The following is a 144,179-nucleotide window of genomic DNA, read 5'->3' as shown; positions in this document are numbered from 1 at the left end:
TGACTGTGACCTCGGGGGGCTCACGCACCGTGCTGTGTAAACGTTGCACTGACTGTGACCTCGGAGGGCTCACGCACCGTGCTGTGTAAACGTTGCACTGACTGTGACCTCGGGGGCTCACGCACCGTGCTGTGTGAAAACGTTGCACTGACTGTGACCTCGGGGGGCTCACGCACCGTGCTGTGTAAACGTTGCACTGACCTCGGGGGGCTCACGCACCGTGCTCTGTGTAAACGTTGCACTGACTGTGACCTCGGGGGCTCACGCACCGTGCTGTGTGAAAACGTTGCACTGACTGTGACCTCGGGGGGCTCACGCACCGTGCTGTGTAAACGTTGCACTGACTGTGACCTCGGGGGGCTCACGCACCGTGCTGTGTGTAAACGTTGCACTGACTGTGACCTCGGGGGACTCATGCACCGTGCTGTGTAAACGTTGCACTGACTGTGACCTCGGGGGGCTCACGCACCGTGCTGTGTGTAAACGTTGCACTGACTGTGACCTCGGGGGGCTCACGCACCGTGCTGTGTAGACGTTGCACTGACTGTGACCTCTGGGGCTTACGCACCGTGCTGTGTGTAAATGTTGCACTGACTGTGACCTCGGGGGCTCACGCACCGTGCTGTGTGTAAACGTTGCACTGATTGTGACCTCGGGGGGCTCACGCACCGTTCTGTGTAAACGTTGCACTGATTGTGACCTCGGGGGCTCACGCACCGTGCTGTGTAAACGTTGCACTGATTATGACCTCGGGGGCTCACGCACCGTGCTGTGAGTAAACGTTGCACTGACTGTGACCTCGGAGGGCTCACGCACCGTGCTGTGTAAACGTTGCACTGAATGTGACCTCGGGGGGCTCACGCACCGTGCTGTGTAAACGTTGCACTGAATCTGACCTCGGGGGGCTCACGCTCCGTGCTGTGTAAACGTTGCACTGAATGTGACCTCGGGGGGCTCACGCACCGTGCTGTGCAAACGTTGCACTGAATCTGACCTCGGGGGGCTCACGCTCCGTGCTGTGTAAACGTTGCACTGAATCTGACCTCGGGGGGCTCACGCTCCGTGCTGTGTAAACGTTGCACTGACTGTGACCTCGGGGGGCTCACGCACCGTGCTGTGTATACGTTGCACTGACTGTGACCTCGGGGGCTCACGCACCGTGCTGTGTAAACGTTGCACTGACTGTGACATCGGGGGGCTCACGCACTGTGCTGTGTAAACGTTGCACTGACTGTGACCTCGGGGGGCTCACGCACCGTGCTGTGTAAACGTTGCACTGACTGTGACCTCGGGGGCTCACGCACCGTGCTGTGTAAACGTTGCACTGACTGTGACCTCGGGGGGCTCACGCACCATGCTGTGTCAACATTGCACTGATTGTGACCTCGGGGGCTCACGCACCGTGCTGTGTAAACGTTGCACTGATTGTGACCTCGGGGGCTCACGCACCGTGCTGTGTGTAAACGTTGCACTGACTATGACCTCGGGGAGCTCACGCACTGTTCTGTGTGTAAACGTTGCACTGATTGTGACCTCGGGGGGCTCACGCACCGTGCTGTGTAAACGTTGCACTGACTGTGACCTCGGGGGCTCACGCACTGTGCTGTGTAAACGTTGCACTGACTGTGACCTCGGGGGCTCACGCACCGTGCTGTGTGTAAACGTTGCACTGACTGTGACCTCGGGGGGCTCACGTACCGTTCTGTGTAAACGTTGCACTGACTGTGACCTCAGGGGCTCACGCACCGTGCTGTGTAAACGTTGCACTGACTGTGACCTCGGGGGGCTCACGCACCGTGCTGTGTAAACGTTGCACTGACTGTGACCTCGGGTGGCTCACGCACCGTGCTGTGTAAACGTTGCACTGACTGTGACCTCGGGGGGCTCACGCACCGTGCTGTGAAAACGTTGCACTGACTGTGACCTCGGGGGCTCACGCACCGTGCTGTGTAAACGTTGCACTGACTGTGACCTCGGGGGCTCACGCACCGTGCTGTGTAAACGTTGCACTGACTGTGACCTCGGGGGGCTCACGCACCGTACTGTGTGTAAACGTTGCACTGACTGTGACCTCGGGGGGCTCACGCACCGTGCTGTGTGTAAATGTTGCACTGATTGTGACCTCGGGGGCTCACGCACCGTGCTGTGTAAACGTTGCACTGACTGTGACCTCGGGGGGCTCACGCACCGTGCTGTGTAAACGTTGCACTGATTGTGACCTCGGGGGCTCACGCACCGTGCTGTGTAAACGTTGCACTGATTGTGACCTCGGGGGCTCACGCACCGTGCTGTGTGTAAACATTGCACTGATTGTGACCTCGGGGGCTCACGCACCGTGCTGTGTGTAAACGTTGCATTGATTGTGACCTCGGGGAGCTCACGCACCGTGCTGTGTAAACGTTGCACTGACTGTGACCTCGGGGGGCTCACGCACCGTGCTGTGTGTAAACGTTGCACTGATTGTGACCTCGGGGGCTCACGCACCGTGCTGTGTAAACGTTGCACTGACTGTGACCTCGGGGGGCTCACGCACCGTGCTGTGTAAACGTTGCACTGATTGTGACCTCGGGGGGCTCACGCACCGTGCTGTGTAAACGTTGCACTGACTGTGACCTCGGGGGCTCATGCACCGTGTTGTGTAAACGTTGCACTGACTGTGACCTCGGGGGGCTCACGCACCGTGCTGTGTAAACGTTGCACTGATTGTGACCTCGGGGGGCTCACGCACCGTGCTGTGTGTAAACGTTGCACTGACTGTGACCTCGGAGGGCTCACGCACCGTGCTGTGTAAACGTTGCACTGAATGTGACCTCGGGGGGCTCACGCACCGTGCTGTGTAAACGTTGCACTGAATGTGACCTCGGGGGGCTCACGCTCCGTGCTGTGTAAATGTTGCACTGACTGTGACCTCGGGGGGCTCACGCACCGTGCTGTGTAAACGTTGCACTGACTGTGACCTCAGGGGGCTCACGCACCATGCTGTGTCAACATTGCACTGATTGTGACCTCGGGGGCTCACGCACCGTGCTGTGTAAACGTTGCACTGACTGTGACCTCGGAGGCTCACGCACCGTGCTGTGTGTAAATGTTGCACTGACTGTGACCCCGGGGGGTCACGCACCGTGCTGTGTGTAATCGTTGCACTGACTGTGACCTCGGGGGGCTCACGCACCGTTATGTGTGTAAACGTTGCACTGACTGTGACCTCGGGGGGCTCACGCACCGTGCTGTGTAAACGTTGCACTGACTGTGATCTCAGGGGCTTACGCACCGTGCTGTGTAAACGTTGCACTGACTGTGACCTCGGGGGGCTCACGCACCGTGCTGTGTAAACGTTGCACTGACTGTGACCTCGGGGGGCTCACGCACCGTGCTGTGTAAACGTTGCACTGATTGTGACCTCGGGGGGCTCACGCACCGTGCTGTGTGAAAACGTTGCACTGACTGTGACCTCGGGGGGCTCACGCACCGTGCTGTGTAAACGTTGCACTGACTGTGACCTCGGGGGGCTCACGCACCGTGCTGTGTAAACGTTGCACTGACTGTGACCTCGGGGGACTCGCGCACCGTGCTGTGTAAACGTTGCACTGACTGTGACCTCGGAGGGCTCACGCACCGTGCTGTGTAAACGTTGCACTGACCTCGGGGGGCTCACGCACCGTGCTGTGTAAACGTTGCACTGATTGTGACCTCGGGGGGCTCACGCACCGTGCTGTGTAAACGTTGCACTGATTGTGACCTCGGGGGCTCACGCACCGTGCTGTGTGAAAACGTTGCACTGACTGTGACCTCGGGGGGCTCACGCACCGTGCTGTGTAAACGTTGCACTGACTGTGACCTCGGAGGGCTCACGCACCGTGCTATGTAAACGTTGCACTGACTGTGACCTCGGGGGGCTCACGCACCGTGCTGTGTGTAAACGTTGCACTGACTGTGACCTCGGGTGGCTCACGCACCGTGCTGTGTAGACGTTGCACTGACTGTGACCTCTGGGGCTTACGCACCGTGCTGTGTGTAAACGTTGCACTGACTGTGACCTCGGAGGGCTCACGCACCGTGCTGTGTAAACATTGCACTGACTGTGACCTCGGGGGGCTCACGCACCGTGCTGTGTGTAAACGTTGCACTGACTGTGACCTCGGGGGGCTCACGCACCGTGCTGTGTAAACGTTGCACTGACTGTGACCTCGGGGGGCTCACGCACCGTGCTGTGTGTAAACGTTGCACTGACTGTGACCTCGGGGGGCTCACGCACCGTGCTGTGTAAACGTTGCACTGATTGTGACCTCGGGGGCTCACGCACCGTGCTGTGTAAACGTTGCACAGATTGTGACCTCGGGGGGCTCACGCACCGTGCTGTGTAAACGTTGCACTGATTATGACCTCGGGGGCTCACGCACCGTGCTGTGTAAACGTTGCACTGAATGTGACCTCGGGGGGCTCACGCACCGTGCTGTGTAAACGTTGCACTGACTGTGACCTCGGAGGGCTCACGCACCGTGCTGTGTAAACGTTGCACTGAATGTGACCTCGGGGGGCTCACGCACCGTGCTGTGTAAACGTTGCACTGAATCTGACCTCGGGGGGCTCACGCTCCGTGCTGTGTAAACGTTGCACTGACTGTGACCTCGGGGGGCTCACGCACCGTGCTGTGTAAACGTTGCACTGACTGTGACCTCAGGGGGCTCACGCTCCGTGCTGTGTAAGCGTTGCACTGACTGTGACCTCGGGGGGCTCAGGCACCGTGCTGTGTATACGTTGCACTGACTGTGACCTCGGGGGCTCACGCACCGTGCTGTGTAAACGTTGCACTGACTGTGACATCGGGGGGCTCACGCACTGTGCTGTGTAAACGTTGCACTGACTGTGACCTCGGGGGGCTCACGCACCGTGCTGTGTAAACGTTGCACTGACTGTGACCTCGGGGGCTCACGCACCGTGCTGTGTAAACGTTGCACTGATTGTGACCTCGGGGGCTCACGCACCGTGCTGTGTAAACGTTGCACTGACTGTGACCTCGGGGGGCTCACGCACCATGCTGTGTCAACATTGCACTGATTGTGACCTCGGGGGCTCACGCACCGTGCTGTGTAAACGTTGCACTGATTGTGACCTCGGGGGCTCACGCACCGTGCTGTGTGTAAACGTTGCACTGACTATGACCTCGGGGAGCTCACGCACTGTTCTGTGTTTAAACGTTGCACTGATTGTGACCTCGGGGGGCTCACGCACCGTGCTGTGTAAACGTTGCACTGACTGTGACCTCGGGGGCTCACGCACTGTGCTGTGTAAACGTTGCACTGACTGTGACCTCGGGGGCTCACGCACCGTGCTGTGTGTAAACGTTGCACTGACTGTGACCTCGGGGGGCTCACGTACCGTTCTGTGTAAACGTTGCACTGACTGTGACCTCGGGGGGCTCACGCACCGTGCTGTGTAAACATTGCACTGACTGTGACCTCGGGGGCTCACGCACCGTGCTGTGTAAACGTTGCACTGAATGTGACCTCGGGGGCTCACGCACCGTGCTGTGTAAACGTTGCACTGACTGTGACCTCGGGGGCTCACGCACCGTGCTGTGTAAACGTTGCACTGACTGTGACCTCGGGGGGCTCACGCACCGTGCTGTGTAAACGTTGCACTGACGGTGACCTCGGGGGGCTCACGCACCGTGCTCTGTGTAAACGTTGCACTGACTGTGACCTCGGGGGGCTCACGCACCGTGCTCTGTGTAAACGTTGCACTGACTGTGACCTCGGGGGGCTCACGCACCGTGCTGTGTAAACGTTGCACTGACCTCGGGGGGCTCACGCACCGTGCTCTGTGTAAACGTTGCACTGACTGTGACCTCGGGGGCTCACGCACCGTGCTGTGTGAAAACGTTGCACTGACTGTGACCTCGGGGGGCTCACGCACCGTGCTGTGTAAACGTTGCACTGACTGTGACCTCGGGGGGCTCACGCACTGTGCTGTGTGTACACGTTGCACTGACTGTGACCTCGGGGGGCTCACGCACCGTGCTGTGTAAACGTTGCACTGACTGTGACCTCGGGGGGCTCACGCACCGTGCTGTGTAAACGTTGCACTGACTGTGACCTCGGGGGCTCACGCACCGTGCTCTGTAAAGGTTGCACTGACTGTGACCTCGGGGGCTCACGCACCGTGCTGTGTAAACGTTGCACTGACTGTGACCTCGGGCGCTCACGCACCGTGCTGTGTAAACGTTGCACTGACTGTGACCTTGGAGGCTCACGCACCGTGCTGTGTGTAAATGTTGCACTGACTGTGACCCCGGGGGGTCACGCACCGTGCTGTGTGTAATCGTTGCACTGACTGTGACCTCGGGGGGCTCACGCACCGTGCTGTGTGTAAATGTTGCACTGGTTGTAACCTCGGAGGCTCACGCACCGTGCTGTGTGTAAACGTTGCACTGATTGTGATCTCAGGGGCTCACGCACCGTGCTGTGTAAACGTTGCACTGACTGTGACCTCGGGGGGCTCACGCACCGTGCTGTGTAAACGTTGCACTGACTGTGACCTCGGGGGGCTCACGCACCGTGCTGTGTAAAAGTTGCACTGATTGTGACCTCGGGGGGCTCACGAACCGTGCTGTGTAAACGTTGCACTGACTGTGACCTCGGGGGGCTCACGCACCGTGCTGTGTGTAAACGTTGCACTGACTGTGACCTCGGGGGGCTCACGCACCGTGCTGTGTAAACGTTGCACTGACTGTGACCTCCGGGGGCTCACGCACCGTGCTGTGTAAACGTTGCACTGACTGTGACCTCGGGGGGCTCACGCACCGTGCTCTGTGTAAACGTTGCACTGACTGTGACCTCGGGGGCTCACGCACCGTGCTGTGTGAAAACGTTGCACTGACTGTGACCTCGGGGGGCTCACGCACCGTGCTGTGTGTAAACGTTGCACTGACTGTGACCTCGGGGGACTCATGCACCGTGCTGTGTAAACGTTGCACTGACTGTGACCTCGGGGGGCTCACGCACCGTGCTGTGTGTAAACGTTGCACTGACTGTGACCTCGGGGGGCTCACGCACCGTGCTGTGTAGACGTTGCACTGACTGTGACCTCTGGGGCTTACGCACCGTGCTGTGTGTAAATGTTGCACTGACTGTGACCTCGGGGGCTCACGCACCGTGCTGTGTAAACGTTGCACTGACTGTGACCTCGGGGGGCTCACGCACCATGCTGTGTCAACATTGCACTGATTGTGACCTCGGGGGCTCACGCACCGTGCTGTGTAAACGTTGCACTGATTGTGACCTCGGGGGCTCACGCACCGTGCTGTGTGTAAACGTTGCACTGACTATGACCTCGGGGAGCTCACGCACTGTTCTGTGTGTAAACGTTGCACTGATTGTGACCTCGGGGGGCTCACGCACCGTGCTGTGTAAACGTTGCACTGACTGTGACCTCGGGGGCTCACGCACTGTGCTGTGTAAACGTTGCACTGACTGTGACCTCGGGGGCTCACGCACCGTGCTGTGTAAACGTTGCACTGACTGTGACCTCGGGGGGCTCACGCACCGTTCTGTGTAAACGTTGCACTGACTGTGACCTCGGGGGGCTCACGTACCGTTCTGTGTAAACGTTGCACTGACTGTGACCTCAGGGGCTCACGCACCGTGCTGTGTAAACGTTGCACTGACTGTGACCTCGGGTGGCTCACACACCGTGCTGTGTAAACGTTGCACTGACTGTGACCTCGGGGGGCTCACGCACCGTGCTGTGAAAACGTTGCACTGACTGTGACCTCGGGGGGCTCACGCACCGTGCTGTGTAAACGTTGCACTGACTGTGACCTCGGGGGGCTCACGCACCGTACTGTGTGTAAACGTTGCACTGACTGTGACCTCGGGGGGCTCACGCACTGTGCTGTGTGTACACGTTGCACTGACTGTGACCTCGGGGGGCTCACGCACCGTGCTGTGTAAACGTTGCACTGACTGTGACCTCGGGGGGCTCACGCACCGTGCTGTGTAAACGTTGCACTGACTGTGACCTCGGGGGCTCACGCACCGTGCTCTGTAAATGTTGCACTGACTGTGACCTCGAGGGCTCACGCACCGTGCTGTGTAAACGTTGCACTGACTGTGACCTCGGGCGCTCACGCACCGTGCTGTGTAAACGTTGCACTGACTGTGACCTCGGAGGCTCACGCACCGTGCTGTGTGTAAATGTTGCACTGACTGTGACCCCGGGGGGTCACGCACCGTGCTGTGTGTAATCGTTGCACTGACTGTGACCTCGGGGGGCTCACGCACCGTGCTGTGTGTAAATGTTGCACTGATTGTAACCTCGGAGGCTCACGCACCGTGCTGTGTGTAAACGTTGCACTGATTGTGATCTCAGGGGCTCACGCACCGTGCTGTGTAAACGTTGCACTGACTGTGACCTCGGGGGGCTCACGCACCGTGCTGTGTAAACGTTGCACTGACTGTGACCTCGGAGGGCTCACGCACCGTGCTGTGTAAACGTTGCACTGACTGTGACCTCGGGGGCTCACGCACCGTGCTGTGTGAAAACGTTGCACTGACTGTGACCTCGGGGGGCTCACGCACCGTGCTGTGTAAACGTTGCACTGACCTCGGGGGGCTCACGCACCGTGCTCTGTGTAAACGTTGCACTGACTGTGACCTCGGGGGCTCACGCACCGTGCTGTGTGAAAACGTTGCACTGACTGTGACCTCGGGGGGCTCACGCACCGTGCTGTGTAAACGTTGCACTGACTGTGACCTCGGGGGGCTCACGCACCGTGCTGTGTGTAAACGTTGCACTGAATGTGACCTCGGGGGACTCATGCACCGTGCTGTGTAAACGTTGCACTGACTGTGACCTCGGGGGGCTCACGCACCGTGCTGTGTGTAAACGTTGCACTGACTGTGACCTCGGGGGGCTCACGCACCGTGCTGTGTAGACGTTGCACTGACTGTGACCTCTGGGGCTTACGCACCGTGCTGTGTGTAAATGTTGCACTGACTGTGACCTCGGGGGCTCACGCACCGTGCTGTGTGTAAACGTTGCACTGATTGTGACCTCGGGGGGCTCACGCACCGTGCTGTGTAAACGTTGCACTGATTGTGACCTCGGGGGCTCACGCACCGTGCTGTGTAAACGTTGCACAGATTGTGACCTCGGGGGGCTCACGCACCGTGCTGTGTAAACGTTGCACTGATTATGACCTCGGGGGCTCACGCACCGTGCTGTGAGTAAACGTTGCACTGACTGTGACCTCGGAGGGCTCACGCACCGTGCTGTGTAAACGTTGCACTGAATGTGACCTCGGGGGGCTCACGCACCGTGCTGTGTAAACGTTGCACTGAATCTGACCTCGGGGGGCTCACGCTCCGTGCTGTGTAAACGTTGCACTGAATGTGACCTCGGGGGGCTCACGCACCGTGCTGTGCAAACGTTGCACTGAATCTGACCTCGGGGGGCTCACGCTCCGTGCTGTGTAAACGTTGCACTGAATCTGACCTCGGGGGGCTCACGCTCCGTGCTGTGTAAACGTTGCACTGACTGTGACCTCGGGGGGCTCACGCACCGTGCTGTGTATACGTTGCACTGACTGTGACCTCGGGGGCTCACGCACCGTGCTGTGTAAACGTTGCACTGACTGTGACATCGGGGGGCTCACGCACTGTGCTGTGTAAACGTTGCACTGACTGTGACCTCGGGGGGCTCACGCACCGTGCTGTGTAAACGTTGCACTGACTGTGACCTCGGGTGGCTCACGCACCGTGCTGTGTAAACGTTGCACTGACTGTGACCTCGGGGGGCTCACGCACCGTGCTGTGAAAACGTTGCACTGACTGTGACCTCGGGGGCTCACGCACCGTGCTGTGTAAACGTTGCACTGACTGTGACCTCGGGGGGCTCACGCACCGTGCTGTGTAAACGTTGCACTGACTGTGACCTCGGGGGGCTCACGCACCGTACTGTGTGTAAACGTTGCACTGACTGTGACCTCGGGGGGCTCACGCACCGTGCTGTGTGTAAATGTTGCACTGATTGTGACCTCGGGGGCTTACGCACCGTGCTGTGTAAACGTTGCACTGACTGTGACCTCGGGGGCTCACGCACCGTGCTGTGTAAACGTTGCACTGATTGTGACCTCGGGGGCTCACGCACCGTGCTGTGTAAACGTTGCACTGATTGTGACCTCGGGGGCTCACGCACCGTGCTGTGTGTAAACATTGCACTGATTGTGACCTCGGGGGCTCACGCACCGTGCTGTGTGTAAACGTTGCATTGATTGTGACCTCGGGGGGCTCACGCACCGTGCTGTGTAAACGTTGCACTGATTGTGACCTCGGGGGGCTCACGCACCGTGCTGTGTAAACGTTGCACTGACTGTGACCTCGGGGGCTCATGCACCGTGTTGTGTAAACGTTGCACTGACTGTGACCTCGGGGGGCTCACGCACCGTGCTGTGTAAACGTTGCACTGATTGTGACCTCGGGGGGCTCACGCACCGTGCTGTGTGTAAACGTTGCACTGACTGTGACCTCGGAGGGCTCACGCACCGTGCTGTGTAAACGTTGCACTGAATGTGACCTCGGGGGGCTCACGCACCGTGCTGTGTAAACGTTGCACTGAATGTGACCTCGGGGGGCTCACGCTCCGTGCTGTGTAAATGTTGCACTGACTGTGACCTCGGGGGGCTCACGCACCGTGCTGTGTAAACGTTGCACTGACTGTGACCTCAGGGGGCTCACGCACCGTGCTGTGTCAACATTGCACTGATTGTGACCTCGGGGGCTCACGCACCGTGCTGTGTAAACGTTGCACTGACTGTGACCTCGGAGGCTCACGCACCGTGCTGTGTGTAAATGTTGCACTGACTGTGACCCCGGGGGGTCACGCACCGTGCTGTGTGTAATCGTTGCACTGACTGTGACCTCGGGGGGCTCACGCACCGTGCTGTGTGTAAACGTTGCACTGACTGTGACCTCGGGGGGCTCACGCACCGTGCTGTGTAAACGTTGCACTGACTGTGATCTCAGGGGCTTACGCACCGTGCTGTGTAAACGTTGCACTGACTGTGACCTCGGGGGGCTCACGCACCGTGCTGTGTAAACGTTGCACTGACTGTGACCTCGGGGGGCTCACGCACCGTGCTGTGTAAACGTTGCACTGATTGTGACCTCGGGGGGCTCACGCACCGTGCTGTGTGAAAACGTTGCACTGACTGTGACCTCGGGGGGCTCACGCACCGTGCTGTGTAAACGTTGCACTGACTGTGACCTCGGGGGGCTCACGCACCGTGCTGTGTAAACGTTGCACTGACTGTGACCTCGAGGGACTCGCGCACCGTGCTGTGTAAACGTTGCACTGACTGTGACCTCGGAGGGCTCACGCACCGTGCTGTGTAAACGTTGCACTGACCTCGGGGGGCTCACGCACCGTGCTGTGTAAACGTTGCACTGATTGTGACCTCGGGGGCTCACGCACCGTGCTGTGTAAACGTTGCACTGACTGTGACCTCGGGGGGCTCACGCACCGTGCTGTGTAAACGTTGCACTGACTGTGACCTCGGGGGGCTCACGCACCATGCTGTGTAAACGTTGCACTGATTGTGACCTCGGGGGCTCACGCACCGTGCTGTGTAAACGTTGCACTGATTGTGACCTCGGGGGCTCACGCACCGTGCTGTGTGAAAACGTTGCACTGACTGTGACCTCGGGGGGCTCACGCACCGTGCTGTGTAAACGTTGCACTGACTGTGACCTCGGAGGGCTCACGCACCGTGCTGTGTAAACGTTGCACTGACTGTGACCTCGGGGGGCTCACGCACCGTGCTGTGTGTAAACGTTGCACTGACTGTGACCTCGGGTGGCTCACGCACCGTGCTGTGTAGACGTTGCACTGACTGTGACCTCTGGGGCTTACGCACCGTGCTGTGTGTAAACGTTGCACTGACTGTGACCTCGGAGGGCTCACGCACCGTGCTGTGTAAACGTTGCACTGACTGTGACCTCGGGGGGCTCACGCACCGTGCTGTGTAAACATTGCACTGACTGTGACCTCGGGGGGCTCACGCACCGTGCTGTGTGTAAACGTTGCACTGACTGTGACCTCGGGGGGCTCACGCACCGTGCTGTGTAAACGTTGCACTGACTGTGACCTCGGGGGGCTCACGCACCGTGCTGTGTGTAAACGTTGCACTGACTGTGACCTCGGGGGGCTCACGCACCGTGCTGTGTAAACGTTGCACTGATTGTGACCTCGGGGGCTCACGCACCGTGCTGTGTAAACGTTGCACAGATTGTGACCTCGGGGGGCTCACGCACCGTGCTGTGTAAAAGTTGCACTGATTATGACCTCGGGGGCTCACGCACCGTGCTGTGTAAACGTTGCACTGAATGTGACCTCGGGGGGCTCACGCACCGTGCTGTGTAAACGTTGCACTGACTGTGACCTCGGAGGGCTCACGCACCGTGCTGTGTAAACGTTGCACTGAATGTGACCTCGGGGGGCTCACGCACCGTGCTGTGTAAACGTTGCACTGAATCTGACCTCGGGGGGCTCACGCTCCGTGCTGTGTAAACGTTGCACTGACTGTGACCTCGGGGGGCTCACGCACCGTGCTGTGTAAACGTTGCACTGACTGTGACCTCAGGGGGCTCACGCTCCGTGCTGTGTAAGCGTTGCACTGACTGTGACCTCGGGGGGCTCACGCACCGTGCTGTGTATACGTTGCACTGACTGTGACCTCGGGGGCTCACGCACCGTGCTGTGTAAACGTTGCACTGACTGTGACATCGGGGGGCTCACGCACTGTGCTGTGTAAACGTTGCACTGACTGTGACCTCGGGGGGCTCACGCACCGTGCTGTGTAAACGTTGCACTGACTGTGACCTCGGGGGCTCACGCACCGTGCTGTGTAAACGTTGCACTGATTGTGACCTCGGGGGCTCACGCACCGTGCTGTGTAAACGTTGCACTGACTGTGACCTCGGGGGGCTCACGCACCATGCTGTGTCAACATTGCACTGATTGTGACCTCGGGGGCTCACGCACCGTGCTGTGTAAACGTTGCACTGATTGTGACCTCGGGGGCTCACGCACCGTGCTGTGTGTAAACGTTGCACTGACTATGACCTCGGGGAGCTCACGCACTGTTCTGTGTTTAAACGTTGCACTGATTGTGACCTCGGGGGGCTCACGCACCGTGCTGTGTAAACGTTGCACTGACTGTGACCTCGGGGGCTCACGCACTGTGCTGTGTAAACGTTGCACTGACTGTGACCTCGGGGGCTCACGCACCGTGCTGTGTGTAAACGTTGCACTGACTGTGACCTCGGGGGGCTCACGTACCGTTCTGTGTAAACGTTGCACTGACTGTGACCTCGGGGGGCTCACGCACCGTGCTGTGTAAACATTGCACTGACTGTGACCTCGGGGGCTCACGCACCGTGCTGTGTAAACGTTGCACTGAATGTGACCTCGGGGGCTCACGCACCGTGCTGTGTAAACGTTGCACTGACTGTGACCTCGGTGGGCTCACGCACCGTTCTGTGTAAACGTTGCACTGACTGTGACCTCGGGGGCTCACGCACCGTGCTGTGTAAACGTTGCACTGACTGTGACCTCGGGGGGCTCACGCACCGTGCTGTGTAAACGTTGCACTGACGGTGACCTCGGGGGGCTCACGCACCGTGCTCTGTGTAAACGTTGCACTGACTGTGACCTCGGGGGGCTCACGCACCGTGCTCTGTGTAAACGTTGCACTGACTGTGACCTCGGGGGGCTCACGCACCGTGCTGTGTAAACGTTGCACTGACCTCGGGGGGCTCACGCACCGTGCTCTGTGTAAACGTTGCACTGACTGTGACCTCGGGGGCTCACGCACCGTGCTGTGTGAAAACGTTGCACTGACTGTGACCTCGGGGGGCTCACGCACCGTGCTGTGTAAACGTTGCACTGACTGTGACCTCGGGGGGCTCACGCACTGTGCTGTGTGTACACGTTGCACTGACTGTGACCTCGGGGGGCTCACGCACCGTGCTGTGTAAACGTTGCACTGACTGTGACCTCGGGGGGCTCACGCACCGTGCTGTGTAAACGTTGCACTGACTGTGACCTCGGGGGCTCACGCACCGTGCTCTGTAAAGGTTGCACTGACTGTGACCTCGGGGGCTCACGCACCGTGCTGTGTAAACGTTGCACTGACTGTGACCTCGGGCGCTCACGCACCGTGCTGTGTAAACGTTGCACTGACTGTGACCTTGGAGGCTCACGCACCGTGCTGTGTGTAAATGTTGCACTGACTGTGACCCCGGGGGGTCACGCACCGTGCTGTGTGTAATCGTTGCACTGACTGTGACCTCGGGGGGCTCACGCACCGTGCTGTGTGTAAATGTTGCACTGGTTGTAACCTCGGAGGCTCACGCACCGTGCTGTGTGTAAACGTTGCACTGATTGTGATCTCAGGGGCTCACGCACCGTGCTGTGTAAACGTTGCACTGACTGTGACCTCGGGGGGCTCACGCACCGTGCTGTGTAAACGTTGCACTGACTGTGACCTCGGGGGGCTCACGCACCGTGCTGTGTAAAAGTTGCACTGATTGTGACCTCGGGGGCTCACGCACCGTGCTGTGTGTAAACGTTGCACTGACTATGACCTCGGGGAGCTCACGCACTGTTCTGTGTTTAAACGTTGCACTGATTGTGACCTCGGGGGGCTCACGCACCGTGCTGTGTAAACGTTGCACTGACTGTGACCTCGGGGGCTCACGCACTGTGCTGTGTAAACGTTGCACTGACTGTGACCTCGGGGGCTCACGCACCGTGCTGTGTGTAAACGTTGCACTGACTGTGACCTCGGGGGGCTCACGTACCGTTCTGTGTAAACGTTGCACTGACTGTGACCTCGGGGGGCTCACGCACCGTGCTGTGTAAACATTGCACTGACTGTGACCTCGGGGGCTCACGCACCGTGCTGTGTAAACGTTGCACTGAATGTGACCTCGGGGGCTCACGCACCGTGCTGTGTAAACGTTGCACTGACTGTGACCTCGGTGGGCTCACGCACCGTTCTGTGTAAACGTTGCACTGACTGTGACCTCGGGGGCTCACGCACCGTGCTGTGTAAACGTTGCACTGACTGTGACCTCGGGGGGCTCACGCACCGTGCTGTGTAAACGTTGCACTGATGGTGACCTCGGGGGGCTCACGCACCGTGCTCTGTGTAAACGTTGCACTGACTGTGACCTCGGGGGGCTCACGCACCGTGCTCTGTGTAAACGTTGCACTGACTGTGACCTCGGGGGGCTCACGCACCGTGCTGTGTAAACGTTGCACTGACCTCGGGGGGCTCACGCACCGTGCTCTGTGTAAACGTTGCACTGACTGTGACCTCGGGGGCTCACGCACCGTGCTGTGTGAAAACGTTGCACTGACTGTGACCTCGGGGGGCTCACGCACCGTGCTGTGTAAACGTTGCACTGACTGTGACCTCGGGGGGCTCACGCACTGTGCTGTGTGTACACGTTGCACTGACTGTGACCTCGGGGGGCTCACGCACCGTGCTGTGTAAACGTTGCACTGACTGTGACCTCGGGGGGCTCACGCACCGTGCTGTGTAAACGTTGCACTGACTGTGACCTCGGGGGCTCACGCACCGTGCTCTGTAAAGGTTGCACTGACTGTGACCTCGGGGGCTCACGCACCGTGCTGTGTAAACGTTGCACTGACTGTGACCTCGGGCGCTCACGCACCGTGCTGTGTAAACGTTGCACTGACTGTGACCTTGGAGGCTCACGCACCGTGCTGTGTGTAAATGTTGCACTGACTGTGACCCCGGGGGGTCACGCACCGTGCTGTGTGTAATCGTTGCACTGACTGTGACCTCGGGGGGCTCACGCACCGTGCTGTGTGTAAATGTTGCACTGGTTGTAACCTCGGAGGCTCACGCACCGTGCTGTGTGTAAACGTTGCACTGATTGTGATCTCAGGGGCTCACGCACCGTGCTGTGTAAACGTTGCACTGACTGTGACCTCGGGGGGCTCACGCACCGTGCTGTGTAAACGTTGCACTGACTGTGACCTCGGGGGGCTCACGCACCGTGCTGTGTAAAAGTTGCACTGATTGTGACCTCGGGGGGCTCACGAACCGTGCTGTGTAAACGTTGCACTGACTGTGACCTCGGGGGGCTCACGCACCGTGCTGTGTGTAAACGTTGCACTGACTGTGACCTCGGGGGGCTCACGCACCGTGCTGTGTAAACGTTGCACTGACTGTGACCTCCGGGGGCTCACGCACCGTGCTGTGTAAACGTTGCACTGACTGTGACCTCGGGGGGCTCACGCACCGTGCTCTGTGTAAACGTTGCACTGACTGTGACCTCGGGGGCTCACGCACCGTGCTGTGTGAAAACGTTGCACTGACTGTGACCTCGGGGGGCTCACGCACCGTGCTGTGTGTAAACGTTGCACTGACTGTGACCTCGGGGGGCTCACGCACCGTGCTGTGTAGACGTTGCACTGACTGTGACCTCGGGGGCTTACGCACCGTGCTGTGTGTAAATGTTGCACTGACTGTGACCTCGGGGGCTCACGCACCGTGCTGTGTAAACGTTGCACTGACTGTGACCTCGGGGGGCTCACGCACCATGCTGTGTCAACATTGCACTGATTGTGACCTCGGGGGCTCACGCACCGTGCTGTGTAAACGTTGCACTGATTGTGACCTCGGGGGCTCACGCACCGTGCTGTGTGTAAACGTTGCACTGACTATGACCTCGGGGAGCTCACGCACTGTTCTGTGTGTAAACGTTGCACTGATTGTGACCTCGGGGGGCTCACGCACCGTGCTGCGTAAACGTTGCACTGACTGTGACCTCGGGGGCTCACGCACTGTGCTGTGTAAACGTTGCACTGACTGTGACCTCGGGGGCTCACGCACCGTGCTGTGTAAACGTTGCACTGACTGTGACCTCGGGGGGCTCACGCACCGTTCTGTGTAAACGTTGCACTGACTGTGACCTCGGGGGGCTCACGTACCGTTCTGTGTAAACGTTGCACTGACTGTGACCTCAGGGGCTCACGCACCGTGCTGTGTAAACGTTGCACTGACTGTGACCTCGGGTGGCTCACACACCGTGCTGTGTAAACGTTGCACTGACTGTGACCTCGGGGGGCTCACGCACCGTGCTGTGAAAACGTTGCACTGACTGTGACCTCGGGGGGCTCACGCACCGTGCTGTGTAAACGTTGCACTGACTGTGACCTCGGGGGGCTCACGCACCGTACTGTGTGTAAACGTTGCACTGACTGTGACCTCGGGGGGCTCACGCACTGTGCTGTGTGTACACGTTGCACTGACTGTGACCTCGGGGGGCTCACGCACCGTGCTGTGTAAACGTTGCACTGACTGTGACCTCGGGGGGCTCACGCACCGTGCTGTGTAAACGTTGCACTGACTGTGACCTCGGGGGCTCACGCACCGTGCTCTGTAAATGTTGCACTGACTGTGACCTCGAGGGCTCACGCACCGTGCTGTGTAAACGTTGCACTGACTGTGACCTCGGGCGCTCACGCACCGTGCTGTGTAAACGTTGCACTGACTGTGACCTCGGAGGCTCACGCACCGTGCTGTGTGTAAATGTTGCACTGACTGTGACCCCGGGGGGTCACGCACCGTGCTGTGTGTAATCGTTGCACTGACTGTGACCTCGGGGGGCTCACGCACCGTGCTGTGTGTAAATGTTGCACTGATTGTAACCTCGGAGGCTCACGCACCGTGCTGTGTGTAAACGTTGCACTGATTGTGATCTCAGGGGCTCACGCACCGTGCTGTGTAAACGTTGCACTGACTGTGACCTCGGGGGGCTCACGCACCGTGCTGTGTAAACGTTGCACTGACTGTGACCTCGGAGGGCTCACGCACCGTGCTGTGTAAACGTTGCACTGACTGTGACCTCGGGGGCTCACGCACCGTGCTGTGTGAAAACGTTGCACTGACTGTGACCTCGGGGGGCTCACGCACCGTGCTGTGTAAACGTTGCACTGACCTCGGGGGGCTCACGCACCGTGCTCTGTGTAAACGTTGCACTGACTGTGACCTCGGGGGCTCACGCACCGTGCTGTGTGAAAATGTTGCACTGACTGTGACCTCGGGGGGCTCACGCACCGTGCTGTGTAAACGTTGCACTGACTGTGACCTCGGGGGGCTCACGCACCGTGCTGTGTGTAAACGTTGCACTGACTGTGACCTCGGGGGACTCATGCACCGTGCTGTGTAAACGTTGCACTGACTGTGACCTCGGGGGGCTCACGCACCGTGCTGTGTGTAAACGTTGCACTGACTGTGACCTCGGGGGGCTCACGCACCGTGCTGTGTAGACGTTGCACTGACTGTGACCTCTGGGGCTTACGCACCGTGCTGTGTGTAAATGTTGCACTGACTGTGACCTCGGGGGCTCACGCACCGTGCTGTGTGTAAACGTTGCACTGATTGTGACCTCGGGGGGCTCACGCACCGTGCTGTGTAAACGTTGCACTGATTGTGACCTCGGGGGCTCACGCACCGTGCTGTGTAAACGTTGCACAGATTGTGACCTCGGGGGGCTCACGCACCGTGCTGTGTAAACGTTGCACTGATTATGACCTCGGGGGCTCACGCACCGTGCTGTGAGTAAACGTTGCACTGACTGTGACCTCGGAGGGCTCACGCACCGTGCTGTGTAAACGTTGCACTGAATGTGACCTCGGGGGGCTCACGCACCGTGCTGTGTAAACGTTGCACTGAATGTGACCTCGGGGGGCTCACGCACCGTGCTGTGCAAACGTTGCACTGAATCTGACCTCGGGGGGCTCACGCTCCGTGCTGTGTAAACGTTGCACTGAATCTGACCTCGGGGGGCTCACGCTCCGTGCTGTGTAAACGTTGCACTGACTGTGACCTCGGGGGGCTCACGCACCGTGCTGTGTATACGTTGCACTGACTGTGACCTCGGGGGCTCACGCACCGTGCTGTGTAAACGTTGCACTGACTGTGACATCGGGGGGCTCACGCACTGTGCTGTGTAAACGTTGCACTGACTGTGACCTCGGGGGGCTCACGCACCGTGCTGTGTAAACGTTGCACTGACTGTGACCTCGGGTGGCTCACGCACCGTGCTGTGTAAACGTTGCACTGACTGTGACCTCGGGGGGCTCACGCACCGTGCTGTGAAAACGTTGCACTGACTGTGACCTCGGGGGCTCACGCACCGTGCTGTGTAAACGTTGCACTGACTGTGACCTCGGGGGGCTCACGCACCGTGCTGTGTAAACGTTGCACTGACTGTGACCTCGGGGGGCTCACGCACCGTACTGTGTGTAAACGTTGCACTGACTGTGACCTCGGGGGGCTCACGCACCGTGCTATGTGTAAATGTTGCACTGATTGTGACCTCGGGGGCTTACGCACCGTGCTGTGTAAACGTTGCACTGACTGTGACCTCGGGGGCTCACGCACCGTGCTGTGTAAACGTTGCACTGATTGTGACCTCGGGGGCTCACGCACCGTGCTGTGTAAACGTTGCACTGATTGTGACCTCGGGGGGCTCACGCACCGTGCTGTGTAAACGTTGCACTGAATGTGACCTCGGGGGGCTCACGCACCGTGCTGTGCAAACGTTGCACTGAATCTGACCTCGGGGGGCTCACGCTCCGTGCTGTGTAAACGTTGCACTGAATCTGACCTCGGGGGGCTCACGCTCCGTGCTGTGTAAACGTTGCACTGACTGTGACCTCGGGGGGCTCACGCACCGTGCTGTGTATACGTTGCACTGACTGTGACCTCGGGGGCTCACGCACCGTGCTGTGTAAACGTTGCACTGACTGTGACATCGGGGGGCTCACGCACTGTGCTGTGTAAACGTTGCACTGACTGTGACCTCGGGGGGCTCACGCACCGTGCTGTGTAAACGTTGCACTGACTGTGACCTCGGGTGGCTCACGCACCGTGCTGTGTAAACGTTGCACTGACTGTGACCTCGGGGGGCTCACGCACCGTGCTGTGAAAACGTTGCACTGACTGTGACCTCGGGGGCTCACGCACCGTGCTGTGTAAACGTTGCACTGACTGTGACCTCGGGGGGCTCACGCACCGTGCTGTGTAAACGTTGCACTGACTGTGACCTCGGGGGGCTCACGCACCGTACTGTGTGTAAACGTTGCACTGACTGTGACCTCGGGGGGCTCACGCACCGTGCTATGTGTAAATGTTGCACTGATTGTGACCTCGGGGGCTTACGCACCGTGCTGTGTAAACGTTGCACTGACTGTGACCTCGGGGGCTCACGCACCGTGCTGTGTAAACGTTGCACTGATTGTGACCTCGGGGGCTCACGCACCGTGCTGTGTAAACGTTGCACTGATTGTGACCTCGGGGGCTCACGCACCGTGCTGTGTGTAAACATTGCACTGATTGTGACCTCGGGGGCTCACGCACCGTGCTGTGTGTAAACGTTGCATTGATTGTGACCTCGGGGGGCTCACGCACCGTGCTGTGTAAACGTTGCACTGACTGTGACCTCGGGGGGCTCACGCACCGTGCTGTGTGTAAACGTTGCACTGATTGTGACCTCGGGGGCTCACGCACCGTGCTGTGTAAACGTTGCACTGACTGTGACCTCGGGGGGCTCACGCACCGTGCTGTGTAAACGTTGCACTGATTGTGACCTCGGGGGGCTCACGCACCGTGCTGTGTAAACGTTGCACTGACTGTGACCTCGGGGGCTCATGCACCGTGTTGTGTAAACGTTGCACTGACTGTGACCTCGGGGGGCTCACGCACCGTGCTGTGTAAACGTTGCACTGATTGTGACCTCGGGGGGCTCACGCACCGTGCTGTGTGTAAACGTTGCACTGACTGTGACCTCGGAGGGCTCACGCACCGTGCTGTGTAAACGTTGCACTGAATGTGACCTCGGGGGGCTCACGCACCGTGCTGTGTAAACGTTGCACTGAATGTGACCTCGGGGGGCTCACGCTCCGTGCTGTGTAAATGTTGCACTGACTGTGACCTCGGGGGGCTCACGCACCGTGCTGTGTAAACGTTGCACTGACTGTGACCTCAGGGGGCTCACGCACCGTGCTGTGTCAACATTGCACTGATTGTGACCTCGGGGGCTCACGCACCGTGCTGTGTAAACGTTGCACTGACTGTGACCTCGGAGGCTCACGCACCGTGCTGTGTGTAAATGTTGCACTGACTGTGACCCCGGGGGGTCACGCACCGTGCTGTGTGTAATCGTTGCACTGACTGTGACCTCGGGGGGCTCACGCACCGTGCTGTGTGTAAACGTTGCACTGACTGTGACCTCGGGGGGCTCACGCACCGTGCTGTGTAAACGTTGCACTGACTGTGATCTCAGGGGCTTACGCACCGTGCTGTGTAAACGTTGCACTGACTGTGACCTCGGGGGGCTCACGCACCGTGCTGTGTAAACGTTGCACTGACTGTGACCTCGGGGGGCTCACGCACCGTGCTGTGTAAACGTTGCACTGATTGTGACCTCGGGGGGCTCACGCACCGTGCTGTGTGAAAACGTTGCACTGACTGTGACCTCGGGGGGCTCACGCACCGTGCTGTGTAAACGTTGCACTGACTGTGACCTCGGGGGGCTCACGCACCGTGCTGTGCAAACGTTGCACTGACTGTGACCTCGGGGGACTCGCGCACCGTGCTGTGTAAACGTTGCACTGACTGTGACCTCGGAGGGCTCACGCACCGTGCTGTGTAAACGTTGCACTGACCTCGGGGGGCTCACGCACCGTGCTCTGTGTAAACGTTGCACTGATTGAGACCTCGGGGGCTCACGCACCGTGCTGTGTGAAAACGTTGCACTGACTGTGACCTCGGAGGGCTCACGCACCGTGCTGTGTAAACGTTGCACTGACTGTGACCTCGGGGGGCTCACGCACCGTGCTGTGTGTAAACGTTGCACTGACTGTGACCTCGGGTGGCTCACGCACCGTGCTGTGTAGACGTTGCACTGACTGTGACCTCTGGGGCTTACGCACCGTGCTGTGTGTAAACGTTGCACTGATTATGACCTCGGGGGCTCACGCACCGTGCTGTGTAAACGTTGCACTGAATGTGACCTCGGGGGGCTCACGCACCGTGCTGTGTAAACGTTGCACTGACTGTGACCTCGGAGGGCTCACGCACCGTGCTGTGTAAACGTTGCACTGAATGTGACCTCGGGGGGCTCACGCACCGTGCTGTGTAAACGTTGCACTGAATCTGACCTCGGGGGGCTCACGCTCCGTGCTGTGTAAACGTTGCACTGACTGTGACCTCGGGGGGCTCACGCACCGTGCTGTGTAAACGTTGCACTGACTGTGACCTCAGGGGGCTCACGCTCCGTGCTGTGTAAGCGTTGCACTGACTGTGACCTCGGGGGGCTCACGCACCGTGCTGTGTATACGTTGCACTGACTGTGACCTCGGGGGCTCACGCACCGTGCTGTGTAAACGTTGCACTGACTGTGACATCGGGGGGCTCACGCACTGTGCTGTGTAAACGTTGCACTGACTGTGACCTCGGGGGGCTCACGCACCGTGCTGTGTAAACGTTGCACTGACTGTGTCCTCGGGGGCTCACGCACCGTGCTGTGTAAACGTTGCACTGATTGTGACCTCGGGGGCTCACGCACCGTGCTGTGTAAACGTTGCACTGACTGTGACCTCGGGGGGCTCACGCACCATGCTGTGTCAACATTGCACTGATTGTGACCTCGGGGGCTCACGCACCGTGCTGTGTAAACGTTGCACTGATTGTGACCTCGGGGGCTCACGCACCGTGCTGTGTGTAAACGTTGCACTGACTATGACCTCGGGGAGCTCACGCACTGTTCTGTGTTTAAACGTTGCACTGATTGTGACCTCGGGGGGCTCACGCACCGTGCTGTGTAAACGTTGCACTGACTGTGACCTCGGGGGCTCACGCACTGTGCTGTGTAAACGTTGCACTGACTGTGACCTCGGGGGCTCACGCACCGTGCTGTGTGTAAACGTTGCACTGACTGTGACCTCGGGGGGCTCACGTACCGTTCTGTGTAAACGTTGCACTGACTGTGACCTCGGGGGGCTCACGCACCGTGCTGTGTAAACATTGCACTGACTGTGACCTCGGGGGCTCACGCACCGTGCTGTGTAAACGTTGCACTGAATGTGACCTCGGGGGGCTCACGCTCCGTGCTGTGTAAACGTTGCACTGACTGTGACCTCGGGGGCTCACGCACCGTGCTGTGTAAACGTTGCACTGACTGTGACCTCGGTGGCTCACGCACCGTGCTGTGTAAACGTTGCACTGATTGTGACCTCGGGGGGCTCACGCACCGTGCTGTGTAAACGTTGCACTGATTGTGACCTCGGGGGGCTCACGCACCGTGCTGTGTAAACGTTGCACTGACTGTGACCTCGGGGGCTCACGCACTGTGCTGTGTAAACGTTGCTCTGACTGTGACCTCGGGGGCTCACGCACCGTGCTGTGTAAACGTTGCACTGATTGTGACCTCGGGGGCTCACGCACCGTGCTGTGTGTAAACATTGCACTGATTGTGACCTCGGGGGGCTCACGCACCGTGCTGTGTAAACGTTGCACTGACTGTGACCTCGGGGGGCTCACGCACCGTGCTGTGTGTAAACATTGCACTGATTGTGACCTCGGGGGCTCACGCACCGTGCTGTGTGTAAACATTGCACTGATTGTGACCTCGGGGGCTCACGCACCGTGCTGTGTGTAAACGTTGCACTGATTGTGACCTCGGGGGCTCACGCACCGTGCTGTGTAAACGTTGCACTGATTGTGACCTCGGGGGCTCACGCACCGTGCTGTGTAAACGTTGCACTGACTGTGACCTCGGGGGGCTCACGCACCGTGCTGTGTGTAAACGTTGCACTGATTGTGACCTCGGGGGGCTCACGCACCGTGCTGTGTAAACGTTGCACTGATTGTGACCTCGGGGGGCTCACGCACCGTGCTGTGTGTAAACATTGCACTGATTGTGACCTCGGGGGCTCACGCACCGTGCTGTGTAAACGTTGCACTGATTGTGACCTCGGGGGGCTCACGCACCGTGCTGTGTAAACGTTGCACTGATTGTGACCTCGGGGGGCTCACGCACCGTGCTGTGTAAACGTTGCACTGATTGTGACCTCGGGGGGCTCACGCACCGTGCTGTGTAAACGTTGCACTGATTGTGACCTCGGGGGGCTCACGCACCGTGCTGTGTAAACGTTGCACTGATGGTGACCTCGGGGGGCTCACGCACCGTGCTGTGTAAACGTTGCACTGACTGTGACCTCGTGGGCTCACGCACCGTGCTGTGTAAACGTTGCACTGACTGTGACCTTGGGGGCTCACGCACCGTGCTGTGTAAACGTTGCACTGATTGTGACCTCGGGGGCTCACGCACCGTGCTGTGTGTAAACGTTGCTCTGACTGTGACCTCGGGGGGCTCACGCACCGTGCTGTGTAAACGTTGCACTGACTGTGACCTCGGGGGCTCACGCACCGTGCTGTGTAAACGTTGCACTGATTGTGACCTCGGGGGGCTCACGCACCATGCTGTGTAAACGTTGCACTGATTGTGACCTCGGGGGCTCACGCACCGTGCTGTGTAAACGTTGCACTGACTGTGACCTCGGGGGGCTCACGCACCGTGCTGTGTGTAAACGTTGCACTGATTGTGACCTCGGGGGCTCACGCACCGTGCTGTGTAAACGTTGCACTGATTGTGACCTCGGGGGCTCACGGACCGTGCTGTGTGTAAACGTTGCACTGATTGTGACCTCGGGGGGCTCACGCACCGTGCTGTGTAAACGTTGCACTGATTGTGACCTCGGGGGGCTCACGCACCGTGCTGTGTAAACGTTGCACTGATTGTGACCTCGGGGGCTCACGCACCGTGCTGTGTAAACGTTGCACTGATTGTGACCTCGGGGGCTCACGGACCGTGCTGTGTGTAAACGTTGCACTGATTGTGACCTCGGGGGGCTCACGCACCGTGCTGTGTAAACGTTGCACTGATTGTGACCTCGGGGGGCTCACGCACCGTGCTGTGTAAACGTTGCACTGACTGTGACCTCGGGGGCTCACGCACCGTGCTGTGTGTAAACGTTGCACTGATTGTGACCTCGGGGGGCTCACGCACCGTGCTGTGTAAACGTTGCACTGATTGTGACCTCGGGGGGCTCACGCACCGTGCTGTGTAAACGTTGCACTGATTGTGACCTCGGGGGGCTCACGCACCGTGCTGTGTGTAAACGTTGCACTGACTGTGACCTCGGGGGGCTCACGCACCGTGCTGTGTAAACGTTGCACTGATTTTGACCTCGGGGGGCTCACGCACCGTGCTGTGTGTAAACGTTGCACTGACTGTGACCTCGGGGGGCTCACGCACCGTGCTGTGTAAACGTTGCACTGATTGTGACCTCGGGGGGCTCACGCACCGTGCTGTGTGTAAACATTGCACTGATTGTGACCTCGGGGGCTCACGCACCGTGCTGTGTGTAAACGTTGCATTGATTGTGACCTCGGGGGGCTCACGCACCGTGCTGTGTAAACGTTGCACTGACTGTGACCTCGGGGGGCTCACGCACCGTGCTGTGTAAACGTTGCACTGACTGTGACCTCGAGGGGCTCACGCACCGTGCTGTGTGTAAACGTTGCACTGATTGTGACCTCGGGGGCTCACGCACCGTGCTGTGTGTAAACGTTGCACTGATTGTGACCTCGGGGGCTCACGCACCGTGCTGTGTAAACGTTGCACTGACTGTGACCTCGGGGGGCTCACGCACCGTGCTGTGTGTAAACGTTGCACTGATTGTGACCTCGGGGGCTCACGCACCGTGCTGTGTGTAAACGTTGCACTGATTGTGACCTCGGGGGCTCACGCACCGTGCTGTGTGTAAACGTTGCACTGATTGTGACCTCGGGGGCTCACGCACCGTGCTGTGTAAACGTTGCACTGATTGTGACCTCGGGGGGCTCACGCACCGTGCTGTGTAAACGTTGCACTGACTGTGACCTCGGGGGCTCATGCACCGTGTTGTTTAAACGTTGCACTGACTGTGACCTCGGGGGGCCCACGCACCGTGCTGTGTAAACGTTGCACTAATTGTGACCTCGGGGGCTCACGCACCGTTCTGTGTAAACGTTGCACTGACTGTGACCTCGGGGGGCTCACGCACCGTGCTGTGTGTAAACGTTGCACTGATTGTGACCTCGGGGGCTCACGCACCGTGCTGTGTGTAAACGTTGCACTGATTGTGACCTCGGGGGGCTCACGCACCGTGCTGTGTAAACGTTGCACTGATTGTGAGCTCGGGGGCTCACGCACCGTGCTGTGTAAACGTTGCACTGACTGTGACCTCGGGGGGCTCACGCACCGTGCTGTGTGTAAACGTTGCACTGATTGTGACCTCGGGGGCTCACGCACCGTGCTGTGTGTAAACGTTGCACTGATTGTGACCTCGGGGGGCTCACGCACCGTGCTGTGTGTAAACGTTGCACTGATTGTGACCTCGGGGGCTCACGCACCGTGCTGTGTGTAAACGTTGCACTGATTGTGACCTCGGGGGGCTCACGCACCGTGCTGTGTAAACGTTGCACTGATTGTGACCTCGGGGGACTCACGCACCGTGCTGTGTAAACGTTGCACTGATTGTGACCTCGGGGGGCTCACGCACCGTGCTGTGTAAACGTTGCACTGATGGTGACCTCGGGGGGCTCACGCACCGTGCTGTGTAAACGTTGCACTGATTGTGACCTCGGGGGGCTCACGCACCGTGCTGTGTAAACGTTGCACTGATTGTGACCTCGGGGGGCTCACGCACCGTGCTGTGTAAACGTTGCACTGACTGTGACCTCGCGGGCTCACGCACCGTGCTGTGTAAACGTTGCACTGACTGTGACCTCGGGGGGCTCACGCACCGTGCTGTGTAAACGTTGCACTGATTGTGACCTCGGGGGCTCACGCACCGTGCTGTGTAAACGTTGCACTGACTGTGACCTCGGGGGGCTCACGCACCGTGCTGTGTAAACGTTGCACTGACTGTGACCTCGGGGGGCTCACGCACCGTGCTGTGTGTAAACGTTGCTCTGACTGTGACCTCGGGGGGCTCACGCACCGTGCTGTGTAAACGTTGCACTGATTGTGACCTCGGGGGGCTCACGCACCGTGCTGTGTAAACGTTGCACTGACTGTGACCTCGGGGGGCTCACGCACCGTGCTGTGTGTAAACGTTGCACTGATTGTGACCTCGGGGGCTCACGCACCGTGCTGTGTGTAAACGTTGCACTGATTGTGACCTCGGGGGCTCACGGACCGTGCTGTGTGTAAACGTTGCACTGATTGTGACCTCGGGGGCTCACGGACCGTGCTGTGTGTAAACGTTGCACTGATTGTGACCTCGGGGGCTCACGGACCGTGCTGTGTGTAAACGTTGCACTGACTGTGACCTCGGGGTCTCACGCACCGTGTTGTGTAAACGTTGCACTGACTGTGACCTCGGGGGGCTCACGCACCGTGCTGTGTAAACGTTGCACTGACTGTGACCTCGGAGGGAAGCGTTTCCTCATCCCTGTAAGTAGCCACCAGTTAACGACTCTGCAATCCTGGACCCACTGTTTGTCCAGACGTTGTTATTGGCGGGTGCTCAATGAGGCAGCACCGAATTTACCGACCGGGGTGCAAGCGTGGGCGTTACACCAGGAATACGTCAGGATCGGAGCGATCGTCAGCAGCCGGGCGCTACAGGTTTGCGCCCCCGATGAGCCTGTCATTAATTTTCCGTCGGACGCCCGGTCGCTCAGCTCTAACGCTCCCATTAACGTCCTCTCTGGCCGCTAACTGAGGCGTTAGACAATCGGAAATCCAGCCCAAGGTTTCTTGCAGCCTTTTTAACACTGAAAAAACTGGTGATTAATTAATTTTGGGTTGTGGACAACGATATTTAAAAACGGGATTTAAAGTCCACGGACTGTAATCCCAGCCTGGGTGGAAGGCTAATAATGGCTGGAATTTGGTGCTGTCTCCAGTTCCACCGGGCATTAGCCTCAATGCCAGCCTTTTTGTCTGCAGCTCCGTCTCCCATTATGAGGCCTCAGCAATACTCCTTCCAGCTGAGCTGATGTGATTCCCACTGAGGACTTTTGAAATTACCCAAACATTCACCAACCAAAGGCGATCGATCCCATTGGGAACCGAACCCCTGGTCATTGGGCCCCTCACCTTCGGTGGAGCCTGGCTCCAGTCTAATCCCAGGACAGCGTGGGGGCTGGTGACACGGCCTATCCAAATGTACCCTATCCCCGTGACCTGGGATGGGGTCTGTACTTGTCCACTCAGGTGGACCCTGGGCCTGATCACTCACTCTCCCACTGCTTTGTTGCAAATTTGGATCCCGAGCTTGCTACGTCAAGGGTGGGAGGGTGGGATGCCCTGGTCTTCGAACTTGTCCTTAGTGACCTTTTTCATCAGCTGATCAAGCTGTAGTTCTGTGGAGTACAGCTGGCACTATTGGTGTTACCTAAAACATAATGAAGGGTCTTGACAGAGTAAATAGGAAGAAACCTTTGTCCAGTGACAGTAGGGTCAATAACCAGAGGACACAGATTTAAGGTGATTGGCAAAAGGACCCGAGGGGACATAAGGACATTTTTTTAATGCAGCGAGTTGTTATGATCGAGAACATGCTGCCTGCAAGAGTGGTGGAAGTCGCTTCAGTAGTAACCTTCTAAAGTGAATTGGTTAAATAATTGAAAAGGAAAGATTTGCAAGCTACATGTTATGTGTGCACCTGTGCAAACGACCCAAGTTGTCTGACCTTGGAAGCTAAGCAGAGTCAGGCCTGGTTAGTACTTGGATGGGAGACTGCCTTGGAATACCAGGTGCTTTACTCCCAGGCCACCTGCAATTTCTGTGGTCTGTGTTCAATGTGTGAGGTTGTAGCCCCTCTTTCAATATTTGAAGGGGCTGATCCTCAAATTCTGGTTGCACTTCAGTCGCATGCTCCTGATCTTTGGGCACCCTGTGCGGAGGGGAGTGGGCAGGTCAGAAGGTCTCCTCCTGGGCCTGGCCAAGGTGGCTGTTAACTGGTCCAGGCAGTGGGCGGTTGAGGGGGTCGTTCAGCCCAACTGCCTGTCTCTCTTCCATGGCTACATCTGAGCCAGGTGTCCCTGGAGATGGAGCATGTGGTGTCCACCGGTATGCTCGTGGCCTTCCGTGAGAAGTGGGCACTGGAGGGACTGGAGTGTTTCATCACCCCCGGCAACAAACTTTTTATTTGATTTGTTTAACGTCCAAAGTTTAATTTGTTTAATATGTCTCTTTTAGTGCCCCTTTAATAAGGGGGCACTTGTATTGATGTTTCAACTTAAAATAGTTGTAGAGCTGTTGCATTATGAGTGGCTTAGCTTTATAGCAATGGGCAGCTATGAATTCATAGAAACAGAGAAACATAGAAAGTAGGTGCAGGAGCAGGCCATTCGGCCCTTCGAGCCTGCACCACCATTCAATATGATCATGGCTGATCATGCAACTTCAGTACCCCATTCCTGCTTTCTCTCCATACCCCTTGATCCCTTTAGCCGTGCGGGCCATATCTAACTTCCTCTTGATATATCTAATGAACTGGCCTCAACAACTTTCTGCGGTAGAGAATTCCACAGGTTCACAATTCCCTGAGTGAAGAAGTTTCTCCTCATCTTGGCTCTAAATGGCTTACCCCTTATCCTTAGACTGTGACCCCTGGTTCTGGACTTCCCCAGCATCAAGAACATTCTTCCTGCATCTAACCTGTCCAATCCCAACAGAATTTTATATGCTTCTATGAGATCCCCTCTCATTCTTCTAAATTCCAGTGAATATAAGCCTAGTCGATCCAGTCTTTCTTCATATGTCAGTCCTGCCATCCCGGGAATCAGTCTGGTGAACCTTCGTTGCACTCCCTCAATTGCAAGAACGTCCTTCCTCAGATTAGGAGACCAAAACTGTACACAATACTCCAGGTGTGGCCTCACCAAAGCCCTTAAGCAAAGAACCCATGAAGCAAATACATTACAATGGGGAACGGGCAGGTGATTGGGATTAGTTAGATAGCTCTTTCAATGACCCAGAATTGGCATGATGGGCCAAATGCTCTCCTTCTGACCTGTATGATTCTATGATTTTCTTCTCCCTCTCCCTCTGCCCCAGACTGATTCCTGCCATTGTGGCAGTACCTTCTGTTGCCTGGGCCCCAAGCTCTGGAACTCCCTGCCTAAACCTCTCCGCCTCTCTACCTCTCTTTCCTCCTTCAAGACGCTCCTTAAGATCTACCTTTTTGACCAAGCTTTTGGTCATCTGCGCTAATTTCTCCTTACATGGCTCGATGTCAAATTTTGTTTTGTAACGCTTCTGTGAAAGACTTTGGGAGGTTTTACTGCGTTAAAGAGGCTGTTGTTGTTTGAACAGTTATGACTCTTAATCTGTCTTAGAGTTTGTTAAAGCTTCACCTTGTGTGCGTAGTTGAAGTTGACTGTGATTGATGGCTGTGGTTCAGATTTGGGCATCTGTATAAAAATGTTACTAATTGTTACACAACAGATGAAACTTGTTTGCTTTTACAATTCACAGTGCTGGAATTCTTCAGGCCACAACATGCAGCTATATCACAAGTACACTTGTGAAGAGTTCCTGTCTTTCTGGCAAAATCGTAAACAAGTTCTAATAGAGACGGCACCAGACGTTATTACGTCAAAGTGTGCTTGACAGATAAAAATAAGTTAGTTAGCTGAAATGTTTATAAAGTGAAAGCATAATTTAGCACAGTTCATTACTGTGATTATTAATACTGGACAGAGTGAGTGAGTTTTATATAACATGTGATTTTCAGCAGATCACCACAGTCCACACTACTTCACTGACTTCATCACTAATAAAATCTCTATCTCCAATATTTACAATGTTAGTATGGAGACATTAATAAAGAAAGAAAGGCTTGGATTTATATAATGCCTTTCACAACCACTGGACGTCTCGAAGCACTTTACAGCCAATGAAGTAGAAACATAGAAATATAGAAAATAGAAGCAGTAGTAGTCCTTCGAGTCTGCACCGCCATTCAATATGATCAAGACTGATCCTCTATCTCAACATCATATTCTCGCTTTTTCCCCATACTCCTTGATGCCTTTTGTTTCTAGAAATCTATCTAAATATAGTCAGTGACTTGGCCTCCACAGCCTTCTGTGGTAGAGAATTCCACAGGTTCACCACCCTCTGAGTGAAAAGATTTCTCCTCATCTCGGTCCTAAATTTCCTACCCTGTATCCTGAGACTGTGACCCCTTGTTCTAGACTTCCCAGCCAGGGGAAACATCCTCCCCGCATCCAGTCTATAACCCCGTCAGAATTTTACATGTTTCAATGAGATCCCCTCTCATTCTTCTAAACTCTGGTGAATACAGGCCTAGTCGAGTACTTTTGGAGTGTAGTCGCACTCCAGGCAGCGTCTGGCAGTGAGCCGGGAGCCGGGAGCCGGCAGCGGACCCAGAGCGGCCGGAGCCCGCGCCTTGCGCCTCATCCTCTCTGCTGTCTTGTATTGAATGTAGTTTCTCCTCTCACCGACCGCCGAAATGTCCACCTCAAAAAGCATGGGATGCTCGGAGGAAGAGGTGGAGCAGAAGCTGCTGTGGAACATCAAGAGAGAGGTTTGTGTTTGTGGTTGGGCTGATGGAGGAGTGGCGAGAGATCATGATGGAGGTGTGGCGAATGAAGATACGGGGCCCAGAAGAGCCGAGGGCCCAGGGGCAGCACGGGCCAGCCCACACTGCGCTACGGATTATCAAGGGGCAGAAAACGCTAGTGGGAGTTGTGTACAGACCCCCAAACAGTAGTAGTGATGTTGGGGAGGGCATCAAACAGGAAATTAGGGGTGCATGCAATAAAGGTGCCGCAGTTATCATGGGTGACTTAAATATGCATATAGATTGGACTAACCAAACTGGAAACAATACGGTGGAAGAGGATTTCCTGGCGTGCATAAGGGATGGTTTTCTAGACCAATATGTCGAGGAACCAACAAGGGGGGAGGCCATCTTAGACTGGGTGTTGTGTAACGAGAGAGGATTAATTAGCAATCTCGTTGTGCGAGGCCCCTTGGGTAAGAGTGACCATAATATGGTGGAATTCTACATTAGGATGGAGAATGAAACAGTTAATTCAGAGACCATGGTCCAGAACTTAAAGAAGGGTAACTTTGAAGGTATGAGGCGTGAATTGGCTAGGATAGATTGGCGAATGATACTTAAGGGGTTGACTGTGGATGGGCAATGGCAGACATTTAGAGACCGCATGGATGAACTACAACAATTGTACATTCCTGTCTGGCGTAAAAATAAAAATGGGAAGGTGGCTCAACCGTGGCTATCATGGGAAATCAGTGATAGAATTAAAGCCAAGGAAGTGGCATACAAATTGGCCAGAAATAGCAGCGAACCCGGGGACTGGGAGAAATTTAGAACTCAGCAAAGGAGGACAAAGGGTTTGATTAGGGCAGGGAAAAAATAGTACGAGAGGAAGCTTGCAGGGAACATTAAAATGGACTGCAAAAGCTTCTATAGATATGTAAAGAGAAAAAGGTTAGTAAAGACAAATGTAGGTCCCCTGCAGTCAGAATCAGGGGAAGTCATAACGGGGAACAAAGAAATGGCAGACCAATTGAACAAGTACTTCGGTATTCACTAAGGAGGACACAAACAACCTTCCGGATATAAAAGGGGTCAGAGGGTCAATAAGAAGGAGGAACTGAGGGAAATCCTTATTAGTCGGGAAATTGTGTTGGGGAAATTGATGGGATTGAAAGCCGATAAATCCCCAGGGCCTGTGGTCTGCATCCCAGAGTGCTTAAGGAGGTGGCCTTGGAAATAGTGGATGCATTGACAGTCATTTTCCAACATTCCATAGACTGGATCAATTCCTATGGAGTGGAGGGTAGCCAATGTAACCCCACTTTTTAAAAAAGGAGGGAGAGAGAAAACAGGGAATTATAGACCGGTCAGCCTGACATCGGTAGTGGGTAAAATGATGGAATCAATTATTAAGGATGTCATAGCAGCGCATTTGGAATGAGATGACATGATAGGTCCAAGTCAGCATGGATTTGTGAAAGGGAAATCATGCTTGACAAATCTTCTGGCATTTTTTGAGGATGTTTCCAGTAGAGTGGACAAGGGAGAACCAGTTGATGTGGTGTATTTGGACTGTCAGAAGGCTTTCGACAAAGTCCCACACAAAAGATTAGTGTGCAAAGTTAAAGCACATGGGATTGGGGGTAGTGTGCTGATGTGGATTGAAAACTGGTTGTCAGACAGGAAGCAAAGAGTAGGAGTAAATGGGTACTTTTCAGAATGGCAGGCAGTGACTAGTGGGGTACCGCAAGGTTCTGTGCTGGGGCCCCAACTGTTTACATTGTACATTAATGATTTAGACGAGGGGATTAAATGTAGTATCTCCAAATTCGTGGATGACACTAAGTTGGGTGGCAGTGTGAGCTGCGAGGAGGATGCTGTGAGGCTGCAGAGTGACTTGGATAGGTTAGGTGAGTGGGCAAATGCATGGCAGATGAAGTATAATGTGGATAAATGTCAAGTTATCCACTTTGGTGGTAAAAACAGAGAGACAGACTATTATCTGAATGGTGACAGATTAGGAAAAGGGGAGGTGCAACGAGACCTGGGTGTCATGGTACATCAGTCATTGAAGGTTGGCATGCAGGTACAGCAGGCGGTTAAGAAAGCAAATGGCATGTTGGCCTTCATAGCGAGGGGATTTGAGTACAGGGGCAGGGAGGTGTTACCACAGTTTACAGAGCCTTGGTGAGGCCACACTTGGAATATTGTGTACAGTTTTGGTCTCCTAATTTGAGGAAGGACATTCTTGCTATTGAGGGAGTGCAGCGAAGGTTCACCAGACTGATTCCCGGGATGGCGGGACTGACCTATCAAGAAAGACTGGATCAACTGGGCTTGTATTCACTGGAGTTCAGAAGAATGAGAGGGGATCTCATAGAAACGTTTAAGATTCTGATGGGTTTAGACAGGTTAGATGCAGGAAGAATGTTCCCAATGTTGGGGAAGTCCAGAACCAGGGGTCACAGTCTAAGGATAAGGCGTATGCCATTTAGAGCCGAGATGAGGAGAAACTTCTTCACCCAGAGAGTGGTGAACCTGTGGAATTCTCTTCCACAGAAAGTTGTTGAGGCAAATTCACTAAATATATTCAAGATGGAGTTAGATGTAGTCCTTACTACTAGGGGGATCAAGGGGTATGGCAAGAAAGCAGGAATGGGGTACTGAAGTTGCATGTTCAGCCATGAACTCATTGAATGGCGGTGCAGGCTTGAAGGGCCGAATGGCCTACTCTTGCACCTATTTTCTAGTACAGTGCTGAGGGTGTGCTGCACAGTCGGAGGTGCCATCTTTCCGATGAGACGAAAAGGCCCTGTCTGCTTTCTCAGGTGGACATAAAAGATCCCATGACACTATTTCGAAGAAGAGTAAAGGAGTTATCCCTGGTGTCCTGGCCAATATTTATCTCTCAATCAACATAACAAAAACAGATTATCTGGTCATATCACATTGCTGTGTGTGGGTGCTTGCTGTGCGCAAGTTGGCTGCCGCATTTCCCACATTCCAACAGTGATGACACTCCTAAAGTACTTAACTGGCTGTAAAGCGCTTTAAAATGTCCGGTGGTCCTGAAAGGCGCTATATAAATGCAAGTCTGTCTTTCTTTCTTTCTGCTCCTTAATTGGACTGCCTTTGCAAAAAGAAGCAAGCCTTTATCTGTGGGGCAGTGAGCAAAGTTTTGCTAGTTACTGTTAATATTTGGGAAGTTATTAACAGCAAAGGATTTACATTTTTATAGAGTCCTTCATGACCTCAGGATGTGCCAAAGTGCATTACAGCCAATGAAGTACTTCTGAAGTGCAATCGCTGTTGTAGGAAACACAGCAACTATTTTGCACAAAGCAAGGTCTCACAAACTGCAATATGGTCATAACCAGATAATCTGGTTTTAACGAAGATGGTTGAGGGATAAATAGTGATCTCCTCTGCTCTTCTTCAAATAGTAGCATGAGATTTTTTATGTCCACCTTACAGGGCAGATGAGGCCACAATTTAATGGCTCTGAAATCCCGGGGGCTTCCCGCGGGCGTTCACGTGAAAACAAGAGAAAAGATGCACACTTACCTTTAGCTCGGGCGCCCACCAGCGATTGCGGTTTTAGGCTTAAGAGGCGTGTGCATTGAAGCGCATGCACGTCTGAACGGTGTAGAGTCATGTGGGCCTGGACACCCAATCAAGGTCAAGTATTTTCTCATTCATAATAATGAGAACCCCGCACCCCCACAAACACATCTAAACCACCCCCAAAATTAAAAAACACCCCATATATTTAAATTAAAGTTAATAAATGTGTTTCAAAAAATATATATTTTTCCTATTTTAAAAAAAGTTTTGTAATTATGGTTTAAAATAAACTTACCTTAGTGGGCAGGATTTTTAAACATAAAAAGTGTTTTAAATGTTATTTTTATATGTTTTAGAACTCTTAAGCTGGTAAAAGGCGCAGGAGTTTTCAGGACATTCGCTGGGTGAATACTGCAATCTTGCCCATGCGAATGTCCTGGCTGTCGAAATGCTTTAGATCTGTCAAGCTAAAACCTGACAGATCGGAAAAGCTGGTTTTCAGCACATGCGCAGAAAACCAGCTTTTGCAATGCCTTCCCAGGTCTGTACACACTCCATATGGACCCGGGGAGGTCAGAATTTCAGGGCCATTGTTTTATCTGAAAGACAGCACCTCTGATAGTGCAGCACTCCTTCAGCACTGCCCTGGAGTGTCAGTGTGGATTATTTGCTCAAATCCCTGGAGTAGGACTTGAACCCACAACCTTCTGACCTAGAAGTGAGCAGTGTTACCCACTGAGCCACTGCTGGAACATACTACAAACTGCAAGCTGTTTAGCCAGCTGAAGAATGATAATATTTAGAAGATTCAAGACAAAATAAGCAGGTAGCTGAAGGAATAGCATGTCGAATTTCTCCAAGAAATTCCTCCAGGAAACCATGATGTGTGCTCAACAAAGAGGCTGCAAAATAGAATGGAGGAAAGTTTGAGTGTGATTATCAAACAATTGCTGGAAGCATCCAGTCAATGTGGAGCCAGCAATTACTGGGCCCTGGTCTGACGATATTTGAATAATATTCAACACAAATTACTATCACTTATAGATAATATCCTGGGGTAGACCTTCCAGGGAATTCTCCCGATCTCCTGCTGAGGGTTTACGGAGAAGTTGAGGAAGTTACCTAACAATTGTCGACATGGCCTTTCCAGGGTTTAAAGTGGGAGTTCAGAGAACCCTACAGAAAATCCAGTATATAAACATCATACCTCTGGGGAGCATAGTGATGGGAATGAGTGGTAGGACAGAGCAATTGGTAGTGGGGAGGTGTAGGGATGGGAAAGAGAATGGGAGAGTGAGATGGGTCGGGATGGGAAGAAACACCAGTGCAAATTGGCAGGTATAATACAAGAAGGACAATGGCTCCTCGTACATGGAGGGGGGAGCGCAGGGTGAGAGCAGGTTGTAACGCAAGGTTGAACTGAGCTGCTGGGTTAGCGGGAAGAGAAGAATACCAGTGTGACCGGGGGTGGGGGGAGGCGGGGCAGTTCCTGTGTGATCTGAAGGGGGGGGGTTGGGGGGAGAGCCAGTGTGATCTGAGGGGTGAGGGGAAGGGTACCAGTGTGATCTGAGGGGGAGAAGTACCAGTGCGATCTGAGGGGGGAGGGGTAGCAGTGTGATCTGAGGGGTGGGTTGCTTTGTGGGGGTCGATGAACTGTGTTGGAGCGGCGAGCTGGGAGGTGTAGCACCAGCTTTCTGGCCATTTTTATGAACAATACTTTAAATCCTTAAATCCAAATCTCCAAGAAAGAACTGTCAAGCTTGTGGGGGTGGCACTAAGGTGCATTCATACGCAAACAGACATTTCACACTGACAGGCTGGGTGGAAGGGAACCTAGGCCAGTTGATGTCATCACCATCTAAAGTGATTACTGGGAACAATACCCCGAGAGGTAACTCAGAGACACTATGCCTTCGCAGTGTTACTGGTGCAAGACAGGAAACGGCCGGGCCATTGTCTTCCAGCTGATAAGCCGGTTAAGCAAGATCGGTTTGAGATTGAAACCCATTACCTGCTAATGGGGGCCATCAACTCAGGAAACGACAGATATCCAGTAATCAGCACCCATTGTCTCTCCAGATGCAAGGTCTGGGAGCGGAAGAACGAAATATAATTTTTCACACAGATTTCAAAGGCTACGAGTGACTCCAGGCCACGAGAAGGGTGAGTCATTCCATCGGTCAGTATTGGCGGGAGGAAAGGTGAAGGGTTTTGAGGATACAAGGGACCACTTTGCAACAAGCTGGGACACAGGAGGAAGAAAGCTCAGGAAAAAGCCCAGGAGCGAGACGTACAGGAAGAAGCAGCAAGCAAGACAACGGGCAATCAGGATGAGCATATTGCCTGTGCCTACACATCCGCAGGACCACTTAGCTGTGTGAGGGGGTGATTGTAAGTCCCAACCAAACCCAAGGGGTTTAGTGCTGGGAGGGGTCCAGTGTTAGTTTATTTCACGGGAGGGTTCTTTTATTAAGCCGTGGTAATTTAGCACGGGCAGGGCGTATTGGATAAGCTAGGGTTGTACTGTTTTGCACTGTTGTTAATCTTAATAAACGCAGTAAAGTTGAGCTCAAAAAACATGTGTCCGAGTCTGATCTGTCCATATAATCCCTATTGTCCAGAACTTGTAGTAGGAGGTGCGTTTTCGTTACGCCCGAGAAACCCACCTATGGGGAGGCAGGCGGTGGGTGCTGGAAGGGGAGAATCCGTCCATGATAGTGGGGGTGGGGGGAGCAAAAAGAGTGCTTCCGTGTCACTGGAATCGCTGTCCAAACCATTTTAACTCAATTTAGCAATAGGATTTAGTAACAGAGCATTACTAACCATCCACCAAAGGCCCACAATGTCTTGACAAGAAAGGAGAGGAAACCCATTCAATTTCTGCCACAATCGCCCACTGTACAAATAATGGAAAGCTGGGTGTACCTGCAGCTCTACTAATGACAAGCCTGTGCCTCACTGCATGTCCACTAACAACCTATTGGCCTCAATCCAAGACTGCTTTTCAGTTGCCAACTTTTTGAAATTGATGTAATCCTTTGATTGTTTTTAGTTTGTGGCTCACACTTTCACGATCCGAAACCTGGGCTCTGTTGTCCTTCATTATTGACGGAGATTCTAACCAAGTTAGAACAGCACTACCACCTTGAACCCCTGGAAATTGCTGAAAGTTATCATTTCGGAATACGAGATCAATTAACTGACGAGTGTATCAGTGACTACATTGTAGCTTTAAAAAAGCTAACCATTTACTGTCATTTCGGAAACTTTCAGGTCCGAGCATTGCATGTTTGTGGAATGGAAAATGAATCAATCAGTTATTGACAACTCCTAACGACTTTTGACTTAGCTTGTCAGACAGCTATGTTGATGGATATGGCCGACCAATACTCCCAAGGATTTCGTAACCTTTCCAGTCGTCAAAAAACCGAAATGAATCACCTGCAAGTTAGAAGTAACAGACAGTTGAGCCCCAAGGCCTCAGCAACTGGCCATGGTAACAGAGCATTGAAATCATGCTATTGACCCCTGGGACAATACATTACTCAAAGTTGTCCATATGTCAAGGAAGAGTGTTTCTTGTGCAAGAAAACAGGGCATCTTATGAAGGCAAGCTAACTGAAGAGTAAACCGACTTTCAAGGCTATAAATAGACAGCACTAGAGTCGACATAGCATTAAAGAGAAGTAACAGGACAAGGAGACACACGTCACCAGGAGCACAAGTTAACCTAACAACGATTCACAAAGTATCGTCATTCAAGTAGATGTCGCAGGAATCAGGATACTCATGGAAATTGACACTGGTGCCTCCGTGAGCGTAGTACCGGAATCGCTATAGCTCGTCAAGTTGCGTGATTTCCCATTGGAGAAGTCGAAGATAGAGCTGCGAGCCTATGCAGGAGAGCAAATTCCTGTTGTCGGATGGATCACCAGACCGGTAAAATTCAAAGATCAGTTTCAGAGCTTGCCTCTCTTAGTAGTGTCAGGAGACAAGCCTGCCTTGATAGGTAGAAATTGAAGCTGGATTGGAACAAGCTTTTTCATGTTGAAACAAGATTTGCATCGAAGGGTGATGTCATCAAGCAATATCCGAAGCTGTTCCATGAACAGGCAGTCCGATCCAAAGCTTCAAGGCGAGTGTCAGGGTACAGAAGGATGCTAGACCAGTTTAGTGCAAGCCACGTCCCATATCATACGCACTCAAGGCGAAAGTTGAGTAAGAACTCAAAAGACGAGAGACTGAGAACATTATCGCTAAGGTAGATCTTTGTGATTGGGCTACACCCATTGTTGTTGTACCTAAGTCTGATGATAAGGTAAGGTTATGTGGTGATCATAAAGTAAACGTAAACCAGGTTCTAGAGGGTAATCTGTCCAATACACTGCCGAATATAGAAGATTGGTTCACAACACTGACAGGTGGCCAGATCTTCTCAAAGTTGGATCTTACGAATGCCTGCTTACAACTTGAACTAGATGAGGAGTCCAAGTCATGCTTGACTATAAATACATCTAGGCCTATATCAATTTAATAGACTATCATTTGTAATGTCTTCCGCCCCTGCCATATTCCAAGGGGTGATGAATCATATTTTACCAGGTATTGAAGGGGTAGTATGTTATTTAGATGACATACTCATTACAGCACCAAACAGGCAAATCCATAATGACATATTGAATGAAGCCCTCAAAAGGCTAGAGAAGCACAGAGTACGAGTGACTGCTCACAAGTGTGAGTTATTTCAAAACTCAGTGGAGTACTTAGGGCACAGAGTAGACAAAGATGGTTTACATCCAACCAAGGGAAAGCTGGATGCAACCAGCAATGCACCCACTCCCAAGAATTAGACTGCAGGGTTACGGACCTAGAGCTGGTAATTGGGATTAGATGGATGACCTTTTGCTGGACGTCGCAGGTATAATGGTAAGTACTGCAGGGAATAGAATACGGCCAGGGTGATTTCCTGGACTAGTTTCGATCGCCTGGATTGGTCGGAGAGGAATTTTCGCAGACTTGTTTCTCCCTAAATTGGCCTGGGTTTTTTTCTGGTTTTTGCCTCTCCCAGGAGATCACATGGCTCCGGTTGGGGTGGAGTGTAGATGTTTTCAGTATAAGGGGTGTCGCAGTTGTGTGAGGTGGACTGGTTGGGCTGGCTGCTCTTTGCCTTTCCGTCATTGTCCATAGGTTTATATGTAACCTTTAGGGCTGCTGACCAAGGACTGTGCGGCTCTTTGTCGACCGGCGCGGACACAATGGGCTGAAATGGCCTCCTTTTGCGCTGTAAATTTCTATGTTTCTATGAATGTCACTGAACTTCGATCATTTTTGGGTATTTTGAACTATTATGGGAAGTTCCTACCAAATTTGACTACAGTATTACATCCACTGGATGAACTGTTGAAAAAACAGGTCCATTGGAAGTGGTCAGAAGAATGCAACACAGCATTCAAGGTAAAAACCAGTTGGTAGAACGCACCATGTTAGTTCACTATGCGTATCTAAGAAGATCAAGCTAGTATGTGATGCCTCTCCGTATGGAGTTGGGGCAGTGATCTCTCATGTATTTCATAGTGGGGAGAAGAGACCAATTGCTTTTGCTTCATGCGCTCTCAGTACCAGTAAGCGTAATTATGCAAAAATCGAAAGAGAAGCTTTAGCATTGATTTTTCGGGTCAAGCAGTTCCACAAATACTTGTATGATCATAAGTTTACTATTGTTATGGACCATAAGCCCCTGACACCAACTCCACAGTTCCAGCCTGCGCTGCAGCCTGATTGCAGAGATTGGCTTTGATTTTGTCAGCTTATATGTATGACATTCAGTACAGACGATCAGCTGATCACAGTAATGCTGATGCTATATGTCCAGGTTGCCATCCCCATCACAAGTTACGCCCAATAGGGAAGAAGTGTTACATTGATGAACTGCCAGTCACAGCTAAAGAGTTTGGTAGAGCAACCAAAGTTAGGTGAAAGGTGTATGATTATATTGCAAATGGCTGGCCAAACCCGATATCAGAGAAAGATATTCATCCATACTTCGTTCGTAGGAATGAATTGTCAGTCGATAAGGACTGTATCATGTGGGGAACAAGTGTGGTTATTCCCAAATAAATTCAGGTCCAAACTGTTAGGCGATCTTCATGACCAGCACCTGGGAATGTGCTTGACCAAGAGTTTTGCACGCAGTTACTTATTGTTCATTGTGGTTGATAGCCATTCGAAGTGGGTCGAGGTGTTTCCAATGCGGAACATTACAACAAGTAAAACATTGGACAATTTGCGAAGATTATTTTCTTCATTTGGCCTCCCAGAAGAAATTGTGTCTGATAATGGGCTGCAATTTTTTTCAGAGGTATTTACACAGTTCATGAGCACTTCAAATGCTGCAGCAGAGTGCACAGTACCAATTGTAAAACGTGCCCTCATCAAACAGATGTTGGATCCAAATCCAAGGAAACGGCAGTTGTCATTGGATCACAAACTAGCGAATTTTTTAATTACTTACCATAATATTCCTAATGCAACCACTGGTAGAACACCAGTTCTCAAACAACAGCCACGAACCAGGTTATCGTTGTTAAAGCCAAGCTTGGCACAGTCAGTAGAAGAGAAACAATTAAGACAGAAAGAGAATCGTGATAGAAGTAGAGTACGAGAGAGAAATGTGAAATTGAATTAGAAGGTGAGAGTGAAGAACCATCACCATAAATAGTTAAAGTGGTTACCAGGAAGAGTGGTGAAGATATGTGGCCCTCGCACATATTTAGTCAAGTTGTTAATGGATCATTTTCCGGTTGGCAAACAGTGACTAGTGGGGTGCCATAGTGAACAGTGCTGAGTTCTCAACTATTAATGACTTGGATGAAGGGACCGAGTGTAATGTAGCCAAGTTTGCTGATGATTCAAAGATGGGTGGGAAAGCAAATTTTTAGGAGGACACAAAAAAATCTGCAGAGGGATTTGGGGCTAGATTTTCCATTATTTTTGCATGCATAATGGCCACTTAACGTCCATTTTAACTTGAAATGAAGTGCAATGCCCAAATATCGCCCATTTAGCCACAAAATGGAAACTGACGCCCATTTCTCGGACACTTATCGGCGAGCGTTACTTTCGTCATGTACGTAACGCCGAGAAAAGATAATACCGCCCGCCCACTTTTTTGGGGTGGAATCATCAGAATGGGTGAACCCAACGCCCATAATATCATCCAGCGTTACTTTCGGCACGTAATTAATGCCAAGATTCAATAATACCGACCGCCCACTTTTTTTGTCGTAAAGGTCACATTTGCCCAAACTAGTGCCAAGTATATCGCCCAGTGTCACTTTCAGCACCTTGCACTCATCTTGCCCACAATATTGCTCGCCCAAAACAGTGCTCTGAAAAAGTGGAACTGTTCTGAACTAATCACAGCGGTGTGGACGCCATTTTGTAAATCGCAGGTCGTTTCATTGAAAAGGCTGCTTCAACTTCGGGGGAGTTTGGATTTACTTTGGAGTTCTTCTCAGGTGATGTGACCATCTGAACAGACATCTTTTCATACTGTGGATGATTGGGTTTTACTGTAGGTGCCTTAGTGGGGAAATTTATTGCTTGTGAACAATCGGCATTATACTTTTATTGGAATGGGGCCAGTCGTTTCTCAGCCTGCATCGATTATAACCAGATGCTGCAGAGTGCAAATGGCACAACATCTAATCCACAGCATTATGTGCCCAATCTAATATGTGCCAGACTGAGGAGGAGGTCCAGACCATGCATCCCCCGCACTTACAGGGAGAAGCGGTCTTACCTCGACTTATCCGAGAACACCTGCCTTCGAAGACTGGGCTTCTACAAAGTGGTTATCAGTGAGATATGCCAGCTCATCAGGGCAGATCTGCAGCCTGTCAGCACCTTCAGGACATCACTGTCCGTCGAGGTCAAGGTCACCGCGGCACTGTCGTTCTACGCATCCTTTCAGGCCTCCGCGGTTGACATTTCCCCTCTGTCTCAGCATGCCACACATTGCTGTATTAGACAGGTCACGAAAGCCCTGTACGTGTGTAGGATGGACTTTATCAGCTTCCCTATGACCCATGAGGCTCAGACTGACAGGGCTGGAGCATTCTACCGAATTGCTAAGTTCCCCAAGGTGCAAGGGAGTAATACACTGTACGCACATCGCCATGTGGGCATCTTCTCAGGACCCAGAGGTTTTTCGCAACAGAAAAGGATTTCACTGCCTGAAGGTCCAACTAGTTGTCGACCACAACCAGATAATTATGGCAGTGAATGCCAAATATCCGGGCAGCTTCAATGAGGCTCACTTCCTGCGTGAGAGCGCTGTATCTGACATGTTTACCAGTCAGCCACGAGGTCAATGCTGGATGCTTGGTGACAAACGATATGGCCTAGCCACCTGGCTGATGACCCCCTCCGCGTGACACCCACACCGAGGCCGAGAAGCGATACGGAGCCACAGAGCCACATGTAATGTGGTCTAGAAAACAATTAGTGTGCTTAAGCAGCGCTTTAGATGTCTGGAGCACTCAGGAGGGGAGTTAAAATACAACCCTGATCAGGTAGCTCAATTCGTGGTCGTGTGCTCCATGCTGCACAACCTGGCTATCAGGAGGGGACTGATGGTCTACCTCAGGAGAGAGAGGAAGAAGAGAATAAGGGGCTGGATGCTGACCTTGGGCCAGAAAATCAGACTGACTATGCAACCATGTCCACGGCAACTCCAGACCGCAGGAACGGGCCCGTAGTGGCTACATAGCTGCAAGACTCTTACGTCAGCAGCTCATAAATGAGCAATTTGCCTGAAAGAACGTTGCTGTTATTGACAAAGCTGACACACTGCTGTGTGTGCAGCTCAGACATCAATGATGGGCATCACCTTGGTGCTAGTTAAAGTTTAATTTGATTCAAGTTAAGTGTAACTATACCCTTTCATGTTAAGGAATCACCAGTGTGTAATGGTCCAGCTATCTGAGACAATGCGCAACAATGTTATGTTGAATAAAAAAGATTTAATACGACTATTGGTCTGAAATCCTAAGTATCATGGGCACAAACACCCCACCCCCACCCAACTTTATCGAACATTGACATCAATCAAATGTTCAACATGTCCAGCACACAGAACACAAAAGCAAACCAACAGGGTGGCCCCCTCCCCACATACCTTACAACAAATTGCATACACACAGATGGAGATATAACAAAGCCATCACCTGTGGACATGCACCTCACTTTCCTTCCCCCCTCCCCTTCTTTTCCCCACCTCTACCCCTTCCCCTCCTCGCTCCATGCCGTCTGGCCGAGGAGCTCCTCAGGCGGTGCCTCATTGTGGGGGGATGAAGGCAGAGCTGGTGGTCACACGGATCCAGGAGCAGGGGGTATCGAGGTGGCAACATTATCGGATGCAGAAGCACGATCTTGCTCCTGCCTCTCATGTGTCGTTGGCACTGGGGGTGCGGAGCCTAGAGGTGGAGTGCCACGCTTTGGGACCACTGGGAGGCCTATGCCACCAGTTTTCCTGGCTATTGCCTCCAGGGCCTCCACCATCTGCGGTACGTACTTGGTCATGGTGCCGGAGATGGAGGCCAGCTGTCGGAATATGCCCCCCCATGCCTCTATGATCTGGTCACCTATGTCAGCAGTCCTTGTGTAAAATTGTACCATCTTTCCGCTCTCATATGGTACTCGTGGAGCAGACCTGCCGCGTCCACAAAGCCTCCACGGGGTCGGCGCCATCCTGAGGACAACTGGGGTGCCCTGTGGCGAGGTGCTTGGGCCCGATGACTCCAGAGTGGAGGGGAATAGCCGGAGGAGCACGAGATGACCTTGGGGTGGCATGCCTCCTGGTGCCTGGCGATGAAGGCTCCTCAAAGTCGGCGCTCTCATCCGTGGAGAACAGACCCAGCGGATTGACGGGCGAGAATCGGAGTTCCTCAGCAGCAGATGTAGGGTCATCCGCCTATCCTGCCCCGCGCTCCCACCTTCTGGCCTCGGTGGTCTTGCCTTGGGATGTGCTGCTGGCTGAGCTGCAAATCACAAATTCGAGGAGAAGTGGGTGTTAGGGTGACAAGGTGAGTCCAGCACTACACACAGCATATGCAGGACAAAAGCACCACCGCTATCAAAATCATCACAGACATCACATTTCATGACCATCAATGACTCTCATGAGGCCAGCATTATTTATAGGACACTTTTAGAAATCATCTATCATATATTATTGTTCCGATATGAGTGGGTGTGGCATCTATTGACTTTACATCACGCAATGGTGTATACTTTACTCACGTGGCATCACTTCAGGGTTTGCAGCTGCTTGCGTGGCCGACCGGGGGTGGGTTCCCACTCGTGCCAGCACCCGCTCCTCGATGTCAGTGATGTGGCTGGGGACTGGTGGCCCCCCCACCCGTTCGCCTCTGCTCGGACATATTCCTCAATAGCTTAGAAACATAGAAACATAGAAAATAGGTGCAGGAGTAGGCCATTCGGCCCTTCGAGCCTGCACCACCATTCAATAAGATCATGGCTGATCGTTCACCTCAGTACCCCTTTCCTGTTTTCTCTCCATACCCCTTGATCCTTTTAGCCATAAGAGCCATATCTAACTCCCTCTTGAATATATCCAATGAACTGGCATCAACAACTCTCTGCAGTAGGGAATTCCACAGGTAACAGGACGACATGGCATGAGATAATTGCGTGATATCATTGCTAGGTACTATCACAGAGACCTATACAACATATAACCAACAAATGCAATCATGATTATTATGATAATGGTCATTCTTTACCTAAAGACGTGCACCTTGACCGCAGGCTTTGAGTACAACATTCCCGGTAAAGTGCAAGACCTCACATCTGATGATAGTCACTCATGACTCATACAAATCAAATTATATAAATACATAAGTACATGTAAATAAATTTAATACTTACTCTTGCAGATCCGACAAGGTCGATCCATCGCTTTCGGCATTTGTTGCCCTCATGCACCTCGTTGGTCGCCGATGAGACAACCTCTGCTAACTTGGTCCATAGCCTCTGGTAGGCCTTTGGGATGGGCTTCCCATGTCCTTCCTGTGTCAAATCACCCCAGCATGACTCAAGCTCCTTCATGAGGGAGGCATTACTCGTCCGAGAAACTCCTTGCTCTTTTGCGCCCTCCAATGTGCTCCTTTCCCACCTCACTGCTCTTGCCAGTGTCAGTCTCCACAGCCTGCTGTGTTGCCTCCTCCACTCCCTCCATTATAGGCACCAAATTCGGGAAAATATCTGGCTTGTAACAGCTAAGTTTTTTGGCACAATTTGCTACAAAGATCGAAACTCTCCCAAAGCATCCACACGACACCCACACATACCTTCACTCCCTCTCAGCTCCCTCTCTCTCTGTCTCCTCTTATGCGCATGTAATGATGACCCTTGACCTCCTGAATCACGGGAATCCAGTGTTGCCATGCCGTTGCTAAGGACGGTGACACTTTACGGCAGAAGGTCAGAGAGATTTAATGCTAACGCCCATTTCAGATCGCTCGCGGTAAGGCCCATTTCATGAAACGGAAACTAGGAGGTTTGAAAGTGGGCGACAAGCCGACAATCGGAAAACCCATATTTACCACCCACGCCGGAAATAATGCCCATTTTGGGTGATCTACACAAAAGTGTAAAATCTAGCCCATAGACAGGCTAAGTGAGTGGGCAACAATTTGGCAGATGGAGTATAATGTGGGAAAATGTGAGGTTATCCATTTTCGCAGAAATAATAGAAAAGCAAATTACTATTTAAATGGAGAAAAATTGCAAAGTGCTGCAGTACAGAGGGACCTAAGGGTACTTGTGTATGAAACAAAGAAAGTTAGTATGCAGGTACAGCAAGTAATCAGGAAGGCAAATGGAATATTGGCCTTTATTGCAAGGGGGATAGAGTATAAAAGAAGGGAAGTCCTGCTACAACTGTACAAGGTATTGGTGGGGCCATACCTGGAGTACTACGTACAGTTTTGTTCTCCGTATTTAAGGCAGGATATACTTGCATTGGAGGCTGTTCAGAGAAGGTTCACTAGGTTGATTCCAGAGATGAGGGGGTTGACTTATGAGGATAGGTTGAGTAAGTTAGGCCTATGCACATTGGAGTTCTGAAGAATGAGAGGTGATCTTATTGAAACCTAAGATAATGATGTGGCGTGACAAGGTGGATGCAGAGAGGATATTTTCACTCATCGGGGAAACTAAAACTAGGGGACATAGTCTCAGAATCAGGGGCCACCCATTTAAAACTGAGATGAAGAGAAATTTCTTCTCTCAGGGGGTTGTAAATCTATGGAATTCTCTGCCCCAGAGAGCTGTGGAGACTGGGTCATTGAATATATTTAAGGCGGAGATAGACAGATTTTTGAGCGATAAGGGAGTAAAGAGTTATGTGGAGTGGACAGGGAAGTGGAACTGAGTCAATGATCAGATCAGCCATGATCTTATTGAATGGCGGAGCAGGCTCGAGGGGCCGTATGGCCTACTCCTGCTACTATTTCTTATGTTCTTATGTTTGATTATGGAAAGGTTAGGTTTGTTTACATTGATCATATTTTACCGACAGATGAGGAAGGAGTTGAAAGTTGGAATGATTCAATATTTCTGATGAGTCAGATAGTCTTGTTACAAGTAGAGTACCAGTAGCAAATCCTACATCAGATGTACTAGAAACAAATCCAAGAGTAAGTCAGAATTTAAGTCTGAGTCCGAGTCAGGCAGACAAACAATCTGAAGTAGTAGAGAGTTCAAATGTAGCTCAAGGTCAGCCCTTGGGAGGAAAACTCTTCTCAGACTCAGCCTAGAATGAGTCTAAGTTCAACACCAAGTTTGGAAAGTTCTGTTTGAGAGCAAAGGTATGCTCTTCAAAACAGAAAATAAGTGGTTAAGTTTAATTTGTAGATAGGGCGAAATAAGTCACCAGCACCTCCTCCCCTTCTCACGGCACCTTCCCATGCAAGCGCAGGAGATGCAACACCTGCCCTTTTACCTCCTCCCTTCCCACTGTCCAGGGCTCCAAATACTCCTTCCAGGTGAAACAGCGATTTACTTGTACTTCTTTCACTTTAGTATATTGTATTCGCTACTCACGATGTGGTCTCCTCTACATTGGGGAGATCAAACGTAGATTGGGTGACTGCTTTGTGGAACACCTCTGTTCACTCCGTAAGTGTGACCCCGAGTTGCCGGTCACCTGTCACTTTAATTCTCTGCTTCACTCCCACTCTGACCTCTCCGTCCTCGGCCTCCTACACTGTTCCAATGAAGCTCAACGCAAGCTTGAGGAACAGCACCTCATCTTTTGTTTAGGCTCTGGACTCTGGACTCAACATTGAGTTCAAAAATTTCAGACCTTAACCTCTGCCCATATTTTGATCTGATGTAATTTTTTTCTCTCTTTGTTTCCCATAGCAGCTCATAATTATCCTACCTTTCACACTCTATCTAGACTAATATTTTTCTAACTTCTGCCATTATCATCTCAAGTCGGCCCATCATCCCTTTTGTCTCTCTAATCTCTCTTGTCTTCCACCCGATCACAGACCTTCCCTTTTGTTCTTCCCTCCCCTCCCCGTTCAGTGCTCCTGAAGAATTTGTTCATTTCGAACATTCACCAGTTCTGACGAAGGGTCATCGACCCGAAACATTAACGCTGCTTCTCTGCTGCAGGGTGACTTGGACATGTTAGATGAGTGGGCAAATGCATGGCAGATACAGTATAATGTGGATAAATGTGAGGTTATCCACTTTGGTGGCAAAAACACGAAGGTAGAATATTATCTGAATGGCAGCAGATTAGGAAAAGGGGAAGTGCAACGAGACCTGGGTGTCATGGTACATCAGTCATTGAAGGTTGGCATGCAGGTACAGCAGATGGTGAAGAAGGCAAATGGTATGTTGGCCTTCATAGCTAGGGGATTTGAGTATAGGAGCAGGGAGGTCTTGCTGCAGCTGTACAGGGCCTTGGTGAGGCCTCACCTGGAATATTATGTTCAGTTTTGGTCTCCTAATCTGAGGAAGGACGTTCTTGCTATTGAGGGAATGCAGCTAAGGTTCACCAGACTGATTCCCGGGATGGCTGGACTGACATATGAGGAGAGACTGGATCGACTGGGCCTGTATTCACTGGAGTTTAGAAAAATGAGAGGGGATCTCATGGAAACATATAAAATTCTGACGGGACTGGACAGGTTAGATGCAGGAAGAATGTTCCTGATGTTGGGGGAATCCAGAACCAGGAGTCACAGTCTAAGGATAAGGGGTAAGCCATTTAGGACTGAGATGAGGAGAAACTTCTTCACTCAGAGAGTTGTTAACCTGTGGAATTATCTACCGCAGAGAGTTGTTGATGCCAGTTCGTTAGATATATTCAAGAGGGAGTTGGATAGTGGCCCTTACTAAAGAGATCAAGGGGTATGGAGAGAAAGCAGGAAAGGGGTACTGAGGTGAATGATCAGCCATGATCTTATTGAATGGTCAAATGGCCTACTCCTGCACATATATTTCTATGTTTCTATGTTTCCTCCTGACCCAATAAGATTTCCAGCATTTTCTGTTTTTACTCCATATCTTTTGTTGTGTATAACCATGCAAGTTATGTATAATCTTTATTTTGTTATAATTATTTCTACATTAAGGAGGGAAGTGTAATATAGCTTTGCGTAGTGGACTACTGTGGTAATGCAACTCCTGATGTATAACAATGTATAACTTAAGGAAGTGGCTCTAGAAATAGTGGATGCATTGGTGAGCATTTTCCAACATTCTATTGACTCTGGATCAGTTCCTATGGACTGGAGGGTAGCTAATGTAACACCACTTTTTAAAAAAGGAGGGAGAGAGAAAATAGGGTATTATAGACCGGTTAGCCTGACATCAGTAGTGGGGAAAATGTTGGAATCAATTATTAAAGGTGAAATAGCAGCGCATTTGGAAAGCAGTGACAGGATCGGTCCAAGTCAGCATGGATTTATGAAAGGGAAATCATGCTTGACAAATCTTCTAGAATTTTTTGAGGATGTAACTAGTAGAGTGGACAAGGGAGAATCAGTGGTTGTGGTGTATTTGGACTTTCAAAAGGCTTTTGACAAGGTCCCACACAAGAGATTGGTGTGCAAAATTAAAGCACATGGTATTGGGTGTAATGTACTGACGTGGATAGAGAGCTGGTTGGCAGACAGGAAGCAGAGAGTCGGGATAAATGGGTCCTTTTCGGAATGGCAGGCAGTGACCAGTGGGGTGCCGCAGGACTCAGTGCTGGGACCCCAGCTATTTACAATATACATCAATGATTTAGATAAAGGGATTGAATAGAATATCTCCAAGTTTGCAGATGACACTAAGCTGGGTGGCGGTGTGAACTGTGAGGAGGATGCTAAGAGGCTGCAAGGTGACTTGGACATGTTAGGTGAGTGGACAAATGCATGGCAGATGCAGTATAATGTGGATAAATGTGAGGTTATCCACTTTGATTGCAAAAACAGGAAGACAGAATATTATCTGAATGGTGACAGATTAGGAAAAGGGGAGTTGCAACTGGATCTGGGTGACATGGTACATCAGTCATTGAAGGTTGGAATGCAGGTACAGCAGGCTGTAAGGGGGTGGGGGGGAGTGTGGTCTCTATGAGGGGGTCAGGTTTCCTTCTGACCAACTTGAATCGCTCCCACTCCCTTGGGTTCTGTACTCTGGATGTATTTGGGGGGTGTGACAAAACAGCAAAGTACACTGGTTTGATGCAAAGAACTTTATTTTTATTACAGTCAAGGTAATACAAGCTTATTACTCTAGTAAGAAAATACAAGGCCAAACTTACAATCACTCTCATAAAGAACAATACAAGGAAAGGTACAAGGTCAAACTTATAATCACTCCAATAAAGAACAATACACGACACATTCAAAGCGGGTTACAATAAAATTATACCTCCCACCTCCCAATACCTAATTCTAGCTAGGTTAGACTCCAGGGCAGGCAGGGACTATGCTTACCAATCCTTTTGACAGATTTGACGGCAAGATTAGAACACTGAAATCGTATAACTGGCCCCTGTTTTCCACAGAGGTTAGGTGGTTGCTAGTTAACGGTAGATCGTTTTTCCGTTGATACCACGTTGACTGTGGTCGGTCGCTGCCGCGATGGTGATGTTCTTCCTTCCTTCAGGACTTCTGGACTTCGAGGCTAGTTTACAACTGTCGCATTGGTTTCTCTCTTTGTCTTGATGACATACTCGCAGTATAGCACCTGATGTAGTATGACATCTGAGGTAGTAGCAGCCTTGTAGCGACCTAGCAATCACCTAACCTCTGTGGAAAACAGGGGCCAGTTATACGATTTCAATGTTCTAATCTTGCCGCCATATCTGTTCAAAATCCTTTGTAAAATTTTGCCGGGCTTGGCTCTTCTTTGTAATATTTTGGTGGGCTCGTTTAAAGTTAAGATGTTTTTGGTGAGTTGATGTTCGAAAACTGTTTCCTGATGGAAATATTAGTTTGGTAATTGCAATGTCCTTTTGTGCTTAATTTTTCACATACAGGCTGGATTGGGCTTCTTTGTGATGTATATGCTGCAGTGGTTGTCCAGACCCATGTTGATGGGTGATTTTGTGATGTTGATGTCTCTTGTGGGGGAAGGATTTTCGAATACTCATCCCTCCAGACAGGTTAACTTAGTCCTCACACCCAGGTAGCTTTACTTAATTAGAATGTCTCTTGCTAGTTCCGTAGGTCCACCCACAGCCTTGAGTTTGTCTTTTAAAATCCAAAATTCTATTAAAGTTTGTAGCTTCTTCCATAAGCACTTTAGAGTTGCAAACTTTTTGGTAGATAGTCCCAAATTAAATTTTCTTTCGAATGAGCCCAAACACAGGGGGGTTTCTTGTGAATTTTGCATTCCTTCATTCCCCCCTGTTGACACTCCACACTCTTGAGTGTTAATCAAGGTAAGCAAAATTCCTGCTCCCGAGAGTCAACCTTCCCTGCATTTACACTAGCTAAACATTACCCTGCATCCCCTGTTGAAATGCAAATGAAATTTACAAGCGAATACAGTTGTTACAATTCGGTTGCAGCATAGAGGGGGTATGATGTCCCTCTTTTACTCGGTTTTCTCAGTAAAATAATGGTATACAGTCATACACAACTTTAAGTAAAGTAAAATAAAAACACATAGTAACACATTCTCAAGTAACATTAAAGGTCCATCGTCAAATACATATCCAAGTTCAGCAAAATAAAAGTACATAGTCACATCTTTAAGTAACATTCACACAATACTCGAGATTTTTGTGGTTTACAGCAGGTAAAATTAAACATGGCAGTGTGGTGTCACCCCTTCCCAAGTTTGGCCAAGGAGCGTACAGCACCCTTTGGTGCCTGACCTGACGGCCTCTGCGTTTCACTCGGCAAGTGAGACACCATAAGTAAAGTATAATCGCGAGTTGACAAATAACTAAAGTATGAGAAGCGATTCTGATCCAGATTGGGACCTCTATATTTCTGAAAAGGTCCCACCAAGGCGGAATTGTGATCTCGAGAATCTTTTTCCCTATCTCAATTGCTTTCTATTCTAGAGTGTAGAAGTGTTTTTGTGAGATAATTATAGCTTTTAGCAGAGCGGTAAGATGTTCGGGTAGAAGGGGAATTGCATAGCCAAAATGTATAACATAATCCTGCAGGTTTGTAATGTTTTCCTTCACAGTGAGGTGGACAGTGGCGGGTTCAGGAATGGGGACAATCCGTTCCTGGGCCATTTGAACTGATGCCTCAGTTTTGAAGCATCATTCACCGAACACCAAATGTGACCATGTTGGTAGTGGGGTGCGCTGGTGATGACACAATATGTCCCATCCCCTATATATGCTACCTGTGGAGGGACATGGTCTTCTGCCATTACCTCCATGGTGCAGTTAATAGGCTGTGCACCAGCAGCTTTAAACCCACACTGTGACTTAGAATGGGCACTCAAGGAGTGGGGACACAGTATTACATGTGCACTCCGGCACCCGGAGAGGTCAGTACCTGTTACAGCGTGCTCCCACTTTATGACATAAGGTGGGACTGCTGCGAAACGAATGTGTGCACCTCCCTGAATAACTCCAATGTTTTCCACCCGGTATACCGGTGTGGGTCGGGCTGTCCCCCCCATGACTTGCATCCTGAGTACATAATAGTGTGGTTAGATTTCTCACAGTCTACTGGGACAGGGTAGGCTTCAGAGGCTAGGCGGAACTGGCATGGGCTTAGTGAATTGCTGTACGGGTGAGGGGCTGCGAGGTGCTTGTTCCTGATCGAAGAGGGGACTAAACCTTGTTTTAAATCCTCCAAGTTGTTGTGACCCTCGCCCAACAACTATGCCCCATACAGTACACACACCTTGTTCTGTGCAGCCTGGTCAGAAGCATTCCTATTCTCCCGTATAAGTGCATTCACTGTCTGTGCATGTTTATCCAGCTCAGCCACTATTTCTTTTAAATGGACTGTCATAGCCTGGTCCTCGTGTAGTTCTGAACCTACTACTGTGTTCTCCAGTTTCAGGATTTTTCTCAATTGGGACTTTAAACTGTTTATCTGTGTTTGCAGTTCTATGTCATCTAGGCTATTTATTACAGAGGATGCTGTATTGTAGGTGGTGAAAACGTCATTTATGATTCCCCTTCTAGGTCTCCCTGAGCCCATGGTGTCCCTAGCGTTTAGAGTGTATAGGTCTGCTTTGTCTACATTTCCAAAGTCTAATTCATAAAATTTCTCAAACATGTCTCTAAGTAGGGTCTGGTATAGCAGCTCTGATTCCTTCGGACACCATGCAGGTAGGTGTACATCGGTAAGGTTTAATATTACTGAAGCTACTGCATAAAGTACCCCCTGGTAGAACACCTTTTCGGTCGGTACCAATACTAATCCGCTCCCAGGTCCCTTGGTGGTGGTAGGACACCTTTCTATTACTGTGTGTATTGGCGGGGTTGTGGGCAGGGGTTTCTTAATGTGTGCTCTTAGTTCGGTGGCGTTAATTGGGAGTGGGGAGTGTGGGACTGTGCACCCGTGTACCCCATCCCTTCCCCTTCATCTTGACATAGCCTGGCGAAGGCGATCGATATGTCTGCGGGACAAATATTCTCTGATCCCAACATGCAAACATAAATTCCTTGTTCGGATTCCCACTATTTGTCCCAACACACTTTACTCCTCCCCGTGTCCCTGTGATGGTGCGGTACGTATCATTACCGCGTCTTTTCCAGTCTGATTCCTGGTCCCATGTGACCTTGCTGAGTTTTCTGAGCCACCACCACCTTTACAGGGGAATGTTCCCTTTGCAAGTCAAACATACACGCTTTCCTTCTGTAACACTGACTCGGGCAGTGATGATCCGTATCCGGGGGCATGAAACTGAGGCCTCCACGTAGGTAAAACCTTCCTGGCTGGAGTAGCGGGTAGAATTAGATCCCAGCCACCCTGGCCATCTTCCCTCGTGGGCGTAAACGGCAAGTTCTTCCACGTCTCGGGGGTTACGATCGGTGCTCTCCCTCCTGAATACCCGTAGATGAGGGATTCTTCCACGTCTCCTCGGTCGTCGCTGCTCATCCTTATCAGGGCGAGCAGGAACAGGATCCTTCTCATTCCTGTAGGGGCACATAAAACAGTCCTGAGAAAGCTTTCTGGCTTGACAAAGGTGACAGAGTTCCAATTTGGGCTCGTAGTCTTTAATTGACTGGCTGTCTTATTCAGTTCCATGTAGACTGAATTCTGCTGCTAACTTTTATCTCACAGTCTTTTTGCTTGTTATCTCACCGGTGCTTCCTTAATAGCCATACCGGTACATTCTTCTTACTCCTGGGGATTATGTGCTCCTTTTAATAGCTGCACAGGTAGATTTTTTTCCTTACCCCAGTAACTAATATATATATACTTATCATTACACAGATAATCTTACTCTTCTCTAACTTATTACTAAACATTCTTAAATTCACATCACTATATATGTACATCTGCCACCCGTCTCCGGGTGGCCAGGTTAATTCCTGCCTTCTCTCTTTCTTCTTCTCCTTTGGGGGTGGCTGCCTGGTTCGTTTCTTCCCCTGGGGGTTCTGCCTGGTCGAGGGCTACGGGCTGGGGACTCTCACTTGGTGGCTGGTCCACCGCTATCTCTTCAGGGGGTCCCTCGTTTCCCGAGGCTACCAGCTGGGTGTCCCTGCTCACGGGCTGGTCTCTGACCTTAGGCGCCTTTTTGTGGCTGATCCCTCTCCCGGGGCTGAACCATTTAAATTGGGGCACTGGTGACCACGGTGTCTTTGACCGTGGTGTGCGGGAAATCCTTCTTAAGGCTCCGGCTGCTGGGGGTGCATCCGAGTCCCGAATGATTGGGGAGGACAGCTCCTCCAGTAACACAGCCCACCGCCCCTCTAGGTGCAGTCTGTGGGTCTGCCAGGTCCCCTGGGGGATTTCCACAGTCGGGGGCTGTTGGCTGGGGGTCCCTGTCTTTTGTACAGTTTACAGTTTTTGGCTGTCCCTTACGTTTAGCTGCAGCCCCTGGGTTGAAAAGTTTGCACTGATTTATGTGGAAATACTTTGTTCGGCAGGGCAATTTTCTGGGATAGACCATGGGGCTTGCCTTGACGACAATGTGGTACGGTCCCATGTACAGTGCCTCAAAGACCCCTACTCTAGCGTAGTTCCTCACCATAACCTGGTCCCCTATCTCCCACTCATGGTGTTTGCGGGGCTCCAGCAGCAGTCAGTTGCTCCGATGCTGTTTTCCCATGTTGTTAGCAGCCTGCCAGTGAATCTGTTTAAGGTATTCAAACAGATTCCTGACAAAGCTGTCTCAGTTCGCTTCCCTAAGCTGACCTTCCATGAGTCCCGGGGCTAACACATGGGTGGGGGTTCACATGGCTCTGCCGGTCATGAGCTCATACGGGGAGTACCCCTTGCTCTTTGACTGGCTGGCCCGGATCCCCATGAGGACCAGTGGTAGAACAGGGGACTCACCCAAAGGATTGTTGGGTGAGTCCCCTGTCTCTTTGCGCAGCCTTTCTTTGATGGTACGGTTTAAACGCTCCACAGGCCCAGATGACTGCGGGTTGTGGGCGACATGCCATTTTCCTTTGATGCCGAGTACCTTAAGGATCTCCTGCATCACCTGCCCGGTGAAGTGACTCCCTTGGTCAGACTCCACATGTTGTGGTAGTCCCCATCGGGACAACACTTCTCTGACCAGGGTCCTAGCCGTTCCCAGGGCAGTGGATGTTCGGCATGGAAGGCTTCTACCCATTTAGTGAATACATCCAGTACTTGTAACCTCCCTGGGCAGTAGGTTGGGGCCTGATGTGATCGACTTGGATCGACTGCCTGGGTCCCTCTACCCTCCTGATATGTCCCATAGACACCTTTCTTTTCTGGAGGTCGGGGTTGTTGGCCGCGCACACCAGACAGCTAGCACAGAACTTGCGGACGTCTTCCCTGAGTCCTAGCCACCACCCTGCCTGTTCCACTCGTTGCCAAGTGGTCTCAGGTACTGGGTGTCCTGCTCCTAGACCCTTTGGGCCAGCTGGAGGAATTCTCTCCGGTGTTGTTGCGGTACCAAGCATTGCTCCCCCCTGAACAGCATGCCTTCTTTAATGGCAATTGCTGCGGTGCCGTACGGGCCGTCTATCCTTTCCCCTTTAGCTAGTGTCTTCAGGACAGTTTTGAGCATGGGGTCTTGGGTCTGAACCGTTTGTAGGTCCAGGGGCAAAACTATCCCTACCTTCCCTGCCGTCCCTGTCCTGCCCCTGACTGCTGCGATGGGTCCTGGGTTGTACGGATCTCAGAGCTTGCCCATTCGGGCACCTTGCTTGGCTAACATGTCAGTCTGCTGGTTTCCCTCGCTATGGGGTTCAGTGGTGGAATGTGCCTTCACTTTATGTATGTCGATACTCCTTTCCTTCCCTACGGCTTTCATGATCTTTTCCAGTAGGGGCTTAATTGCCAGGGGTCTCCCGTCTACGGACGTGTATGCACAGCAGGACCAAATAGCCAGGTACTCTGTACACGAATTGCATGTGAACATACTGTCCGAGCAAATCGTGTATGGGGCAGGGAATTCTTCGGGGTGTGTGACTATGTACACCACCGCAGACAGTTCAGCGTGCTGGGCGCACATAGTACTGGGGAGTTTAATCACCAGGGCAACACTTGCCTCGGGGTCATAAATTCCGCAGCCTGTGAGTCGTTCACCCACAGATACCGTGCTTGAACCGTCCACATAGATCTCTCGGCCTGTGGGGTGTAACCCAGCCTGAAAGCCCATGTCAATTTCACATACCCCTTCTATGGAACACCGGTGGGCTGTCCCTGGTTAAATCATGTTGGCTGCGAGTCTTGGCTCGCAGAGACCCTTTACCCATAGGTCTATTTGGGAGAGGAGCAGGGTCCAGCGAGCAATGCGGGCACTGTCCTTAATTCTCCCGTCCAAGAGGATTTGTGTGGGCATATGGTGGGTAAGGAGTGTGATTGAGGACCACCCTGTGAAGATCAGTGATCTTTTCACAGCCCAGTGAATGGCTAGGAGGTGCCGCTCACAGTTGGAGTATCCCTTCTCCATGTCCGTGAGTATCCTGGAGGAGTAGACTTCTGGTCTCAGCCGGCCGTGCCGCTCTTGGAGCAGTGCTGCACTCAGGCTGTCCCTACTGGCTGCTACCTCCAGGAAAAACTATTTACCCCCCTCGATGCTGGCGCGGTCTGCAGGTCTTTCTTGAGTTGGATAAATGCTACCTCGCAACCTTTGTCCCATTCCCACTCCACTCCCTTGTGTAGGAGTCGGAGCAGAGGGGCTGCTGTGGCTGCATAATCCTCAATGAAATCTCTGCAGTACCCGGTTAGCCCGAGAAAAGATCTTACTCCTGTCACTGTGTTGGGGGTGGGTAACTTCTGCACTGCTTCCCTTCTAGCTTTCTCTATGGCTCTCTCCCCAGCGCGCACAGCCAGTCCCAGGAATTTTACTTCCTTCAGGCCGATCTGTGCCTTCTTGAGGTTTACTTTAAATCCTTCTTCTTTCAGCATCTCCAGCAGCTCAGCCAGCAGTGGGCCATGCTCCTCCCCCTCATCGGTGAACAGGAGCAGGTCATCTACATACTGTATTAATTGCTGGGGTCTGCTAAAACTCTTTAAACAGTTGGCCATACATTGATGGAAAATACTGGGGCAGCTGTGGAAGCCCTGAGGGAGACAGTTCCAAGTGTATTGCTGTCCTTTAAAGGTAAAAGCAAACTTGTACTGATCTTCCCTTCTTAAAGTTATCAACCAGAACCCGTTGGAAATATCCAGCACCATGAAGGTGGTCGCGGAGGCTGGGATACTTCCAAAGAGGTCGGCGACAGCAGCAACGGTGGGTGCACAGGCGGGGATGTTACGGTTGAGTACTCGATAGTCCACCGTGGCTCTCCAGGAGTTGTCCAGTTTCTTAACCGGCCAAAATGGAGAGTTCACATGGGTAGCTATTGGTCTCAGTAACCCCTGTTTAACCAGCAAACCCAAGGCTGTTTCCATGTCTGCCTCCGCCTCCTTGGGGAAGTGGTACTGTTTCTGTGGTCGGGTCATGGGGTCCCCATCTATGCTAACCTCGACCCCGCTTATTCTCCCGCAGTCATGTTTGTGAGTGGCAAAAGCTGCAAGGTTTTTCCTCATATACTGTTGATATTCTACAGGGGTGTTACTGACCAGTGATTCAAGGTTGTAACCCTCTTTTGGTTTCATGGTGCACACCATCCCTTTTCCTTGTTTTCCCAGGATAACCATCACCTCACTCTCCTGCCCCGTACAGATTGACCCCAAAGACAGTGGTTTCTTAAATCCACTAGGATCCCGTGGCCTAGGATGAAGTCAGCCCCCAGGATCCCTCTTTCTTCCTGCTCCCACTTCATCAGGACACAAGTCCACTTAGTGTGGAGTGTACCTAAATGAATGGAGAGTGGAACGGAGAATGAGCCAGTCTGTTCAGTGCCTGTGAAACCCACCAAGCTGTAGGGGACCCCGCTAAACAGAGGTGAGGCGGTGGGGTTAGTTGCATAGACAAGGATTCTTGAGGCACTGGTGTCCAGCAGGTAAGTCCCTTTCACCTTTTCCACCTCCATCTGTACGGTCGGTCTCCCCCAAGCATCATACTCGAGGGAACATAGGTGGACAGGCTGCGCCTGTCCTAGTCACTATTTTGGTTGGGAGGGGACAGATGGGATTTCGGTACTGGTGGCAGTGACTACCTTCCCAGGGCCATCTAACATGGCTAGGAGCGCTGTTAGGAAAGTATCAAATGAGTGGGCAGGGACTGGCTTCTCGGTCTCGGCCTTTTTGGTCGGGGCTGGAGAATTCTTTCCTGCGCTATTCTTCCAAAGATTTTTACAATCCCTTCTCCAGTGCCCAAACTTTCCGCATCCAAAGCGGGTACGTTTTGTATCGGAGGGGTTGCCTCCCTCGTGGTGCCATTCCCTCTTATCTTGGTTAGGTCGGATTTCGTGAACCCTTCCCTTTTGTGGTGCTCTTCTGTCCCTCTGCCGTTTCTGTAAGCTAGGGTCGGTTGCCTAAGCACTCCCTGTTCGGTGGCTTGGGGATCTCTGGGGTCAAACCAGACCTCAGCCTTGGTTCTTATTCTGGGTAAACTGTTATCTACTAGGCTTCGGAGCCAGTGTGCTAATTCGTCCGGGTTTAAGTGATCCCTGTCTATGTCCCCACTACAGGCGCTTTTGTACACCGGCCACAGTCGGTCTGCGAAAGCCTGTGGGGTTTCTCCTGTGAGCTGCACCGTTTTCTCTCCTCTAGAGAAGGGACTCCTGTCATTGCAGCCCATGGCTTCTAAACTGTCTTTCTGGATGGCAGCAAGTGTTTTATGTCCTCTTTTGCGCTCAGTAGAGAGGGACTGGTATAGTTTGCTGCACAGGGATAGGAGAAGCATTTTTGCCATTTCAGCATCATCGCACCCATTAATATGCCCTGCCTGTTCCACCTCCACAAAGTGAATCGAGGGGTCTCCCTTTGGAGTTAGCTTTCCCAGGTGGCTTATCATAGCTCTAAGCTGTTGGGGAGTGTGGGGGACCACAAACTGACTTTCCAGGGGCCCTGGACTCCCGGCACTGGTGGGCGGGCCAAACTTCTGTTGTCGGATCGGGGACATTGGCCCTGGTTCTGGCTCTCCCTGTTCTGGCTCACCTCCCTCTCCTCCCTGCGGCCAAGCCGAGCTGAAACTCGGTGCTACAGGTGGTGGTGGTTCACTATCCCTATCGCCCCGCAACAGATTTTCCCTTCCTGTTGCTGAACCGGTGTCATCACCGGTGCCACAGGTAGTGGCCAGGTAGTTTCTTCCTTTTCTTCCAGGTTTACCTGGGGCATACCCGGGCTTATTAGCCACACCATGCCTTTTGCCTTGGACAGAGCAAGGTTTAAACTCTTAACTTGTTGCTGGCAGGGACTGTGGTCTCCCGATTCAAACCCATTAATGCTAGCTACTTTATACGCTGCTTGCACATCTTTCAATCTTTCCTGGAGCTCTTTTACTTGTAGGGTGAGGCAAGTGCTTTCTTCCCGCAGTGACTTTTCATTACTTTTGGCCTCGGTAACCTGACATTGAAAATAGTCCTGACTGTTTTTAAATCTTTCCATTATTTGGGTCCTTTCCTGTTTTAGCTAACGGAGTTCTCCCGATAATCATTCTTCTGACATAACCCTTTGCTGGTAGTTCTCTGCGCATTCCTGGTAATGTTTCATTCATTCTGTCTAGAAGTTGAATCTGTCGCTGTAGACAGACCAGACAGACCAACCAAATTGCCTTCTCTACTGCTTCTTTGTGATCTTTGCTTGCTGTCCACTGGGCTGCAGCGTCAGCTGGACGCTCAGTGCGCAATAGACTAAGCACCCATTTTTTAGTTACATTGACCTTCTTATACACATAGGAGGAAATCCTTTCTTCCATTTTGGTTCTTTGCCCCAAACCAGCACTCTACACATCACACCTCTTGTACCAGAGTTGTCCCTTCGTGGTTGCCATTTTGTAAGGAGGGTGTGGTCTCTATGAGGGGGTCAGGTTCCCTTCTGACCAACTTGAGAGGTTTTGAATCGCTTCCACTCACTTGGGTTCTGTACTCCGGATTTATTTGGGGGGTGTGACAAAAGTGCAAAGGACACTGGTTTTATGCAAAGAACTTTGGTTTTATTACAGTCAAGGTAATACAAGCTTATTACTCTAGTAAGAAAATACAAAGCCAAATTTACAATCATTCTAATAAAAAACAATACAAGGAAAGGTACAAGGTCAAACTTATAATCACTCTAATAAAGTACCATACACTACACATTCAAAGGGTGTTACAGTACAATTATACCTCCCACCTCCCAATACCTAATTCTAGCTAGGTTGGACTCCAGGGCAGGCAGGGACTATGCTTACCAATCCTTTTGATAGTTAACGGTAGATCGCGGTTGTTTTTCCATTGATACCACGTTGACTGTGGTCGGTTGCTGCCGCGATGGTGATGTTCTTCCTTCCTTCAGGACTTCAGGACTTCAGGGCTGGAGAAGTTAGATTACAACTGTCGCATTGATTTCTCTCCTTGTCTTGATGACATACTCGCAGTATAGCACCCGGTCTAGTAAGGCATCTGAGGTAGTAGCAGCCTTGTAGCTACCTAGCAACCACCTAACCTCTGTTGAAAACAGGGGCCAGTCAAAGATTTCAGTGTTCTAATCTTGCCGCCAAATCTGTTCAAAATCCTTTGTATAATTTTGGCGGGCTTGGCTATTTGTAATATTTTGGTGGGCTCGTTAAAAGTTGATATGTTTTGGGTGAGTTGATGTTCGAAAACTGTTTCCTGATGGGAATATTAGTTTGGTAATTGCAATGTCCTTTTGTGCTTAGTTTTTCGCATACAGGCTGGATTGGGCCTCTTTGTGATGTATATGATGAAGTGGTTGTCTAGATCCATGTTGATGGGTAGCTACCTTTGGGTGATTTTGTAATGTTAATGTCTCTTGTGGGGGAAGGATTTTCGAATACTCATCCCTCTAGACAGGTTGTCTTAGTCCTCACACCCAGGTAGCTTTACTTAATTAGAATGTCTCTTGCTAGTTCCGTAGGTCCACCCACAGCCTTGAGTTTGTCTTTTAAAATCCAAAATTCTATTAAAGTTCATAGCTTCTTCCATAAGCACTTTAGAGTTCCAAACTTTTCGGTAGATAGTCCCAAATTAAATTTCCTTTCGAATGAGCCCAAACACAGGGGGGGTTTCTTGTGAATTTTGCATCCCTTCAAGGTGGTGAAGAAGGCAAATGGCATGTTGGCCTTCATAGCTAGAGGATTTGAGTATAGGAGCAGGGAGGTCTTACTGCACTGTACAGAGCCTTGGTGAGGCCACACCTGGAATATTGTTTTGGTCTCCTAATCTGAGGAAGGATGTTCTTGCTATTGAGGGAGTAGAGCAAAGGTTCACCAGATTTGTCATGTATTCAACCAACATTATAACCCATGTATAATCTGACCTAAGTTGTACACTGTGAGAACAATGACCACTAGGTGGTGAACTTGTGGGAGACACTCCTAACCTGGACCTTCAGATATAAAAGGGGAAGCTGCACCCACTTGCTTGACTTGAGTGCTAAGAAATTAAAGGACAGGTCACAGACTGACCTTCTCGCAAACATGGGCCTCGTGTGCATTTATACTGTATAGTGAGGACGTATCAAGATTGATTCCTGGGATGGCAGGACTGACATATGAGGAGGGATTGGATCAACTGGGCTTGTATCCACTGGAGTTTAGAAGAATGAGAGGGGATCTCATAGAAACATATAACATTCTGACGGGATTGGACAGGTTAGAGGCAGGAAGAATGTTCCTGTTGCTGGGGAGTTCCAGAACCAGGAGTCACAGTCTAAGAATAAGGGGTAAGCCATTCAGGACTGAAATGAGGAGAAACTTCTTCACTCAGAGAGCGGTTGACCTGTGGAATTTCCTGCCACAGAAAGTTGTTGAGGCCAGTTAGTTAGATATAATCAAAAGGGAGTTTGATATGGCCCTTACGGCCAAAGGGATCAAGGGGTATGGAGAGAAAGGTGGACTGAGGTTGAATGATCAGCCATGATCTTGTTGAATGGTGGTGCAGGCTCGAGGGGCCGAATGGCCTGCTCCTGCACCTAATTTCAATGTTTCTATGTTTCTAAAGTGTCATTGACAAGTTCCTGTTGAGCTATCTTGTGTGTGTTTGTGATGTCATAAAGAAGCTATCATACTGATGAACAAGGTCAGAGAATGCGGAGTCAGGGGACAAGTAGCAGAATGGATAGCTAGCTGGCTTCAAGACAGAAAGCAGAGAGTAGGGGTAAAAGGTGGCAGAAGGTGGGCAGTGGTGTTCCACAAGGATCAGTGCTGGGACCACTGTTGTTCACAATTTATATTAACGATTTAGATTTTGGAATCAAAAACACAATTTCTAAATTTACGGATGAAACCAACTTGGGGGCAATAGTCAATACTGAGGAAGACTGCAACAAATTACAGGAAGATATTAATAAACTTGCAGAATGGGCATATAATTGGCAAATGAAGTTCAACACAGATAAATGTGAGGTATTGGCCCAGAAATTCCTCTGGAGGTCTTCCCGCGGGCAAACCACTGTAGAAAGGACAGAAAATGCATACTTACCTTAAGCTGCTAGACCTGCTCCAAATCCCGGTCCAGAGGCCTCTCGTGACTGTGCGTCACAGCGCGTTCACGTTGGGACGTCCGCAGTAGTCATATGGGCCTGGACACCCAATCACAGGTAAGTATATTCTCACTCACAGTAATAAGAGATTTGATGGCGAGATGGGATTTTTCGCATGATTTAAAACTGAAATTTTGTTGGTAAAGTATTCAGCTAGCCGACAGGAAGCTTCTCCGTCTTTGGAAAAAGCTACAAAATCCGAGGTAAAATACAAGCACACTGGTTACTGCAGAGTTTAAAATGGCGGAACCCATAGCAGTAATGGGACACTTAGGTGAATATAAACGTGACCAGGAAAGGTTTAAGGCGTATGTGGATCAGCTAGAAATATATTTCATTGCAAATAATATAATCGAAGTTCCAGAGAATGCAGATCAGAACCGGGCGGTGTTGGAACGGAAGAGAGCGATCTTCTTATCTGCAGCTGGACCTGAATTGTATGAAACGCTGATAAATCTGCTTGTGCCTGACGAGCCAAAGGACACAACATTTAAAGAGATTTTAACGAGGCTGGAGCAGCACTACAATCCCAAACCGTTAGGAATTGCTGAAAGCTATTGTTTCGGTATATGAAATCAAAAGACTGATGAAAGTATCAGTGAACACATTGCAGCATTAAAAAAGCTATCTATTCTCTGTAATTTCGGAAACTTTCAAAACCGAGCATTGCGTGACCGTTTTGTTTGTGGGATGAAAAATGATGCGATCAGAAGAAAGTTATTGATGACAGATGACTTGACTTTTGAGATTGCCTGTCAGACAGAGAGGTTGATGGGCATGGCCAAACAATATTCCCGAGAATTTCATAATAATTATGGTCATCAGACAACCGAGGTGAATCGTCTGCAGGTTCAAAGTAAAAGGTAGTGGGGGCCCTAAGTCTCAGAAACTGGAAATTCTAACAGAGCGTCGAAGTCGTGCTATAGGTGCCTGGGACAACACGTTGCTCAAAATTATCCATATGTGAAGGCAGAGTGTTTCTTCTGCAGAAAGACTGGACATCTTGCGAAGGCATACCTATTGAAGGATAAACCAGTTTTAAAAGCTATGAGTAGAAATCCCCAGAGACTGCACAGCATGGAAGAACAATAACAGGACGGGGAGATGTTAGAGTTACACTTCATCAGGAGCATGAGGTTAACGGACAGCGATTCGAAAAGTATCAAAATCCACATAGATGTTGCGGGATTCAAGATACAAATGGAACTCGACACAGGTGCATCCGTGAGTGTAGTAGCGGAGTCACTATACCGCGACAAATTGCGTGATTTCCCATTGGAGAAATCCAAGATAGAGCTGCGAGGCTACTCAGGAGAGAAAATTCCTGTGGTAGGTGGTATCACCATACCGGTGAAACACAAGGATCAATTTCAGAACTTGCCTCTAATAGTAGTGAAAGGAGACAAGCCTGCCTTACTAGGAAGAAATTGGTTGAGATCACTGAAGCTGGATTGGAGTGAGATTTTTCATGTTGAAACGAGATTTGCATCAATGGATGATATTATCAAGAGTTATCCGAAGGTGTTCTGCAAAACGGGCAGTCCGATCCAAGGCTTCAAGGCGAGTGTCAGGGTACAGAAGGATGCTAGATCGGTTTATTGCAAGGCACATTCCGTACCATATGCACTCAAGGAGAAAGTTGAGCAAGAACTTAAAAGACTAGAGACTGAGAACATTATTTCAAAGATAGATCGATGTAATTGGGCTGCACCCATTGTTGTTGAACCTAAGTCCTATGGTAAGGTAAGATTGTGTGGTGATTAAAAAGTAACCGTAAACCAGGTTCTAGAGGGTAATGTCAGTGTTGTGAAGATTTGTTCACAACACTGACAGGTGGTCAGATCTGCTCAAAGTTTGATCTTACGAATGCCTACTTACAGCCTGAATTAGATGAGGAGTCCAAGTCATGTTTGACTATAAATACTCATCTAGGCCTATATCAATTTAATAGGCTACCGTTTGGAGTGTCTTCTGCCCCTGCATATTCCAAGGGGTGATGAACCAGATTTTGCAAGATATTGAAGGGGTAGTATGTTATTTGGATGACACACTAATTTCAGCACCAAATAGGCAAATTCATAATAACATATTGAATGAAGTCCTCAAACGGCTAGAGAAGCACAGAGTACGAGTGTCTGCTTGCAAGTGTGAGTTATTTCAAAACTTAGTGGAATACTTAGGGTACAGAGTTGACAAAGATGGTTTACATCCAACCATGAGAAAACTGGATGCAATTAGAAATGCACCCACTCCCAGGACTGTCACTGAACTTCGTTCATTCTTGGGTCTTTGAACTATTATGGGACATTCCTACCAAATTTGGCTGCAGTATTACATCCACTGAATGAACTTTTGAAAAAACAGGTCCATTAGAAGTGGTCAAAAGAATGCGATACAGCATTCAAATAGTGTAAAAGCAAATTGGTAGAGAGCACCATGTTAGTTCACTATGACATATCTAAGGAGATTAAGCTAGCATGTGATGCCTCTCTGTATGGAGTTGGGGCAGTAATCTCTCATGTATCAAGTAGTGGGGAGGAGAGACCAATTGCTTTTGCTTCACGCACTTTCAGTGCCAGTGAGAGTAATTATGCGCAAATCGAAAGGGAAGCTTCGGCATTCATTTTTGGGGTCAAGAAGTTCCACAAATACTTGTATGGTCGTAAGTTTACCATCGTTACAGACCACAAGCCCTGAACAGCAATCCTCCATCCAAAATCCCCAATTCCAACATTAGCTGCAGCCCGAATGCAGAGATGGGCTTTGATTTTGTCAGCATATACATATGATATTGAATACAGACGATCAGCTGATCACAGCAATGCTGATGCAATGTCTAGATTGCCTTCCCCATCACAAGTTACACCCGATAGGGAAGAAGTGTTCTATTTTTCATACATTGATGAACTGTCAGTCACAGTTGAAGAGATTGGTAGAGCAACCAAACGTGACCCAGTGATGTCAAAGGTGTATGATTATATTGCAAATGGATGGCCAAACCATGCAACAGACAAAGATATTCATCCATTCTTCATTCGAAGGAATGAATTATCAGTCGATAAAGATTGTATCATGTGGGGTGCAAGAGTGGTTACACCAAATAAATTCCGGTCCAAATTATTAGAAACATAGAAACATAGAAACATAGAGAATAGGTGCAGGAGCAGGCCATTCAGCCCTTCTAGCCTGCACCGCCATTCAATGAGTTCATGGCTGAACATAGGAGACCAGCATGACCAGCACCTGGGAATGTGCTTGACCAAGAGTTTTGCATGCAGTTATTTATGGTGGCCAGGTCTTGATAAAGATATAGAGTACATCGTGAGTCAGTGTACGACATGTCAATCGGTAAGCAAGCAACCACCATCAGTACCATTACAGCCATGGAAATGGCCTCCCAGGGCATGGCAAAGGCTACATATTGATTTGCTGAGTTAGAAGGACAACAATTGTTCATTGTGATTGATAGCCACTCGAAGTGGGTTGCGGTGTTTCCAATGTGGAAAATAACAACAAGTAAAACATTGGACATTTTGCGAAGTTTATTTTCTTCATTTGGCCTCCCAGAAAAAATTGTTTTGGATAATGGATCACAATTTCGTTCAGAAGAATTTGCATAGTTCACGATCAAAAATGGTGTGAAACATACCAAGGTTCTACCATACCACCCTGCTTCGAATGGTGCAGCAGAGTGCACTGTACAAATTGTAAAACGTACCCTCATAAAACAGATGTTGGATCCAAATCCAAAGAAACAACAGTTGTCATTGCATCACAAATTGGCTAATTTTTTGATTACATATTGTAATACTCCTCACACAACTACTGGTAGAACATCAGCAGAGTTGTTTCTCAAACGACAGCCACGAACCAGATTCTTGTTGTTAAAACCAAATTTAGCACAGTCCATAGAAGAGACACAATTAAGACAGAAAGAGAATCATGATAGAGGTAGAGTAAAAGAGAGAAGTGTGAAATTAAACCAGTCGGTGAGAGTGAAGAACCATCACCATAAATGGTTAAAGTGGTTACCAGGAAGAGTGGTGAAGATATGTGGTCCTCGCACATATTTGGTAAAGATGTTTGATAATGGACAGGTTAGGTTTGTTCATATTGATCATATTTTACCGACAGACATGGAAGGAGTTGAAGGTGGGAATGATTCAATTATTTCTGACTCATCAGATAGTTTTGATACATTAGTAGCAAATCCTACATCCAGTGTACTGGAAACAAATCCAAGAGAAAATAAGAATGTAAGTCTGAGTCCGAGTCAGGAAAACAAAGAGTCTGAAGTTAGAATGAGTTCAAATGAAAATCAAGGAAATTCCATGGAGGAAAACATTTCTCAGGATGAAGTTAGAATGAGTTCAAATGAAAATCAAGGAAATTCCGTGGAGGAAAACATTTCTCAGGATGAGCCTCGAATGAGTTTAGATTCAACACCATATTTGGAAGGTTCTGTTCGAGAGCGAAGGTATCCTCTTCGAAACAGAAGACAAGTGGTTAAGTTAAATTTATAAATATGAAAAAAATAAGTCTATATCCTGTGTTATGTATAAACATGCAAGTTATGTATGATGTTGTTATAATAACTTCTTCATTAAGGAGGGAGAAGTGCAATGTCTGTAAGCTTGTAATGTTTGTAGCTCCAAACTGTGGATGTGGACGTATTGTGTACTGCAACTACAGGGTTAATAATTAAACAGAAGCAGGAGGTTCCGGAGACTTCCGAGAGCTGCCTGCCATGTTAGAAAGCTGTGTGTGCTTGCTCTGTGAATATATCACAGTTACGAATCTCCTATTACTATGAATGAGAAAACCCCCAAAATGCACAAACACTACATAAATTTTTTTTAAAACACCTCTCGCAATACACTAATAGAAATTAAAATTGTTATAAATGTTTTTAAAAAAAAAAAAAATTTGCCTTTAAAAAAAAATTAAGGTTAGGCTTTAAAATAACATTACCTGAGTGGGCAGGGTTTTAATGTAAATATGTTTTTAAAAATTTTATTTTAATAATGTTTTGATATGTTTTCAAACTCTTACGCCTGTAACAGTAGGCTAATGCGCCTGCTTCTATCAGGCGCAAGAGTTTTGAGGACATTTGCCGGGCAAGAAATGGGTAAATCCCACATTCTTGCCTGTACAAATGTCCTCGCTCCCGATATGCGGAGGATCTGTCAGGCTTCAGCTTGACAGATCGGAAAAGCTGGTTTTCAGCACATGTGCATTACGCGCTGAAAACCGGCTTTTGCAATACCTTCCCGGGTCCATAGACACTTTGTACAGACCCATTACGTTTTGGGAGGAAGAATAGGGAGGTCACTTATGACTTGGAGGGCGAGAGTCTAGGTGGGGTAAAGGAACAAAGGGATCTCGGAGTACAAATACACAAATCACTAAAGTTGTAACACAGGCCATAAAAAGCAAACCAAGTACTCGGGTTTATTTCTAGAGGTATAGCATTGAAAAGTAGGGAAGTTATGCTAAACCTGCGTCGAACCTTAGTTAGACCACACTTAGAGTACTGTGTATGGTTCTGGTCGCCAAATTATAAAAAGGATATAGAGGCATTGGAGAAGGTGCAGAGAAGATTTACAAGGATGATACCAGAAATGCGAGGGTATACATATCAGGAAAGGATGAACAGACTGGGTCTCTTTTCGCTTGAAAAAAGAAGGCTGAGAGTTGACCTAATAGAGGTTTTGATAGAGTGGATACAGAGAGAATGTTTCCACTTGTGGGGAAGAGCAAAACTAGAGGCTATCAATATAAGATAGTCACCAAGAAATCCAGTGGGTAATTCAGAAGAAACTTCTTCACCCAAGAGTGGTGAGAATATGGAACAGGGAGTTGTTGAAGTGAGTAGTATCGATGCATTTAAGGGGAGGCTAGACAAGCATATGAGGGAGAAGGGAATAGAGGGTTATGCTAATAGATTTAGAGGAGGAAAGACTGGAGGAGGCGCGAGTGGAGCATAAACGCCGGCATGGACTGGTTGGGCCGAATGGCCTGTTTCTGTGCCGTATATCCGATGTCATCCTATGTAAGGGGGCATAACCTTAAAATTAGGGCTAGGCCGGTCAGGGACGATACCAGGAAGCAAGTTCATACAAAAGGGTCATGGAAACCTGGAACTCTCTCCCCCAAAATACGGTTGAGGCTAGGGGTCCATTTAAAATTTGAAAATTGATATTGATAGATTTTTGTCAGGCAAGGGTATTAAGGGTTATGGAACCAAGGTGGGTGGATGGGGTTAAGGCACATATCATCCATGTTCTAATTATATGGTAGAACAGGCTCAGGGGGCTGAATGGCCCACTCCTGTCCTACTCCTACTCTTCTTTCCCCCTCCCCCCCACTTATTCCCTCTTGGGTGCTTTTCTCCCATCTCCTCCCCTTTCTGTAGCCCACTCTCGTCGCCTGTCATTTCCCCCCTCTTTTCTCTCTCAATCCCTATCCCAACCCTTCACTGCTTCTCTGCCTCCTACTCTGCTGCTGCCATGCCAGGCTTGGATTCACCTAGATAAGCCCACAGCTACCCTCCATACCTCTCTCTTGGTATTCTCTGAAGGACCCATCGAGGCACCCATCGCTACCTCCTTATCAGCAGATACTCCAACTGCCTCATCCTCCTCTCTCGTCGACCTTCCTGCCCAGCTGCCTGCTGCGGAATAAACTGACCAACCTCCTTCCCACCCCGCTAGTCCCTCCCACTATTGTTACCGTGGACTCAGCCGACAGACCAACAAGCTTCTCTCTTCATTTCCTTCCAGAGTCTCCGTTGGCTCACCAACAAGGCGTCCATGGCCTTAGTGTTGATGACTGTATTGACGTACTGATTTTGATGGATACCTGACACACAGATGGAGATGTGTTGCCCCTTACTGAAGCCTCCTTGCCTGCCAATACTTTCCACCATCTGCCACCTCGGTTGTGCGGCCCTTATCACTAAGTCACACTTTAATCTCTCCTGCTACTTCTCTGATACTTTCTCCTGCTTCGAAGACTTAACCCTGCTCCACCCCTCCAGCCTCTCCCTGAAAATCCTCATTCTGTACCACCCACTGGCCCACCCTGAGTTTCTCAAGATATTCTCCCTCTTTTGGATGAGGGAACCAAATGTAATATATCTAAGTTTGCTGATGATACAAAGCTAGGTGGGAATGTAAGTTGTGAGGAGGATGCAAAGAGGCTTCAAGGGGATATGGACAGGCTAAGTGAGTGGGCAAGAACATGGCAAATGGGATATAATGTGGAGAATTGTGAAATTATGACATTTGTAGGAAAAATAGAAAAGCAGAACATTTTTTAAATGGTGAGAGATTGGGCAATGTTGGTGTTTAGAGCGACCTGGGTGTCCTTGTACATCAATCACTGAAAGTTAACATGCAGGTACAGCAAGCAATTAAGAAAGCAAATGGTATGTTGGCCTTTATTACAAGAGGATTTGAGTATAAGAGTAAAGACATCTTACTGCAATTATATAGGGCTCTGGTGAGACCACACCTGGAGTATTGTGTACAGTTTTGGTCTCCTTACCTAAGAAAGGATATACTTGCCATTGTCTAATTCTATCTTAAATTTGTTCAATGTCCCAGCTTCCACAGCTCTCTGAGGCAGTGAATTCCACAGATTTACAACCCTCTGAGAGAAGAAATTTCTCCTCATCTCAGTTTTAAATGGGCGGCCCCTTATTCTAAGATCATGCCCTCTAGTTCTAGTCTCCCCTATCAGTGGAAACATCCTCTCTGCATCCACCTTGTCAAGCCCCCTCATAATCTTATACGTTTTGATAAGATCATCTCTCATACTTCAGAATTCCAATGAGTAGAGGCCCAACCTCCTCAACCTTTGCTCATAAGTCAACCCCCCTCATCCCTGGAATCAACCTAGTAAACCTTCTCTGAACTGCCTCCCAATGAGTTTTCAGGGAGAGATGCTCATACCTGCATCTATCTGAGGGACAGTGCGTTAGAAGGTTGCGCATTCGAAAAGAGGTGGTCACAGAGATTTGCCAGCTCATAAAGGTAGACCTGCAGCCTACCAGCACCAACAGGACTGCACTGACCGTCGAGAACAAGGTGACTGTGGCACTTGCTTTCTGTGCCTCCAGCTCCTTTCAGGCATCTGCTGGGGATATATGCTGCATCTCATAGCTCGTTCCACATCACTGCATTCGCCACCTGACTGGTGCACTCTATGCACGCCGGATGGATTTTATAAACTTCTCAATAACAAGGGAGGCACAGAGTGAGAGGGCTTTGGGTTTTGCATGAATTGCTGGCTTCCCCAAGGCCATAGACTGTACGCACATTGCCCTGTGAGCACCTTTAGAGGAGCCAGAGGTTTACCGAAAGGGATTTCACTCCCTAAACATGCAGCTCGTTGTCGACCACACGCAATGCATCATGGCAGTAAATACCAATATTCCAGGAAGCATCCATGGTGTGCACATCTTGTGTCAGAGCACTGTCTCCGACCTGTTTAAGCATCAGCCACAAGGTCACAGTTGGATGCTGGGGGACAAAGGTTACGGCCTTGCTACCTGGCTCATGACCCCCCCTCCGGAACCCTCAGACAGAAGCTGAGCAGCGCTACAATAACAGCCATATAGCTACACGTAATTTCGGCGAAAAGACAATTGGAGTACTCAAGTAGAGCTTTCGATGCCTGGACCACTCAGGTGGCATCCTGCAATACCACCCTGAACAGGCCTTTGAGTTCATAGCGGTGTGCTGCATGTACACAACTTAGCCATCATGAAGGGACAGGAATTGCCACAGGGGACTGCAGGACTACCTGAGGAGGGGGGGAGAGGAGGAGGAGGAGGAGGAGGATGGGGGGATGTTGATGAGGAGCCTGGCGATGAACACATGCTACTACCATCCCCAACTACCATCCCCAACTACCACCTGCAGTTGTACAGGACCTTAGTGAGGCCTCACCTGGAATACTGTGTTTAGTTTTGGTCTCCTAATCTGAGGAAGGACATTCTTGCTATTGAGGGAGTGCAGCGAAGGTTCACCAGACTGATTCCCGGGATGGCAGGACTGACATATGAGGAGAGACTGGACCGACTGGGCCTGTATTCACTGGTGTTTAGAAGGATGAGAGGGGATCTCACAGAAACATATAAAATTCTGATGGGAAAGGGACAGGTTAGATGCGGGAAGAATGTTCCCAATGTTGGGGAAGTCCAGAACCAGGGGACATAGTCTTAGGATAAGGGGTAAGCCATTTAGGACTCAGAGAATTGTTAACCTGTGGAATTCCCTGCCGCAGAGAGTCGTTGATGCCAGTTCATTGGATATATTCAAGAGAGAGTTAGATATCGCCCTTATGGCTAAAGGGATCAAGGGGTATGGAGAGAAAGCAAGAAAGGGGTACTGAGGGAATGATCAGCCATGATCTTATTGAATGGTGGTGCAGGCTCGAAAGGCCGAATGGCCTACTCCTGCACCTATTTTCTATGTTTCTATGAAGCCTCCTAGAGCTTTCGCCATTGCAAACATGTGAGGTTAGCAGCTCATAATTCAACGCTTTGCTTGATCAGTGAGAGTTACATTGCACCTTTACTGCCGACTCTATCATTGAGTTTTACCCTTCATTTGCTGAAAGTTAGACACAGTACAAGAATGGTTACGTTTAACAACATTTTATAAAATGTTGTAAACCTTGAAAAATGTAATAAATAATTTTTTAACTTCAACCTTTAACATTTTTTTGCAATAACAATAACAATATAACAACAATAACACGACAACAAAAACAACAACTACAAGAACTACAACATCAACAGCAAGAACAACAGCAATAAAACATCAGTCCCCACTCAGCACTTCCTTTACCTGTGGCCAAGACTCTCTGCCCTTCCCACCTTTCCCTCCCCCTACTCTTCACCCTCGAACGCTTACCCCGGTACCCCTACCCCTGCCCCAACACCTGCCCCAACCCCTTCCCCAACCCCAACCCCTGCCCCAACCCCTGCCCCAACCCCTTCCCCAACCCCAACACCTACCCCTACCCCGGCCCCTACACTAACCCCTGCCCCTACCCCAATCCCTACCCCTACCCTAACCCCTACACTAACCCCTGCCCCTACCCCAACCCCTACCCCTGCCCTAACCCCTACCCCAACCCCTGCCCCAACCCCTTCCCCAACCCCTGCCCCTACCCCAACCCCTATCCCTTCCCCAACCCCTACCCCTTCCCAAACCCCTACCCCTGCCCCTACCTCAACCCCTGCCCCAACCGCTGCCCCAACCCCTTCCCCAAACCCAAGCCCTGCCCCTACCCCTGCCCCAACCCCTGCCCCAACCCCTGCCCCAACCCCTGCCCCTACCCCTACCCTAACCCCTGCCCCTACCCCAACCCCTGCCCCCACCCCAACCCCTGCCCCAACTCCTGCCCCAACCCCTTCCCCAACCCCAACCCCTGCCCCTACCCCTACCCTAACCCCTGCCCCTACGCCAACCCCTACCCCTACACCTACCGTACCCCTACCCTAACCCCTGCCCCTACCCCAACCCCTGCCCCAACCCCTGCCCCTGCCCAAACCCCTGCTGCTACCCCTGTCCCTACCCCTGCCCCTACACCTACCATACCCCTACCCTAACCCCTGCCCCTACACCTACCGTACCCCTACCCTAACCCCTGCCCCTACCCCAACCCCTGCCCCAACCCCTGCCCCTACCCCAACCCCTGCCCAAACCTCTGCTGCTACCCCTGCCCCTACCCCAACCCCTGTCCCTACACCTACCGTACCCCTACCCCAACCCCTGCCCCTACACCTACCGTACCCCTACCCTAACCCCTGCCCCTACCCCTGCCCCTACCCCAACCCCTGCCCAAACCCCTGCTGCTACCCCTACCCCAACCCCTGCCCCAACCCCTACCCCAACCCCTACCCCTACCCTAACACTTACCCCTACCCCAACCCCTGCCCCTACCCCTACACCAACCCCTGCCCCTACCCCTACCCCAACACCAGCCCCTACCCATGCCCCAACCCCTACCCCTGCCACAACCCCTACCCAACCCCTGCCCCAACCCCTAACCCTAGCCCAACCCTTGCCCCTACCCTTACCCCAACCCCTGCTCCAACCCCTGTCCCAACCCCTACCCCAACCCCTGCCCAACCCCTGCCACAACCCCGAACCGTAGCCCAACCCCTGCCCCTACCCCAACCCCTGCTCCAACCCCTGCCCCAACCCCTACCCCTACCCTTACCCCTACCCCAACCCCTGCCCCTACCCCAACTCCTGCCCCTACCCCAACCCCTGCTCCAACCCCTACCCTAACCCCTGCCCCTACCACAACCCCAACCCCTGCCCCAACTCCTATCCCAACCCCAGTCCCTTCCCCTGCCCCTGTCCCTTCCCCTGCCCCTGTCCCTTCCCTTCCCCCACCCCTGCTCCTACCCCTCTCCCTACTCATGCCCCTACCCCAACCCCTGCCCCAGCCCCTACCCGCGTTGGGACCAGGACATTGTGCAGCAAGGCATCCCAAGTGCTGCTGTTGTTGGGGGATAAACATTAGCAACGCCATATGTGGATCCACTGGATAAGCTCGGGGTGTGGAAGATCTGGCTTTTGATTCGAAAGGCAGTTCTCACTTCCCACCCACAGGTGCTGTCGGTCTGGGCAGTATGACACTTGAGGGGTGCAGTGCCAAAACATGAGACCATCAATTGCCGCAGAGCATTGACAGACTCGCATACTTCCCTCATCGCCGCAGTCTGCTCCGACATGTCCGCCGATTGTCAGGTAGATTGCACGTCGATGCAGCTGGAAATTCATCCCAGGGCCCGGAGGGGCTCTCGACCTTGATCGACGCTCGTCCTAGACATGGGGCAGCCTCTTCCCAGGTACAGTCAGACACGGGGCCGCCTCTACCTAGGTACAGTCAGACACGGGGCCGCCTGTTCCCCAAGTACAGTCAGACACGGGGCCGCCTATTCCCCAAGTACAGTCAGACATGGGGCCGCCTGTTCCCCGAGTACAGTCAGACACTGCGCTGCCTGTTCCCCAAGTACAGTCAGACAAGGGGCCGCCTGTTCCCCAAGTACAGTCAAACACGGGGCCGCCTATTCCCCAAGTACAGTCAGACACGGGGCCGCCTGTTCTCCAAGTACAGTCAGACATGGGGCAGCCTGTTCCCAGTTACAATCAGTCATGGGGCAGCCTGTTCCCCGAGTACAGTCTGACATGGGGCAGCCTGTTCCCCGGGTACAGTCAAACATGGGGCAGCCTGTTCCCCAGGCTGCAGTCAGACACGGGGCAGCCTGTTCCATGTACAGTCAGCTATGGGGCAGCCACTTCCCAGTTACGGTCAGACACAGGGCAACCTGTTACCCAGGTTACAGTCAGACACGGGGCAGCCAGTTCCCTGAGTACAATCAGACACGGGGCAGCCTGTTTCCTGGGTACAGTCAGACATGGGACAGCCTGTTCCCAGTTACGGTCAGACATGGGCAGCCTGTTCCCCGGGTACAGTCAAACACGGGCCAACCTGTTCCCTGGGTACAGTCAGACATGGGGCCGCCTGTTCCCCAAGTACAGTCAGATACAGGGCAGCCTGTTCCCTGTGTACAATCAGACACAGGGCAGCTTGTTCCCAGTTACAATCAGACATGGGGCAGCCTTTTCCCAGTTACAATCAGACAAAGGGCAGCATGTTTCCAATTACAATCAGACTTGGGGCAGCCTGTACCCCATGTACAGTCAGATATGGAGCAGCCACTTCCCAGTTACGGTCAGACACAGGGCAACCTGTTCCCCAGGTTACAGTCAGACACAGGGCAGCCAGTTCCCCGAGTACAATCAGACACGGGACAGCCTGTTCCCTGGGTACAGTCAGATACAGGGCAGCCTGTTCCCCAGGTTACAGTCAGACACGGACAGCCTGTTACACGGGTACAGTCAGATACGGGGCCGCCTGTTCCACAAGTACAGTCCGATATGGGGAAGCCTGTTCCCTGTGTACAGTCAGACACGGGGCAGCTTGTTCCCAGTTACAATCAGACACGGGGCAGCCTTTTCCCAGTTACAATCACACAGGGCAGCCTGCTCCCCAAATACAGTGAGACACTGGGCAGCCTGTTCCCCGGGTACAGTCAGACATGGGGCAGCCAGTTCTTCTGGTACAGTCAGACACGGGGCAGCCTTTACCCAGTTACAGTCAGACATGGGCAGCCTGTTCCCTGGGTAAAGTCAGACACGGGGAAACCTGTTCCCTTTGTACAGTCAGATACAGGGCAGCCTGTTTCCCAGGTTACAGTCAGACACGGGCAGCCTGTTCCCTGGGTACAATCAAGCATGTGGCCGCCTGTTCCCCGAGTAGTCAGACACGGGGCCGCCTGTTCCCCTGGTACAGTCAGATAAAGGGCAGCCTGTTCCCCAGGTTAAAGTCAGACATGGGCAGCCTGTTCCCCGGGTACAGTCAAACATGGGGCCGCCTATTCCCCAAGTACAGTCAGATACGAGGCAGCCTGTTCCCCGGATACAGTCAAACATGGGGCAGCCTGTTCGCAGTTACAATCAGGCATGGTGCAGCCTGTTCACAGTTACAATCAGACACGGGGCAGCCTGTTCCCTGGGGACAGTCAGACACGGGGCAGCCTGTTCCCCAGGTACAGTCAGACACGAGGCAGCCTGTTCCCCGGGTACAGTCAGACACAGGGCAGCCTGTTCCTCGGGTACAGTCAGACAAGGGGAAGCCTGTTCCCCGTGTACATAGAAACATAGAAAACAGTGCAAGAGTAGGCCATTCGGCCCTTCGAGCCTGCATCACCATTCAATAAGGTCATGGCTGATCATTCACCTCAGTACCCCTTTCCTGCTTTCTCTCCACACCCCTTGAACCCTTAGCCGTCAGGGCCATATCTAACTCCCTCTTGAATATATCCAATGAACTGGCATCAGCAACTCTCTGCGGCAGGGAATTACACAGGTTAACAACTCTCTGAATGAAGAAGTTTCTCCTCATCTCAGTCCTAAATTGCTCACCCCTTATCCTTAGACTATGTCCCCGAGTGCTGCACTTACCCAACATCGGGAACATTCTTCCTGCATCTAACCTGTCCAGTCCCGTCAGAATTTTATATGTTTCTATGAGATCCCCTCTCATCCTTCTAAACTCCAGTGAATACAGGCCCAGTCAATCCAATCTCTCCTCATATGTCAGTCCTGCCATCCTGGGAATCAGTCTGGTGAACATTCGCTGCACTCCCTCAATAACAAGAACGTCCTTCCTCAGATTAGGAGACCAAAACTGAACACAATATTCCAGGTGAGGCCTCACTAAGGCCCTGTACAGCTGCAGTAAGACCTCCCTGCTCCTATACTCAAATCTCCTAGCTATGAAGGCCAACATATCATTTGCCTTCTTCACCGCCTGCTGTACCTGCATGTCAACCTTCAATGACTGATGTACCATGATACCCAGGTGCTGTTGCATCTCCCCTTTTCCTAATCTGCCACCATTCAGATAATATTCTGCCTTCGTGTTTTTGCCACCAAAGTGGATAACCTCACATTTATCCACATTATACTGCATCTGCCATGCATTTGTCCACTCACCTAACCTGTCCAAGTCACCCTGCAGCCTTTTAGCTCACACTGCCACCCAGCTTAGTGTCATCTGCAAACTTGGAGATATTACACTCAATTCCCTCATCCAAATCATTAATGTATATTGTAAATAGCTGGCATCCCAGCACTGAGCCCTGCGGCACCCCACTAGTCACTGCTTGCCATTCTGAAAAGGATCCGTTTATCCCGACTCTCTGCTTCCTGTCTGCCAACCAGTTCTCTATCCACGTCAATACATTACACCCAATACCATGTGCTTTAATTTTGCATACAAATCTCTTGTGTGGGACCTTGTCAAAAGCCTTTTGAAAGTCCAAATACACCACATCCACCAGTTCTCCCTCTACCAGTTACATCCTCAAAAAATTCTAGAAGATTTGTTAAGCAGGATTTTCCTTTCATAAATCCATGCTGACTTGGACCGATCCAGTCATTGCTTTCCAAATGTGCTGCTATTTCATCTTGAATAATTTATTCCAACATTTTCTCTACTACTGATGTCAGGCTAACCGGTCTATAATTACCCGCCTTCTCTCTCCCTCCCTTCTTAAAAAGTGGTGTCACATTAGCTACCCTCCAGTCTATCCAGAATCAATAGACTGTTGGAAAATGATCACCAATGCATCCACTATTTCTCGGGCTACTTCCTTAAGTACTCTGGGATGCAGACTATCAGGCCCCTGGGAGTTATCGGCCTTCAATCCCATCAATTTCCCTAACACAATTTCCTGCCTAATTAGGATTTGCATCACTTCCTCCTTCTCAATAGACCCTCGGTCCCTTAGTATTTCCGGAAGGTTATTTGTATCTTCCTTCATGAAGACAAAACCAAAGTATTTTTTTAACTGGTCCGCCATTTCTTTGTTTCCCATTATAAATTCACCTGAATCTGACTGCAAGGAATCTACATTTGTCTTCACTAATCTTTTTCTCTTCACATATCTATAGACGCTTTTGCAGTCAGTTTTTATGTTCCCAGCAAGCTTCCTCTCATACTCGATTTCCCTCCTCCTAATTAAACCCTTTGTCTTCCTCTGCTGTATTATAAAATTCTCCCAGTCCTCAGGTTTGCTGTTTCTTCTGGCCAATTTATATGCATCTTCCTTGAATTTAACACTATTCTTAATTTCCCTTGTTAGCCACGGTTGAGCCACCTTCCCTATTTTATTTTTACTCCAGGCAGGGATGTACAATTGTTGAAGTTCATCCATGTGATCTTTAAATGTTTGTCATTGCCTTTCCACCATCAACCCTTTAAGTAATCATTCGCCAGTCTATTCTAGCCAATTCACATACCATCGAAGTTACCTTTCCTTAAGTTCAGGACCCTAGTCTCTGAATTAACTGTGTCACTCTCCATCTTAATAAAAAATTCTACCATATTATGGTCACTCTTCCCCAAGGGGCCTCGCACAATAAGATTGCTAATTAGTACCATCTCATTACACGTCATCCATGGCCAGCCCCCTAGTTGGCTCCTCGACATATTGGTCTAGAAAACCATCCTTAATATACTCCAGGAAATCCTCCTCCATCACAATGCTACCAGTTTGGTTAGCTCAATTATAACTGCTGTACCTTTATTGCACGCATCCCTAATTTCTTGTTTGATGCTGTCCCCAAGCTCACTACTACTGTTTGGTGGTCTGTACACAAATCCCATTAGCGTTTTCTGCCCTTTGATATTCCGTAGCTCCAGTCCGACACGCGACAGCCTGTTCCCTGGGTACAATCAGATACAGGGCAGCTTGTTCCCGAGGTTACAGTCAGACATGGGCAGCCTGTTTCCCGGGTACAGTCAGACACGGGGCAGCCTGTTCCCCGAATACAGTCAGACACGGGGCAGCCTGTTCCCCGAATACAGTCAGACACGGGGCAGCCTGTTCCCCAAGTACAGTCAGACACGGGGCAGCCTGTTCCCCAAGTACAGTCAGACACGGGCAGCCTGTTCCCCGGGTACAGTCAGACACTGGGCAGCCTGTTCCCCAGGCTATAGTCAAACACGGGGCAGCCTGATCCCTAAGTACAGTCAGATACGGGGCAGCCTTTTCCCAGTTACAGTCAGATATGGGCAACCTGTTCCCCAGGTACAGTCAGACACGGGGCAGCCTGTTCCCTAGGTACAGTCAGATACTGGGCAGCCTGTTCCCCAGGTTACAGTCAAACACAGGGCAGCCTGTTCCCTGGGTACAGTCAGACACGGGGCCGCCTGTTCCCCAGGTAAAGTCAGACACAGGGCAGCCTGTTCCCCAAGTACAGTCAGACACGGGGCAGCCTCTTCCCCGAGTACAGTCAGACGTGGGGAAGTCTGTTCTCCGAGTATAGTCAGACACGGGGCAGCCTGTTCCGCAAGTACAGTCAGACATGGGGCAGCCTGTTCCCCAAATAGAGTCAGATACTGGGCCGCCTGTTCCCTGAGTACAGTCAGACACGGGGCAGGCTGTTCCCCGAGTACAGTCAGACACGGTGCAGGCTGTTTGGGCTCCTAACATGTGTCATTAGCCATATCTTGAAGGTGATAGCCCTTATCTCCAATGATCCAGTTGCTAATTATGCTTTGAGCTCTTGGAGAGTAGACTGCTGCTAGATGAAAATATCCTGGAAGCTTCCTGGGAATCTTGCACATACCTGCATGATGATCTTTTTGTGGTTGCATGCGAGCTGAACATTGATGGAGAGGACACCCTTGCAGCTGATGAACACTCCAGGGAGATCTGGGAATTACATATGTGCAATCGATGACTCCCTGGGCCTGTAGGAAGTCAGCCAGAAATGCAAAGCTGAACGCCCACTCATTGTGACTTGGCCTCATTGGTTGCGCACTGCAATAATTCCCGGCCCTGGCAAACATGGCCTCGGTCACCTGAGTGGAGCCAGAAGCGAGGAAATGGAGGGCTGTGGTGACTCTGACAGCGATTGGCTAAGTGAGCTCACCAGCTATACTTGGCAGCAGGTCTTCATCCAGGAGGCTGCAAATGTCATTGACCACCTGATACCGTACCCTGACCCGCCTGAGGTACAGGTGCTCTGATGTTCAAGAAGCTGATCCTTTACCGATATACAATGACCCAAAAATTCCGGTCGGAGGCTTCCTGCAGGCAAATGCCTCTGACCTGAGAATTTTTACGAAAGTACCTGGTGGTCTCGGAGGTGCCCTGGATTCCGGTGAGGAGGCCTTCTCTTCCCGCGCTGCGAAGCGCACTCCCATCCGGAGGGTTCCCATGGAGAAGATGCAATCACGTGTGACTGCTCAGCCAATCAGGTAGGTAGTTCACAGCTTTCCCATTAAGAGCAATGGGAACTCCGTATCTACCAGTTCTCAGTGCTATTAATGGGAAAAAAAACACACGCTAATAAAAAATAAAAAACAGACCTCATATAATTAAAATTAATTGAAATTAAAGTTAATAAATGCCTTAGAAAAACAAAATATATTTCCGATTTTTAAAAAGTTTTGTAATTCGGGTTAAAAATAAACTTACCTTAATGGGCAGAGTTTTTAACAATACAATGTGTTTATTTAATTTAATTTAATTGTATTTATGTGTGTTTTTAAATACTTGTGCCTGTAACTTTTTACTTCTTTCTTACTTTTGACCCTGTTGCAGCTAGCTGCTGTTCCTCCTCCGGCCGCTGCTCCTCCATCTGCCGCCGATCCCTGGACTCCCGCTTGGCCTTTATAGGTGTGGGTGCCTCTTACGCAGCTTTACCTTGGACGTCAGGTGAGGACCGTGATGAGGAGCAGCAGCAGGAGCAGCAGCCCTCTCCTCACCGACCTGCCGCTCCACAGGAGAGAGGGGGTGTAGCTCACAGGAGGCAACTTAGAAATTCTGATGGACTGGAACGATAGGCTATGCACCTGCTTTTTCAGACGCAAGAGTTTTGAGGACATTTGCTGGGCAAGATATGGGTAAATCCCGCAATCTTGCCCTTGCAAATGTTCTCGCTCCCGAGATGCGGATCAGCGCATGCACGTTGCACGCTTAAAACCGGTTTTTCCAATGTCTTCCCGGGTCCGTAGAAACTTCGTACAGGCCCGGGACATCGGAATTTCTAAGTTGCGGGTTTGCCTCCTGTGAGCTACACCCCCTCTCTCCTGTGGAGCGGCAGGTCGGGGAGGAGAGGGCTGCTGCTCCTGCTGCTGCTCCTCATCTCGGTCCTCATCTGACGTCCAAGGTAAAGCTGCGTAAGAGGCACCCACACCTATAAAGGCCAAGCGGGAGTCCAGGGATCGGCGGCAGATGGAGGAGCAACGGCCGGAGGAGGAACAGCAGCTAGCTGCAACAGGGTCAAAAGTAAGAAAGAAGTAAAAAGTAATCAAAGGTTGACGTCACAGCCAAAAGGGTAAGTGATTGGTTGGTTGAGTGGTGAGTACTTTTCTTTTTCTTTATCTTTTTTCTTGTCTTAGCAGCATTGTTGCCAAATTAAGTAATTTAAGGGCTAAGTCATGGCAGGAGAGTCCAGACCCGTGTCATGCTCCTCATGTGCTATGTGGGAAGTCAGGGACGCTTTCAGTGTCCCTGACGATTACATGTGCAAGGAAGTGTATCCAGCTGCAGCTCCTGACAGACCGCATTGCGGCACTGGAGCTGCATATGGATTCACTCTGGAGCATCGCGCATGGAGCATCCGCGATGCTGAGGATAGCGTGAATAACACGTTTAGTGAGTTGGTCACACCGTAGGTAAAGGTTACACAGGCAGATAGGGAATGGGTGACCATCAGGAAGAGCAGTGGAAGGAAGGTAGTGCAGGGGTCCCCTGCGGGCATCTTCCTCCAAAACAGATACACCACCTTGGGTACTGTTGGAGGAGGTGGCCAATCAGCGGAAGGCAGCAACAGCCAAGTCGATGGCACCAGGGGTAACTCTGCTGCACAGGAGGGCAGGAAAAAGAGTGGGAGAGCTATAGTAATAGGGGATTCAATTGTAAAGGGAATAGATAGACGTTTCTGCGGCTGCAAACGAGACTCCAGGATGGTATGTTGCCTCCCTGGTGAAAGGGTCAAGGATGTCTCAGAGCGGCTGCAGCACATTCTGGAAGGAGAGGGTGGACAGCCAGCTGTCTTGGTACATATAGGTACCAACGATATCAATAAAAAATGGGATGAGGTCCTACAAGCTGAATTTAGGGAGCTAGGAGTTAAATTAAAAAGTAGGACCTCAAAGGTAATAATCTCAGGATTGCTACCAGTGCCACGTGCCAGTCAGAGTAGGAATTGCAGGATAGCTCAGCTAAATATGTGGCTTGAGGAATGTTGCAAGTGGGAGGGATTCAATTTCCTGGGACATTGGAACCAGTTCTGGGGGAGGTGGGATCGGACGGTCTCCACCTGGGCAGGACCGGAACCGATGTCCTAGGGGGAGTGTTTGCTAGTGCTGTTGGGGAGGGTTTAAACTAACAAGGCAGGGGGATGGGACTCTATGCAGGGAGGCAGAGGGAAGTAAAAATGGGGCAGAAGCAAAAGGTAGTAAGGAGAAAAGCAAGAGTGGAGGACAGAGAATTCAAGGGCAAAATCAAAAACGGCTACATTACAACATAATTCTAAACGAACAAAGAGTGTTAAAAAAACAAGCCTGAAGGCTCTGAGCCTCAATGCAAGGAGCATTCGTAATAAGGTGGGTGAATTTACTGCTCAGATAGCTGTTAACGGATAGGATGTAATTGGGATTACGGAGACATGGCTCCAAGGTTGGGAATTCAACATCCAGGGGTATTCAATATTCAGGAAGGACAGACAGGAAGGAAAATGAGGTGGGGTAACCTTACTGGTTAAAGAGGAGAATAATGCAATAGTAAGGAAGGGCATTAGCTTGGATGATGTGGAATCAATATGGGTAGAGCTGCAAAACACCAAAGGGCAGAAAACATGAGTTGGAGTTGTGTACAGACCACCAAATAGTAGTAGGGAGGTTGGGGATGGCCTCAAACAGGAAATTAGGGGCGCGTGCAATAAGGGTATAGCAGTTATCATGGGTGACTTTAATCTGCATATTGATTGGGCAAACCAAACTGGTAGCAATACTATGGAAGAGGATTTCTTGGAGTGTATAAGGGATAGTGTTCTAGACCAATATGTCGAGGAACCAACTAGAGAGCAGGCTATCCTAGACTGGGTCATGTGTAACGAGAGAGGATTAATTAGCAATCTGGTCGTGCGGGGCCACTTGGGGAAGAGTGACCATAATATGGTAGAATTCTTCATTAAGATGGAGAGTGACACAGTTAATTCAGAGACTAGGGTCCTGAATGTAAAGAAATGAAACTTCACTGGTATAAGACGTGAATTGGCTAGGATAGACTGGAGAATGATACTTAAAGGGTTGACTGTGGATAGGCAATGGCAGACATTTAAAGATCACATGGATGAACTTCAACAATTGTACATCCCTGCCTGGCGTAAAAATAAAAAAGGGAAGATGGCTCAACCGTGGCTAACAAGGGAAATTAGGGAAAGTGTTAAATCCAAAGAAGAGGCATATAAATTGGCCAGAAAACGCAGCAAACCTGAGGACTGGGAGAAATTTAGAATTCAGCAGAGGAAGACTAAGGGTTTAAATAGGAGGGGGAAAATAGAGTATGAGAGGAAGCTTGCTGGGAACATAAAAACTGACTGCAAACGCTTCTATAGATATGTGAAGGGAAAAAGATTAGTGAAGACTAATGTAGGTCCCTTGCCGTCAGAATCAGGGGAATTCATAATGGGGAACAAGGAAATGGCAGACCAATTGGACAAAAACTTGCGCAAAACATAAAAACAGATAGTGAAAGCTTTTACAGATATATAAAACGGAAAAGAGTGACTAAAGTAAATGTTGGTCCCTTAGAAGATGAGAAGGGGATTTAATAATGGGAAATGTGGAAATGGCTGAGACATTAAACAATTATTTTGCTTCGGTCTTCACAGTGGAAGACACAAAAACCATGCCAAAAATTGCTGGTCACTGGAATGTGGGAAGGGAGGACCTTGAGACAATCACTATCACTAGGGGGGTAGTGCTGGACAGGCTAATGGGACTCAAGGTAGACAAGTCCCCCGGTCCGGAAGAAATGCATCCCAGGTTATTAAAAGATATGGCGGAAGTTATAGCAGATGCATTCGTTATAATCTACCAAAATTCTCTGGACTCTGGGGAGGTACCAACGGATTGGAAAGCAGCTAATGTAATGCCTCTGTTTAAAAAAGGGGACAGACAAAAGACAGGTAACTATAGGCCGGTTAGTTTAACATCTGTAGTGGGGAAAATGCTTGAAACTATCATTAAGGAAGAAATAGTGGGACATCTAGATAGGAATAGTGCAATCAAGCAGAAGCAACATGGATTCATGAAGGGGAAATCATGTTTAACTAATTTACTAGAATTCTTTGAGGATATAACGAGCATGGTGGATAGAGGTGTACCGATGTATGTGGTGTATTTAGATTTCCAAAAGGCATTCGATAAGGTGCCACACAAAAGGTTACTGCAGAAGATAGAGGTACGCGGAGTCAGAGGAAATATATTAGCATGGATAGAGAATTGCCTGGCGAACAGAAAGCAGAGAGTCGGGATAAATGGGTCTTTTTGGGTTGGAAATCAGTGGTTAGAGGTGTGCCACAGGGATCGGTGTTGGGACCACAACTGCTTACAATATACATAGATGACCTGGAAGAGGGGACAGAGTGTAGTGTAACAAAATTTGCAGATGAGACTAAGATTAGTGGGAAAGCGGGTTGTGTAGAGGACACAGAGAGGCTGCAAAGAGATTTGGATAGGTTAAGCGAATGGGCGAAGGTTTGGCAGATGGAATACAAAAACAGTAAAAGGGAATATTATTTGAATGGGGAGAAATTACAATATGCTGAGATGCAGAGGGACCTGGGGGTCCTTGTGCATGAATCCCAAAAAGTTAGTTTGCAGGTGCAGCAGGTAATCAGGAAGGCGAATGGAATGTTGGCCTTCATTGCGAGAGGGATGGAGTACAAAAGCAGGGAGGTCCTGCTGCAATTGTATAGGGTATTGGTAAGGCCGCACCTGGAGTACTGCGTGCAGTTTTGGTCACCTTACTTAAGGAAGGATATACTGGCTTTGGAGGGGGTACAGAGACGATTCACCAGGCTGATTCCGGAGATGAGGGGGTTACCTTATGATGATAGATTGAGTAGACTGGGTCTTTACTCATTGGAGTTCAGAAGGATGAGGAGTGATCTTATAGAAACATTTAAAATCATGAAAGGGATAGACAAGTTAGAGGCAGAGAGGATGTTTCCACTGGTAGGGGAGGCTAGAACTAGGGGGCACAGCCTCAAAATACGGGGGAGTCAATTTAAAACCGAGTTGAGAAGGATTTTCTTCTCCCAGAGGGTTGTGAATCTGTGGAATTCTCTGCCCAAGGAAGCAGTTGAGGCTAGCTCATTGAATGTATTCAAGTCACAGATAGATAGATTTTTAACCAATAAGGGAATTAAGGGTTACGGGGAGAGGGCGGGTAAGTGGAGCTGAGTCCACGGCCAGATCAGCCATGATCTTATTGAATGGCGGAGCAGGCTCGAGGGGCTAGATGGCTTACTCCTGTTCCTAATTCTTATGTTCCTATGTTCTTCTGTTAGAAACATAGAAACATAGAAACATAGAAAATAGGCCCTTCTAGCCTGCACCGCCATTCAATGAGTTCATGGCTGAACATGCAACTTCAGTACCCCATTCCTACTTTCTCACCATACCCCTTGATTCCCCTAGTAGTAAGGACTTCATCTAACTCCTTTTTGAATATATTTAGTGAATTGGCCTCAACAACTTTCTGTGGTAGAGAATTCCACAGGTTCACCACTCTCTGGGTGAAGAAATTCCTCCGCATCTCGGTCCTAAATGGCTTCCCCCTTATCCTTAGACTGTGTCCCCTGGTTCTGGACTTCCCCAACATTGGGAACATTCTTTCTGCATCTAACCTGTCTAACCCCGTCAGAATTTTAAACGTTTCTATGAGGTCCCCTCTCATTTTTCTGAACTCCAGTGAATACAAGCCCAGTTGATCCAGTCTTTCTTGATAGGTCAGTCCCGTCATCCCGGGAATCAGTCTGGTGAACCTTCGCTGCACTCCCTCAATAGCAAGAATGTCCTTCCTCAGGTTAGGAGACCAAAACTGTACACAATACTCCAGGTGTGGCCTCACCACGGCCCTGTACAATTGTAGCAACACCTCCCCGCCCCTGTACTCAAATCCCCTCGCTATGAAGGCCAACATGCCATTTGCTTTCTTAACCGCCTGCTGTACCTGCATGCCAACCTTCAATGACTGATGTACCATGACACCCAGGTCTCGTTGCACCTCCCCTTTTCCAAATCTGTCACCATTCAGATAATAGTCTGTCTCTCTGTTTTTACCACCAAAGTGGATAACCTCACATTTATCCACATTATACTTCATCTGCCATGCATTTGCCCACTCACCTAACCTATCCAAGTCGCTCTGCAGCCTCATAGCATCCTCCTCGCAGCTCACACTGCCACTCAACTTAGTGTCATCCGCAAATTTGGAGATACTACATTTAATCCCCTCGTCTAAATCATTAATGTACAGTGTAAATAGCTGGGGCCCCAGCACAGAACCTTGCGGTATCCCACTAGTCACTGCCTGCCATTCTGAAAAGTCCCCATTTACTCCTACTCTTTGCTTCCTGTCTGACAACCAGTTCTGAATCCATGTCAGCACACTACCCCCAATCCCATGTGCTTTAACTTTGCACATTAATCTCTTGTGTGGGACCTTGTCGAAAGCCTTCTGAAAGTCCAAATATACCACATCAACTGGTTCTCCCTTGTCCACTCTACTGGAAACATCCTCAAAAAATTCCAGAAGATTTGTCAAGCATGATTTCCTTTTCACAAATCCATGCTGACTTGGACCTATCATATTACCTCTTTCCAAATGCACTGCTATGACATCCTTAATAATTGATTCCATCATTTTACCCACTACCGATGTCAGGCTGACCGGTCTATAATTCCCTGTTTTCTCTCTCCCTCCTTTTTTAAAAAGTGGGGTTACATTGGCTACCCTCCACTCCATAGGAACTGATCCAGAGTCAATGGAATGTTGGAAAATGACTGTCAATGCATCCACTATTTCCAAGGCCACCTCCTTAAGTACTCTGGGATGCAGTCCATCAGGCCCTGGGGATTTATCGGCCTTCAATCCCATCAATTTCCCCAACACAATTTCCCGACTAATAAGGATTTCCCTCAGTTCCTCCTCCTTACTAGACCCTCCGAACCCTTTTATATCCGGAAGTTTGTTTGTGTCCTCCTCAGTGAATACCGAACCAAAGTACTTGTTCAATTGGTCCGCCATTTCTTTGTTCCCCGTTATGACTTCCCCTGATTCTGACTGCAGGGGACCTACGTTTGTCTTTACTAACCTTTTTCTCTTTACATATCTATAGAAACTTTTGCAATCCGTCTTAATGTTCCCTGCAAGCTTCTTCTCGTACTCCATTTTCCCTGCCCTAATCAAACCCTTTGTCCTCCTCTGCTGAGTTCTAAATTTCTCCCAGTCCCCGGGTTCGCTGCTATTTCTGGCCAATTTGTATGCCACTTCCTTGACTTTAATGCTATCCCTGATTTCGCTTGATAGCCACGGTTGAGCCACCTTCCCTTTTTTATTTTTATGCCAGACAGGAATGTACAATTGTTGTAGTTCATTCATGCGGTCTCTAAATGTTTGCCATTGCCCATCCACAGTCAACCTCTTTAGTATCATTCACCAATCTATCCTAGCCAATTCACTCCTCATACCTTCAAAGTTAGCCTTCTTTAAGTTCTGGACCATGGTCTCTGAATTAACTGTTTCATTCTCCATCCTAATGCAGAATTCCACCATATTATGGTTACTCTTCCCCAAGGGGCCTCGCACAACGAGATTGCTAATTAATCCTCTCTCATTACACAACACCCAGTCTAAGATGGCCTCCCCCCTAGTTGGTTCCTTGACATATTGGTCTAAAAAACCATCCCTTATGCACTCCAGGAAATCCTCCTCCACCTTATTGCTTCCAGTTTGGTTAATCCAATCTATGTGCATATTAAAGTCACCCATGATAACTGCGGCACCTTTATTGCACGCACCCCAACATCACTACTACTGTTTGGAGGTCTGTACACATCTCCCACTAACGTTTTTTTGCCCTTTGGTATTCTGCAGCTCTACCCAGATAGATTCCACATCATCCAAGCTAATGTCCTTCCGAACTATTGCCTTAATTTGCTCCTTAACCAGCAATGCTACCCCACCTCCTTTTCCTTTTATTCTATCTTTCCTGAATGTTGAATACCCCTGGATGTTGAGTTCCCAGCCCTGATCATCCTGGAGCCACGTCTCCGTAATCCCAATCACATCATATTTGTTAACATCTATTTGCACAGTTAATTCATCCACCTTATTGCAGATACTCCTTGCATTAAGACACAAAGCCTTCAGGCTTGTTTTTTTAACACCCTTTGTCCTTTTAGAATTTTGCTGTACAGTGGCCCTTTTTGTTCTTTACCTTGGGTTTCTCTGCCCTCCACTTTTCCTCATCTCCTTTCTGTCTTTTGCTTTTGCCTCCTTTTTGTTTCCCTCTGTCTCCCTGCATTGGTTCCCATCCCCCTGCCATATTAGTTTAAATCCTCCCCAACAGCACTAGTAAACACTCCCCCTAGGACATTGGTTCCGGTCCTGCCCAGGTGCAGACCGTCCGGTTTGTACTGGTCCCACCTCCCCCAGAACCGGTCCCAATGCCCCAGGAATTTGAATCCCTCCCTGCTGCACCACTGCTCAAGCCACGTATTCATCTGCGCTATCCTGCGATTCCTACTCTGCCTATCACGTGGCACTGGTAGCAATCCCGAGATTACTACTTTTGAGGTCCTACTTTTTAATTTGTTGTGATTAGTGGGGTACCGCAGGGTTCAGTGCTGGGGACCCCAGCTATTTATAATATACATTAATGATTTAGATGAAAGAATTGAGTGTAATACCTCCAAGTTTGCAGATGACACTAAGCCGGAAGGCAGTGCGAGCTGCGAGGAGGATGCTAGAAGGCTGCAGGGGGACTTGGACAGGTTAGGTGAGTGGGCAAATGCATGGCAGATGCAGTATAATGTGGATAAGTGTGAGGTTATTCACTTTGGTTGCAAAAACAGGAAGGCAGATTATTATCTGAATGGTGACAGATTAATAAAAGGGGAGGTGCAATGAGACCTGGGTGTCATGGTACATCAGTCATTGAAGGTAGGCATGCAGGTACAGCAGGCAGTAAAGAAGGCAAATGGCATGCTGGCCTTTATAGCGAGGGAATTTGAGTATAGGAGCAGGGAGGTCTTACTGCAGTTATACAGGGCTTTGGTGAGACTACACCTTGAATATTGTGTGCAGTTTTTGTCTCCTATTTTTGCTATAGAGGGAGTGCTGCGGAGTTCACCAGACTGATTCCTGGGATGGCAGGAGTAACATATGAAGAAAGACTGGATCGACTAGGCTTATATTCACTGGAATTTAGAAGAATGAGAGGGGATCTCGTAGAAACATATAAAATTCTGACAGGATTGGACAGGTTAGATGCAGGAAGAATGTTCCCGATGTTGGGGAAGTCCAGAACCAGGGGACACAGTCTAAGGATAAGGGGTAAGCCATTTAGGACTGAGATGAGGAGAAACTTCTTCACTCGGAGAATTGTGAATCTGTCGGAATTCCCTACTGCAGAGAGTTGTTTAGGCCAGTCTGTTAGATATATTCAAAAGGGAGTTAGATGTGGCCCTTACGGCTAAAGGGATCAAGGGGCATGGAGAGAAAGCAGCAATGGGGTACTGAAGTTGCATGATCAGTCATTGAATGGTGGTGCAGGCTTGAAGGGCCGAATGGCCTACTCCTGCACCTACTTTCTATGTTTCTATGAAATGATGCTTGACCGATGGAAAGTGTAGTAGAGACTCACAAAAATCCAAAGTAGCAAAATTAAACTTCCAAAGTAATGGAAATCAGCTACAAAGTAGTGAAAGCACACCCTCTAAAACCATTTCACTTAGGGAAGGACGCAGATGTGAGGTCTGAGTACTTACAGGGTTTTTTGCCTGTTGGTTAGTCTATCCCCCTCAAGATCCTGCAAATCTCCTGGGAGGACAGATGCACCAAAGTCAGTGTTCTCGACCAGACCAACATCCCCAGCATCGAAGCACTGACCACACTCGATCAGCTTCGCTGGGCAGGCCACATAGTTCGCATGCCAGACATGAGACTCCCAAAGCAAGCGCTCTACTTGGAACTCCTTCACAGCAAGCAAGCCCCAAGTGGGCAGAGGAAATGTTTTAAGGACACGCTCAAAGCCGCCCTGATAAAATGCAACATTTCCACCGACACCTGGGAGACCCTGGTCAAAAACCGCCCTAATTGGAGGGAGAGCATCTGGGAGAGTGCTGAGTACCTCGAGTCTCGTTGCCTGTGTTATGTGGGAAGTCAGGGATGCTTCCAGTGTCCCTGACGCCTACATGTGCGGGAAGTGTATCCGGCTGCAGCACAAAACAGACCGCATTGCGACACTGGAGCTGCGGGTGGATTCACTCTGGAGCATGCGCGATGCTGAGGATGTCATGAATAGCACATTTAGTGAGTTGGTCTTACTGCAGATAAAGGTTACACAGCCAGATAGGGGATGGGTGACCAACAGGAAGAGCAGTGATGGAAGGTAGTGCAGGGGTCCCCTGCAGTCACCCCCCTGCAAAACAGATACACCGCTTTAGGTACTGTTGAGGGGGATGACTCATCAGTGGGGAGCAGCAGCAGCCAAGTTCATGGCACCGTGGGTGGCTCTGCTGCACATGAGGGCAGGAAAAAGAGTGGGAGAGCTATAGTGATAGGGGATTCTATTGTAAGGGGAATAGATAGATGTTTCTGCGGCCGCAATCGAGACTCAAGGATGGTATGTTGCCTCCCTGGTGCAAGGATCAAGGATGTCTTGGAGCAGCTGCAGGATATTTTGAAGGGGGAGGGTGAACAGCCAGTTGTCGTGGCGTATATAGGTACCAACGATCTAGGTAAAAAATGGGATGAGGCCCTACAAGACGAATTTAGGGAGCTAGGAGCTAAATTAAAAAGTCGGACCTCAAAAGTAGTAATCTCAGGATTGCTATCAGTGCCATGTGCTAGTCAGAGTAGGAATCGCAGGATAGCTCAGATGAATATGTGGCTTGAGGAGTGGTGCAGAAGGGAGGGATTCAAATTCCTGGGGCATTGGAACCAGTTCTGGGGGAGGTGGGACCAGTACAAACTGGATGATCTGCACCTGGGCAGGACTGGAACCAATGTCCCAGGGGGAGTGTTTGCTCGTGCTGTTGGGAAGGGGTTAAGCTAATATGACAGGAGGATGGGAACCGATGCAGGGAGAAAGAGGGAAGTAGAATGGGGACAGAAGCAAAAGATAGAAAGAAGAAAAGTAAAAGTGGAGGGCATAGAAACCCAGGGCAAAAAGCAAAAAGAGTCACATTATAGCAAAATTCTAAAGGGACAAAGTGTGTTAAAAAGACAAGCCTGAAGGTTCTGTGCCTCAATACGAGGAGCATTCGTAATAAGGTGGACGAATTAACTGCGCAGATAGCTGTTAACGGATACGCTGTAATTGGCATCACGGAGAAATGGCTCCAGGTTGCCAAGGCTGAGAACTCAACATCCAGAGGTATTCAACATTCAGGAAGGATAGACAGAAAGGAAAAGGAGGTGGGGTGGCGTTCCTGGTTAAAGAGGAAATTAACGCAATAGTAAGGAAGGACATTAGCTTGGATGATGTGGAATTGGTATGGGTGGAGCTACGGAATACCAAAGGAGGGAAAACGCTAGTGGGAGTTGTGTACAGACCACCAAACAGTAGTAGTGAGGTTGGGGACAGCATCAAACAAGAAATTAGGGATGCGTTAAGGTACAGCAGTTATCATGGGCGACTTTAGTCTACATATTGATTGGGTTAACCAAACTGGTAGCAACGCAGTGGAGGAGGATATCCTAGAGTGTATTAGGGATGGTTCTCTAGACCAATATGTCGAGGAACCAACTAGAGGGCTGACCATCCTAGACTGGGTGATGTGTAAAAAGAAAGGACTAATTAGCAATCTTGTTGTGCTTGTTGTCCTTGAGGAAGAGTGACCATAATATGGTAGAATTCTTTATTAAGATGGAGAGTGACACAGTTAATTCAGAGACTAGGGTCCTGAACTTAAGGAAAGGTAACTTCGATGGTATGAGATGTGAATTGGCTAGAATAGATTGGCGAGTGACACTTAAAGGGTTGACGGTGGATAGGCAATGGCAAACATTTAAAGATCACATGGATGAATTTCAACAATTGTACATCCCTGTCTGGAGTAAAAATAAAATGGAGAAGATGGCTCAACCATGGCTAACAAGGGCAATTAAGGATAGTGTTAAATCCAAGGAAGAGGCATATAAATTGGCCAGAAAAAGCAGCAAACCTAAGGACTGAGAGAATTTTATAATTCAGCAGAGGTGGACAAAGGGTTTAATTAGGAGGGGGGAAATAGAGTATGAGAGGAAACTTGCTGGGAACATAAAAACTGACTGCAAAAGCGTCTATAGATATGTGAAGAGAAAAAGATTAGTGAAGACCAACGTCGGTCCCTTGCAGTCAGATTCAGGTGAATTTATAATGGGGAACAAAGAAATGGCGGACCAGTTAAACAAATACTTTGGTTCTGTCTTCACGAAGGAAGTCACAAATAACCTTCAGGAAATACTAGGGGACCGAGCGTCTAGTGAGAAGGAAATCCTTATTAGGTGGGAAATTGTGTTGGGGAAATTGATGGGATTGAAGGCCGATAAATCCCCGGGGCCTGTTAGTCTGCATCTCAGAGTACTTAAGGAAGTGGCCCTAGAAATAGTGAATGCATTGGTGAGCATTTTCCAACAGTCTATCGGCTCTGGATCAGTTCCTATGGACTGGAGGGTAGCTAATGTAACACCACTTTATAAGAAAGGAGGAAGAGAGAAAATGGGTAATTATAGACTGGTTAGCCTGACATCAGCAGTGGGGAAAATATTGGAATCAATTATTAACGATGAAATAGCAGCGCATTTGGAAAGCAGTGACAGGATCGGTCCAAGTCAGCACGGATTTATGAAAGGGAAGTCATGCTTGACAAATCTTCTCGAATTTTTTGAGGATGTAACTAGTAGAGTGGACAAGGGAGAACCAGTGGATGTGGTGTATTTGGACTTTCAAAAGGCTTTTGACAAGGTCCCACACAAGAGATTGATGTGCAAAATTAACGCACATGGTATTGGGGGTAATGTATGACATGGATAGAGAACTGGTTGGCAGACATGAAGCAGAGAGTTGGGATAAACAGGTCCTTTTCAAAATGGCAGGAAGTAACTAGTGGATTGCCGCAGGGCTCAATGCTGCAATCCCAGCTGTTTACAATGTACATTAATGATTCAGATGAAGGAATTGAGTGTAATATTTTCTAGTTTGCAGATGACACTAAGCTGGGCGGCGGTGTGAGCTGTGAGGAGGACGCTAAGAGGCTGCAGGCCGACTTAGACAGGTTAGTTGAGTGGGCAAACGCATGGCAGCTGCAATATAATGTGGATAAATGTGAGGTTATCCACTTTGGTGGCAAAAACACGAAGGCAGAATATTATCTGAATGGCGGCAGATTAGGAAAAGGGGAGGTGCAACAAGACCTGGGTGTCATGGTTCATCAGTCATTGAAGTTTGGCATGCAGGTACAGCAGGTAATGAAGAAGGCAAATGGTATGTTGGTCTTCATAGCTCAGGGATTTGAATATAGGAGCAGGGAGGTCTTACTGCAGTTGTACAGGACCTTGGTGAGGCCTCACCTGGAATAGTGTGTTCAGCTTCGATCTCCTAATCTGAGGAAGGACGTTCTTGCTATTGAGGGAGTGCAGCGAATGTTCACCAGACTGATTCCCGGGTTGGCAGGACTGTTATATGAGGATAGACTGGATCGACTGGGCCTGTATTCACTGGAGTTTAGAAGGATGAGGGGGATCTCACAGAAACATATAAAATTCTGACGGGACTGGACAGGTTAGTTGCGGGAAGAATGTTCCCAATGTTGGGGAAGTCCAGAACCAGGGGACATAGTCTTAGGATAAGGGATAAGCCATTTAGGACTGAGCTGAGGAGAAACTTCTTCACTCAAAGTGTTGTTAACCTGTGGAATTCCCTACCACAGAGAGTTGTTGATACCAGTCCTTTGAATATATTCAAGAGGGAGTTAGATATGACCTTTATGGCTAAAGGAATCGAGGGGTATGGAGAGAAAGCAGGAAAGGGGTACTGAGGTGAATGATCAGCCATGATCTTATTGAATGGTGGTCAGGCTTGAAGGGCTGAATGGCCTACTCCTGCACCTATTTTCTATGTTTCTCTGAGAGTGTGCAGAAACCAAGCGCAGGCAGGGAGAGTTGCGTGTGGCAAATTAGACTCCCCACCTACCCTTTCCTTGTCGGGGAGACGAGGAGGGGCCCAAGGTAAGGCCGTGTCCGGGAGAGGGGGAGGACCCAGGGTAAGGCCATGTCGGGGGGAGGAGCCCAAGGTAAGGCCATGTTGGAGATGAGGGGAGGGGCCCAAGGTAAGGCCGTGTTGGGGAAGGGGGAGGGCCCAGGGTAAGGCCAAGTCGGGGGGAGAGGCCCAGGGTAAGGCCATGTTGGAGATGAGGGGAGGGGCCCAAGGTAAGGCCATGTTGGGGCGAGGGGGAGGGGCGCAGGTTAAGGCCATGTTGGGGAGAGGGGAGGACCCAGGATAAGGCCATGTCGGGGGAGGGGGAGGGCCCAGGGTAAGGCCATGTTGGGGAGAGGAGGAGCAGCCCAGGGTTTGGCCATTTCGGGGAGAGGTAGAGGGGCGCAAGGTAAGGCCATGTTAGGGAAAGGGGTGTGGGCCACGGTAAGGCCACGTTGGAGAGCGGAGGAGGGGCCCAAGGTAAGGTCATGTCGGGGAGAGGGGGAGGGCCCAGGGTAAGGCCATGTCGAGGGAAGGGGCCCAAGGTAAGGCCGTGTCAGAGAGAGGGGGAGGGGCCCAAGGTAAGGTCATGTCGGGGAGAGGGGGAGGGCCCAGGGTAAGGCCATGTCGAGGGAAGGGGCCCAAGGTAAGGCCGTGTCAGAGAGAGGGGGAGGGGCCCAAGGTAAGGTCCTGTTGGGGAAGGGGGATGGCCCAGGGTAAGGCCAAGTCAGGGGGAGAGGCCCAGGGTAAGGCCGTGTCGGGGAGAGGGGGAGGGCCCAGGGTAAGGCCATGTCGGGGGAAGGGGCCCAAGGTAAGGCTGTGTCAGAGAGAGGGGGAGAGGCCCAAGGTAAGGCCCTGTTGGGGAAGGGGGAGGGGCCCAGGGTAAGGCCATGTTGGGGAAAGGGGGAGGGCCCAGGCTAAGACCATGTTGGGGGGAGGGGGAGGGCCCAGGGTAAGGCCAAGTCGGGGGGAGAGGCCCAAGGTAAGGCCGTGTCGGGGAAAGGGGGAGGGGCCAGGGTAAAGCCATGTCGAGGAGAGGGACCCAAGGTAAGGCTGTGTCAGAGAAAGGGGGAGGGGCCCAGATTAAGGCCATGTCGGGGAGAGGGGAAGTGGCCCAGGGTAAGGCCATGTCGGGAGGAAGGAGAGGGGCCCAGGGTAAGGCCATGTTCGGGAGAGGGGGAGGGGCCCAGGGTAAGGCCGTGTCGGGGAGAGGGGGAGGGGCCCAGGGTAAGGCCATGTCGAGGAGAGGGACCCAAGGTAAGGCCGTGTCAGAGAAAGGGGGAGGGGCCCAGATTAAGGCCATGTCGGGGAGAGGGGAAGTGGCCCAGGGTAAGGCCATGTCGGTAGGAAGGGGAGGGGCCCAGGGTAAAGCCATGTTCGGGAGAGGGGGAGGGGCCCAGGGTAAGGTCATTTTCGGGAGAGGTAGAGGGGCCCAAGGTAAGGCCGCGTTGGGGAAGGGAGTGTGGCCCAGGGTAAGACTGTGTCGGGGAGAGAGGGAGGGCCCAGGGTAAGGCCATGTTGGGGAGAGGGGAAGTGGCCCAGGGTAAGGCCATGTCAGGGGGAGGGCGAAGGCCCAGGGTAAGGCCATGTTGGGGAGCAGAGCAGGAGGGGCTCAAGGTAAGGCCATGTTGGGGGGAGGAGGAGGAGGAGCGGGCGGGTATTGATGACGCATGCGCAAAAATTCCACCCATCTTACTTTCAGTGTTGCACATTGAGAAATAAGAATGAAGTACAGTTAGCCCTTCCACCAGTTTTATTTGATGAAAATAGCGTCTTTTGAGTGAGAGTGGTATTTCGGTGGTAAAAAAAATCTCAATTTTTAAATGGCACGGAAATACCACCGGCAAACCAGTGGTCGGGCTCCATGATGAAAATCGAGCCCATGGTCTTATTTCGCCATATTTACAAATCACTGGTTTTCTGTTTTGAAGAGGATACCTTCATTCTTGAACAGAACTTTCCAATCTTGTTGTCGGGCACAGACTCATTCTAGGCTGAGTCTGAGGAGAGTTTTTCTCAAAGGGATGCCCTTGATCTACATTTGAACTCTCTACAACTTCAGACTGTTTGTCTGCCTGACTCAGACTCAGACTTAAATTCTGACTTTCCCTTGGACTTGTTTCTAGTACATCTGATATAGGATATTCTACTGGTACGCTACTTGCAACCAAACTATCTGACTCATCAGAAATAATCAAATCATTCCAACTTTCAATGCTTCCACATCTGTAGGTAAAATTTGATCAATGTGAACAAACCTAACTTTTCCATGATCAAACATTTTGACCAAATATGTGTGAGGACCACATATCTTCACTACTCTTCCTGGTAACCACTTTAACCATTTATGGTGATGCTTCTTCACTCTAACCTTCTGATTAAATGTCATACTTCTCTCTCTTACTCTACCTCTAGCATGATTCTTTTTATGTCTTAATTGTTTCTGTTCTACTGACTGTGCCAAGTTTGGCTTTAGCAATGAGAATCTGGTTTGTGGCTGTTGTTTGAGAAACAACTCTGCTGGTGTGGGACGTGGCTTGCAGTAAACTTGCGTCGTTCTGTATTCTGACACTGGCCTTGAAGCCTTGGATCAGACTGCCTGTTTCACAGAACACCTTCGGATACTTCTTGATGACATCATCCTTCGCTGCAAATCTCGTTTCAACAAGAAAAATCTCACTCCAATCCAGCTTCAGTGATCCCAACCAATTTCTATCTATCGAGGCAGGCTTGTATCCTGCCACTACTGAGAGGCAAGCTCTGAAACTGATCCTTGTATTTCCCTGGTATGGTGATATGTCCTACCACAGGGATTTGCTCTCTTGAGTTGCCTGGCAGCTCGATCTTCGATTTCTCCAGTGGAAAATCACTCAACTTATTGAGATATAGCGATTCTGGTACTACGCTCACGGATGCACCAGTATCAATTTCCATGGACATCCTGGTTCCTGCAACATTTACTTGGATGACGATACTTCATAAATTGCTGTTAGGTTAATTTGTGCTCCTGATGACGTGCATCACCAGAACCTCCTCATCCTGTTGCTTCTCTTCAATGCTATGTAGTCTCTGGTGATTTCTAGTTAAAGAATTGAACATTGGTTTACTCTTCAGTCAGCATGCCTCACAAGATGCCCAGTTTTCTCGCAGAAAAAACACTTTGCTTTCACATATGGACAGCTTTTATCTATGTGTTGTTCCAGACTTTAATGCACTGTTACCTTGGCCATTTGCTGAGGCCCTGGGGCCCAACTGCCTTTTACTTTCAACCTGCAGGCGATTCACCTCGGTTGTCTGACGACTGGAAATGGCTCGAAATTCTCGGGAATATTGGTCGGCCATATCCATTGACATAGCTGCCTGACAAGCTTAATCAAAAGTCAAGTTAGGAGTTGTCAACAATTTTCTTCTGATCGCTTCATGTTTCATCCCACAAACAAAGCGGTCACGCAATGCTTGGTCCTGAAAGTTTCTGAAATGACCGTGAATGGATAGCTTTTTTAAAGCTACAATGTACTCACTGATACCCTCTTCAGTTAATTGATCGCATAACTTTCAGTAATCTCCAGGGGCTCAGGATGGTAGTGCTAGAATCTCTGTCAGTCAGGTGTCCTTCAGCTTGACGGGAACAAGCACATTTTTCAGGGTTTCCTACACTCGGGGCCTGCTTCAGTCAGTAAAATAGCCCGTTTCCTTTCTAAAACCACCCGGTTACGGTTTTCATCATTGGGGACTTCGATGATACTATTTGCAGTGAAAAACATTTCTGGCCGTTCCACATATGCTCCGAAAGTCTCTTGGTCATGATGGAACTCACCCAAGCACTCTATTATTCCCATAGGCATGGCCATCTGGATTCTTCAATTCAGCCAAGTGTGCTTGTAATTTACCTTGTATTTTTAGCTGTTCTGCAAAACAAAGAACCTTTCAAAGTCTCTCTCTTGGTTGGCTGGCTCATCCACCAACAAAAAATTCAGCTAGGGAATCCAGAAATCTTATCCTACGTCGCTAATGTGATATATTCTTACGACATCACAAACACACATACTTTACAAGATGGCTCCAATACATCATGTGACTTTTATTGTATTTACATCTGCAGTAGCATTACCACTGTAGTCCACTAGGTGGAGCTCTCTATTACAGTGCAGTCTGCAGCTAGGCCTTCTAAATGCAGAGCTGCTCAAGGTCATCCTACAAGGCATCTGCAGTCTTCCCCCACTGAAACTGAGCAGCCTTCCACCAGCCATGCTACAGCCACTTCGTAGGAGCACTAGGTTAGGCAAAGGCACAAACATGACACTCGCTAAGGGACTGCACAAGGATGATTAGCTGATTTTTTCATGTAGTATTGGATGTACAGATATATAAAGTTGGATTGGAATGTTTGCTTTAAGGTGGGTTTTATTTCAGCATTGTAGCCAAGACGATACTGTATGGTCAAGTGTGGGATAAATGTTCATTGGGCTTGTGTTCATTGGCATTGTAGGTGAATGATTTGATCCTGGATATCCCGGGCTGAAAGGGGCTGTCTGCGTTGCCTACTTACTCCCCTTCCCCTTCTTCCTCTTCTGCTTCCTCCTCTTCTTCCTCCTCCTGTTCCTGCTCCTGAGCTGATGGCCCTATCCCTGGTGGTAAAGGCTGTTCCCTCATGATGGCCAGGTTGTGGAGGATGCAGCAGACCCCCATGAATTGAGATACACACACTCCGGTGAGTACTGCAGGGCTCCTCCAGGGCAGTCCAGGCAGCGGAAGCATTGCTTCAGCACCCCAGTGATCTCCTCTACGATGTTTCATGTGGGAACATGGTAACACTTGCAAATATTCACCCTGGTGTTTACCCGTAGTTTTTTTTATTCATTCGCGGGATGTGGGCATCACCGGCAAGGCCAGCAGTTATTGCCCATCCCTAATTGCCCTTGAGAAGGTGACGAGCCAACGCCTTGACAACTGAGTGTCTCGCTAGGCCATTTCACAGGACAGAGTCAACCACATTGCTGTGGGTCTGGAGTCACATATCGGCCAGACTGGGTAAGGACGGCAGATTTCCTTCTCTAAAGGACATTAGTGAACCAGATGGGTTTTTACAAAAAATAAATCAGATTTATTTAACTGAATTTAAATTCCCCAGCTGCTGTGGTGGGAGTTAAATCATATACTCCAGATTATTAGTCCAGGCCTCTGCAAACATTACCAGTAATCTACCATTCCTGTATGGTTATGGTATAAGTGTCCTTCCCTACTGTGGTGCTTCTCGGAATTGCAACCCCAGCAGCAGCCGTGGGAGAAGTGGATGACGGTGGATAACCTGAAGAGGGCAGTTCAGATGTCCTCCTGCACCACCCTCAAGAGTCTGTGGGCCGTGGTGGCTCCACCTCAGACTGTACCATCGCAGCAGAGGCTTCAGCCGTCTGGGCCGCCTGGCTGACTGGCAACGGCAAAGGGCAGTGGTGGAGTGGTGGGGCAGGGAGCAGCAATGCTGGCATCCGGAGAGAGGTCAGTAGGTTCCTGCTCCATGATTCTCACGGTACGATCTCGGGGCCTGTGCTCAGTACCCCACTGACCTGTGAGCATCGCAGACACGCTGCCAACCCCTTTCAGCCACAGAGCCCAGAGCCACCATGGCAGCTGCTTGAGCTTCTATTGCAGCCGTTCACCGTTCCATGCCAACTGCAGTGGGAGATGCGACCTCCGTCATCAGACCCTGCCCAATGTTGGGCCCCATAGCACGCTGCAAGGGATGGACCGGTCTCTCCCCACGTCGGGGAAGGTGGGTTCCAGGCCCTGCCCAATGTTGGGTCCCCTGCTCTGCCTGTGGCCACGGCGTCACCCCTGCCCACCGATTACCGCCAGCATTGCCTCCTCCAGGGGAGTGAGCATGTGGAGTCACCTTCCCCTACCCTGGTCAGGTCCTGCTGCCGCCTGTTGTGTGCTATCTTTTTCTGGAAGAGAAAAAGTAGTGATTGTGAATGAGTGTATTGGCAGGTGTGTGTGTGTGTGTGTGTGTGCGTGTGCGTGTGTGCGTGTGATGCCTCACATGGTTAAAGAGCTAAGAGATGTGCTGAGATGTGAGCCGTGCCTGTGAAGGATGCAATAGTGCGGGGTGTGTCAGTGTCAGTGTACAGTTATATGGTGGATGCAGTGTGTTGAGGTTGTGATGCTGCTGGCGATGCTGCAGTTATTGAGAAGTATGTTTCTGAGACGGGATCTTACCTTGACCACGCGTGTCAAATCATTAATTCTTTTGCGGCACTGCAGCCATGTCCTGGGAACTGTGCAGTGGGCTGTGGCCCACCGGGCGATCTCCTCCCACATCCGTTACATTAGTTGCCTCTGTGTCCTCCTTCCCCCCTGCAGATACAGGACTCCCTCCTTTGCTGTACCTCCTCCAATGCCACGCCCAGCACCTGTGTGCCCTCTCCCTCGGCCCCTGAGCCATTTGGAGTCGTGCTGTTGTGATGCCCTTTCAGTTTCCCTGTGAGCCAACGCACCCCACACCTTCAGTGGAAGTGTGTGCCTGGCAGCTATAAACACTGCTCCAGCAAAATCGCTGTTAATCAAGGTCTGCTTGTTAGCCCTCCAGGTGCATTTAAATCATGCTAATCAGCAACTAGCCCCAAGATTGCGGGCTAAAGCCAAACCTTTAAATAGGTGCTATTTATTAGCACATGACCCACTTAGTGCCAGTTTTCACACTTCCTGCAGAATAACCCCCTTAGTGTTTTCAGCTTATGACATTGCTTCATTCAGTGGAACAGGCTGAGGGAGCACTGACCACACTCGATCAGCTCCGCTAGGCGGGCCAAATTGTTCGCATGTCAGACACGAGACTCCCAAAGCAAGCGCTCTACGTGGAACTCCTTCACGGCAAACGAGCCAAAGGTGGGCAGAGGAAATGTTTCAAGGACACCCTCAAAGTCTCCCTGATAAAGTGCAACATCCCCACCGACACCTGGGAGTCCCTCAACAAAGACTGCCCTAAGAGCATCCGGGAGGGCGCTGAGCACCTCGAGTCTCGTTGCTGAGAGCATGCAGAAATCAAGCGCAGGCAGAGGAAGGAGCGTGCGGCAAATCAGTCTCACCACCCACCCTTTCCCTCAACCACTGTCTGTCCCACCTGTGACAGGGACTGTAATTCCCGTATTAGACTGTTCAATCACCTAAGGACTCATCTTTAGAGTGGAAATACGTCTTCCTTGATTCTGAGGGACTGCCCATGATGATGGAAAAGACTACAGTATTCATCCTTTGAATTTAATTGGACCCCTTCCCACCACCTTGCCTGTCTGATCTGGTTGTTAGTGGCATGCAGTATATCACAGGCTGTAACAGCTTTGCAGGAAATAGATTGTCGACCTGACATTACTTACTAAGTTTTGTTATAAACAAAGTGTTATGTTCAGAATAACTCCACAAGACTGTATTGTAAGCTCAAGCTGTTGTGACCTTTAATGTGACTCCAGAATGAGGAAGCAGCATGGTGAATCACCTTTTAAACCTGCTTGCCCAGGGTGCACAGGTGACCCTTAGGTCTCCCACAGGTGTGCCCTCTGGTGGCAAGTCTTACATATTGGTGAAGTTTACATGCATACATAATATCACTCCCCCCCAATGTCTTATGTACAAGTTATTTACAGGTTGAGGCGATCTGGCACTCTGCGTTCCCGGGTCGATTGCCTGAGTTGAAGTCCTGGCATGGGTGAGTTGGTCGGATCGTTGCTGCACGGCCGTATGGCTGGTCTGATCGGACTGTCGGGCATGGTGGGTTCATCCTCGTGGTTGGCAGTGAGGTCGATTGTGTTAGTGGGTCGCTGGGGGCCAGGTCCTTTCACAGTGGTTCCTGGTTATCGGTAGTTCGCAGTTTGGTCTGGTCCAAATGCTTTCTGCGTTTGCCCATTACGTGGTTTCACAACAAACACTCCATTTTCATCACAAACATTCCATTCCACTCTTTGGCTAATACAGCACTAGCAGCCCATCTGGGGCCATGAACATGGTCTACATCATTTATTCTGATGTCGTATGGAGGAGCCGTGCAATCATGGTACATTCTCTGCTGATAGCATACAGAAGGTTCGGTTCTGAGTGATTCTGTCTGGTGACTGCGTAGCATCCGGGATAGCCGGGTCTGTAGAGAGTCTACTGTGACATGTGTGATGCTTGGCTTTATGATTTGGGCTGCCCGCTCCGGACTATTGTTGCTGACACTAATGTCTGGCAAGCCCAGGATGGCAGTTATGGCCTTGAGACTTTCAGTAGTGGCAGGAGGCCGTATGGTCCCCATGGATCCTGGGCCATGGTATGGGGTGCACCACCGACTGTATGTAGCCTCTCTGCCTTTCTTTGCAACGTTGCAGGGTTGCCCCATAGGGGCCAACCTGATGGGATGAGCATTTTGTCTTTGCGACGGATAAGCTGCACCATCCCGTCTAGCGGTTCGCCGTTAGCAGGCGGTAACGTGGGATCCTGGCTGGTCCAGGTCCTAAACTGGGGAGCTGTTACGGTTGACTCCTCGCTCTCTAGCACTTCCATAACAACGAGCAGGTCTGCGGGCTGCGCCATTTCCACCCCGGTGGTGGGCAACGGTAGCCAACTGAGGGCATCAGCGCCGTTCTCAGTGCCTGCCCCGTGGCAGATCATGTTACAGTGCACAGACAGTGTTAGACTTATTCGAAACAAAGCATTAATAATAGTGCCTCTGCTCTCCAAAAACTGTGGGATAGGCAGCTTGTCTGACTCGAGCAAATATTGAGACACTCTCTGGTACGTCTCGTTTGTCCCGTGAACGCAGGCTACTGCCTTGGGTAACTTATTGGATACATGAACAACCGGTTGGGGCTCGCCCGCTACTTTGGCTTGCTGTACAACACGCCCGACCTCGTGTGATAACACATCACTTGTTACAAGTACTTTATCAGATACATATACAACTGGTTGCTGTTCGCCCACTACTTTGGCTTTTTGTAAGGTACCCCCAACCCCATATGATAATACATCATTGGCCGCGAAAGGGCGCTTACATGGGTTACACAGTGCAAACAACTTATTGAAACGTAGTGGGTTCCTGGCCTTCTCAGCGGCTGCCCCTTTGCCCCAATCCAGTCGTCTTCCTTGCTGGGCAACACATGCCTCTGTTTCATTGCGGCGACATCCCGTGGTCTGGATGCTCTCCCGTCCCATGGTCTGGACGCACTTTCGTCCCGTGGTCTGGACGCACTCTCGTCCTGTGGTCTGGATGCACTCTCGTCCTGTGGTCTGGATGCTCTTTCAGTCCGTGGTCTGGACGCACTCTCGTCCGTGTCCGTGATGCCAACTGCCACGATCTTCTCCCCAGGAATTTTGCCTCTGGTGTCGGGAAGACGCATTCGGATCGTTTCGGCTGAAGTTCAACTCTGCCTGGTTGACCTGGAGCTTCTTCCATCGTCGCGAAGAGGTCATCGGCTTTGGGTGGTGGGTACCGCGCCTGTACCACTGCCTGGGTTGATCGTTACCTCCTCGTGGTTGTGATGAGCGGGCTGTGCCTCGGGGATCTGCAAATGGATCTGCACTTCGATGCCTGGTTCAGCTGAAGGTGGGGGATTGCTCAGCCTTTGAGCAAGGGAGACGTTGTTCGCCGGTGAAGGTGCACAGAGGTCTTCCCAATTCCATCGAATCTTCACCATCCACCTTCTACCAAGCAGCGTTGGTCCATCACCTGAAACAATCCACAGTGGTAAAGTATTCCCTCATGGGATACTTTTATGTCTGCACTACCAATAACTGGTATCAGTTCCTTGGTGTAGGTGTGCAGCTTTGCCTGAATCGGGATCAGCTTGGGTCATTGTGCTCTGTCGCCCCACAGCCTCTCGAATGCCTTCTGGCTCATTATTACAAAGAAGAACCAAGCCCGCCAAAATTATACAAAGAGTTGTGAACAGATTTGTCGGCAAGATTAGAACACTGAAATCGTATAACTGACCCCTGTTTTTAACAGAGGTTAGGTGGTTGCTAGGTAGCTACGAGGCTGCTACCACCTCAGATGACACTTTGACTGACAGACTAGTACCACACTATGCTGTGTCATCAAGACAAAGAGAGAAACCAATGCATCAGTTGTAAACTAACTTCTCCAGCCTCGAAGTCCTGAATTCCTGAAGGAAGGAAGAACATCACCATCGCAGCAGCGACTGACCACAGTCAACATGGTATCAAGGGACAAACAACCGCGATCTACCGTTAACTATCAAAAGGGTTGGTAAGCATAGTCCCTGCATGCCCTGGAGTCTAACCTAGCTAGAATTAGGCATTGGGAGATGGGAGGTATAATTTTACTGCAACCCCCTTTGAATGTGTAGTGCATGGTTCTTTATTCGAGTGATTTGTGATTTTAAGTTTGACCTTGTACCTTTCCTTGTATTGTTCTTTATTAGAGTGATTGTAAGTTTGGTATTTTCTTACTAGAGTAATAAGCCTGTATTACCCTGACTGTAATAAAAACAAAGTTCTTTGCATCAAACCAGTGTCCTTTGCACTTTTGTCACACCCCCCCAAATAAATCCAGAGTACAGAACCCAAGGGAGTGGGAGCGATTCGAACCGCTCAAGTTGGTCAGAAGGGAACCTGACCCCCTCATAGAGACCACAGCCCCCTTACAAGTGTTGTTGGAGCTGCACTCATCCAGGCAAGTGGGGAATATTCCATCACACTCCTGACTTGTGCCTTGTAAATGGTGGAAAGGCTTTGGGGAGTCAGGAGGTGAGACATTCGCCGCAGAATACCCAGCATCTGACCCGCTCTTGCAGCCACAGTATTTATGTGTCTGGTCCAGTGAAGTTTCTGGTCAATGGTGACCCCCAGGATGTTGATGGTGGGGGATTCGGTGATGGTAATGTCGTTGAATGTCATGGGGTGGTTAGACTCTCGCTTGTTGGAGATGGTCATTGCCTGCCACTTGTGTGGCGCGAATGTTACTTACCACTTATCAGCCCAAGTCTGAATGTCGTCCAGGTCTTGCTGCTTGTGGACATGGGCTGCTTCATTATCTGAGGAGTTGCGAATGGAAATGAACTCTGTACTGTGATCAGGGAACATCCCCACTTTTGCCCTTATGATGAAGCAGCTGAAGGTGGTTGGGCCTAGGACACTGCCCTGAGGAACTCCTGCAGCAATGTCCTGGGGCTGGGATGATTGACCTCCAACAATCACAATCATCTTCCTTTGTGCTGGGTATGACTCCAGCCAGTAGAGAGTTTTCCCCCTGATTCCCAGAGACTTCAGTTTTACTCGGGCTCCTTGATGCCACACTCAGTCAAATGCTGCCTTGATGTCAAGGGCAGTCACTCTCACCTCACCTCTGGAATTCAGCTCTTTTGTCCATGTTTGGGCCAAGGCTGTAATGAGGTCTGGAGCCGAGTGGTCCTGGCGGAACCCAAACTGGGCATCGGTGAGCATGTTATTGGTGAGTAAGTACCGCTTCATAGCATTGTCGACGGCACCTTCCATCACTTTGGTAAGGGTTGAGAGTAGACTGATGGGGCTGTAATTGGCCGGATTGGATTTGTCCTGCCTTTTGTGGACAGGACATACCTGGGCAATTTTTCACATTGTTGGCTCGATGCCAGTGTTGTAGCTGTACTGGAACAACTTGGCTAGAGGCGCAGCTGTTTCTGGAGCACATGTCTTCAGCACGACAGCCAGGATGTTGTTGGGGCCCTTAGCCTTTGCTGTATAAAGTGTGCTCAACCGTTTTTTGATCTCAGTGAATCGAATTGGATGAAGACTGGCTTCTGTGATGGTGGGAACCTCAGGAGAAGGCTGCTTGTCTGCTTGCTTTACATTTGATCAAGTGCTTGAGCAGCTACCCTTTACACTGTTCCTCTCCAATGGCCATTCTCCCAGCTCCTTACATGCTTCCACCCCACTAAAAGTTTCTCATGGTATTACATTACATAGAACGGACAGCACAGAAACAGGCCATACACCCAATAGGTCAGTGTCGGTGTTTATGCTCCACACCAGCCTCCTCCCACCCTACTCCATCTCACCCCATCAACATATCCTTCTATTCCTTTCTCCCTCATGTGTACTTATCTCGCTTCCCCATAAATGCATGATCGCCTCAACTACTCACTGTGGTAGCGAGTTCCACATTCGAAACACCCTCTGGGTAAAGAGGGGACATGAGTGAAATAAATAATGTGAAGTGAAGCTTTTCACACTGGCTCCATACGGAAATGGCCTGCCGGGTATGAAAATCAGATGTCTAGCTGTCAGCAGACAAGAACCTCCAATCCTTGGGGCACTGAGATGAACTCTACCCCTCGGCACCTACTCTCATTCCACTTCTAGATGTGCCCAAGGAGGAAGAAACATATGAGACAGACCCAGGCCTCTCTGAGTGTGACCCTGTAAGCACTCCAGAACATGTGGCTACTCTCACTTTAACTCTCACTCCTGAGCATCTCTGATTATAATCGCACATCGTGCCTTCTGTTGCCTGGGCCCCAAGCTCTGGAACTCCCTCCCTAAACCTCTCTGCCTCTCTACCTCTCTTTCCTCCTTCAAGACGCTCCTTTAAACATATCTCTTTCACCAAGCTTTTGGTCACCTGTGCTAATTTCTACTTATGCAGCTCCATGTAAATTTTTTTAAATGTCGCATAATACTCCTGTGACGGTTCACTATGTTAAAGGCGCTATATAAATACCAGTTGTTGTTGTTGTTATTGTTAACCCTCACGAACACCAGAGAGTGAAGTCACAAGATAATGACAGATTGGCCTATCAGAGCCCATCCTGAAGTCCCTTCAGTGCTGCATCTAACTGTAACTAATTTCATGATTAGCTACTTCACTACTGAATCTTTGATTTGGAATCATTGCATAAAATTACCTGAAATCTGGCACTAGATTACTAGGAATAGAGAGCACTGAGAATAGCTGGTGTGTGAAACAGAAACACAGCAAGATTGCATGGAGAGATGAGTCTGATTATCTGGATGGTAGATGGTGTCGAGTTTTACCCACCATCTAACCCAGCTTGAAATCTTTACTGCTGACACTGGTACAAAGAGTGGAGAAATGTGCTGTGATAACACAGTTTGCCCTCACGGGAAATCACCATCTAAACATTCACGAGAAAATATGGCAATTACCACTGCGTGAATTAACGCATTGAGTTTGGAGTATGAATGAGGCATTCTGAAGTGACACATCTGAGGACTATAGGGGTGAAATTGGCCTTTTTTATAGCCCCATTCGCACCTCCCGGTGGGGGGTGGGGGGGTGGGCTAATTGGGCACACCGAGGTTATTGCCTGGGGGAAGGGGTCGATAGCGCCCCTGGGGAAGTTGCCCCGAAAGATTGGGGCCGTTGTTCTGGTAGCGCCGTCCCCTGCGATTTTCTCCCGCGGACAGGCACGCGCATGGCGATGACATCATCACCGTGCACGCAGACCCCTTATCAACACGCGCCGACACCTTTATGACCCGCGGGGGAGATTGGCCCACGGGAACGATGTTGGCGCTGGGTGATGCCACCGACAGATTTACGGGGTCACAAAGCTGCGGTGGTTGGGGCGCACTGGCCGCCCGTGAAGGGGAGGGCACAGTGCCGCAGCCGCCATCTTTTTTTGCAGATGGCACAACAATGGCGGCCGCTGGTTCGGCCGGGCTGCCGGCAGCGAGCCTGGCACTCCCTCGTGAGTGCCAGGTTGCTGTCCTAGCCGAAACCCTCCCCAGTGGCCCAGTGGGTGCCATGGAAGTGGCTGCAGAGTTCGTAGCGCACCTCCCCTTTAAGAGAAGGGGAGAGACGTTTTGACAAGGCTTTCAAGTAAAAGGCCCGAATTTTGGGTCACTTTCCTCCTCTTGGTGCCAGCCGATAAATGTTCATTTTATTCGAATTATGCGCCCCAAACCTGGCGCAGGGCAATTTCACCCCGATATATATCATATTGATTCTGTTGCAAAGCAGGAGCTTGTATTTATATAGCATCTTTCACAAACTCGGGATATCCCAAATCAGTTCACAGCCAAGGGACGTACTTTTGAAGTGTAGTCGCTGTTGTAATGTAGGAAACGTGACAGCCAATTTGCACAAAGCAAGCTCCCATGCTCCCACAATGATAATCTGCTGTAATGATGTTGGTTGAGGGATAAATATTGGCCAGGACACCGGTGGGGGGAGAATTCCCCTGCTCTTCTTTGAGAATTTCCATGGGATCTTTAGTGCCCACCTGAGAGAGCAGATGGGGCCTCCGAACTGTTACCAACTCTAGTTGCATGTGTTCCCACTTGCAATAACACCACCATGGCAGCCCCATCAAGCAGCCGTTTCCCCGTGTCCAATATTTTTTATAACTAATAAACAAAAATGTTCAAAGAAAATTAACAAAAAAGCAGAATATTTTTTAATGCCCCTGTGGTTTTTCTCCCGGTGTTGCTCACAGCTGTGTCCTAGAGATTAATTTCAAAATCCTCGAGACTCCAGGGTAATCCTGGAGGGGTTGGCAACCCTAGGCCACGGTTTAATCTCACATCTGAAAGACGGCACCTCTGGCATTATAGCACTCCCTCAGTACTGCATTGCAAGTGTCAGCCTGGATTATGCAGGAATATTCAGAAATGTATAACAGATTGTGAAAAAATGGGGTTGTCGGGAGGGTAGTGAAGAATTAAAGCTGTGTATGTCTAGCTCTGTTTTTCAAAGATGGCAATAACACTGCTCAAACAGTCCCAACATAATTACCATTGTTTATTTTACAGGGAAATATTTACTGTTTCGCAGTGTAAGTCGGTTACACAGTGCAAGAACAAAAATGCAAGAAATGGTGTTTGAGTTGATAATTCTGTGCAGACTTGGCACAGACTTGCCATGTTTGGACATCACAGGATGAATGCGATAACTTCTCACCCGTCTCACCAATTGCAGATAAAAGGGTCACTTTTCTCCACCATTGTTTCCACAAGAGTTTAAAAGGTTAACTTTGGGGACAGGGTTTGGAACAATAAATATACCTTAAAATAAATATTAGAGATGGAGCTGAAATCAACTGAGAGCAGCAGTTCCTGACGCAGAGGAGGGTGTGTCTGTTTCTGTGTGTTTCCTTGGCAGTCTCCGTCAGAGGTATTGATGTGATAAAAGTTCAAAATCACCAGAACCCAATGTACTGAGAACTTTAATATCACTTTTGTAATATTGCCTGCACACAGAATGCAGCTGACATAAAATTACATAGAAGTACAGCCCAACTGGTCCGTCCCTATGTTTATGTTCCACACGAGTATCTTACTGTTATGTATGTAATAACTCGATAGACTGAATACTATAAACTAACACAGATACAAACCTGGCTCTGCTTTATTAGGGCCCAAAGTGATTACATTACATGATGGCTTGCCTTTTATACCTGGGCTGCACACACGTGTGCACAGCCCAATGACCTCCGACAGTCGTGCCACCTGGTGGCTAGTAACTCCAAGCATACATACATGACAATATCCCCCTTTAAGATATTAGTAACAGTCTTTTTACAAATTGAGACGGTCCGGGGCTTCCCGCTCACGGGTTGATCGTCTCAGTTCAACTCCAGCCTTGGGCGAGCTTTCTGAGTCTGTTATGGCTGGGGGCTGGGTAGCCGATCTGATGGGAGTGGCAATGACCATTTCAGGGATTGAAAGTCCAGATTCATTGATGACAGTGGAATCCTCTGATGACTGAGGGTAGGTTGGTTGTGTCTTCCTCAGACTGTTCCGGTTCATCCTTATCTGATCAATATGTTTCCTGCATGTTTGCCCATTCTTGAGCTTGACGATAAACACTCTGTTACCCTCCTTGGCTGTAACAGTACCGGCAATCCACTTGGGACCTTGACCATAATTCAGTACATACACAGGATCATTAACAGAAATGTCAAGTGACACAGCAGCGCGATTATGATACCACTGCTGACTTTGATGTCTGTATTCAACATGATCGTTCAAGTCAGGGTGGACAAGAGAGAGCCTGGTCTTGAGACCTCTCTTCATCAATAGATCAGCAGGGGAGACCCCAGTAAGCATGTGGGGTCTTGTCCTGTAACTAAGCAATATGCATGACAAGCGAGTCTGCAGTGAACCTTGAGTTACACGTTTCACACTCTACTTGATGGTTTGGACAGCACACTCTGCTTGACCATTAGATGCGGGTTTGAATGGTGCTGACCTCATATGTTTGATACCATTGAGTTTCATGAACTCTTGAAACTCCAGACTAGTCAAGCAAGGTCCATTGTCACTTACAACGATGTCAGGCAGACCCTGAGTGGCAAACATGATATTAAGGCCCTCAATGATAACTGGATGACATGATTATACACTCTGTCCACTTGGAATATGCATCCATCACAACTAAAAACATCTTTCCCAGGAAGGGACCTGCAAAGTCGGTGTGGATCCTGGACCATGGTTTAGATGGCCATGACCACAGACTCAGCGGCAATTTCGCTGGTGCTTTACTTAACTGCATGCAAGTGTTGCACTGATGCACACATGATTTCAGGTCAGAGTCAATTCCAGGCCACCATACATGAAACCTGGCAATGGCTTTCATCATGACAATACCGGGATGAGTGCTATGTAGATCATGTACAAATTTATCTCTGCCTTTCTTAGGCATAACAACATGATTACCCCACAGTAAACAATCTGACTGAATAGATAGTTTGTCTTTGCGACGGTTGTAAGGTTTGGTCTCCTCACACATTTGCTTGGGTATGGCAGACCAATCACCACTAAGGACACAACATTTCACAACCGATAATATCGGGTCTTGGCTGGTCCAGGTCTTAACTTGTTGAGCCGTGACAGGGGTTCCTTCACTTTCAAAAGCATCCATAACTAACAGTAGGTCTGCAGGTTGTGGCGTCTCCACTTCTGGTGTGGACAACGGCAGATGGCTCAGTGCATGGGCATAATTCTTAGTGTCAGGTCTATGGCGAATGACATAATCACAGGCAGATAATGTCAGCGCCCATCTCTGGATGCGAAACAATGCATTGGTATTGATACCTTTGTTTTCTGAAAATAATGAAATGTGTGGCTTGTGATCTGTTTCCAGTTCAAACCGAAGACCGAACAGGAACTAATGCATCTTTTTAACCCCTATACACACAGGCTAATACTTCTTTTTCTACCATGCTGCCTTTGTCAAACTTTTAGAAGCATACGCAACAGGTTGTAGTTTACCCGACTCATTAGCTTGTTGGAGCATGCAACCAACTCCATATGACGAAGCATCACAGGCCAATACTAGATGCTTACACGGATCATAATGTATCAGCAGCTTGTTAGAGCAAAGCAGATTAGTAGCTTTCTCAAAAGCTCTGTCTTGACACGGACTCCAAACCCAGTTGTCGCCTTTTCTTAGCAGCATGTGCAGTGGCTCTAATAAAGTGCTCAATCTAGGTAGGAAATTACCGAAGTAGTTGAGTAGATCAAGGAACGAATGCAGCTCCGTCACATTCTGAGGCTTGTGTGCATTTTTGATGGCCTTGGTTTTCGAGTCTATAGGCCTGATGCAGTCAGCAGAAATTTTCCTCCCCAGGAATTCGACTTCTGGTACCATGAAGACACACTTTGAACGTTTCAGTCTGAGTCCCACTTTGTCCAGATGATGTAAAACCTCTTCCAGGTTGTTCAGATGTTCGGTGGTGCCACGACCTGTGACCAGGATGTCATCTTGGAACACAACGGTTCTAGGGACGGACTTCCGTAGACTCTCCATGTTCCTCTGAAATATGGCTGCAGCCGAACAAATTCCGAAAGGACACCTGTTGTAGATAAATATTCCTTTATGAGTGTTGATGCACGTAAGTTTCTTCGACGTCTCGGCCAGCTCCTGTGTCATGTAGGCTGACGTCAGATCCAGTTTAGTGAATGACTTCCCCCCGTTAGCGTTGCAAACAGGTCATTAGCCTTCGGTAACAGGTATTGATCCTGTTTCAAAACTCGGTTGATCATAACCTTGTAGTCTCCATAAATCCTGATAGAGCCATCATTCTTCAACACAGGAACAATGCGGTTGGCCCATTCGTTAAATTCAACCGGTGATATGACCCCTTCACATTGGAGTCTGTCCTGTTCAATTTCGACCTTCTCCCTCATCATGTACGGAGCCGCCCGAGCTTTATGATGGACAGGTCTTGCATCCAAGTCCACGTGAATCTGCACCTTGGTTCCCGTGAATTTGCTGATACCTGGTTCAAATAGCGAGGGGAACTTGCTCAGCACTTGAGCACATGGAGTATCATCCTCTGACGACAACGTTTGATATCATTCCAATTCTACTTGATTTTTTTCTAGCCAATTCCTGCTGAACAGCGTTGGACCATTGCCTGGAACAATCCATAACGGTAAATCATGAACCGCACTATCATACGACACCGTGATTACTGCACTGCCAATCACGTTATGAGTTTTTTTGTGTACGTACGCAACTTGGCATTGATTGGACTCAGCTTAGGCCTCACAGCCTTAGTATCCCACAGCCTGTCAAATGTTCTCTGGCTCATTATTGATTGACTCGCACCCGTGTCCAATTCCATCGTTACCGGCACACCGTTAAGTTTCACATTAATCATTATAGGTTGGCTCTTTGTCAGGAACGGATACAGTCCATATACTTCCTCCTCTGATATCTCGGATTGCATATCCGGACCCACGCTGTACTGGGCATCATCCTCCATGTGGTGTGTCACAGCACGCTGGCTCAGTTGCGAACACATGCGCTGGAGATGCCCCAGTCTCGAACAGCCTTTACAAATGTACTGTTTAAACCGACACTGATGAGGCCGATGATTGCCCCCAGAACGCCAACATGGTGAAATCGGATTCGTTCCCGTTGGAGGACTTTGGGCAGCCACAGATTTTGCATACGCAGTCAAGTAGGCCCTGCCATATGCAGCTCTGCCAAACGACGATACAATCTTGTTTACAGTACTTGCCGAGTTCCGATTTTTCGATGATATCTGCTTTAAGTTTTTGTCCGTCGTCATGCATGCCTGGGCAATCGTGACGGGCTTGCTCAAATTCAACGTCTCCGCTGCCAGTAGCTTACGCAGGATCGCCTCGTGGTTGATGCCGATTATAAAGGAGTCCCGCAGCATGTCTCCCAATGCGTTTTCGAGATAGATGTCTCAGGTCGGCAACGAATTCCGACATATCCTGGCTCTCAGAACAAACGTGCGTATAGAATCGATATCATGAGATGATGATGCCTTCTTCTGGTTTGAGATGGTCACGTGCCAGAGCACACAATTCCTCATAGTCCTTTCCGTTGGACTTACAGGTGAGAGAAGAATCTTTGAGTCCATAGATTTTCAGACACAAACCGTGAGGAAGACCGCCCTGCGCCTAACTGCGTCAGTGGGTTCCCTCCATTTTATTGGCCACGAAGTACTGGTCCAGGTGAGCTACAAAATCTGCCCAGTCCTCTCCCTCCAGCAATCTCTCCAGAATTCCAATTGTGCTCATTTTTGCATACGAAGATTCTTAAGTTACCTCGTTGCCAAATGTTATGTATGTTAGAACTTGATAGCCTGAATACTGTAAACTAACACAGCTACAAACATGGTCCTCCTTTATTAGGGCCCAAAATGATTACATTAAAAGATGGCTGGCCTTTTATACCTGGGTCACACACACATGCGTACAGCCCAATGACCTCCGACAGTCACGCCACCTGGTGGCTAGAAACCCCAAGCATACATACATACATGACATTACCACCTCACTTTATCGAACCCTATCAATGTAACATAAGGACATAACCTTCTATTCATTTCTTCCGCATGTACTTATCTTGTACATCGTCGAGAGCATGCAGAAAACAAGCGCAGGCGTGCGGCAAACCCGTCCCACTCATCCTTTCCTTCAACCACTGTCTGTGCCACCTGTGACAGAGACTGTAATTCCTGTTGTAAAGTCCTGTCCCTGAAGTACAGACTCACACAAGGCACATGCTGAAGTCAAGGTCACTCAGGACCTGCACCTTTATTTCACAGCTCTCGAATGCCACACTTGCCTGAGACCGGTCTTAAAATACCTGTGTGGAACAGGTATGCAGTGTCTCCTGCAAGTGCACCCCTGGTGGTAAGGTATGCTAGTGGTTACAGGTCATAATTAGTTACAGTCATGTATAGCATGGTAAGATACAGTTATGTACAGTAATGTGAGATACATGACATCACCCTCCCCCAAGGTCTTATTGTCTTTATAGATTCAGTCTCTCAGGTGGTCTACGCTCTCGCATGGAGCGTCTTTGTTGTGGTTCAGTTGTTTGCCTTGGTGCCTGTTTTTCTTTTGGTGTGATTGTTGGTATCTTGCCTGGGCTGTCTGTTGAGATAGCCCTTTCCTCAGTTTGTCCCCTCTGTCTGTCCACCAGGTGTGGTGTGAGTTCCACATTGTAGTCTGCCTCTGGTTCTGCAGTGTTGTTGGAAAATCTACTTTTTACTTGGTCTACATGCCCCCGGCAGGTTTGGCCATTGTCCATTTGTACCACCAGTAGCCTGTTTCCTTCCTTGCCTGTTACTGTCCCTGCAAGCCATTTGGGACCCCTGCCATAGTTTAGCACAAACACTTTGTCCCCTATCTCATTCCACCTCCCCCTCGAATTTCGGTCATGGTACTCGGTAGGCTTACGGCGCTTTGCCTCAACGATTTCATGCATGTCTGGGAGGATTAACAAGAGCCTTGTCTTTAAGGTCCGTTTCATCAATAGTTGCGCAGGGGGAACCCGAGTCAATGAATGCGGACGAGATCTGTATGCCAGCAGCAGTCGCGACAGGCGGCCCTGCAGCGTGGGACCTTGGATTTTAAGCATGCCTTGTTTAATGATTTGCACTGCTCGCTCCGCTTGGCCATTGGAGGCCGGCTTGAACGGTGCCGTCTTAACGTGATTTATGCCGTGGTCAACTATAAAATCTTGGAATTCTGCGCTGGTGAAGCACGGACCATTATCACTGATCAATTTGTCAGGAATTCCGTGCATTGCAAACATGGTTCCAAGGCGGAGGTGGTGCTTGAGTTTAAAGTGGTGCATTTGATCCACTTTGAAAATGCATCGACGACTACGAGGAACATTTTGCCCATGAATGGGCCCGCATAGCCTATGCGCACCCGCGACTACGGTTTGGTTGGCCAGGGCCAGGGGCTCAGAGGGGCCTCCCTGGGGGCATTACTGAGTTGGGCACAAATGGTGCACCGTTGGACACAGAGCTCCAAGTCCGCGTCAATGCCAGGCCACCAGACGTGGGATCTGGCTGTGGCCTTCATGAGAACGATCCCCGGGTGCTCACGGTGGAGCTCCCGGACAAATGCCTCTCTGCCTCACAGAGGCATGACTACTCAGCTGCCCCACATCAGGCAGTCTGCCTGTAATGACAGTTCATGTATGCGCCTATGGAAAGGTTTGATCTCCTCGTCGCCTAACCAGTCTTTGGTTACAAAGCTTTGCTGGAGCCTTTCTATAAAGTCCTCCCAATTATCTCCAGCATTGTATTTTTCATCTGAGCCATTGGTCGCCATTCTGTGGGTTCTATAATCCTGTAACTCGTTGCCACTGTAAAGTCCTGTCCCTGCAGTACAGACTCACATGAGGCACATGCTGAAGTCAAGGTCACTCAGGACCTGCACCTTTATTTCACAGCTCTCGAATGCCACACTTGCCTGAGACCTGTCTTTACATACCTGTGTGGAACATGTATGCAGTATCTCCTGCAAGTGCACCCCTGGTGGTAAGGTATGCTAGTGGTTACAGGTCATAATTAGTTACAGTCATGTATAGCATGGTAAGATACAGTTATGTATAGTAATGTGAGATACATGACACCTGTAATGGACTGTTCAGTCACCTAACAACTCACTTAAGGGGCCCAAATTTGCCCCTCCGGTTTTTTCGGCTCACTCACGTGAGGTGAGCCGACTTCCTATGTTCAAAACAGCGGCGAAAAGATATCTCCGTATTCTCTCTGCTCTGTCGACTTTCCTTGTGCTTGGCGCGGCATGGCGATTCAATTAGCGGGTGGAGCTAGGGCCCTGAGCTCAAAAGAGTGCCGGCAGCTCAACGCATGCACAGTAGCTCCTCTGCAGCGTGGGACCTGAAGACCTGCCCCTATCCCCGGCCAAGTGGACCCCGCACCGGCCGGCCTGCCCGCTGACTCCCCAGGCCGAGGGAGGACTTGAGTTTTAATTTTTATTTATTGATGGTTGTGCTTTGTTTAGTGAGGAAATTTTTGATGGGGGGGTGCGGGGAGGAGAATTTTGATCGGGGTGGGGGAGAGGTGGGCAGGAAACGTTTTGATCCGGGGGGGTGAAGAGTGTTTTGATCCGGGGGGCAGTCAGCAGTCCCTCAGAGGAGAAGTCTATCAGTCCCTCGGAGAAGTTCAGCAGTCCCTTGGAGGAGAAGTCCACCAGTCCCTCGGAGTTGACTCCTGCAGCCTCCGTGTTCTGCGAGTCCAGCCTGCTATGTGTTGTGTGTGACCAGTTCCCTGCGCTCTCTCTCCCGCCCGGGCGTCCCACCCGCCCGCACCTATCCCCAATAGAGTAGCCTCTCGCACCGGCAGGCCCACTGACTTCCCAGGCAAGTTATGAAGGTAGGATTTAAGTTTTATTTTTTATTTATTATTTATTTATTTTTAAAAAATTATTATTGATGGTTTTTATGCTTCTTGAATATTGTTGTGAAGGTGTTTAGTGTTTTGCAAGGTCCTCTCCGCTTCCCTCCCGCGCTCCCCGCCCCCACCCTGCAATCTTTGGCTACCTGCGCTGATTTCTTAACTCTCCGCAAGGGTTTTCTGTGCGGCCACAAGTGGCCACATACGCTGGCCTAAGTTAGTTTGGAGCAACTATTAGCTGTCCAAAGTGGCCTAAATGGCCAAAACAGGTGTAGGTGGCTGGTAACGCCCACTTCTAAAAGAAAAACAGAACTAGAAAAAATCCTAACTAACTCACTTACACTGGTGCAAATTAAATGTGCAGAATGGGGATTTTTAAGATACTCCAGAAAAATCAAGTTGTTCCAAAAAAAATGGAGCAACTCCTGGACAAATTTGGGCCCAAGGAGTGGAAGCAAGTCTTCCTCGATTCCGAGGGATTGCCTATTGTGGTGTCTCTGTACCTTGGTACAAACTCACACGAGGCATGTATATATCAAACATGGTCACTCTGTGACCTTCACTTTATTCCCAAGAAGTGCTGACCCTGGGTGGGACCTCCCCTTTTATACCTGGAAACCCAGGTGAGGAATGTCTCCCACAAGCTCATCCCCTGTGGTCAGGGTGTGCATTTCAAGGGTACAGGTACAGTGTGCATGAGTTACAGTTACATAACTATTGTCATTGCAAGATGGTGAAATACATGACATCACCTCCCCCCTTGAGTCTTTTAGTTTCAGAGGTTAAGTCTGTCAGGTGGCCGACGCTCTCTCGTGGAGTGCCGCAGTTGTGCCTCTGGTGGCTGAGCCTCAGCATGCGTCTCTGTCACTTGAGGTGATTCCGGCCTGTCCGGGCTGGCCGCAGGGCCTGTGCATGATGAGGGCTGTCTTTGTTGCTCGTACGCTGGCAGTGGTGTGGGTTCTATCTCATCATGCTCTTCTTCTGGTTCCTCCGTGTCTATGCTGAGCCTTGTCTTTTCTTGGTCCAAGTGTTTGCGGCATATCTGCCCATTGTTTAGTCTGACCACCATGACCCTGTTTCCTTCTTTGCCAATTACGGTGCCCTCAAACCATTTGGGTCCCAAAGCATGGTTAAGAACAAATACCGGGTCATCTAATTCTATACACCTCCCCCTTGAGCCTCGATCATGGAGCTCAGTTTGGGACTGGCGCTTGCCCTCAACAATGTCTGCCAGGTCTGGGTGAATGAGGGAAGCCGCATCTTGAGTGTGCGTTTCATGAGGAGTTCTGCTGGCGGGACTCCCGTGAGCGAGTGTGGCCAGGACCTGTAGGCCAGCGGGAGGCGCGATAGGCGGTACTGAAGGGAGGGTCCTTGGATGAATAGCATGCCCTGATATATGACTTGGACCGCCCATTCCGCCTGCCCATTGGAAGCCGGCTTGAACGGCGCTGTCCCGACGTGCTTGATCCCATTGCCCGACATAAACTCTTGGAATTCATGGCTGGTAAAACACGGGCCATTGTCGCTGACCAGGATATCCGTCAAGCCGTGGGTCGCGAAAACCCTACGCAAACTCTCCACTGTGATGGATGTCGTGCACGAGTTCAATATGGTGCACTCAATCCACTTCGAGTTTGCATCGACTACGATCAGGAACATTTTCCCCATGAATGGGCCCGCATAGTCTACGTGAATACGTGACCATGGCCTGGTGGGCCAGGGCCACGGGCTGAGTGGAGCCTTCCTGGGGGCATTGCCCAGCTGAGCACACATCGTGCACCTGCGAACCCAGTGTTCCAGGTCTGAGTCAATCCCCGGCCACCATATATCTGACCAGGCAATGGCCTTCATTAACACGGTGCTCGCTGTGGAGTTCCCTGATGAACGCTTCCCTTCCTTTCTGGGGCATGACTGCCCGGCTGCCCCATAACAGGCAGTCGGCTTGGATGGAGAGTTCATCCATCCGTCTCTGAAACGGCCTGACTTCCTCGGGGCGCGCCCTGTGTGCGGACGCCCAATTCCCAGTCAGGACACATTTCTTTATCATGGATAGGAGGGGGTCCCTCTTGGTCCAGAGTTTGATCTGTCGGGCTGTAATGGGGGAGCCCGCAGTGTCAAAAGCCTCAACGGCCATGACCATCTCAGCGCTCTGCTCTGACGCCCCTTCGGTGGTGGCTAGTGGGAGCCTGCTGAGTGCGTCAGCACAATTTTCGGTGCCTGGCCGGTGTCGTATGGTGTAGTCATACGCAGCCAGCGTGAGGGCCCATCACTGTATGCGAGCTGACGCGTTAGCGTCGACAGCCTTGCTGTCAGACAACAGGGATGTTAACGGCTTGTGGTCTGTCTCTAGCTCGAGCTATCTACCAAAAAGGTACTGGTGCATCTTTTTCACACCGTACACACACGCGAGTGCCTCCTTCTCGACCATGCCGTATCCACGCTCTGCCTGGGAATGCGACCTGGAGGCGTAAGCCACCGGTTGGAGTCGGCCGTCATCGTTACCCTGCTGCAGTACACACCCAACCCCGTAGGATGACGCATCGCATGTTAAAACCAGTTTTTTACAGGGGTCATACGAAGTCAAAAGTTTGTTGGAACACAGCAGGTTCCTCGCCTTGTTGAAAGCCCGTTTTTGACAATCCCCCCAAACCATTCACAACCTTTACAGAGGAGCATGTGTAATGGCTCCAACAATGTGCTTAAGCTCGGCAGGAAGTTCCCAAAATAGTTCAAAAGTCCCAGGAATGATCGCAACTCCGACGTGTTGCCGGGCCTGGGTGCCCGGCGAATTGCCTCAGTTTTTGATTCAGTGGGCCAGATTCCATCTGCGGCAACCCTCCTGCCCAGGAACTTGACCTCTGGGGCCAAAAACACGCACTTGGCCTTTTTCAGCCGCAAGCCTACCCGATCCAATCGGCGTAGCACCTCCTCCAGGTTGTGGAGGTGTTCTTCGGTGTCTCGACCCGTTATAAGGAAGTCGTCTTGGAATACGACCATTCCAGGGATGGACTTGAGCAAACTTTCCATGTTTCTCGGAAAGATAGCCGCTGCCGAACGAATGCCAACTGGCACCTGTTGTAGACAAATAATCCTTTGTGCGTCGTGATGGTGGTCAGAAGCTTGAATTCTTCCGCCAGTTCCTGAGTCATGTAGGCCGAGGTGAGGTCCAGCTTCGTGAACAGCTTTCCACCTGCCAGCGTGGCAAAGAGGTCCTCCGCTCTCGGAAGCGGGTATTGGTCTTGCAGCGACACTCGGTTGATGGTGGCTTTGTAGTCACCACAAATCCTGACCGAGCCATCTGCTTTGAGGACGGGAACGATGGGACTTGCCCAGTCGCTGAATTCAACGGCCGAAATTATGCCCTCTCTGAGCAGCCTGTCCAGTTCACTTTCAATTTTCTCACGCATCACATACGGCAGCGCTCTGGCTTTGTGGTGCACTGGTCTGGCGTCTGGAGTGATGCTTATCACTACTTTAGTGCCCTTGAACATTCCGACACCGGGTTGAAAAGAGTGACTCTAATTTTTGCACGTCCCCCCATTTCCAATTCATCTCAGCTAGCCAACTCCTCCCCAAAAGCGCGGGGCCATTTCCCGGAACAATCCAGAGTGGCAGCCGGTTCTGTAATCCATTATGCGTTACCACCAAGTTTGCACTGCCTAGCACTGGGATGATTTCTTTGGTGTATGTACGTAGCTGCGTCTCAATGCGTTCCAGTTTGGGCCTGCTAGCTCTGTGTGGCCATAGTCTCTCAAATTGTTGGGTGCTCATGAGTGACTGGCTAGCTCCCGTATCCAGCTCCATGTGCACCGGGATGCCATTCAGTAAGACTTTCATCATCATGGGTGGTGTTTTAGTGTATGAGCTGTGGACATCAGCCACATGAACTCTCTGAACTTCAGCATCTATGGTTGTTCCCCAGGCCTCATCCTGCATTACAGACCCCTCGTCTGGTTCCTCTGTCTCGCAGACTAGCCTCGCTACTGTCTTTTTGCACATCCTGGCCAAGTGTCCACTGACATTACAAATCCTACAGGTATAAAGCTGGAACCTGCAGCTTTTGGCAGTGTGTCTACCCTCACACCTCCAGCATGAGCTGAGATTGCTGTTAACAAAATTACTATTCCCAGGCATTCCTCTCTGATGGCCCGTTTGGCTGTTTCTAAGCACTCTGATGGAGGGTGTTATTGGTCCCATCACGGGATGCATTGTTCCTCGTGATGGCATGAATTGCTGATCCCCTTTCCATTGTCCCTGTTGTGGGCCCACCCTGGAGCTTGTTGCTGCCTAGGCGGTATCGAATTCTCCTTGCCTGCCTGTGGGGTTCTGTATCACTTTTACAACATTAACTCCTTGGTTCATCGCAACGTTAAAACCAGGGCTGCATGCGTAAATTAGCTTGGTCTCCTCTTCCCCTGCCATAAAGGTCTGAGCTATCAATGCCGCCCCTTCTAAAGTCAAGTCCTTAGTCTTTATGAGCTTCCTGAAAATGCCAGCATGATAATGTCCTCGATGAAAAAGTCCCTTAACATCTCCCCCCTGCAGGTATCGGAGATCTTAGAGATTGGCCAAACGGCGCAGTTCCGCCACGAAGTCCGAGACGTTTTGACCCTCCCGACGCCGGTGAGAGTAGAACCGGTGCCGGGCCGTGTGTATGCTACTTGCCGGCTTGAGATGCTCACTGATCAGCTAGCTGAGCTCTTAGAAGGACTTGTCCGCTGTCATTTGTGGTACGAGCAGGTCTTTCATCAGCGCATACGTCTGTGGACCACAGCTGGTCAGTAGATGCACCCTCCGCTTGTCAGCTGCTGTCGCTCCCAGCAAGTCCTTTGTGACAAAGCTCTGCTGGAGTCTTTCCACAAAGTCATCCCAGTCCTCACCCACACAGTAAGTGCCACCGGTGGCCATCCTCGTGGTTCGGTGATTCCCGTTTCTCATCGCCAAATGTGGTGTCTCTGCACCTTGTTACAAACTCACATGAGGCATGTATATATCAGACACGGTCACTCCGTGACCTTCACTTTATTCCCAGGACCAAGGAGTGCTGACCCTGGGTGGGACCTCCCCTCCACTGGAAACCCATGTGAGGAGTGTCTCCCGCAAGCTCACCCCCTGTGGTCAGGGTCTGCATTTCAAGGGTACAGGTATAGTGTGCATGAGTTACAGTTACATAACTATTGTCATTGCAAGATGGTGAAATACATGACACCTACGATGATGACGACTTATCTTGCTTCCCCTTAAATGCAACTTTGCTATTTGCTCAACCCTATGGTAGCAAGTTCTGCATTCTCACCACTCTCTGGATAAAGAAGTTTCTCCTGAATTCCCGATTGGATTTATTACTGACTGTCTTATATTTGTGGCTCCTAGTTTTGGACTCCCCCACAAGTGGAAACATCTTCTCTACGTCTACTCTATCGAACCCTTTCATAATCTTGAAGACCTCGAACAGGTCACCACTTAGGCTTCTCTTTTCTCGAGAATAAAGTCTTTCCTGATAGGTACAGCCTGACAGTTCTCGTAACATCCTTGTATATCGTTTTGCACCTTCTCCAATACCTCTTTGTAATATGGAGAGCAGAACCGTGTTCAGTACTCCAAGTGTGCTCTAACTAAGGTTCTTCCAAAGTCCACTAGATTCAGGAACTGTTCCTTTAGATTGGAAAATTGCACGTCACTCCATTATTTAAAATAAAGGTAAGGGAGTGAAACCAAGGAATTATAGACCAATTAACCGAACACCTGTTGTCGGGAAATTACTAGAGTCTATAAGTGAGGGCAGAGTGATTGAAGACATTGAAAATTTTCAGCCGATCAGGGAGAGCCAGCATGGATTTGTAAAGGTTAGGTCATGCCTGATGAACCTGATTGAATGTTTTGAAGAGGTGACTAAAGTAGTGGACAGGGGAATGTCTGTGGATGTTACGGACATACGAACATACGAACAATGATGGACAGGTAAAGACCATCTGGCCCATCAAGCCTGCCCTACAAAAAACCACCGTAAAAAACCCAGGCCAATTTGGGAAATCAAAACTGGGTAATTTCTCTCCGACCCATCCAGGCGATCGAAACTAGTCCAGGAGATCACTTTGGCCCTGAATTCCCTGCAGTACCTACTTTCTGTAAGAGGTGATCTCCACCGCAGCCAGAAACAAATCCAGCTTTCGCTTGAAGGGATTCAGTGAGTCTGCATCCACCACATGAAACGGCAGCTTGTTCCAGAGGTTCACTATTCTCTGGGAAAAGAACCACCTCCTGACATCTAACCTAGATCTAGCCCTGTTATTTATATGAACTTTCAGAAAGCATTCGATAATGTCCCTCATAAGAGACTGTTAGGTATATTTGAAGCTCATGGAATTGAAGGCAAATTATTGATCTGGTCAGGAGATTGTCTGAGAGGCAGGAGACAGAGATTAGGGATAATGGACAGGTATTCTAATTAGCAGGATGTGACTAGTCGTGTCCCACAGGGATCTGTGTTGGAGCCTCAACTATTCACTGCATTTATTAATGACTTAGATGATGGGATAGAGAGCCCCATATCCAAGTTTGCAATGACACAAAGCATTGTAAGCAGTATAGATGGAAGTGTAAAATTATAAAGAGATATTGGGGTAGAAATCGCGGCCTCCCCAGGTAGGTACGAAGTTTCTACGGACTCGGGAAGGCATCACAAAAGCCGGTTTTCAGCACGCAATGCGCATGCGCTGAAAACCGGCTTTTCCAATCTGTCAAGCTCTGGCTTGGCAGATCGCCGTATCCCCATAGCCAGGATATTTGCAAGGGCAAGATTGCGGTATTTACCATTATCTTGCCCAGCGGATGTCATGAAAACTCTTGTGCCTGATAAAAGCAGGCGCATAGCCTACTTTTACAGGCGGAAGTTTTAAAACACACAAAAACATAACAAAATAAAATTTAGCAAACGCATTTTATTATTAAAAACCCTCCCCACTACGGTAAGTTTATTTAAAACCATAATTTACATAGAAACATAGAAACATAGAAAATAGCCTGCACCGCCATTCAATGAGTTCATGGCTGAACATGAAACTTCAGTACCTCCTTCCTGCTTTCTCGCCATACCCCTTGATCCCCCGAGTAGTAAGGACTTCATCTAACTCCCTTTTGAATATATTTAGTGAATTGGCCCCAACCACGTTCTGTGGCAGAGAATTCCACAGGTTCACCACTCTCTGGGTGAAGAAGTCTCTCCTCATCTCGGGCCTAAATGGCTTACCCCTTATCCTTAGACTGTGACCCCTGGTTCTGGAGTTCCCCAACATTGGGAACATTCTTCCTGCATCTAACCTGTCTAAACCCGTCAGAATTTTAAACGTTTCTATGAGGTCCCCTCTCATTCTTCTGAACTCCAGTGAATACAAGCCCAGTTGATCCAGTCTTTCTTGATAGGTCAGTCCCACCATCCCGGGAATCAGTCTGGTGAATCTTCGCTGCACTCCCTCAATAGCAAGAATGTCCTTCCTCAAGTTAGGAGACTAAAATTGTACACAATACTCCAGGTGTGGCCTCACCAAGGCCCTGTACAACTGTAGCAACACCTCCCTGCCCCTGTACTCAAATCCCCTCGCTATGAAGGCCAACATGCCATTTGCTTTCTTAACCGCCTGCTGTACCTGCATGCCAACCTTCAATGACTGATGTACCATGACACCCAGGTCTCGTTGCACCTTCCCTTTTCCTAATCTGTCACCATTCAGATAATAGTCTGTCTCTCTGTTTTTACCACCGAAGTGGATAACCTCACATTTATCCACATTATACTTCATCTGCCATGCATTTGCCCACTCACCTAACCTATCTAAGTCACTCTGCAGCCTCATAGCATCCTCCTGGCAGCTCACACTGCCACCCAACTTAGTGTCATCCGCAAATTTGGAGATACTACATTTAATCCCCTCGTCTAAATCATTAATGTACAATGTAACAGCTGGGGCCCCAGCACAGAACCTTGCGGTACCCCATTAGTCACTGCCTGCCATTCTGAAAAGTACCCATTTACTCCTACTCTTTGCTTCCTGTCTGACAACCAGTTCTCAATCCACGTCAGCACACTACCCCCAATCCCATGTGCTTTAACTTTGCACATTAATCTCTTGTGTGGGACCTTGTCGAAAGCCTTCTGAAAGTCCAAATATACCACATCAACTGGTTCTCCTTTGTCCACTTTACTGGAAACATCCTCAAAAAATTCCAGAAGATTTGTCAAGCATGATTTCCCTTTCACAAATCCATGCTGACTTGGACCTATCATGTTACCATTTTCCAGATGACATCCTTAATAATTGATTCCATCATTTTACCCACTACTGAGGTCAGGCTGACCGGTCTATAATTCCGTTTTCTCTCTCCCAACTTTAAAAAAAATCAGATACATTTTTTTATATAAGAAATTAATAACTTTAATTAAAATTAATCTTAAATATGTAGTGTATATTTTCTATTTTTTATTGGTGTTTTGGTGTTTGAGGGGTTTCTCAATAATAATAATGGGAACGCCAATTTACGGAGTTCCCATTATTATGAATGAGAAAATACTGTACCTTGATTGGTTGCCCAGAGCCATGTGACTCCAGCTTCAGCTTCCAGACATCCCAACGTGCATGCGCTGTGAGACGCAGTGAGTGAAGGCCTCAGGACCGAGATCTCGAGTGGGCGGTAACAGCAGGAACAGGTAAGTGCGCAATTTTTTTCCCTTTTTCAGTTGTTTGCCCGCGGGAAGATCTCGACTGGGATTTCCAGGCCATTGATATATTAAGCGAATGGGCAAAGCGGAGGCAAATGGATTTCAATGTAGGCAAATATGCGGTCATCCACTTTGGACCTAAAATGGATAGAACAGGGTGTCAAGAGCAGTCACTCTCACCTCACCTCTAGAATTCAGCTCTTTTGTCCATGTTTGCAACAAGGCTGTAATGAGGTCTGGAACCGAGTGGTCCCAGCGGAACCCAAACTGGGCATTATTGGTGAGTAACTGTCGATTACATCTTCCATCACTTTGCTGATGATTGAGAGTAAACTGATGGGGCGTTAATTGGTCGGATTGGATTTGTCCTGCTTTTTGTGGACAGGACATACCTGGCCAGTTTTCCACAATGTCGGGTTGATGCCAGTGTTGTAGCTGTACTGGAACAGCTTGGCTAGAGGTGCGGCTATTTCTGGAGCACATGTCTTTAGCACAACATCCGGGATGTTTCTGTATCTAGTGCATTCAGCTATTTTTTGATATCATGTGGAGTGAATCGAATTGGTTGAAGATTGGCTTCTGTGATGGTGGGGATTTGGGGAAGAGGCCGATATGGATAATCCACTTGGCACTTCTGGTTGAAGATGGGGATATTCATGGTGCCTCCTCCTCCCGCTGGTTGTTTAATGGTCCACCACCATTCACGACTGGATGTGGCAGGACTGCAGAGCTTTGATCTGATCCATTGGTTGTGGGAGCACTTAGCCCTTTCTATAACATGCTGCTTCCGCTGCATAGCATGCATGTAGTCCTGTGGTTCCCAGCTGGGCACCTCATTTTTAGATACACCTGGTGCTGCTCCTGACATGCTCTTCTGCACTCCTTATTGAACCAGGGTTGGTCCCCTGGCTTGATGGTAATGGTAGAGTGAGGGATATGCCGGGCCATGCGGTTATAGATTGTGGTGGAATACAATTCTGCTGCTGATGATGGCCCACAGCACCTCATCGATGCCCAGTTTTGAGCTGCTAGATCTGTTCTGAATCTATCCCATTTAGTATGGCGGCAATGCCACCCAACACAATGGAGGGTGTCCTCAGTGTGAAGATAGGAATTTGTCTCTACAATGACTGTGCAGTGGTCACTGCTACAAATATCATCATGGACAGATGCATCTGCGACAGGTAGATTTGTGAGGACGAGGTCAAGTAGGTTTTTCCCCTGGTGTTGATTCTCTCATCGCCTGCTGCAGGCCTAGTCTGGCAGCTATTTCCTTCAAGACTCGGCCAGCTCGGTCAGTAGTAGTGCTACCTAGCCACTCTTGGTGATGGATATTGAAGTCCCCTACCCAGAGTACAGTCTGTGCCCTTGCTACTCTCAATGCTTCTTCCAAGTGGTGTTCAACATGGAGGAGTACTGATTTATCAGCTGAGGGAGGGTGTTAGGAGGTAATCAGCAGGAGGTTTCCTTGCCCATGTTTGAACTGATGCCATGAGACTTCAATGTTGAGGACTCCTAGGGACACTCCCTCCCGACTGTAGATCACTGTGCCACCACCTCTTGGGATCTGTCCTGCTGGTGGGACAGGACATTCCCAGGGATGGTGATGGAGGAATCTGGGACATTGGCTGAAACGTATGATTCTGTGAGTATGATTATATCAGGCTGTTGCTTGACTGGTCTGTGGGACAGTTCTCCCAATGTTGGCATCAGGCCCAGATGTTCGTGAGGAGGACTTTGCGGAGCCAATGAGACTGGGTGTACAGTTGTATCTGAATCTTGTGCCTCAGTCGATGCCAGATGGTCCAACCGGTTTTATTATTCTTATTATGTTTGTACTGTACCTATGAATGACTCCATGAGGCAATGTGTTGTACTCAAACAGAAGTAACCTTGGTCCTTTATTCCTAACTCCAGAGTGAGGCAGACGCATGGTGGCTCCCCTTTTTTCAGCCCCTGCCACCAGGGCAGGGCAGGAAACCCCGGTCTCCACTAGTTGCACCATCTAGTAGTGCTAGCATGTATATACACAGTGTAAACCTTATTGACAGTACATCAGATAAACAAGTCTCCATCTTATGCAACTATGCAGTGACTACACAGAGGGTATCTCTATAGGCTGCATATATAACATCACTCTCCCCCAAGTCCTTTGTGCCGATTGCCTTTGCACTGGCTTAGCTCTCTCCAGACTTATGTGCCAATAGCCCTTGCACCTTGGCTGTGCTTTGGCTTGGCTCTCTCCCTGTTAACCCCCAAGTCCTTTTGCCATAACATTAGATAGTGGTTACCAGTTTGGATGGTTCGATGATGCAGTGGAGGTTCGAGTGGGTTCTGGGTGTGATCCATGTGTGTGTCCCTGGCTACACACATCCATTTCCCCCCCGCCCCTCCACAGTGAGATCATGCATTACATTAACATACATTAACATACAGGATCAGACATGGTGCAAGTACAAATGAAGAAAACATTTTTTTTTTACAGTTTGTATCGTGACACCTTGGATCAGTGACTCACATTTGTTACGTGTTGCGCCAGGATTGGATAGATTGCACAATTAGTTCAGTCATGGTCAGTACTGAGGTAGCAGTACAGGTATGCGAGGATGCTAGTTCCAGAGAACATAAGAACATAAGAATTAGGAACAGGAGTAGGCCATCTAGCCCCTCGAGCCTGCTCTGCCATTCAACAAGATGATGGCTGATCTGGCCGTGGACTCAGCTCCACTTACCCGCCCGCTCCCCTTAACCCTTAATTCCCTTATTGGTTAAAAATCTATCTATCTGTGACTTGAATACATTCAATGAGCTAGCCTCAACTGCTTCCTTGGACAGAGAATTCCACAGATTCACAACCCCTGGGAGAAGAAATTTCTTCTCAACTCGGTTTTAAATTGGCTCCCCCGTATTTTGAGGCTGTGCCCCCTAGTTCTAGTCTCCCCGACCAGTGGAAACAACCTCTCTGCCTCTATCTTGTCTATCCTTTTCATTATTTTAAATGTTTCTATAAGATCACCCCTCATCCTTCTGAACTCCAACGAGTAAAGACCCAGTCTACTCAATCTAACATCATAAGGTAACCCACTCATCTCCGGAATCAGCCTAGTGAATCGTCTCTGTACCCCCTCCAAAGCTAGTAAGGTGACCAAAACTGTACGCAGTACTCCAGGTGCGGCCTCACCAATACCCTGTACAGTTGCAGCAGGACCTCCCTGCTTTTGTACTCCATCCCTCTCGCAATGAAGGCCAACATTCCATTCGCCTTCCTGATTACCTGTTGCACCTGCAAACTAACTTTTTGGGATTCATGCACAAGGACCCCCAGGTCCCTCTGCACCTCAGCATGTTGTAATTTCTCCCCATTCAAATAATATTTCCTTTTACTGTTTTTTTTCCCAAGGTGGATGACCTCACACTTTCCGACATTGTATTCCATCTGCCAAACCTTAGCCCATTCGCTTAACCTATCTAAATCTCTTTGCAGCCTCTCTGTGTCCTCTACACAACCCGCTTTCCCACTAATCTTAGTGTCATCTACAAATTTTGTTACACTATACTCTGTCCCCTCTTCCAGGTCATCTATGTATATTGTAAACAGTTGTGGTCCCAGCACCGATCCCTGTGGCACACCACTAACCACCGATTTACAACCCGACTAGGATCCATTTATCCCGGCTCTCTGCTTTCTGTTAGCCAGCCAATTCTCTATCCATGCTAATACATTTCCTCTGACTCCGCGTACCTTTATCTTCTGCAGTAACCTTTTGTGTGGCACCTTATCAAATGCCTTTTGGAAATCTAAATACACCACATCCATCGGTACACCTCTATCCACCATGCTCGTTATATCCTCAAAGAATTCCAGTAAATTAGTTAAACATGATTTCCCCTTCATGAATCCATGCTGCGTCTGCTTGATTGCACTATTCCTATCTAGATGTCCCGCTATTTCTTTCTTAAGGATAGTTTCAATCATTTTCCCCCACTACAGATGTTAAACTAACCGGCCTATAGTTACCTGCCTTTTGTATGCCCCCTTTTTTAAACAGAGGGGTTACATTAGCTGATTTCCAATCCGCTGGTACCTCCCCAGAGTCCAGAGAATTTTGGTAGATTATAACGAATGCATCTGCTATAACTTCCGCCATCTCTTTTAATACCCTGGGACGGGGTCCTCGTCGTCTTATGGCGGCGCTGAGCCCCCTGCTAGTGGGGTAGGCTTGGTTCATTCACCTAGCCAGGACTCAGGGCCCTTGCCGTTGCCTAGTCGTGGGCAGAGCCACACATGTGTGTGGCTTCCCTGTCCTCTTTTGAAGGCTGTAGAATCTTCTGCCTGCTCTCTAATGGTGTTGGGAACCTGGCTGTTCCAGGGCCCGTTTGGGGAACTCGTTGGTTCTGACCTTTCGTTCCCAGACATGGCGAGGTAGCAACTGGGTCTGGGGGCTGCGCCGCCTCCACCCGGGTGATGGGTAATGGCGGTCAACTGCGTGTATTGGCGCCATTTTCGTTTCCAGGTCCGTGGCGAATAGTGCCATCGGGTGCCTGCAGCATGGGATAGACTTGGGACAGGGTATCGGGATCAGTGCCTTTAACCTCCTGAGGTCACTGGCCTACAACTTGTGGGGATACCTGGGGCATCGCCTTTACCCTCCCGAATTCGATCGCTTGCTACTTTTGTCTGTTCCCGACATCTCATGACATTTTGTTCTTTACATTCTTAATAGGTTCGTTACATTGATTGCCATGCATACAATGTCTATTTAAGTTCAGTTGGTTGCAGGTCTCCTTTAAGAGAACCCTGCCACACCACTCTGCACCTCGCTGCAGCAGGGACGCCATTTTGCCTCTGTCTTCGAGGTTGACTGCCCTGATCCTTCTCTCCCGCGATTCTGCCACAAAACTGGAAGAGTGGCTGTGAATTTGATCTTCCTTCCCAGGAATCCTGCCACTGGAGCCAGGAAGGTACTTTTAGGTCATTCCGGTCGGATCATTGACATGCAGTCATGAAGGACAGTCTGTGCCTCAGGTGCTGCGCTGGTCTGTTCTCTGGTGCCTGACCCAAGTGAAAGTGAGGTTTTGCTCTGCCTCTGAGCATGGGGGACATCGATTGCTGGAGTGAAGAGGCCTTCCCATTTCCACTGGATCTTCCCCATCCACCTTCTTCCGAGTAGCATTGGACCATCACCTGCAGCAATACACAGAGGTAACTTGTACACCACGCCATTATGGATTACACTTACATCCGCACTACCATGGACTGGGATCAGCTCCTTGGTATAGGTGCACAACTTTTCCTGTACTGGAACCAGCTCGGGTCGTTTTTCATTCCATAGCCTCTCAAAGGCATCCTGGCTCATCACTGATTGCCTCGCTCCCGTGTCCACTTCCATGAAGACTGGAACGCCGTTTATCTCGACTTCCATCTTCACTGGAGGACAATCGGTGGTACAGGTGTACACTCCATACACTTCTTCTTGGGGCTGAGCTGCCTCTCTGGCCAAATCATCATACTCTCCGCTGGACTCAAAGTCATCTACCGACTCCTCTGCTAGACGGTGAGTCATATTTCTTTTACACATACCCTGGAGGTGGCCCTTCATGTTACAGGCTTTGCATACGTACTCAGCAAACTGACACTGGTGAGCCCTATGGTTTCCTCTACAACTCCAACATGGTGCTACTCGATTAGCACCCCTCGGCAGACTCTTGAATTCTGAAACCCTGAGGTCTATGCTCTGTTCCCTGGGCAGAGCCATGTTCTACAGTCTTGCCTGTGAAAGGCACCATTCTATGTACAGTACTTGCCGGGTTTGAGTCCACAGGATGAATAATTTGCTTGGTGCTACAGGTCGAGGTCATGAAGGCATGACCGATGCTGATGGCTTTCTGCAGGTTGACTGTGGTGTTGGCAGATAATAGCTTGTGAAAGAGGCCCTTGTGGCCAATTCCTATAATGAAGGTGTCCCGCAATGCTTCGTTGAGTGTGTGCCAAAATCACATGGTGCTGCAAGTATGCTGAGGTCGGCAGCATATTTTGCAATCTCCTGGCCCTCAGGTCTGCGGTGAGTGTAGAATCTGTGCCTGACCGTGAGGATGCTCTCTTTAGGTTTAAGTTGGTTGTGAATTAGTTCAGTCAGCTCATCGTATGTCTTATCCTTGGCCTTCGTAGGTGCCAGCAAGTCCCTGATGAGGCGGTAGAGCTCAGGCCCATAACTGGTCAGCAGTATAGCCTTGCGCTTCTCCGCCAATGTGTCCGTTTCCCCTGCCAGGTCGTTTGCCACAAAATGTTGCTTGAGCCTTTCCATGAAGGCATCCCAATCATCACCCTCTGCAAAGTCTTTTAGTGTGCCAAAGGTAGCCATAATATCGCATGAAAGTCCTTATTCTCGTCGCCAGTTATTATGTTTGTATTGTACCTATGAATGACTCCATGAGGCAATGTGTTGTACTCAAATTGTAGTGACCTTGGTCCTTTATTCCTAACTCCAGAGTGAGGCAGCCGCATGGTGGCTCCCCTTTTATACAGCCCCTGCCACCAGGGCAGGAAACCCTGGTCTCCACCAGTTGCACCCTCTAGTGGTGCCAGCATGTATATACATAGTGTAAACCTTATTGATAGTACATCAGATAAACAAGTCTCCATCTTATGCAACTATACAGTGACTACACAGAGAGTATTTCTATAGTCTGCATATATAACACTTCTTGTACCTTTTTGTAGCATTGATAAAGTTTTACTGAGTGGTTTGCTGGGCCATTTCAAAGGCCAGTTAACTGTCTAACCGCATTGCCGTGGGACTGGAGTCACATGTAGGCCAGACTGGGTAAGGGCAGCAGGTTTCCTTCACTAAAGGACATTAGTGAACTGGTCAGGTTTTAATGACAATCCGATGAATTTGTGGTTACCATTACTGATACTAGCTTTTTATAAAGTAACAACTTATTTGATGAACAACCGAGAGGGTGGATGGGGGCATTGTGGGTGATATTGTGTATATGGACTGTCAAAAGGCGTCGATAAAGTAACACATAATAAAATGTTTAACAAAATTACAAACCATAGAATTAAAGGGATGGTGGCAGTGTGGATGCAAAATTGGCAAATTGGCTAAGGGACAGAAAGCAGAGAGTCATGGTGAACGGTGGTTTTTCAGACTGGAAGGAAGTATACAGTGGTGTCTGTATTAGGCCCACTGCTCTTTCTGATATATATGTTAATAGCCTGGATTTAGTGTGAAGTGCATCATTTCAATTTTTGCAGATGACACAAAACTCGGAAATTTAGTCAACAGTGAGCAGGATAGTAACAGACATTAGGATGAGATAGACAGATTGGAGGAATGGCCAGACTCACGGCAGATGAAATTTAATGCAGAGAAGTGCAAAGTGATTCATTTTGGTAGGAAGAATGAGGAGAGGCACTAAATGGTACAATTTTAAAGGGGGTGCAGCAAAAGAGAGACGCAGGGTGCATGTACACAAATCTTCGAAGTTGGTACGACAAGTTCTTAAAGCTGCATTTCTTCACCTCAATACCTTGGAAAACTGCCTCAGCACTTACACAAATGGCTCAGCAAGCAAGGAAGGAGCACCCAGGGTCTCGCACGTGGCACTCCAGCTTTGTGCAAGGGGCAAGAGAGGTCCTCGACCCACAGGGCCAGGAGACCCTCCAGAAAGAACAATGTGGGAGTACATCACCAAGGCCAACACTGCCAGCAGTCAAGGTCAGTGAATATATCTTCAAATGCTGTCTCCTATCAACTGCATCACTAACGTAACACACTGCTCAATGAATGACCTCCAATCACTCACCTACCAACAATCTGCACCAATCACGAGACACATCTCCCATTCCTAGCTTCACCTCACTCCCTTGGAGGAGACGGTGCAGGCCATTCTTGGCAGGGGCCTGGCTGAACCCTTGGCCAGTGGTGGGCCTGAAAGGATACAAGATATCCTCACATGTTATGCTCCTTCTGGCATACACCTCTTGCTTTCCCACTCTCCCCTCACCACAACTCCACCTTTGTGCCTTCCTCATTTCACACACCCAAGAAATGCAGCTGGCCCAGCCAATGAGTGACCAAGAGGGAGAGCAGAGTGAAGAAGAATAAGATGAAGATTGATTTGACACTCCCAGCCACCAGCTCCTCAAGGCCAACCAGCAAGGACAGTGTCTCCCACTGAAGGTCAGCAGCCTTCCACCATCCATGCTACAGCTCCTGGGGTAGCACTGAGTGACATCAGTAGGATAGACAAAGACACACACAAGGCAGTCACTAAGAGAATGCATACGGCAATTAGTAGATTTCTTGATGTCCCATTGGATGGATAGACGTATATAGGTGGATTGGAAAGTTTGCTTTTTGGTGGCTTTTATTTAGCATCATGGCCAAGAGGACGCTGTGATGGTCAGTAACAGAGGGAAGGTAATGTGTGGGACTAATGTTGAAAGGGGAATTGGAGCCGTGGTCTCTGGTACCGCAGGCGGATGATTCCATCCCGGATACCCAGGCCACAAAAGTGTTGGCTGGGAAGCATCTTTCCATTTGATTTCTCCTCTTCTGCTTCCTCCTCTTTGGCATCTTCCTCTTCAGTGTCTTCCTCTTCCTTCTGTAAGTGAATGCAGTAAATGTGAAATTACAGCATAAAATGCTGGAAATACTTAGCTAGTTAGGCAGCATCTCGTCCTGTGACGTGAAATCTCTTTTTTTCTCCACGGATGTTGCGTGACCTGCTGAGTATTTGCAGCATGTTTTGTCTTCTCAAAGACCTTCATTTACCATCTGAGCCTTTGCCAGCATCCAGCAGCACTCCCGACACACTTAAAAAAATTTCACGTATTGCAGCAAGCCGCTACTTCAATAAAATCAAAAAAACACAGTCCAAACCTTAAATCCAAACTTACCTGAATGATGTTTGTGTCCCGATAGGACAGTGGTGGGAAAAATATGGCCAAGTTATTCTCTCCGGCCCACTTGATGGGCCAGAAATAGAACGCAAGCCGGAGCTCGAGCTGCACATTCGTCTATCCACTTTCACTTCCCTTGGGTCAGACACAGACCTGAACTGCAGCTAAGGAAAAAACATAGTAATACTTAATTCAAATGAATAATTCGCAAAAGCGATTCTCCCCAGCCAGATCTTAAAAAGGATCTTTTCCGCATTTCTGGGTCCCAAGGCCGGACATCCGTACCCAGAATGCACTACGGACTCGAATATGCCCGATCTAATTTAGAGTGGAGTCATGGCTGTTCATCACCATGACTCTTTTACTGAAGAAAGTGAACAGTGCTGCATCTTTCCTCTCCTGGTACCCAGAGTGCAATGGCAGGGGAGTTTTCATCTAGCACCAATTGGGACTGCATTATTAATCTTTGCAGAGGGGCATAACGATGACTGTGGTGGGGAATTTCGCGGCATTGATTTACAGAGACCAGAAGATACCAGAACATTTTCAACTTTAATCTTTGATTCATTTCAAAGCAGTATTGAACACATGTTGTGTATGTAAGATAGCTGGTCTCCTAATCTGAGGAAGGACGTACTTGCTATTGAGGGAGTGCAGTGAAGGTTCACCAGACTGATTCCCGGGATGGCAGGACTGACATATGAGGAAAGATTGGATCGGCTAGGCTTATATTCACTGGAATTTAGGAGAATGAGAGGGCATCTCATAGAAACGTATAAAATTCTGACGGGACTGGACAGGTTAGATGCAGGAAGAATGTTCCCGATGTTGGGGAAGTCCAGAACCAGGGGTCACAGTCTAAGGATAAGGGGTAAGCCATATAGTACTGAGATGAGGAGAAACTTTTTCACTCAGAGAGTTGTGAACCTGTGCAATTCTCTGTCACAGAAAGTTGTTGAGGCCAGTTCGTTGGACGTATTCAAAAGGGAGTTAGATGTGGCCCTTACGGCTAAAGGGATCGGGGGTATGAAGAGAAGGCAGGGGTGGGGTACTGAGGTTGAATGATCAGCCATGTTCATATTGAATGGTGGTGCAGGCTCGAAGGGCCGAATGGCCTACTCCTGCACCTATTTTCTATGTGTCTATAGCATCTGACTACTATCTGAATTTATGTTTATGCAATGTTCCCTCTAATTTTATTTAGTGCGCGGTCCCTAAGAGATTTGCTGCATGGCCAGCCACTATGCAGCCGCGCATGCGCAATATCTCTTCCAACGACAGGAGCTGGGGAGCGCCCAGCACGGGACTGCGCGATTGTTGGGCTTAGGGGGAACATTGGTGGGTGGCCCGCAACAGCTCACCGAGACTTGTTAAGTGGCTCTCCAGCCCAAATAATTGCCCACTCTTGCTTTAGCAGGTGCAGACATCATCACTCTCAGTCTGCTTACACGCTATGTTAACCTGGGGTGATTAGGACCCAGCCAGCACTGAATTCAGTGCCAGGATCAAGGTTCGCGTTGGTGATGTTAAGTCGACATCGCATGCCTATTGACGTTTTCACATCGCCATTTTTTCCTTGGGGCTGCAGTTACCATCAGCACAAAGGAGGACACGAATATGGCGGGAGCCGTGGGACCCACCACTAGCTGGCATAAGAACCAACTCCGGGCCATTTCCTGGCACTATGATGTGGCGGTAAGTAGCTGAATTTCTAGCCCATACAAAAGCAAGGAAGTTGTGCTAAACCTTCCTAAAACATTGGTAAGGCCCCAGCTGAAGTGTTTCAATTCTGGGCATCATACTTTGGGAAGAATATCAAGGCCTTGGAGAGGGTGCAGAGGAGGTTTTAAAAACTAGTATCAGGGATGAGAGATTTCAGTTATGTGGATAGACTGGAGAAGCTGGGGTTGTTCTCCTTAGAGCAGAGAAGGTTAAGAGGAGATTTGATAGAGGTGTTCAAAATCATGAATGGTTTTGATAGAGTAGATAAGGAGAATTTTTTTCCGATGGCAGAAGGGCCACAGAGTTAAAGTGATCGGCAAAAGAACCAGAGGAAACGTGAGGGCCTTGTTTTTTACTCAGCGAGTTATGATCTGAAATGCAGTCCCTGCCCAACATCAGACCCTCTCCCCGAACACCCTCCCCTGATCACCCTCCCCCCCGACCAGCCTCTCCCCCCGACCACACCCCTCCGACCAGCCTCCCCCCGACCAGCCTCCCCCCGACCACACCCCTCCGACCAGCCTCCCCCTGACCTGCCTCCCCCCGACTACCCCCCCGATCACCATCACACCCCCCCCCACACGATCACCATCACAACCCCCCCTCCCCGATCACCATCTCAGCACCCCCGATCACCATCACAACCCCCTCTCCCCGCTCATCATCAACCCCAACCCCCGATCACCATCACACCACCCGATCACCATCAGACTCCCCCCCCCCCCGCAATCACCATCACACCTCCCCGATCACCATCACACACCCCCGATTACCATCACAACCCCCGATCACCATCACAACCCCCGAGCACCATCACAACCCCCCATCCCCGATCACCATCACAACCCTCCATGCCCGTTCACCATCAACCCCTCCCCCGATCACCATCACACCCCCCCGATCACCATCACACCCCCCCCGATCACCATCACACCCCCCCCCGATCACCATCACACCACCCTGATCACCATCACCCCCCCCCAATCACCATCACACCCCCCCAGATCACCATCACACCCCCCCCTGATCACCATCAACCCCAACCCCCGATCACCATCACACCACCCCCCCGATCACCATCAGACCACCCGATCACCATCAGACCACCTGATCACCATCAGACTCCCCAATCACCATCACCTCCCCCCCCCGCAATCACCATCACACCTCCCCGATCACCATCAGACCCCCCGATCACCATCACAACCCCCGATCACCATCACAACCCCCGATCACCATCACAACCCCTCATCCCCGATCACCATCACAACCCCCCATGCCCGTTCACCATCAACCCCTCCCCCGATCACCATCACACCTCCCCCTCAATCACCATCACACACCCCCCCCCGATCACCATCACACCACCCTGATCACCATCACCCCCCCCCCCCGATCACCATCACACCACCCTGATCACCATCACACCCCCCCCTGATCACCATCACACCCCCCCCCGATCACCATCACACCACCCCGATCACCATCACCCCCCTCCGATCACCATCACACCCCCCCCGATCACCATCACACCCCCCCCTGATCACCATCACACCCCCCCCCCCGATCACCATCACACCACCCTGATCACCATCACACCCCCCCCTGATCACCATCACACCCCCCCCCGATCACCATCACACCACCCCGATCACCATCACCCCCCCCCGATCACCATCACACCCCCCCCGATCACCATCACACCCCCCCCTGATCACCATCACACCCCCCCCCCGATCACCATCACACCACCCCGATCACCATCACCCCCCCCCCCGATCACCATCACAAACCCCCATCCCCGATCACCATCACAACCCCCCATCCTCGCTCACCATCAACCCCTCCCCCGATCACCATCTTACCCCCTCCTGATCACCATCACACCCCCCCCGATCACCATCAGACCCCCCGATCACCATCACAACCCCCCCTGATCACCATCACACCCCCCCCCCGATCACCATCACACCCCGCCCCCCCCGATCACCATCACACCCAACCCCCCCCCCCCCGATAACCATCACACACCCCCGACCACCATCAGACCCCCCGACCACCATCACACCCCCCCGATCACCATCACACCTCCCTCCCCATCACCATCAGACCCCCCCCGATCACCATCACACCTCCCCCGATCACCATCACACCTCCCCCCCCGATCACCATCACACCTCCCCCGATCACCATCACACCCCCCTCAATCACCATCACACCCCCCTCAATCACCATCACACCTCCCCCGATCACCATCACACCTCCCCCCTGATCACCATCACAGCCCCCCCGATCACCATCACACCTCCCCCGATCACCATCACACCTACCCCCGATCACCATCACACCTCCCCCGATCACCATCACACCTCCCCCCCGATCACGATCACACCTCCCCCGATCACCATCACACCTCCCCCAATCACCATCACACCTCCCCCCGATCACCATCAGACCGCCCCCCTCGATCACCATCAGACCCCCCCGATCACCATCACACCCCCCCAATCACCATTAGACCCCCCGATCACCATCAGACTCCCCGATCACCATCACACCTCCCCGATCACCATCATCCCCCCCCGATCACCATCACACTCCCCCCGATCACCATCACACCCCCCCCGATCACCATCACACCTCCCCGATCACCATTATCCCCCCTCCCCGATCACCATCACACCCCCCCGATCACCATCACACCCCCCCCTGATCACCATCAGACCCCCCCGATCACCATCAGACCCCCCGGCCACCATCAGACCCCCCCCCGATCACCATCACACCTCCCCGATCACCATCACACCCCTCCCCGGCCACCATCAGACCCCCCCCCGATCACCATCACGCCCCCCCGATCACCATCACATCCCCCCCGACCACCATCAGGCCACCCGATCACCATCAGACCCCCGACCACCATCACACCCCCCACAATCACCATTAGACCCCCCCCCCGATCACCATCACCCCACCTATCACCAACCACCATCAGATCTTCTGATCACCATCGATCCCCCAGGGAAGGTATCCCTTGATCAATATTTATAGCTCAACCACCATCAGATCTTCCGATCACCATCAGACCCCCCGATTATCTGGTCATTATCACATTGCTGTTTGTGGGAGCTTGCTGTGTGCAAATTGGCCATTTTGCCACATTACAACAGTGACTACACTCCAAAAGTACTTCATTGGCTGTAAAGCACTTTGAGACATTTGGAGGTCGTGAAAAGCGCTATATAAATGCAAGTCTTTTTTTCTCTCCCTCTGGAGATCAGGACCCGTTCCTGGCGATCTCTCTCACTCCCGCATTACACCTACCCGCTGTCCTAGGCTGCGGCCTTGTGAAGCAGGTTTCCGCGCGAAAGGCCTCCAGCTTGTCATGGGCGGGAAACCCCCAGAAAAAAACGTTGAAGGATCCCTGCAGTTAGATTCTGCAGGGCCTTCGAGAAACCCGACCTCACAACAACCCCAACTTCCCCGGCACAGAACCCGCCCCCAGCCTATGATTCCAAGTCTTAAATTTCTTGACATCTGGTGAATAGACATAGCCCAGAATAAACAAGAACAGTTCGCCACAGACCAACTCTCGCCATTCATTCTGCTTTCAGCTCAAGAATTTCTTACCGTTATTTAAATAGAAACCAGACTATTTGTGTCGACAGATTTCAGTGATTAGAGTATTGACTGAACTGTGAAATTGTTTATATTATTAAGCTGTATTCGAACAAAGTCGATGATTGACAGAGTTGTGCCCAGAAGCCGCTCCTTTTTGTCACCACTGTAATTTGTTCCGTGCCTATTCAAAGTGAATTCTAATTTCATCATTATTGTGCCAATTTTCTGCAATATCATCCTAAAATACATTTTTTAATTGTCCGATGCGACCCGAATTGCATATTTAGCAACCTCCCTCCTGTATCAGACAGGCACACCGCCTGTCCATTTACAAACCCGTCTAAAAATGTCAATCAGGCGATTGCCATGCACCCCCAGGACGACGGAGATGCCCCCACTCTGACACCCCCAATTTCCGCTGCTGGACACCTGCGTTTCAGGCAAGAAACTGATGGGTGGATGTTGAAAATTGCCCCTAAGTCGCTATATTTGGGTGCTTAAAAATCAGTGGTGCTCCAATTGGAGTAATACTCGGTTTTTGACAGCAATGTGTTGTCCCGATTGCTCTTTAGCTCCATTGATATGTTCCCTGGCCGTCCCTGTCAACACTGACCACTGCCCTTTTGCCAACAAACTATTTGCAAAGGGATGTGAAGCCACTGCCAGTATGTGAGCAGCAGGATAGCCATAGATTGGTTTGGCTCCGAATGTTTAGACATGGGCGTGAGCAGCCCCACACCATCAGGCAGTTTCATTCAGCGTGATGTATTGACGCTCATTCTGGAATCGTTTTCCTTGCCATATAAAACCACTTAACATGGCACAAAGAGATCTGCGAAGTTGTTGGCCAGATTCATTGGTCCTGATATCCAAGTGTGCGCACTTCACCACTGGGCGAAAATTCCATCTGCAGATGCCAGATCCAGAACCAGCTGCATTGTGTTTGGGACGTTGGCAAAGGTCCCATCAATAACAACTTGTCGTTTATATCACGTTTTTAATGTAACAAAATGTCTAGAAATGTCCTTGGCAACAAAAGAAAACTCTTAGGTGGGTGAGGGGAAAGTCTGATCGTTCCATGGCATGCAACATTTAAAGGGGCACATCCATCAAACAGGAAGGTTAGATGGTACCAGCACGCAAAAATAAAAGAGCAGGTAATTTTACCACAGGTGAGTCAGAGCATCTGTTAAGTGACATAAGAAGAGGAATGTCCATTTAGTGGAAAGTGGCATGAAGCTAGCAAGCTCTGCAGCTCAAGATATTTGGGGGGAAGTGGCACTAGCAGTGGAACTTCAGTGAACCCCCTCAGGAAGAAGTGCAAGGACCTGGGAAGACCAGCAAAGGTTCGTGCTTTTGTAGCCAAGGTCCAGGACTGATTAGTAAAATCATTAGAAATAAGGGTCCAATCCTTACCCTAAATGTTCAGGAGTGGTTAAGCTGAAGAGTGAAACTTTTGCCACAGTGCGTCCCTGGTGGATCCGGGGCATGCACCTCACTTCCAACCCCCCAATCAGGGCCAGTGAGTCCAGCGCACAGTGCTATCTCTTCAAATTGCTGCGTTTAAATGTTAAAGTGAATGTTTGTCGTACAGCACTGCAGAGTATATGTTTTCATTCTGCCAGAGTTTATGCCTACAGTTTTTGCCTACAGTTTATGGGGGCTAAATTGGGTTCTGCAATGCCTGTTTTTTTAGGTGTTATGAGGCCAGTTAATGCTCCAAAATAGGGTCCAAGATGCTCATGCAACTTCTGATGTGTGTGCGCTGAAAGTCATCTTGGTAAAGGGGTTTGGGCTCGCACACCTAATGACTGACTGCACCGTGGAAAGCAGGCAGATTATGATGCAAATCAATGTGCCATACTGATTTGACACACGGCAAGTCACAGGCTGGTTGCTGAGTGACAAGTGTTATCCACTCATGCCATGGCTCATGGCTCAACCACACACCCCATTCACCAACTATTCCACGCTCCTTACCTTTCCTCTGTCACTAATCATCTTTCCGCCTACACAGTAATAGAAAGCACCAGAAAATTCACATTACGATCCAAATTTATAAATTCAATCATGACGTAATGCATACAAAAATAAACAAATCACCCTTGTGCATCCCCTCAATGTCCATCTTCCATCTGCCTTTGCCTGTCCTAGTGCTCCTATGCAGTGCTATCCCAGTGGCTGTAGCGTGGCTGGTGGTAGGCTTCTAACCGACAATTGAGGAGACTGCAGATGGCCTTGGAGGACAACTTCGAGCAGCTCTGGGCCTACAAGGCCCAGCTGCGGACTGCTCCGCCTCAGACTGGGCAGCAGCAGTCCGGGCTGGCTGAAAGCCAACAGTAAGGGCACTGGCGGAGTGGCAGGAGTGGGAGGACTAATGCTGTGTCATCCTGGGAGAGGATGGCAGGTTCGTGCTCCACGGAGCCACTGCCACTCCTCTGGGGCGGCACTTCAGCAATTCTACTGATCTGTCAGATCATCCGA

This window comes from Pristiophorus japonicus, chromosome 6, assembly GCF_044704955.1.
Source record: "Pristiophorus japonicus isolate sPriJap1 chromosome 6, sPriJap1.hap1, whole genome shotgun sequence".
In the NCBI taxonomy this organism is placed as follows: Eukaryota; Metazoa; Chordata; class Chondrichthyes; family Pristiophoridae; genus Pristiophorus; species Pristiophorus japonicus.
Note: the sequence above shows the minus strand (reverse complement) of the source record.